The sequence below is a fragment of the Trachemys scripta genome, chromosome 1 (genome assembly GCF_013100865.1).
Source record: "Trachemys scripta elegans isolate TJP31775 chromosome 1, CAS_Tse_1.0, whole genome shotgun sequence".
In the NCBI taxonomy this organism is placed as follows: domain Eukaryota; kingdom Metazoa; phylum Chordata; order Testudines; family Emydidae; genus Trachemys; species Trachemys scripta.
In genome coordinates, this window is record NC_048298.1 from 168,583,851 (window position 1) to 168,728,029 (window position 144,179).

Sequence of the window (144,179 nt, forward strand, 5' to 3'; positions counted from 1 at the left end):
ATGTAAACACATTTCTGGGATTCATAAAGTCATTTCTCATGTACTTACGTGATATGAAGAACATATTGAAAAGCATGAGACAGACTAAAAAGATTTTTTTCAAAATATAAAAGGAAAAAATGCTTATTCTAAATCTTAGAGATAATTTTGACCTCAGCTGCATCTGTGCAATTCCCATTAAAGTCAATTAGAGTTTTATGTGAATATCTGAAGGAAGGATTGGGACTTTTCTTTCATAGGAGAAGGATTTAAAATTTACAGGGAATTTTTTTTCCCTCCCTGCAGGTTCATGTATTTAAATTAAGGTAGAATTTAGCCCACTAATTTACAAGCTTCCTGGGGTGTTTGCAGAGATACTTAGAGATATGTGCTGTTTTAAGTTTCAGTGGTGTAAATCTGAAGTAATTCCAATGATGTCAGTGGATTTACTATTGGAATTATCTCAGTGTAAATAAGAAGAGAATTTGTCACTTAATAAATTGAACACATTTGTAGGTATTTGACACATTGTTAGTGCTGGTTAAAAAAACCCATCAAAATTGTTTTTCAATGGAAAAATCGCATTTTTGCAGAACATTTTTTTTTTGTTGTGAAATATGTTTTCTTTATGAAAAATTTTATTTTTTTCCAACCCTAGGTCATACCACCTACATCCAAATAATTCAAATGTAGTCAGACACCAGGGTGTAGGTGATATGACCTAGGGTCAGAACAGAAGCCAGGCCTGGTGATCAGAGCAAAGCCAGACAGCAGCACTGGAGTTATAGTTGGGCAACAAACCAATGTTCAGAGTCAGGAGTCAGAATGGAACCAGAGTCCTGGGCGGAAGACAAAACAAGCCAGTGGTCGGAGCCAGAAATCTGGGGGTTCAGAGTAAGGTAGAGATTAACACTGGAGCAGGGACAGGCATGGGATGGAACAAGGACTGGCATAGGAAACAAGTCTGGCACAGCTGCAGGCATGGAAGGCCTGTGTTGCTGTTGCTCTAAGGCTTAAATGATGATGTGCTGGCTCTTCAGTCAAATCAGGGAGCACTTAGTGAGTGCTCACTGGGTTGCCAGGTGACCAAGCCTCAAGACAGACGAATTCCTGACAAATATTTTGCCAGAAAATGAAATACTTTTTAATTTGGCTGTCCTACCAGAGTGCTGCATGGGAACTGTAGTTCAGTTTTCTCAAGTCCCTCATTGTTCAGGGCGTAGGTTAACCTTTAACTTTCTGATGCTGGTGGAAACAATCTTCTTTCCAGGTAGGTTTCTTATATCTTCCTCAGAAGAATTTATTACTGATTTCTGTTGGGAGCAAGGATGCTGGACTAGATGCTGAACAGAAAAGGCAGTTCCTATAAATGAGGATGGAGATTACTAAAGAGTACTAGAAATCTAAACAATGGGCATTCTATTTAGTACTAGAGAATATATGCTGAAAATGTAACTTCTCAGTAATTCCTTTGGTAGTGACTATGTGGCTTATTATATGGCTTAGATAGACTCAACTTCAAAAAGTCAGGTACTAGGTAAGTTTTGGCTGAACTACAAGCATCTGAAATAAGCTTCTGCTTCATATAGCAAATATGATGGAGATTTTCTGCAATAATAAATAAATAGTAATAAAACTATTAACATAATTTTGCATTAGGATTATGGGAAATAAGTTATAAAAGGTAGGAGAGATACTAAATGATGGAGAGAATGGCCATAACTTGAACTTGCTGGGATGATTTCTGCAACTGGAATGGCAACATTGCTGGGGGCTGTGATGGGGTGCACGTGTCCTGACCCTTTGTGGCCCAGGAAGGATGGAAAAGAAGAGGCCTTTCTAAAGACAGCCTGAGATGCCACACCTGGCAGGAAGAGATGGCAGTTGTGGCATATCAAGCTGCTGAAATGTAGCTCTAACTCTTGTGCCCCTTCGGTAGGGGGAAAGCCTTATAAAGGAAGGTGAGGTTTCCAGGAGGGAGGTTCTTAGCAATGGAGAGAGAAGGTGTCTAATTTCTACCTGACCCATACTTGGGGTACAACGACTAACTAAGGAAATTAGCTTTCTGAACTAAGAAAGGCTATACTACTGCCAGAGACTACAACCACAGTAAGATAGTAATATTTTCAAAAGCATGTAAGTGACTGGGACACATATGTCTACTGGCTTTCATCTTACATCTTATTCTGTGTCACTTGAAGTCCACATCAAGACTGGATGCCTTTCTAAAAGATGTGCTTTATCTCAATTGGAAGTTATGGACTTGATGCAGGAATCAGTGGGTGAAATTCTGTGGCCTGTGGTATACAGCAGGTCAAACTAGATGATCATAGTGATTCCTTCTGGCCTTAAAATTCATGAAATTTTTACCCAGGTTTTTGTTTGTTTGTTTTGTTTTTTTGGGTGGGGGAGACCAGGGACAATTGCATTATGGAAATTGAGGTTGCCCTGTATTTATTTTATTACATTTAGGGACTGATGGCCAAGATAACCCCCATGATTGTATTATTTTCTCAAGGCTGAGATCAGAACAATTGTTTCTATTTTCTATGTATTTATTTTTAAACCAGATTTACAGGAACTGAGACCATGAGACTTTGACTGATGCTCCTGTTACAAGGGCAATATACACAACCACTGTTCCATAGATATAACATTGCTCTCAACAATGTTAATATTCCAATTGCAGAACTCTCTCATGTGCATACACTATTTCAGAGAAAAGATAACATGGGAAGGTAGGATTATTGCTTATGTCTGAAGTTCTTCCATTCATAAGATGAATATTGGGTGAATATTGGGGAAAACTAGTTACAAAGTTCTTGTTAATATAAATAACTTGGAAAGCTAGGCATTCAGGCTGAATTCTACTCTCATTTCCAGATGCAAGTCAACTGACTTCAGTGAAGTTACTCTGATTTATAAAATCATAGAAATGTAGGACTGGAAGGGTCCTTGAGAGGTCATCAAGTCCATTGCCCTGTACTGAAGCAGGATCAAGTAAATCTAGACCATGACTGGTGTTTTTCCAACCTGTTCTTAAAAATATTGGGGATTTCACAACCTCCCTTGGAAGTCTATTTCAGAACTTAACTATCTTTATATTTAGAAAGTTTTTTTCTAATATCTAACTTAAATCTCCTTTGCTGAAGATTAAGCCCATTACTTCTTGTCCTACCTTCAGTGGACCTGGAGAACAACTGATCACTATTCTCTTTAAAATAGCCGTTAATATATTTGAAGATTCTTATCAGATCTCCCCTCCCTCAGTCTTCTTTTTTAAACATTTTAAACAGTTTTTTTTAACCTTTCCTTATAGATCAGTTTTTCTATACCTTTTATCTTTTTTGTTGCTCTTCTCTGGATTCTCTCCAATTTATCCACCCTTACATAAAGTGTGGGGTCCAGAACTGGACACAATACTCTAGATGAGGTCCCACCAGTGCTGAGCAGAGTGGGAAAATTAGTTCCTGTGTCCTATATACAACACTCCAATTGATCCCCCCATAATTATATTATTCTTTTATACAGCTGCCTCACACTCTTGGCTCATATTTAATTTGTGATCCACTATAACCCCCAGATACCTTTCAACAGTAATATGACCTAGCCAGTTCTTCCCCATTTTATAGTTGTGCATTTGATTTTTCCTTGTTAACTGTAGTACCTTGCACTAGTCTCTATTGAATTTCATCTTGTTGATTTCAGACCAATTCTAGGATTTGTCAAGGTCATTTTAAATTCTAATCCTACAAAGGGCGTGCAATCCCTCCCAGCTTCATGTCATCTGCAGATTTTGTAAGCATACTATCTACTCCATTATCCAAGTCATTAATGAAAGTAGTACCAGACTCAGGAATGACCCCTGCAGAACTCCACTAAGTACGCCTTCCCAGTTTGACATTGAACCATTGCTAACTACTTTTTGAGTGTGGTCTTTCAACCAGTTATATCTCCACCTTATAGCAATTTAATCTAGACCACATTTAACTAGAAAGAAGAACAGGAGTACTTGTGGCACCTTAGAAACTAACAAATTTATTAGAGCATAAGCTTTCGTGGACTACAGCCCACTTCTTCGGATGCATATAGAATGGAACATATATTGAGGAGATATATATACACACATACAGAGAGCATAAACAGGTGGGAGTTGTCTTACCAACTCTGAGAGGCCAATTAATTAAGAGAAAGTTAAAAGTTTTTTTCTCTTAATTAATTGGCCTCTCAGAGTTGGTAAGACAACTCCCACCTGTTTATGCTCTCTGTATGTGTGTATATATATCTCCTCAATATATGTTCCATTCTATATGCATCCGAAGAAGTGGGCTGTAGTCCACGAAAGCTTATGCTCTAATAAATTTGTTAGTCTCTAAGGTGCCACAAGTACTCCTGTTCTTCTTTTTGCGGATGAAGACTAACACGGCTGCTACTCTGAAACAACACATTTAACTAGTTTGCTTATGACATATGGGACTGTGTCAAAACCCTTCCTAAAATTAAGATATATTACGGCTACTGTTTCCCCCCATGCACTAGGCAAGTAACCCTGCCATAGAAGAAAATTAGGTTGATTTGGCATGATTTTTTCTTGACAAATCCATGCTGGGTATTTCTTATTATCCTGTAGGTACTTATGAAAAGACTGTTTAATAATTTGACAAAAGGAGGGCAGATGTCTTGCTGCTGCATCACGGTTATGACTGCCCCATTGACCTGCAGGCGGGGGCTGACATTCTCTTTGGCCACATTTACTCCCTCCTGGAATTGGAACTCCAGATGCTCCAGGAATATCTCTAGGAGACTTTGGAGAAGGAGTTTATCCATCCTTCAACCTCTTTGGTAGGGGTTCTAGTCTTTTTCAATGCAAAAAAAAAAAATGATAGCTTCTTGCAGCCCTTTATTGATTACTTCGTTTTGAATACAGTGACAGTTCAAAATTGCTATCTTTTGCCACTGACTAATGAACTTTTCAAAAGACTTTGATTGGCCAGGATTTCTTCTAAACTGGACCTTCTCAGAGTGTACAAACTGGTTTGTGCTAAGAAAAGCAATGAGTGGAAGACAGTGTTTTGCACGTAGTGCAGGCATTTTAAATATTGTTATGCAATTCAGGCCTTGTAATGCTCTGGCTATGTTTTAGCATTTTGAGAATGGCATTTTTTGGGACATGCCAGACAAATTTGTTGTTGTTTACTTAGATGATATTCCAGAAGCTACATGAGTAACACATTTGCCTTCTCCTTGATGGACTTTGGTAAACTCTGCTTTATGACAAAATAGAGAAATGTGAATTCAACCAAGCCATTATCAAGTTCTAGGTTATATCATTTTCCCCAGGGGACTAACAATGGACTCCTGAAAAGTGTCTCCCACCAGAGGAAGTAAAGGAGGTTCTGCATTTTCTTGGATTTGACTATTTTTTTCAATGTTTCATTTAAAGGATTCTCCCAACTAGTAGCACCAATAACTGCACTCCTCCAATAACAGGTTCATTTTATCTGGTCAACAAAGTACTGTAGTGGACCCTTACTCTCCCGCATGGAGGGAGGCTACTCATTCTGATTGCCTTCAGGCTTGTCTGGCCAAGGCAGGAAGCTTCAGAACACTCTAGGGCCCTTATCTCCACCCGAAGTGAAGCAAGGCCCACCAGGTCCTCTAGTTCCCAGCCCCACAATAGGGCTGGGCACCAGACAGTCACAGCTAGGCTTTAGCCTGGGCTTGGGGAGGCTCAAGCTGCCAGCAATTAAACACTGGCTACAGGATGCTGGCTTTGGTTGGGGTGGGCGCCGGCCACCAGCTCTGTGGAGCTGGTTTGGGCCTGGGCTTGAGGAGGCTCAGGCTGCCAGCAAACAAACAACGTCAAGGCTAGATTTAGCCTGGGCAGGGCTCAGGCAGCCAGCAAACAAACAATCTACAGGTGGGCTGGGGTCTGGGCTTGAGTAGGATCAGGCTGCCAGCAAGCAAACAGTCTTAAGGCTGGCTTTAGCCTGTTCAGGGCTCAGCCAGCCAGCAAAGCAACTCCTCTCTAAGGAAGCTGGTAAGAGAGGCTCCTTCTTCAGAGCGGGAGCTTTCCTGAACAGTGTAGGGAGTTGGCCACCCCAGGGTGGGATGGCAGGGGGACAGGGGCCCACCCTACTCCACCATGTACAAGCCCAGTGCCTGGCAGGGGCAGGATTGGCTGCCCCTGTGCTGGCAGGGATCCATCCGCAACACACTAACTGAGCCACACCTGGCACCGCAGCCAGCTGCTCTGTGGCTGCACCTGGGCCACTTCCTGCCTCCCCAGGGTTTGGTACCTCTTGCTTCCAAGGCTTGTCAGGCTCCTCGGGGTACACCACAGCCAGTAGTCCGGGCTACTCCTCGTCAGGGTCTAGCACTTCGGTGACTATCGGACAGCTGGCGGTAGGTTCTCTTCCTGGGCAAGGCGGTATGGCCGGAGCGTCCTTCTCCTCCCGGGATTCCATCACAACTGAGCTGCAGGACCTTCTTCTTATACTTCCAGCCCTGCCCCAGCCCTTCTGGCAAGGGGAGTGGGCAGACTAGGCTCTGCCCACCAAGGGGAGTGTAGTGGACCCTCACTCTCCCACTCAGAGGGAGGCCACTCGGCCTCACTACAAGTACAGTCTGCCTTCGATCAACCAAAGAAAGTCTTTACTTCAACTGCCATTTCTTCTGAATCCAGACCCCACCAAACCTTTGTGAAGCAGATGCCTTGAACTTTGCAATCAGGGCTGTAATTTCATAAAATGCAGACCCCAATAACCAACTCCATCCTGATGCATATTATTCATGTAAACTGACCCCCACTGGGAAAAACTGTGTTAGCTGGGACAAGGAACTGCCACAATCAAACAAAAATTTGAAGAATGAAGACATATTTTGAAGGGGGCTTGGTTCCCTATCCAGGTACTCACTGATCACAAGAACTTAAAATATCTTCAACACTCCCATAATCTTTATCACCAGCAGATCCATTGTTCACTTTATTTTACCAGGTTTGATTTCACCATTACCTAAACATGAAACAGGAAAGCAGATGCTCTTTCCCACAAGGAAGTATATGCTGAGCCAGACATGGCTCTCCGAAATATTGTGCTATAGCCATCTAATTTTATTTGTGGAACAACAGCCTAGGATTTGATGCACCTTTTTCTGACACTACTCCCAAAAGATCCACAAGTGTCCAAAATCTGTCAGACACTTGATACCTCTGACATCTCATTCAGCTCAGACTCAAAGTGTTAAGTGTATGCCACGACATGCCAGTTACTGGTCATTTTGGCTGAAATAAGAATCATGACTTGGTGATATGAAGTTTTCAGTGGCCAGCAGTGAGCACTCATGAAAAAAGTATGTCAGCTCCTCTGATCTGTACTGTCAAAGCAAGTGCCCATGTGCTAAACCATTTGGTCTATTCCAGCCTCTGCCTACCCCCGTTTAATCCTGATCTATGGCTCCACTGGACTTCATTGTAGAACTGCCCCATTTCCAAGCTTGCACCAACATTTCATTAAGATGGCACAGGTTTTTTTTATTTCTTTTTGCTTTCTCCCCACCACTCAGGAAACAGCCTGCCTTTTCCTAAACTATGCTTTACGACTCCAGGGATTGCTAACAAGAATAGTGTCTGCTTGGGGCTCACAACTCACTTCCCAGTTCTGGTGTGAACTCTTCAAACTCCTAGGAATTGAACTCTTCACCTCCTCAGCTTCCCACCTGCAGACTAACAGATGTAGTGGGTAAATCAAATCATCAAAAAAACCCTTTTATGCTTCCTTAGCAATCACCAAGATGACTGGGTCCCTCCTGCCTTATGCTGAATTTGCTTACAATAACTTCATTCATGCCTCCACCTGACTCAGTCCATTTTATGCCAATTATGGTTTTCATCTTTTTCTCCATCTAGTCACACCTGCAGACTCGCAAGTTCATGCTGAGATAGGCCTTGTCACCCACCTTCACCAAATTCACCAGGAACTTATGGAACATCCTGAAGCAGCCAAGAAAACATATAAATGCCATGCGGATCAACGCTACCAAGTTGCCTGGACACCAAGTTTGGGTGATAAGCTCATGCCCATGTACCAAAATGAGACCATCAATATCTGGGTCCATTCGAGATCACAGTCAATCCAGTAGCATTCCAACTCCAGGTATCTGAATCCCTGAAAGTCCAACCATTTTTCACATGTCCCTCCTGAAACCCTATAGAGAAAATCCCTTCACTGGCCACTCCACTCTACTGCTCCCTCCTCCAGTGGTTCAGGGTCAGAAAGAATAAGAGGCCCAAGACTTTTGATTCGCTTAGAATTCAGGATTTAAACTTTACTACCTGGTGGACTGGAAGGGTTATGGCCCGGAAGAACAGCTTTGGGAACCAGAAGGGAATAGCCATGCTCCAGAGCTCATATACACTTTTCACCAGAAGAACCCAGAAAAACTGAGCCCTAAGACCCCTAGAAGATGCCCATGAGGGGCAGGTACTGTTAGGGAGAGAGATGCAACAGAGTCAGTCTCTTCGAAATACACTGGACACAGCTGATCCTGGCAGAGGATGCCTGATGGATTGCACTTCCTGATTGTTGGAGGGCCAGAGCTAGCTACTACTTGATCCAGCATCAGCCAGAGCTCACTGGCCACTCAATACGTCCCATTCCCACAACTGCATTTAGTCCTGCTTCCTGTGCCTGCTCCTGCCCCATCTGTTCTTGTGCCTGCTTCAGTTCCTGCCTTCTCCATCCTGGATATCTCTGGCTCTGATGCCCTGCTCTGCTTCCCAACCGCATGTCTGGCTCACCCCCCGTCTGGCATTCGGCTTCCAATCCCAGACCTCCAGCTCTGTTTCCCAGCCATGTCTGTGGCTCATCTATCGGTTCTTGCTTTTGGCTTCTGATTCCAGGCTCTGACCATCAGCTCTGCCCTCAACTATGTCCCCAGGCATCCTGTGGTCCTGATTCTTGACCTCCAGGCCTGACCTCCTCATGACGCTGATCATTAGACCCAACTGCCCACATCCTGTCTGTGATCCTGACAAACACATTACTGGATCTCACTAATTAGTAATATTCACGTGTCATTAATTGCTTTGTCTTATGGCACTGTACTCCAATTTGGTTACCAGGTGATTGACCCTTACATTTATCTAGACTTCTGGTTCATGAGGGCCATTAGCTACAGTGTGTCCCAGGTATTGTGGACATATGGATGCAACAATTGAAAAGAAATTATTTTTGAAATGCTATACAAATAAACCCCCAAAATCTCTGTTTCTCCAGGTTTATCTGTGCATTTGACGAACTGTGCTAAGATAATATGGGAGAGAGTGCTCTTTTGAGTGAAGTTACAATTCTCAACATTCCTGACAAACAAAACAATTTTTCTTTAGTAGCACAGACCCCTGTTTTATCGTGTCTCATTCTTGGCAGAAGGAATGGGTTTTCAGGGCATGACACCTCAATGAGATCCCTCTGTGTATATGACATTGTGACAAATGGCTTCGTTGCAGCACACAATATGACAGAGATTGTGGCACTGTTTCATGGTCAGCATTGCATTTTTTTTAGTCTTTCACTGAAAACAGAGATAAGGTCTTCATGGAGACACTACTGAAATCTTCAGGGCGACTCTTAACAGTAATGTGAACCCCATCCTTCATTCCTCCCTGAAGATGAAATCTCAGTCTCTATGAAAGAAATACTCTTTGTATGTATACAGTAGATTTAGTTTATACTCTATAAATGTAATGGAGTATTATTAATGAAGTTGTAGAACAAGATTTTATACTGACACTTGTGGCACATCATTGCCAATAGGCATATGTAAAGATTTACTGTTTATAGAAATGTTAAGCTATGATGCTGTGCCTGCTACTCATGGGAGCTATATATTTTGTTCTTTAATAGCTCATTAGTGTTGTAGGAGGCTTGTATTTTAAAATGGTTTGCCTAGGTAGGCTGTCAGTTGGTGGTGAACGTAAGTGGTGCACTGAATCTTTCTGACAGCTCACAATCATAATTATTTTCACAATATCAACAGAAGAGTTGTAATGCATGCTTTATAGCATTTAGCTAGGGGTTTGTGAAATGGTGGGCTTTGTTTTGCAGTCATATCTACCATGCCAAAGGTATTGGCTATTCTCTCAGCTTCTCTCTCTTCTTAGTTTCTGTATGTAAATTCTGTTCCTTTCACACACACTCAAACCTGTTGAAGGCAATGGGGTAGCATGAATGTAACTATAAACAGAATCTCGTTCTTAGTGTTTAGTTTATAGGCTTCATTGCTATAAAGTCTCTCTCTAATGAAACCTACATGGTATTAGTGCTATTCTAGGAGGCAAATGCAGGGATTTTTGGTTAAATAAATCTAGTGGAAAAGTAATTCAGGAACTTGACTATTACCAAATACTCTCCTTAAGGAATGCATTTTCCCAAAATAGATAATTAGGTTACACATACATACATGCACAGATAACTAATTAAATATATAATATTATATCTGTATCCACAAACAGGTAATTGAGTTACTTTTGCCCACAATCATGAAGTTTTGTATCCTGCTTTGTTTCTATTTTTTAAAAAGTGACCCTTTAAATTTCTTTGGGCTCTGCCTGCAGTAATTGCCCAAAATAATAGTAGTAAATGGCACCTTTTGTTTGGCACTTTCTAGTTTTTGGGTGGGAACTTCTATTCATTGACTGGTACACTATCTCCATACTGTATGAGAGATCCCCATGCAGAATATGAACATTTACTGTTATAGGTGGATTTTGGAATATGAGTCTCAAATTCAAGGAGAGAAACTGGAGGTCTATATTCCATTTTATACATCATCCCTGGATGGAGGTGAAACTTCACAGCAAATGACACCTGCATTGTCTTCTCAAGTATCGGTAAATGGATCTATCCAAAGCTTTTGTCCACTTTCCTGGGTATGTGCAGTTGACTCCTGCTGTAATTAACTGTTTGTAATCATACACAACAAAACTCAAACAGTTGGACACATACTATTAATAAAATATTACTGGCAGCTACTACATCCACCACAACAATCTCCAGAAGCATAATGCCAACCAGTTGGCTTTTTTATTACTGCAGCAGCAGCATAGGTAGCATATTTCAGGACACAATACAGTTTATCCAAGTCTGGTATCAAAATCATAACAGTACACACTGCTTCCCACCACCTAAAAGTGCCAACATATCCATCATCCCTACAGACACTTGAGGCCAGATCATCAGCTGGTGTAACCGAATATAGCTTCATTGACTTCAATTAAGCTATTCTGGTTTACAGCTGTTGAGAATCTGACCCCCATAACATTTCCTGGGGCCTAGTGCTGCATTTCTTATTCAGGCCAAAATCCCTTGTGTGAAGTCAGAAGGAACTTTGACTGAGAAATAGTTGTAGGACTGAGGTCCTGTTGAGGATAACCACAACTTTTCGGAGACTTATCATCCTGTCTTTGTGGACTTGATTCAATTCTAATTTCAGTACATTTTTAAATATCTATGGGTATGTCTACACTGCCCACAGTAGCAAGCCTCTCAGGCCAGGTCAATTGTCATGATAGGGTTGCCATCTGTCCAGGTTTTCCCAAAATCACCCCTTTTTTGAGGTACCTGTCCTGGGGATTCTGAAATTTCCTCAGTACATATTGCCAGCTGTCCAGTTTTATGCACTCAGGATCATCCCAGATGTACCTTGTACCTGAAGGATGACAACCCTGCTCATGAACTAGGACCCCACTGTATTAGATGCTATACAAACACAGAACAGAAATACTGACCCTGCCCCAAAGAGCTTACAATCTAAGTAATTGTAGGCATCATCACAAAGGAGCGTTTTGGAAGGAAGGTAGGATTTGAAGGAGGACAAAGAGGTAGCTTTGCAGATATTTATGGGGATATTCTCCCAAGTGTGAGGTGTAACATGGAAGAAAGTGCAAAGGTGCTTCTTTGAAAATTTAACATGTGAGCAATGGAGGCTGGCATGATTGTCTGACGGAGGCAGAAGTCGACATTTCAGTAATGAATGTGAGATGATAAAGTGGCGTTAGGCCATGAAGGTCCTTGAAAGTGAACATGAGCTGCTTATGTTTGATATGAGAAAAGGGAGCCAATGAAGGGACTGTGGAATGGTTACCATTATTACTCCTTTTTTCACATGCTCATCACTAGTGCTGAGTAAACACTTTGCAACGAGCAAGGTATCCAGGGCCAGATTCTTTCACTTTTATCCAAGTGATAGTATCTCACTCCAGGATATTCCCATTGAATCTAGTGGGATTACTTAAGCAGTATGATGCATCAAGAGTTAGATTACTGGAATCTGGATGCCAGTGGCTTTAACCCTTTTCTTTGTTTTTGATTTGTCAGTAGGCAGATTTGAAAAATCTGTTCACTGTTTGAAATTGTTGAATGTTTTGAGTGAACAAATTTCAGCCTAAGGAGGCTGTGCCGAAACTGGTGATCCTGATCAGATGTAGTGAAAATAGCCCATACCGAACCATTTGGGGGAACAAATGCAATTTTATTGCTCTAATATTATGAGTAAGCATATTAGATACACTCCTGGAAATGCTCTATTGAGCTGTGATAACATAAACACTGATCTCCTTCATCCTCTTCTGCACCAGCTTCCCTCAACTGAGTAGCCTTAGCTTCTGCATGGACACTTCCTACCATAATTCCAGTTACGTCAGGGTTTAATAAACCATTTATTATATTTTCCATGGATAAAAATACAAATATTAAAAAAAATATATCTATGTAAAGTACATAGTAATATGGCTCCTTTTTATTTTATTTTTTTATACAAGGACAACACTTACAATATGTACAAACATGTAAGCTCTGCTACACTTACTTATTGATATAGGCTTTTGTTAGTCACCATTTATATATTATTTAATTTATTGTCTCAACCTACTGGACAGATTCTGGAATGATGAGTAACTTAAAAATCTTGGCTTTGTCACTCTCACTACACTAGGTAGCATCTTTTTCAATGAAAAGTCCATGAAAATCATGAAGTAAAGTATATCAGCAGAAGTAAGGGAGGCAGAATCAATTCCTGTATGTATAAATCAATTGTAAGTCTGGTGACTTTACAAAAAGTATTTTTAAATGTAAAAGACGAAACTAAATGTGTTAAAATGTTACACTGAATCAGTTAGACACAATATCACTTTTTAAATAAGTCACTTTTCAGAGTAGAACTGTACTTCATATACTAACGTTATTAGGCATTAGTGTTGTGACAGGGTTAGGCCAGATGGCTACAGGAGAGTGATAGAAAGTAGATACATTAGCCCCAGATTAAGCAGGTCCCTTTTCCCTGAGTAAAATAATGGGCAGAACAATTAAGAAGCTACTAGAATCAATTAGGACAGACAGGCTAATCAGGGTACCTGGTTTAAAAAGGACCTCACTTCAGTTAGTGAGGGGCGTGCGAGGAGCTGGGAGCAAGAGGCACACAAGGAGCTGAGAGTGAGTAGGCATACTGCTAGAGGACTGAGGAGTATAAACATTATCAGGCATCAGGAGGAAGGTCCTGCAGTGAGGATAACGAAGAGGTTGGGAGGAGCCCAAGGGGAAGTAGCCCAGGGAGTTGTAACTGTCACGCAGCTGTTACAAGAAACACTGTAGACAGCTGCTATCCACAGGGTCCTGAGCTGGAACCTGGAGTAGAGAGTAGGCCCAGGTTCCCCGCATCCCCCCAACTCCCTATTTGATAAAAGAGGAGTTGACCTGGACTGTGGGTCCCACCAGAGGGGAAGGTCTTTGGCCTGTCCCACGACCCACTAAGTGGGTCAGCAGAGACTGTGGGGATTGTTCTCCTCACTTTCCCCATGCTGGCCAGTGATGAGGTTAGCTGAGTGAACGGCATGCTTCAGCCACTAGTAAAGGTGGCCAAACTGAGGACTGCCATGAATCTCTGCGGCGAGCAAATCCACAGTAAGCGCAGGATCCACCAAGGCAGAGGAGGAACTTTGTCACAGTATTTTCTTATTTTTTTCTATTTCTCTTTAACAAGTTGTTTTTTTTTTCTTAATGCACTGTTAAGGTCACACACTGAAAGTAATCAGAAGTCAGGAACTGCAAAAAGTAACTTTTCAACAACAGAGGCAACTTGGCTACTTTCCAGACATCTCATTTATTCCATTTTTCCATTAAATGTATAGCTTAATAAATTATCTTTTTATACAAAATGTGTCACATAAAACATGCAGAATATGCAGTGCAAATAGATTATCATTGTGGATCGAACTCATACCGTTCTCATTTCTCAATTTGTAGTGACTGTGTGGTTTTAATATTAAACTAATGTGGGTTTTTTGCATTTAATATAGTTCTGATGTATTTTTATTTGTTTGAATTGATCTTTCACATGTCTCTTTGTTACTAATTCTTAGCAATTTTTCCTAATGATAAATTGCTGTGATGTGATTTTCTGAGTTGATTGGTTTATTCATTTTGCTTGCTTTACTGTGATAAAGGGACAAATTCCGTTGTCGGTAACTGTGATGTAGACACAGAATAACTACACTGAAGTTAATGGGGATAACTACAGGTTTACATCAGTGTGAAGATAGGATTTGACCCAAAGTCATCATCAGAGCTTTTAGTCACCTGTATTTAGGGGAATTATTTGTACAATTCTTTGGTCAGCGGTAGTGAGTTCACATTGCAGTTTTTACACTATCTATTATGGGAAGAAGAGAACTGATCGTGATTGTACTTCTACAGTAACTGTATCTGCCAAACAACTCCTGAGAAATATTGATATCGTTTAAAAAATTAAGAGCATCTTTTTTGGATGCATATTTTTTACCAGTTTAGACTACTACAATTGTAGGTCAGTATGTTTTAAAAATAAAGGAAAAAAGAGGAAACTAATTGTTAAAAAGTCCCACAAACAATCTGATTATGCCTCATTCCAGCCCTTTTCCACATGACTTTATATCAGTAGTATTAATAGAATATGAAAACTCTTCACTTTAAGTACAAAAGAAGCAATACTCCCTGGTCAATTGGTCCACAGTTAACACTGTACTATGAACAGGTGGTGGTGAATAATTCTTCTCACTGAGAACTGTAGCACACACAATACACAATTTGCTAATTGTTGTGTGTATCCCTTTGTAAAACAATAAAAGTAGTTTTAAAATTAGAAATATATTGGGTCTTTTAAAATAGATTTTTAAATGAGAAGGAAGGGGCCATACCACCCAAGAAAAAAATGAGAGAAACAAGAAATAGCCAATGGATACATAGGAGCTAAGTTTTAAAAAAGGAAAGGCAAGAAGTAATTATGTAGTATATGGGAAGGAGGGAGAAAAGAGTGAACCAGACAAGATAATTATACATTTATCGAAATGAGAGAGTAAAAATGGCAGTGATATATTTTGAGTTGAGGGCAGGAAGCAATATGAAATATTATTTGCAAGAATCAAAATATTATTAATACTTTGTATTAAACGTATATGGTCTTCCATTGAGGATATTAGATGACTTTAGAGAGATTTCATTAATTAAGCTTCACAATACCTGTATAGTATATATGAGGGATATGTATGTATCCCTCCACCCATTGGTGGGAATGAATGCAACAGTTGTTTAACAGAGCACACGACAGTTTCACAGATGTAAATATATTAAAGCCAGAAAGGTTCTCCATGAACAAGTAATCTGATCTCTTTTATAACACAGGTCATGGCATTTCACCCAGTGATTCTTTAAATAAACCCAGTAACTTGTAACTGAAATAGACCAAGTCTTTTAGAAGCACATCCAGTCTTGAATTAAAGGTTGCAAGTAATGAAGAATGTTCTTCAACTCTTTGCAAGTTGTTCCAGCAGCTAATTATTCACACTGTTAAAAATGTGTAAACTTATTTCCAGTTTGATTTTTTCTGATTTCAATTTCCAGCCATTTGATCTTGTTATGCCTTTGTTTAATAGATTAAGAGTTCTTTAGTATCAGGGTATATCTACGCTACGAAATTAGGTCGAATTTATAGAAGCCAGTTTTATAGAAATCGGTTGTATACAGCCGATTGTGTGTGTCCCCGCATAAAATGCTCTAAGTGCATGAAGTCGGCGGACCGCATCCAGAGTACCGAGGCTAGCGTCGACTTCTGGAGCATTGCACTATGGTAGCTATCCCACAGTTCCCGCAGTCTCTGCCGCCCAGTGGAATTCTGGGTTGAGATCCCAATGCCTGAATGATGCAAAACAGTGTTGCGGGGGGTTCTGGGTCGTCAGGCACCTCCGCCTCCGTCAGAGCAATGGCAGACAATCGATTCGCGCCTTTTTACCTGGGTTACCTGTGCAGACAACATACCATGCCAAGCATGGAGCCCGCTCAGCTCAGCTCAGCTCAGCTCACCGTCACCATATGTCCTCTGGGTGCCGGCAGACGTGGTACTGCATTGCTACACAGTAGCAGCTAATTGCCTTTTGGCAGTAGACGGTGCAGTATGACTGGTAGCCTTCATCGGCGATCTGGGTGCTGGCAGACGTGAGGCTGCATTGCACACAACAGCAGCCCCTTGCCTTTTGGTAGAATCTGGTATATTACGATTGATATCCGTCGTCGTCGTACTGCAGTGGCTATCAATCATGGGCACCTGGGCAGACATGCTCAGTCCTATCGAACAATCTCGACGATGATGGCTATCAGTCGTAGTATGCTATTTTCTGCCAAGTGCCCAGTATTTTCTGCCAAGCACCCAGAAGATGCCGAGGGCTATCAGTCATGCTGCACCGTCGTCTGCCAGCTTAAGATGTAAAAAATAGATTTGTTCTGTATTCATTTGCTTTCCCCTCCCTCCGTGAAATCAACAGCCTGCTAAACCCAGGGTTTTCAGTTTAATCTTTGGGGGGGGGGCCATTCTGTGTGACAGTTGTTTGTGTTTCTCCCTGATGCACAGCCACCTTTGTTGATTTTAATTCCCTGTACCTGTACGCCATGTCATCACTCACCCCTCCGTCCCTCCCTCCCTCTGTCAGATACTAGTTTCGCGCCTTTTTTTCAGACCAGACGCCATAGCACTGGGATCATGGAGCCCGCTCAGATAACCCCGGCAATTATGAGCACTATGAACACCACGCACATTGTCCTGGAGTATATGCAGAGCCAGGACATGCCAAAGCAAAACCAGGACCAGCCGAGGAGGCGATTGCAGCGTGGCGACGAGAGTGATGAGGAAATTGATATGGACATAGACCTCTCACAAAGTACAGGCCCCAGCAATGTGCAAATCATGGTGTTACTGGGGCAGGTTCATGCCGTGGAATGCCGATTCTGGGCCCGGGAAACAAGCACAGACTGGTGGGACCGCATCGTGCTGCAGGTATGGGACAATTCCCAGTGGCTGTGAAACTTTCGCATGCATAAGGGCACTTTCATGGAACTTTGTGACTTGCTTTCCCCTGCCCTGAAGCACCAGAATACCAGGATGAGAGCAGCCCTCACAGTTGAGAAGCAAGTGGCGATAGCCCTGTGGAAGCTTGCAACGCCAGACAGCTACTGGTCAGTCGGGAATCAATTGGAGTGGGCAAATCTACTGTGGGGGCTGCTGTGATCCAAGTTGACAGGGCAATGAAAGACCTGGTGATATCAAAGGTAGTGACTCTGGGAAACGTGCAGGCCATAGCGGATGGCTTTGCTGCAATGGGATTCCCTAACTGTGGTGGGGCGATAGACGGAACCCATATCCCTATCTTGGCACCGGAGCACCAAGCCACCGAGTACATAAACCGCAAGGGGTACTTTTCAATGCTGCTGCAAGCCCTGGTGGATCACAAGGGACGTTTCACCAACATCAACGTGGGATGGCCGGGAAAGGTACATGATGCTCGCGTCTTCAGGCACTCTGGTCTGTTTCAAAAGCTGGAGGAAGGGACTTTCTTCTCGGAGCAGAAAATAACCGTTGGGGATGTTGAAATGCCTATAGTTATCCTTGGGGACCCAGCCTACCCCTTAATGCCATGGCTCATGAAGCCGTACACAAGCAGCCTGAACAATAGTCAGGACCTGTTCAACTACAGGCTGAGCAAGTGCCGAATGGTGGTGGAATGTGCATTTGGACATTTAAAAGTGCGCTGGCGCAGCTTACTGACTCGCTCAGACTTCAGCAAAAAGAATATCCCCATTGTTATTGCTGCTTGCTGTGTGCTCCACAATATCTGTGAGAGTAAGGGGGAGACCTTTATGGCGGGGTGGGAGGTTGAGGCAAATCGCCTGGCCACTGATTACGCGCAGCCAGACACCAGGGCGGTTAGAAGAGCACAGCAGGGCACGGTGCACATCAGAGAAGCTTTGTAAATGAGTTTTGTGACTGGCCAGGCTGCGGTGTGAGACTTCTGTTTGTTTCTCCTTGATGAACCCTCCGCCCCACCCCCCCGCCCGGTTCACTCTACTTCCCTATAAACCAAAAACCCCACCCTCTCCTCCCCCTTCGAGCACCGCTTGCAGAGGCAATAAAGTCATTGTTACTTCACATTCATGCATTCTTTATTAATTCATCACACAACTAGGGGGATAATTGCCAAGGTAGCCCGGGATGAGTGGGGGAGGAGGGAAGGAAAAGGACACACTGCAGTTTAAAACTTTAATTCTTATTGAAGGCCAGACTTCTGTTGCTCGGGCAATCATCTGGGGTGGAGTGACTGTGTGGCCGGAGGCCTCCCCACCGTGTTCTGGTGCGTCTGGGTGAGGAGGCTATGGAACTTGGGGAGGAGGGCTGTTGGTTACACAGGGGCTGTAGCGGTGGTCTCTGCTCCTGCTGCCTTTCCTGCAGCTCAACCATACGCTGGAGCATGTCAGTTTGATGCTCCAGCAGCCGGAGCATCGACTCTTGCCTTCTGTCTGCAAGCTGACACCATCATCTTCAGCCCGCCACTTGCTCTGTTCATCCCACTATTCAGCCCGCCACCTCTCCTCTCGTTCATACTGTGCTTTTCTGTAGTCTGACATTGACTGCCTCCACGCATTCAGCTGTACTCTTTCAGCGTGGGAGGACATCTGGAGCTCCGTGAACATGTCATCCCGAGTCCGCCGTTTTCTTATTGTAATCTTCACATTGCAGCTGGTGGAGGAGAAAGGAGAGATGGTTAAAAAAGACACATTTTAGAGAACAATGGGTACACTCTTTCACGTTAAATTTTGCTGTTCACATTACACAGCACATGTGCTTTCGTTACAAGGTCGCATTTTTCCTCTTATATTGAGGGCCTGCCGGTTTGGTGTGAGAGATCACTCACGCAGTGCCAGGCAACAGATTTCGGCTTGCAGGCAGCCATGGTAAGCCACAGTCTTTTGGCTTTTTTCACCTTCTTAACATGTGGGAATGGTTTCAAACAGTAGCGCCCTCATTTCTCATACCAAGCACCCATTGGGTTGGCCATTTAAAATGGGTTTGCAATGTAAAAGGAGGGGCTGCGGTTCCCGGGTTAACATGCAGCACAAACCCAACTAGCCCCCCTCCCTTCCCCCCAACACCAATTCTCTGGGATGATCACTTCACCCCTCCCCCCACCGTGTGGCTAACAGCGGGGAACATTTCTGTTCAGCCAAGCAGGAACGGGCACCTCTGAATGTGCCCTTAATAAAATCACCCCATTTCAACCAGGTGACCGTGAACGATATCACTCTCCTGAGGGTAACAAAGAGTGATAAGGAATGGATGTTGTCTGCATGCCAGCAAACACCGGGACCATACGCTGCCATGCTTTGTTATGCAATGATTCCAGACTACGTGCTACTGGCCTGGCGTGGTAAAGTGTCCTACCATGGCGGACGGGATAAGGCAGCCCTCCCCAGAAACCTTTTGCAAAGGCTTTGGGAGTACATGAAGGAGAGCTTTCTGGAGATGTCCCTGGAGGATTTCCGCTCCATCCCCATACACGTTAACAGACTTTTCCACTAGCTGTACTGGCCGCGATTGCCAGGGCAAATTAATCATTAAACACGCTTGCTTTTAAACCATGTGTAATATTTACAAAGGTACACTCACCAGAGGTCCCAGGTGTGCCCTCAGGGTCTGGGAGCACGCCTTGGTGAGTTCAGGGGTTACTGGCTCTACGTCCTGGGTGCTAAACATATCCTGGCTGTTGGGGAAACCGGTTTCTCTGCTTCCTTGCTGCTGTGAGCTATCCACATTATCTTCATCCTCCTCTTCCTCATACCCTGAACCCTCTTCCCTGTGTGTTTCTCCAGTGAAGGAGTCATAGCACATGGCTGGGGTAGTGTTGGCTGCACCCCCTAGCATGGCATGCAACTCCGCGTAGAAGCGGCATGTTTGTGGCTGTGCCCCGGACCTTCCGTTTGCCTCTCTGGCTTTGTGGTAGGCTTGCCTTAGCTCCTTAATTTTCACGCAGCACTACTGTGCGTCCCTGTTATGGCCTCTGTCCTTCATGGCCTTGGAGACCTTTTCTAATATTTTGCCATTTCTTTTACTGCTACGGAGTTCAGCTAGCACTGATTCATCTCCCCATATGGCGAGCAGATCCCATACCTCCCGTTTGGTCCATGCTGGAGCTCTTTTGCGATTCTGGGACTCCATCACGGTTACCTGTGCTGATGAGCTCTGCGTAGTCACCGGTGCTCTCCACGCTGGACAAACAGGAAATGAAATTCAAACGTTCGCGGGGCATTTCCTGTCTACCTGGTCAGTGCATCTGAGTTGAGAGTGCTGTCCAGAGCGGTCACAATGAAGCACTGTGGAATAGCTCCCGGAGGCCAATAACGTCGAATTCCATCCACACTACCCCAATTCCGACCCGCTAAGGCCGATTTTATCGCTAATCCCCTCATCGGAGGTGGAGTAAAGAAACCGGTTTAAAGGGCCCCTTAAGTCGAAAGAAAGGGCTTCGTCCTGTGAACATGTCCAGGCTTAATTCGATTTAATGCTGCTAAAGTCGACCTAAACTCGTAGTGTAGACATAGACTCAGATATGTTTTCCCTGTGTAGGTACTTGTGAGTAATTCAGAGAAAAAAGCAAAGAACATTGTCTGCTCTTGAAACCATAGAACAAATTTAAATAGACAAAATATCATTACATAAGTCAAGACTTAGCTATGTTAACACTTAGCTGTGTGAACATGTAATCTTAGAAAAAGTGCCATAGGATAACACCAAATGCTCAAGACGTCATTTTTGTATATCGTTCAGAAGAGCAAATCTTCAGCAGTACTATGCTGTGGCTTGAATTCAGTACAGGTACATTAATACAATGCTGGACCTAGAAAGAATAACTCCACATAGTGAATCACCAATACTACTTTAGGAAAGTACTGTCTGGTGGAAAATACATACAGTAAACAGGTCTGGCATTGTTTATTAGGAGATTTCCAGCAGTTTCATCCCTCACTTTAACAACTGGTATATAATAGCAAAGTCTGGGTAGTAGGAGAACGTACTGCAACTTTTATTGCGTTTTCTGTCATTGTTGCCACTGCTAGGTATTTACTTGTGACATTTTTCCCTCTCAAATTAAAAACAGAAATTTCTCAAGTGTGTGCATGTTCATCTGTGTATATATGTGTGTCTGTGTCAATAGACATACAGAGGGACGTTATGTATTTTAGCTTATGTGCAAAACATTTTTTATGAAATTTAAAGAGTTGAGTTCTCTGCTAACCTTCATTCAAAATGAACAAGGAATACTCAAAAGCAGAGGTTCTCAAACTGTGGTCCGCGAGCTCCATTCAGGTGGTTCGTGGATAGATCCCTCTAAGGTGCGTGCCTGGGTGGCTGCACACAAGAGAATGAAGGGCCACCCACCAAATTAGTGGCTCCACTAATTAGGTGCCTGAACCCTGGAGAAGACGCACAGGTAAGGTGAGGTGGTGGCGTTGGTAGAAATAAGAGGTAGTTGGGAGGGGGCAGGGGTGGGGCGAATTTGGGACGTGGAGGGCTGCGGCAGCCAGAGAAAGAGGCAACTTTCCCCAGCTCCAGGGCTGCGGCTTCTGGGGAGAGATGGCCCTCCTTCCCAGCCTCAGCTCTGTGGCTGCCGCGGCAGAGGAGACAGGGAGAGACCCCTCCATCCCACCCAGTCCCAGCTCAGGGCTGCTGCGGCGGGGGAGAGAGGATACGTCCATCGCATCAGAAAGATAAGACTACTGAGATTAAAATATAATTTGTGTGCTTTTATTTGTAGAACCAAAAAAACGTTAATTATTATTAAGGTTTTTTTATATAGTGTTTTTATCCAAAGCGCTTTACAATAGTTAGTTAACAGTACAAACAACATTTGGAAAGATGAAGTGGTCCGCCGAGACCATCAGCAATTTTCAAGTGGTCCGCCAAAAAAAAAAAAGTTTGAGAACCACTGACCTAAAGCATGAGACAGGGCTCTGCACACCCTAATGTTACCTGCAGCTGTGCCAAAGCCCTAGTGACTGAGGTAAACAAACACATCATTAACTTAAAATAATCAGCAAAATAAGGTATCTTTTAATAATTAACATATTGATCACATGCACTACAAAATTGCACAATATACAGTGTAACTGACTAACCTCTCTTGGTTGTACATTCTACTTATTAGACTTGAGCCTTCTACAGTAGAACCTCAGAGTTATGAACACCAGAGTTACAAACTGACTAGTCAAAATAAAACCTCATTTGGAATCGGAAGTATGCAATCAGGCAGCAGCAGAGACACATGCAAAAGAAAGCAAATACAGTACAGTACTGTGTTAAACCTAAACTACAAAAAAAAAAAAGGAAAGTTTAAAAATAAGATTTGACAAGATAAGGAAACTATTTCTGGGCTTGTTTCATTTAAATTAAGATGGTTAAAAGCAGCTTTTTCTTCTGCATAATAAAGTTTCAAAGCTGTATTAAGTCAATGTTTAGTTGTAAACTTTTGAAACTACAACCATAACATTTTGTTCAGAGTTACAGCATTTCTTAGTTACAAACAACCTCCACTCCTGAGATGTTCGTAACTCTGAGGTTCACTGTAAAGGTATTTCTGGTCTCTCGTTCTTCTCTGCAAACAAATCAGATTCCAAAGGTCCCTTCCTAGATCAATTCCACCCTCTTGAAAGAAAAAAACAGTTTATAGTGTTGATTAGTTCTCTTACCAATACCATTATACTTGGGTCAGCACCGGAGAGTTTCTCTTACCCTAACATCAGTGTAAATGGCAAATTAGCAGAGGACTTTTTTTGCTTTACAAGGTCAGACTTTTTCTGGTTTCTTTGACTCCATGCACATTCAAGGATCAAGGATTAGAGGATCAGATAAATTAGGTCTCACACTACTAAAGTCTGTGTTTGCCTTCCTCACTGCCAGCTCTCTTTCTGATGACACTGTGTTTACTGGATTTAATTCATAATCATCTTTGTGAGGATGTTTGGGTGTACATTGTCTCTGGTGTTAACTCTTGTTTCTGGTGCAATTGGCTTCTGCCTCCTGAAGCATCTCTTCCTATGCTCCAACAAAATGGAAAATACCAACCCATTGCTCTGATTCAATGTGGCTAATAATTTTCAAAAGCACCTAAGTGACTTTGGAGCTCAAGTCCCATTTTTAAATGGCACATGGGCACTAAGGAGCCCATGTCTAATTGTTATCAATGGGAGCTAGACACCTAGGCACTTTGGAAAATCTCAGTAAGCAATAGTTGGCATAAACACCTAAATATCTTTACAAGTGATCTGTAGGCACTTTTGAAATATTTACTCATTGCCCCCATATTTCCTTCTTAATTTTACTGAATCATTAGCCATCATGTCCACTTTTCTAGGATTATCTTTATAATAGGTGGATACCAGTTACAATACCCCTTTAAATTCTATTTCAGGTACCATATGTGAGTGGTTGGAATATCTTACTGAGGAACCAGAGAAGGTGAATATAATAACTTGTCTTTACTTGAAAAGAGAAAGAAAAAACAAAAAATGCACTACCCAATGTAAGGAATTGTTTGCTTGGGATAAGTAAGCTTGCAGGCTACAAGTATAAGTGTGTCTTTTTTAAAAAACATATGGGAATGGAAAGATTGATTAATGAATGGTATTTTCTATGCATTCACCTAGTGGAACTGATGTAGGCCTTATTTTAAAATTGTGGCACAGCCCTTAAACTTATTGTAGATGTTCCTTTAAGCTCCTTAATAGAGCTAAGTTTTTGCTTGCCTATTCCCAGACCTCTGCACTTCACCCATATAGAGCCAAAAGAGTTGGGATTTCATTCACAAAGAAATGTGCAAACTGGGTTTATTGAGATCTCTTTGCATAGTCCAATCTGGGGAGAACATTTAGTCTGAGAAAAGATTTTACTGATGCCAAGAGGCTGCAAATTAATTAAGAGTTAAATAACATCATATGAGCTGCATATCACACTTTCTGCTGAGTTAATTTCTCTAGGCTTTATTCCACCTTCATAATGATTTGAAATCTAAAAAGAAAGGGCACTTTGTTTGAAATTAAGAGAATTTTGTATTTTATTGATTTCTTGCCAAAGGGGAGTCATTTACAAGTAAGCAGTACTACACTATGGGCAGTTCTAGCTTGTTTAAGCTTTTGAATTTAAGAGACAGTGTTATAAAGTTTTACTAATGTGTTATTTATTAATTTTTATCCAAGTTCTAATTTAGCCTAAATTTTAGTTCACAAAGGGGGAGCATGGGGGATTGAATATCATCCCTAATTAGCTATTTGTTTTGTTGCGATGCTGTAAATGTATCACCTTCTAAAGGCTATTTTGTTGAGCACTTTTCAGACGTGTATATTTAAAATATAAGACATTAGACCATCAGTTCATTGTATTATTCTTCAAGAACAAAGATTATTCCTAGGCAAAATGAAACCTGTAGATTGAGATGTTAAATATAATGAAAAGTAATTATAAAGTGTGTGTGGTGCTGTATGGAATTTGGGAGACACTTTATGATATTGTTGATACCAATATTCTAAAAGTACAATGAATCTTACAATATATATTGTGTAAGGTATCATTAGAAAAGTTATAATTCACTAAATACGGTAATCTTGTTTATATGCTTGTAACACCTTTGTATGTATGGTATATCTGTATTTCCAAACTTGTGCTGTGCATCTGGGTTATGCCCCAGACAGATTGGCATCAGCACTGCCCAGCCTGCTTGATGGCCCATCAACAGGGCCAGTGCAACCATTTAGGTGACCTAAGGGGTCGCCTAGGGTATTAGAATTTGGGGGGGCACCATTTTCTTCGGCAGCGACCGCGGCGGCCGGATCTTCGGCCGCCCCAGTCGCCGCCGGCATTTAGGCGAAGGGAGCTGGGGGTGTGGAGCGCGGGGAGGAGCGCGGGGAGGGCTGCCTGCAGCAAGGGGGGGGGGTGGCACACAGGGGAACTCCCCGCCCCAGCTCACCCCTGCCCTGCCTCCTCCCCGAGCACGCCGTGGCTGCTTCACTTCTCCCGAGGCGGGGGTGAGCTGGGGCGGGGGGGCGCCTCAGGGTGGAGGTGGGGTGCTGCTGCAGGGGGGGGCGCCTCAGGGCGGAGGGGAGGAGCTGCCACGGGGAGGGGGCGCCTCAGGGCGGCGGCTCGGGGATGGGGGGAGAGGCGCAAGGTGGAAGTTTCGCCTAGGGTGCGAAACATCCTCCCACCAGCCCTGCCCATCAAGGAACATCAACTATACAATGAACTCATTGAAAGGATCAGGGGCTACACCGTATGACTCAGCAAGGCATGCAGGGGCAGGCCTATGGACAGAACTCTAAGGCATCCAGACCATGTGCCGGACAGCTTGTGTTTGGAACAAAGGAAATCAAGCTGCAAGGCAAAAGACTATAAAAGGCAGCTTAATCTTCTCCATTTTGTCTTCATTCCTGCTTCTTATCTCTGGAGTAACCTTTCTACAAATGAAGTTCTAAACAAAGGACTGAATGACCCATCCAAGCTGTGGATGTGTTCCAGAGGGACTTTCAAGCCAGAAAACTCACCAATACTGCTAAGAATCTGATACATGGCCTTTGAATCTTTGTATGTATGTAGCTGCTTTATCATTTAAAATCTCTCTTCTTGTTATTTCTTTTTTTCTTTATAATAAACCTTTAGTTTAGTTAGACACTAAAAGATTGGCTGGCAGCATGGTATTTTGGGTAAGATCCAAACCTATACTGACCTGATAACATGGCTGATGCTTTGGGGTCAGATTTCCTTTTTGCTTCTTGATAACCAGTGTGGGGGATCAGAAGCACAGTTTGTGACTGGTTGGGGAGTTTAAATTCAGTGTTACCCACCAGTCTTGGGAGTATCTGCTCTCCCTTTTGCAACCTGCCCTGACCTTGGCATTTCATGTATGGGATGCCCTAGGCACACCGGGTTACAGAGTGTATTAAAACACCAGAGTTTTTTTTGGGGGGGTTCTATAATAATCTTACTGAAGAAGAGAATAATCGGCTATAGCCATCTTATAGTCTGAAGTATCAACCCTTGTATAGCAGTTAGGACTAAATCCTGTTTCTGCTACAAATCTGAATATGCCTTAAAATTCATCATCAGAGGGGGCAGCAGAGAGCTCAAACATTCTTTCCCATTTTTGACACTCTCATGAAGTGACTGCTCTGAAGATCATCACGGGTCCTCTGTAAATGGAGCCATGAGGGACATTCTAGAGACATCATTAAGACAAACTCCCCAAATATCATACATCTCATGTGACACTTGTGCATTTGGTCTACCATTGCTGCCTCGATCCCTGGTAAAATGTCATGCCTTGAGAGAAGCCCTTCCCTCACAAAATGCAGCATACCTAGGGAAAGGTGAATTTGTCTTGGAGCTAGAAAAGCATGAGTTCTACTCCTAGCTCTTATACTATGTAGTTCTCTGCATGTCATGATGCTTGTTAAACATGTGTCTCAGATCCTTGCCATACGGGGAGGCATCTATCTAACTGATTAAAACAAGGGCTTCTAATATAACACAAAATAGGGGTTTTTTTTTATTTTGTCACTGCCTTTCCAAGTGAATGTGTCCCTTATGTATCCATTGCTTTGATGCAGAGACTATATTCTGCTCCCAGATCCAGGAATAAAATCCTTATGCCCAGAATGCACTATCAACTCTTTTATCTGTAGGTCACCAGTCTGGCTCTAATCCAGCTCAGGAGGGAGCAAAACTTGATCCCAGCTAATCATGATTGGTGGTCCCTACAGGATTTTTTTGTTTTGTTCTGTTATTAGTTCCAGCTCCCACTTCAAACTAACCACCATGGTTTGCACTAATTGGCAGAACCAGCGGAGAGGTCAAGCACTTAATGTGTCATGGAGAATGAAGTGTTCCTGTTTCCCTTAGAGGAAATCTCCCACCCTTATGTCAAGATTGAGACAGGCTGGCAGAGAAGTGTGTGTGGAAGCTTTCCCCGTAGATAGAGAGCATGGTCAAACCAACACCTTTCATCAGCACCAAATCTGCACACAAATTTGAAATGTAGAGAGATATTCAACTTCTCTGCAAATATGCAAATTATATATTAACATATTTTGCATAAAATGCCACACATGGAGGTGAACAAAACTTGCATGTGAATAACTTTGCATGTCTGAGCAATCCCACTGAACTAAATAAGACTATAAATAAAATTATTCATGTACAAGGCTTTTCAGTATTGGGGCCCTAATATGCAAACATTTTTTGCCCAAATGTGAAGAATGCCAGAATTTGGTCCATGACTGTAAAGATAAATCCACATAACAGTTGCAAATGAGTGCACCAGATTGTTTTCTAAAGCTACAGTGGTGTAAAACCAAGGTAATTTAATAGAAGTGAATGGAGTTATTGTAGATTTACTCTGTGTAATCAAACAGAATTTTGCCCAGTGTATTTATGCAGAAGCTCTAGTGCAGTAAATAATGTACAATGGAACAAATGAACAACTTAACCTAAAAATGTCATCCCATTTAAAAGACATGATAGTGATCCCATTCAAGTGTGTGGCAAAATAATTGTAAATATTTTATACTAGAATTCTTCTGTCTAATCTCTTAGAAAAAATACATGGGAAAATGTGGCAGCTAAATCTAATTTTAGATGCCAAGTTTCTGTTTTACACTATTTTACATTATATTTTTTTTTAAATTAAGCAATCAGTGAAGGATACTGCCAATATGGTGTTTGTGTAGAAACAAAAATCTCATCTGTACAATAATTAGAATGTAGATTGATGGTGTTCCAGATGGTAGGCATGCAATGAGAAGGCTAACTTTATACCAGATGGTATTATGACCATAGATAAAGCAACTGGATAATCATTATAATATTGTGGTATGTCATGTTACATGAATAAATACTGTACTTTCCAGTAAAAAAGATAAAATTATCAGTAAGTTAAATAGCTTAAGGTGGATGTAGCACTTATTCAAGAATTGTAGAAGAAAAGAAAATATTGTAAGTAGGGATTTAGAGGTCTTATTTCTTTAATTTCACTCCCCTCAAGAAAGAAGAGTGGTAATTCTAATTTATAGCAATAATCCTTTACATGATTAACCTAATACTAGACTAACTCAGGAGGATTTATAATGATTTATAATACAGATGTAGAGTAGAACGCCCCCATCCCCTGATCAAAAAACGTTGTGAAGCCAACTTTGATCTTATTTGAGGATTATAAACATACCTCATAGCAAACCTATGTTATTTTAAGGTTTGCAGAATGCAATGGATTTATAAGGAAATATTTTCTATTTATTCTATTTAACACACTGCCAAGGCAATTTCTGGTGAAGCAGTGACATATTCTCTCTGCACAACTCTGCTCTACAATGTGAGGTCAATATGATGGCTTCATAATTCTGCAGTCTAGGATTCTTCCTACCTCTTATTTACATTGACAGCACATTCAACAGCCTAGACATATTCCTATTTGAAAAATGACCTGAACCGTAGTTGTGAAAGTAATAAAAGTCTACATGAGATCCTAAAGGACAAAAGACATATGGAGACATGTTCCCTTGAGATGATGGGAACATATTTTTTTACTTCAGCTTGGCCAGTGTGTAATTTTTTTGAAAGCCTCTGAAGAATAAAAAAATATTGTGCAGATGTTATGTAATCTTGCCACAGAACTTTCATTTATTATTTCTGCTGTTCTCTGCACAGTTACTTCAAATATGGAAGGAATGTGGGGGCTGGAAAAATTAAATCTAGAGTTATCTGAACAGAACATAGGTGAGGCAGACATTCATTTACTGAACATAAGAAAAATACAAGTATGGGAAAAGACCATATGGAACAGTGACATGAATAACTTCCCAGTTATCTCAGAATAACAGAATGTGTTGTATTGTAATAGACAGGGTGTGCTTTCCCTTTTAAGCCTGATGAGGTAAGCCTCAAGGGCTAGCACTATTCTGTTCCATGTTTTTACCCAAGAGTCATAGCTCCGGGGCAGGGTGTGTGGTTCCTGAAGCATTCTCAGAATGGCAGTTTTGTTTGGGAATAAAACCCAGACTTCTGATTCTCTCTAGGGTCTGACACTGGAGTTTTAAGTGCATGGAGCACTGATCTGGAACTCCCTTCTCCCTATTGACACTACATCACCTGGAAATGTAAGCCAGGGCATTTACCCAGCTGCTCTGCAACACAAAGAAACCTTGTAGCTTTAACCAACATGATACCTTAAACTCTCTGGGTCTGGTTACTGCATGGTATTGTTAGGTCTTCCTATAGGGCATTCCATTCTGCATATTTATACACCCATGGACCATTAATGTGCAAAGCATTAACAAATTTTGTAATAGCTGTGTAAACCCCGCCTTCTGTCATAGTGGAGAGACACAGGACAGCAGAGTAGTTTCTCCTGAATGACAAAGCAAATGCCCCATTGTTTATTTGAGTTTTGATAAACCTGGCATTTTGAATTGAAAAAGACCCATCTTGGGAGAGTGCATGTCTTGTTATGAACTTGTGGAAGGGAAGGAAAAACCTCAGGCAGGAAAAGTCTTGTTTGTGAGGGGTCCCTGGATGTAAGTTCTTTGTTTATTTCAACTTCTCAGGATATGTTTACAATGCAATATGAGCCCAGGATTAGAGGGACTCAAGTCGGCTGGCCCTGGGTTAAGGAACCCAGGACTTGAACATCAACACTGATTTATAATCCTATATTAAGAATTTTCTAACCTGGGGCTCTGGCATACACATTCAGCACACAGACCCAAGTTAAACCAGGCATATTACAGACTCCCTAGCACTCTCAGGAACTGTGGCCTCTCTAGCCCTTTGACCATGGTGCGCTGTGGAAAAACTTGACTAGCCACCCTTCACTTTACAGGAAGTTTGAACATCCCACCAACACTTCCTGCTGACCACTCATTTTGGTCTGTGCGCTCCCAGCTACCAGAACTAGCAACATGGAGGAGGCACCTTTTGAAGAGCTTCCCATGCTTGCAAAATACCAGAGGCGTAGCTGTGTTAGTCTGTATCCACAAAAACAACGAGGAGTCCGGTGGCACCTTAAAGACTAACAGATTTATTTGGGCATAAGCTTTCGTGGGTAAAATACCCCACTTCTTCAGATGCATGGAGTGAAAATACACTCCATGCATTCCTTGCTTGCACTTTGACTCCTCTGACAGGAAAGAGGCAGACCTTCCATGAGATGCTGGTGGACATTTTGGTGGCATTTTCTGACCACAGAAGGCACCTGATAGAGCTTTTGATGGAGCAGAAAGAGGAGGAGAATTACCCAAGCCTGGCAAACTCAAACTGGCTGATGCTGCTCATGACACTTGGTATAGATGCTGATGCCTGTTACATAGACTGGTGCATCTGGTGCAGGGCTGCAAGCACAGACTTGTGGGATCACATCATCATGGACACTTGGGATGGCCAGAAGTGGGCCCAGAACTTTGTCAGCAGCTTGCCCACACCCTCCAAAGATATACACATGAGGGCACCATTGTGGGGTCCAGAAGGGGGTTGCTATAGACATCTGGAAGCTGGCTACCCAAGGTCCATTGCCAACTAGTTTGGAGTTGGGAAGTCAACTGTGGGTAAAGAGGTGGTGGACTTTTTTGAGGCAATCAGGTGTGTGGTTTATCCCAATTTAGTTGGCATGAAAGATATTTCTGAAATTGTTGGCTTTGAGAGAATGGGGTTTTCAAACTGCATTAAGGCCACTGATGGAACTCATGTGCCCATAGTTTGCCCTTCTCAAGGAGCACATAAGTACATAAACGGTTATGCTGGCTCTTGTGGACATTTCTGAATGTCAGTATAGGTTGTACTGGGAAAGTTAATGGTGTCAGGGTTTTTCACCAATCAGGAGTCTACATTCATGGACAGCTGGGACACTAAAATGCCAGTCATAAACATAGTTACTGTCCCCACCATTCTGGCAAGGACCCCACATGCCCCCTTTTTAGTGAAACCACACCCTAATTTAAGAGGCCCTGGCAAAAGACAGTTTAATTACACTCTCAGCGGTGTAGAATGGTTGTTGAATGTGTTCTAGGTAGATTTAAATCCCATTGGAGATGTCTACAGATCTATTTGGATGCCAGTGTCATCAATGTGTTCACATGCCTGTGACTAGCTGTGCTCCTCATGACCTTTGTGAAGCCAGAGGTGAGCCATTTTCCCTGTATGGACCTATGAGAGCAACCGTCTGCTGCATCGGTCCCCTCAGCCACAAAAAGCACCTACCACAGCTGGAGCTGGATGCATCCGGGCAACAGAAGTCAGGGATGCTTTGTGCTCCCACATTTTGGGCTTGCATGGTTCAATGGAAGAGGGAGGATAGTACCTTTATGAATATGCTTATGGGTGTGTGTATTAGAGCTCATTGATTTGGGATGTGGGGGATTCATTGCTTGGGGGGCTGGTTTGATTGCCATGCAATGTAACTTATGAATTACATGACCATTTATCAGTTGAGGGAAGGGTTGATTCACAGTATGAATTGATGTAGATGACTGCATTGAGGAATAGTGTTTGTATACTTATTCTGAATTTTCCCTAAGCATGTGTTTACCTTTATTATTTGAAATACACATAGTATGATGTGATGCCATGATACCCACAAACTTCCTTGATAAAATTTAAAAAAGCTTTATTTATAAAAATGTATCAGAAGAACACAACATTCACCCTGTGATGCAGTGGATTAGGGCTGGAGACCTCATGGCACTGCCAAACCCTGCACCAGAAAAGGACAGTGAAGAGAGCCCTCCAAGCTTCCTAAAGTGGCAGTGTGGGACACAACCAATCAGGAAGGGGCTGCAAGAACATAGCCAACCAGGCCCCAGCAGGCCAGTATAAGAAGAGCTGGAACCAGAATAAGTTCTGTTCCTTACTGAAACTGGGGGAGTGTGTATGGCTGGGTGAGGGAGCTACAGGACCTTGGATGGGACAGTGCTGCCAGAAGCTGGGGAGAGCAAGAAGTAGTTCTTGGCTGGTTGCTAGGACTTCATCAGGACAAGGCCCTGAGGTAAGGGTGAAGGCAGTGTGGGACTGTGGGGAAGTGGCCCAGGGAATTAGAGTAGTGATGCAGTTTAGATAAAGGGAGACAGTGGCTGGCTGCTATCTACCAGGTCCCTGGGCTGAGACCTGGAGTAATGGGTGGACCTGGGTCATCCCCACCCCCCATTTGCTACAGGGGGAAGTATCCTGGACTTTGAGGCACCCCAGAAGAGGAACTGAAATGCAGTGGCCCAGCTGGAGAGCTGCAGCCAGAAAAGCCCTGAGAGGGTGAAAACTTTGCCTCGAGAGAGGGAGCCCTGGGGCACTGCTCTATACCGGAGCAGGGACAACTTGAGAGAGACATTACAGAAGGCACTGAGAGAGGCCGCTGTTGGACTTGTACCCTGGAAGGGGTTTGCTTTGCTTTCATTTCACAGACTGTGTGAAACTTGGCTGGAGGGCCGAGTCACTGAAGACCCACCACAAACACAGAGTGCAGGCACACACAGTTGGCCAAGGAGTGCTCACGAGAGGTGAGTGCAACCATTACACAGCCATTGCCGGGCAGGCCAGCTGCCATTACTACATCAAAATATCACTAACAGAACCTTAAAAAAAGCATGAAAGTGAAAACAGTGAAACTAGGTACCAGACAGGTACTCCCTACGACTGCATGCCCCCTGATCCCCTGTTCTCCTTTCCCTTTTTTCCCCATTTCCCACACACTTGACACCCCAGCGAAGAAGGGGTAGAGGCACCTACATTGGTGGGGGTCAATATATAAGGCTACATAGGGCAAAGTTGCCCTGTCACCCACAGACCTACAGCCCTTCCCTGCTGCGAATGGGTCCCAATTGCATGGAGTTTTACAAGCTCTTTCTGGACTGCATTACAGAGTACCACACAGAGAACTCATGCAATGGTGTACATGATGAAGCAGGAGACAGTACTTTTGTGGCTATTATTTATATCAGATGCCCAAACAGTTTTTTTTCTGCTGAGCTCTGTCCTCCTCCCTTAGCTGCTGTTCCTGTTCGAGGAACTGTGAAGCAAGTGCCTGCTGTCACGCTGAAACCCTGTCCTCAAGCTGTGCAGCCAGCCCAGCCTCTCGCCATGCCTTTCCTTTAGCGGTAAGTCACTCTGTCTTTGGTACTGGATCTGCTTGTTGGCCTTGGCCAGAACTTCAACCATAAGTTCGTTGTGGAAACGCTCCCTTTTGGAACAGCCTGTAAAGGTGCTCTGGGTCAGGCTTGTATTGCAGTGGACAAGCTGTGGAGGTACATATTGCAGTCAGTGGAGTCGAGGGGCCTGGAATAGGACAAGGCACAGAGGGTTTTTGTCTCAAATAGCTCAGTGCAGGAGCATAGAAGAAATCCTCATACAATTTCAAGGACATAAAAAGTTACTTTTCCAAACCAAACTTGAATATATTGTGAGAGGGATGCTTCCGATCGCAGAAGCTCCCTGGACACAACCTGATTAATCACAGGGAAAGAAATGCAGAGACAATGGTAAGCTAAAAATCCAAAGCTGCTGTTTTCTAAAAATTGCAGAACCATTTGGGTTTTTGGGGAGGAGGTGGTATCTGTGGCAATTTTAGAGGACATAACGGTGCTCATGGTGCCCAATTGGCAAAGGGTGATGTTATTCCAAGCTGCTGATTGGAAACCTGCAGCATATGCAGCCAAACTATTCAAACAATCAGTGACTGAACAGTACATCTATGAGTTGAGTGGCCTGGTCAGCTACCAACCTAGGCCTGGAAAATATGCCCATTTCTGAAATGTGACTACCTATCTGCAGTTCCTGCTTCAGAAAAAGTTTGCATCTATCAGCTCCTGGGATTGGGTCAGAATTCATGAGGGAGCCAACAGGATAATGTGTTAGCTTACATATAGCTGAGCCTGTTAGAGCTGCATGCAAACACCACAACTCCACAACCATCCTTCTTATACCATTCCTCCCACCCCCAAACATTTCTGGATGCATTTTAAAACCCAAGTTGAATTTGGGACAAATGATTTGGACTACCTTTAACTGAAATAGACTAGATTTGTGAATGGAGCATATCTCCAATTCCCCCACTCCACACTAGGGTGACCAGACGTCCCGATATTATTGGGATAGTCCCAATTTTAGGCAACTTATCCCACGTCCTGACCTTACATTGGTCGGGACGACCTTTGTCCCGATATCGGGGACCGTCTGGACCGCAACTGCGGCGCCGCCGCTCACCACTTCCTGGGGCAGCTCCCGGCGCCTGCCCGCCGACAAGAGCACCATGTGCTGCAGGGGCGGGGCTTGCAGTTGCCGGGAACGGGCAGAGAGCCCTCCACCCCCCCTCCCACTCGACCCGACCTGCAACCCTAGGAGCAGGGGCGGCTCTATGTTTTTTTGCCACCCCAAGCACGGCAGTCGGGTGGTCACGTGGATTTGGCGGTGTTTCTGCGGGTGATCTGCCAATCCTGCGCCTTCGGCGTACCTGCCGCCGAATTGCCCCCGAAGCTGCGGGACCGGCAGACATCCCGTAGGTATGCCACCGAAGGCTGCCTGACTGCCACTCTCATGGCGACTGGCAGGCCGCCTCCCGCGGCTTGCCGCTCCAGGCACGTGCTTGCTGCGCTGGTGCCTGGAGCCGCCCCTGCCTAGGAGCCAGAGGGACCAGCCTGCTGGATGCTTCCTGGAACAGGAGCCGCCCCAGGTGAGCATCGCTGGGGCTCCCCACCTCGCCCCCTGGCAGGTCCCTCTGGCTCTTAGGGTGTGTGTGTGGGGGGGGCTCTGTGTGCTGCCAGCGCCTGCAAGCCCCGCTCCGTGGCTCTGGCAGCTCCCATTGGCACTTTTCCCGGCCAATGGGAGCCACAGAGCTCATGCTTGTGGCGTGTGCAGCAAGAGGAGAGTCTGGAGACTCCCCTCGCCGCTCTCACCCTAGGAGCCAGAGACCTCCCAGCCAGCAGGGCTGGTGAGTGTGGCCAGGGAAGGGGGCAGGGTGTGATGGAATGAGTGTCTGGGAGGTGTGTTGGGTGCTGGGCTGTGAGGATGTGGAGGGCGCTGGACAGTGAGGGTGGCTGGGCAGTGGGGGAGGTTTGTGTGTTTGGGGGTGCTAGACAGTGGGGGCCTGTTGGGGGTGCTGGTCAGTAGGGAAGATCTGTGTGTGTCAGGGCACTGGGCAGTGCGGGTCTGTGTGGGGCATTGTGTAGATGTGGTGGTGGGGCTGTGGGGAAGGGCACTGGAAGGGAGGAAGGGAGGGAGGAGAAATCTGTGTGTATTGGGAAACTAGCGAGTGGGGGTTCTGTGTGGGGTACTGGGCAACTGTGGTGGGGCTGTGGGCAGGGCGGTGCTGGGTGGGGTGTGTGTGCACAGCACTGTGCATTTGTGCTGGAAGGGTTGTAGTGGAGCTTTGGGCATAGTGGATCCAGGGTCACTGGGCAGGGGAGCTGTGTGGCGCAGCATGGGCCCATCCTCAACAGGAAGGGGCATGCTGGTAGCACAGGGCCAGGCGGACCAGTGTGCCTCTGGCTCCGGTCGGGGCTGTGCACCTGTGTCTGTCTGTCTCCCCTCCTCCCGTGGCTCGACCAATGTGTCCTGATATTTCACTCTTGCGATCTGGTTACCCCATTCCTCACACATCGTTGATTATTTCCAGGCAGCTGGTTACACTATTGAGTGGTTACAGAGTGGTGTACTTACAGTTATGACAGGGTAAGGTTATTATTTTTAAGAAACAGGAATGCCCTAGCAAAAATCTTCACCTTTCAGGTAAAAATTCACTTTCAAGGCATTTTTACTTTTTCCAATTCCCAGTTGCTATTTTGAACTCCACATGATCGGGGTGTGGAGGGGCAGTGAGCCATGCCATGGGGATACAATCTATCATTAGTAGATACATGCTGCTAGCTGGGCTTCTAATAACTTCTGCATTAGTTCATAGAGTGGAAATTCCTCCCATTCCTATATTAAGTATTATAATGGAACCAAAAACTTACTACGCTTTGGGTTGGCTTCTGTCCCATTTGTGTTCATTGCAGGCTCCACGACTGGCTGTTCCTCAGTGGGGGTATCAAACAGCTCCTCTGAGTACGGTCCCAGATATGCTGCTGCTGGTCCTGCTGCAGAGCCTCCTGTGGGACCAGTTTCAGCAACAGGGTAACTTCTCTGGCCACACTCTGCACCTGCTGGTGGCTTCCATCAGTCCCTATGCTGGATTCTTGACCAGCAGGATGCCATCTCAGCTGAGCAGGTCATCATGCATCACTGCCTCTCTGCTGGGCACAGTGCCCAGCACCCAGTCAAACTCCTCATAAAATTGACATGATGTCAACAAGGTGCTTTTCTAATCCCTGGTTTTCCTGTACTCAGTCTTGTGACACTTAATCCACTCCCCATACTGGTCACTGCTCTGGTATATGTGCAAAGCTGCCAGCTTCTCTGCTAATTGCTGGTATGCATGGTCATTCCAGTACTCTGACTAAAGTCCACTGATTTGCTAGCCTCTCACCAAAGATTAACCAGATTCTGATTGTCTCCCCTGACCATAAACAATGCGCTTGGGGTGTTTTGGTCGGTCTTCGTTGCAAACACAAAATGTTCTCTAGTGAGTTTGCAGATTGGTGGTCAGAAGACAAGGGAAGGGTTAAACACTGACTCACTGAGCTTCTGCACTACACCAAGTGAGGGTTGGTTCTTCTTTTCACTGGTGTGGTCAATTGGAGGTTCTTGGGATAGAGAGGACAAAGGAAGTTGGCCCATGGGATTGTGGGATACTTTTGGTGGACTCTCAGGACCCAAATCGGGGAGTGGGGGGTGGGGAGGGTGGAGGGTCTATATTTATGCTGCAAAGCAACAGGGCTCAAACTCCTGGCTTGACTTGGACCCTCAATACTCAAAGGTCCTAGGACCCTAGCTCTGAGCCTGATTTTGAGAGATTTGTGTGTAGACGGAAGGGGTGGGGGTTGAGGTTGAGCCCAGGCTTACACTGCAGTGTAGACATACCTGCATAGTCAACATGAAAAAAAATCCAGTATCTCTTAGACATGTCACAGTGCATCACATGGCTAGTTTTGAGATTGACTAACTGTGTAGTTACATAAAAAATACACTTGGACCTTAACTAAAACCCTGGTCCAAAAACTGCCAGAAGTTCAGAGGATGTTCAGATCCAATTCTAGACCCAGAGCCATACTTTGTAGCTCAAACCCAACCCAAATTAAAATTCTGCTCCTGTTTCACAAAATGGGAGATAATACATACCCGGTACTTATCAAAATGTTAAAAGATCTGCCTTTTCTTGTAGCTTTTTATTGAACAGAAAAATAGCCTTATGGTGTCTGGTCTATAAGAAAATAGGCTAGATTTATTGAAGGTGCGAATGAACATGTTTTTGTCTTATTTTTTCCCAACCTTCTTTGTTGACATTTTAAAGCAAAAACATGCTTCAGATTTTGGGCCAGATCCCTCATTCACCCAAGTTGTGTTGACAAAAGATCAGGGAGAAGACCAAGATTTAAGCTCCCTAATTTGGAAGCCAGACTGTCCCTGACATAATTTAGAGGAGCCTGAAGAATAATTTACACTCAGCTTCCAACAGCCACAGGGTCATATTTTGGCAGCAGGGGAGCTCAGGACTTTAAGGATGCCTTGGCCATACAACCCTTGACCATACCCTCTGGGTTAGCAGCAAAATGGTGTAGGTGCATCTATTCATAGAGTAAGCCAGAAGAGACCATTCGGTTTTCTAGTTTGACCTCAAGTAAATCACAGGCCATTGTATTTTTACCCAGTTTCCCCTGTATTGAGCCTAATAATTTGTGTTTAACTAAAGCATATCTTCTTGAACAGCATCCAGACTTGATTTTAAAGTCCTCAAGAGATGGAGAATCTACCACTTTCCTTGCTATTCCACCCCCACACCCTCATGGTTAATTACACTACTGTTAAAAATGTGTGCCTAATTTCTAATTTGAATTTGTCTGGCTTCAGCTTCCAGCCATTGGTTCTTGTTATGTCTTTCTCTGTTAGATTAAAGAGCCCTTTAATACCTAGTATTTTCTCCCCATGATGGTACTTATACACTGTAATCAAGTAAATGCTCAAACTTTTTTGATAAGCTACACAAATTATGCTGTTTAAGTCTCTCACTATAAGGTATTTTCTCCAGTTCTCGAATTCCTTTAGTGTGTGTGCATGTGTCCCTTTTCTGCACCATCTCCAGTTTTTCAACATTATTTTTAAAATGTGGATCCTAGAACTGGAAACAGTATTCCAATGTCAGTCTCACCAGTGCAGTATACAGAGGTAAAATCACCTCCCTACTCCTATTCGATACTGCCCTCTTTATACATCCAAAGATTGTTTTAGCCCTTTTTGCTGTAACATCATATTGGGGATGTTCACTTGCTTGTCCACTATGACCCCCGTTCCTTTTCAGAGTCACTGTTTTCCAGGATGCAGTTCCTCAGTGTGTAGGAAGGGTCTGCATTCCTTGTTCCTAGATATATAACTTTTCATGTGGCCAAGTTAAAATACATTCAGTTTGAATATGCCCAGTTTACCCGGTGATCCAGATCTGTTTGACTGCCATTGTCCTCATCATTATTTATCACTCTGCCAATCTTTGCACCACCTGCAAATTTTATCACCAGTCATACTATACTACTTCCAGATAATCGATTAAAACGTTGAATACCTCTGAGCCTAGTACCAATCCCTGCAGATGGCACCTTCCTCCCCTCCCATACCCCTCCCACCCCCGGGTATATGGCATTCAAGGTTTATGCTGCCTATGGGGATTCCTTAGGAGACTGGATCCACTGGCTTTATGGCTGCTTTGCACTTCTAGAGCATGGCCAAGCATCTGTCCGACTATATTTAATAATAAAATGTTTACAAAATTACAATAACTGGTGGTAATAATTACCAAAAGTCTGTATCACAGGAATGTGGCACTAAATGAATTGCAAGACTCGTCTTTTCTCCCACACATTTAAAAATGGGCAAAGGAAGGAAGGGATTGTTCAAGGGGGGGATTTGTGCTGGGCTATCTTAAATTGCTGCACTTCCGATGCATTTTTAAGTTATGTCAAGGGTACCTAAGGAATATGGAAGGTGCCATTTTTATAAATCAAAATAAATATAATTTTTAAACACCAAATACAATGAGTAGATAATAGCACAATCTGTTATTCCTGATGATCCATTTTCCTATGAGTATAACAACTTGCTAATTTTCACGACAGCTATTTATTAATAGTTAGTTTTAAATGTTAACAAGTAGGAATGACATATATTCATTAAAATATCAAAATGAAATATATCTATCCATTATCTCTTTCAGGAGTCTGGCCCAGTGACTTGCCAACAGAAGTGCTTGCATTACACCTGATAATTCATTATATGACAGTTCTTTTTCACAAAGGCTTAATCCACATAGGCACCTAAATCATACTGAATACTGTTGACATTTCAAATGAGAGAAAGTTCCAGCATGGAGCTAAAATGTAATTGGAACCCATCAGTACATGATGAAAATGCTGCTGAGAAATGCACTGAAGATAGGCTATGGGAGTTGTGAAAACATCCAGGGAATAGTCAAGAGACACTATTTTCCCTCACGTGTATTCCTCTTCCTAATAACTTGATTCAATTTATTGAAGGTGCATGAGGCTTATTGGGTAGCGGGAGATATAACACAGAGGAGAAGAAACGTGACTCAGAAGAAAGGATCTGGATCCTTATGAACATAAGGATATAGACCCTAAAAACTGTTGTTGCCCAAGAAAACTAAAAAAAACATATAATTACTGTTGAGACTTATTATGGTACCTTCTAAAAACACTTTTGTGGGAATAAATAACTTTAAATTTAGGGAGCTGGGAAGGGGAACCTAAGACAGTGTTAATGCAAACCATTTTGGAGAATAAATTTTGTGTTAGAGAGGAACAGTGAAAAACATGAGCAGTGGAGAATGAATAGTTTATCAGACAATACCAGGCAGATAAACAAGTAGATATGAGGCAAGAGAAAGATAGAGAAGGACCTATGTTGAAGGAGAATATATAATTGATGGCCCAAAACATCCGGATCACAGCATCCTAGGGTAGAGAGCACTTTGCCTGCGAAGAGGCACTGCCATTTCAGCATACATTGGAGATCTGCAGCTACCATGTTGCTAGTAATAGCATGCCAAGTGCATCAGTGGATGACTTTCAACTTTATTTGCTTTTCCGACTCATTCTTGCCAGAAAATTCATGATCAAGAGAAGAATTCAAGCACTAATGCTAGATCAGGTAGGTTTGTTCTTAGAATGGAGGAGAAATGACAAGACATGTTGGGGGGCCAATTACTCAATTCAAATCCTTGTCTATGACTGCGATATTTTTATTTGAGTGAGATTTTTATATTTTGCCTGCATAGTTCTTTGTTTTGGTTTAAAATAATAAATGCATATAGGACATGTATTCTGCTAATGTGCAAAGGATGCAGAAATGACCAGAGTATTGTTAAGGAATTCATGGGTCAGGAACATGTACCACCCTGGAAGATAGGATTGACATTGCAGGGGTCGGCAACGTTTGGCACACGGCTCGCCGGGGTAAGCACCCTGGCGGGCCGGGCCAGTTTATTTACCTGCTGACGCGGCAGGTTCGGCCGATTGTGGTACCCCGGCCGCGGTTTGCCGTCCCGAGCCAATGGGGGCGGCGGGAAGTGGCACGGGCGAGCGATGTGCTGGCCATGGCTTCTCGACGGCCCCATTGGCCTGGGACGGCGAACCGCTGGAATGCGTTACCTAGGGAGGTGTGGAGTCTCCTTCCTTGGAGGTTTTTAAGGCCTGGCTTGACAAAGCCCTAGCTGGGATGATTTAGTTGGGAATTGGTCCTGCTTTGAGCAGGGGGTTGGACTAGATGACCTCTTGAGGTCCCTTCCAACCCTGCTATTCTATGATCAGCCGAACCTGCCACGTCAGCAGGTAAATAAACTGGCCTGGCCCACCAGGGTGCTTACCCTGGCGAGCCGCGTGCCGAACGTTGCCGACCCCTGCCTTATATAATGAATCTTCACAACAATGTCCAAATTAACTGCTGCTCCCTCTCCAACAAATGAATATACATAGGCTTGGCAGAATTCTAAGTAAATTGTTAGTTGTTGGTAAACGTCGATTTCACCTGACATGGAAATTGATGAAAAAAATCTGAGAATCATATAAATGTAGGACGGGAATGGACCTGGATAGGTCATCTAGTTCAATACCCTGGACTGAGTCAGGACTAAGTATTGTTTGGACCATCCCTGACAGGTGTTTGTCTAGCTTGTTCTTAAAAACCTCCAGTGATAGAGATTCCACAACCTATCTAGGCAATTTGTTCCAGTGCTTAACTACCCTCACAGCTAGGAAGTTTTCCTTTGTCTAACCTATCTCTCACTTGCTGCAATTAGTTCTTGTCCCCGTCCTTGGTGATTAATAATAACAATTAATCACTATCTTCTTTATAACAACCATTTATGTACTTGAAGGCTGCTATCATGTCCCCCCTCAGTCTTCTCAAGACGAAAAAATGCCCAATATTTTCAATCTTCCCTTGTAGGGCATGTTTTCTAGACATTTAATCATTTTTGTTGGGCTCCTCTGGACTTTCTCTAATTTTTCCCCATCTTTCCCAAATTTTTGTGCCCAGAACTGGACAGAGGCATTATCAGTGCTGAATAGAGTGGAAGAATTAATTCTTGTTTACAACACCCCTGCTAATATATCCTAGGATGAGGTTTGTGCTTTTTTTTTTTTTTTTTTTTTTTTTTTTTGCAACAGTATTACATTGTTGACTCTCATTCAATTTGTGATCCATTGTAAACCCCCCCAGATCCTTTTCTGCAGTGCTCCTTCCTAGGCAGTCATTTGCCATTTTGTATTTGTGCAATTGATTATTCCTTCCTAAATGCAGTACTTTGCATTTGCTTATATTTAATTTTATCATATTTATTTCAGACTATTTCTCCAGTTTGTCAAGATCATTTTGAATTCTAATCCCAACCTCCAAAGCACTTGCAGCCCCTTCCTGGCTGGTATCATCCACAAACTTTATGTGTACTCTCTATGCCATTATCCAAATAATTGATGAAGCTACTGAATAGAACCAGACTCAGAACTGATCCCTGAGGGACCCCACTCAATATGCCGTTCCACGTCAATTGCGAACCTTTGATAACTATTCTCTGAGTGTGCTTTTCTAGCCAGTTGTGCACCCACCTTATAAAAGGTTAGTCTGGGCTATATTTCTCTATATTTCTATATCCATTGATAACAGTCAGCAGGCACTGCTTCCCCCTCACACTTTGAGCCTTCAGGGATCCATTGTCACTGCCCCACAGTTGTGCAGGGAGCCCTCTGCAGCCCCACTGTCAAAGCCCCACTTATTTACTCCTGGCTGGAAGTATGTTGAGCCAGCCCCAGGAAGGAGATATCCAGCAGCATGGTGGTCTCCCAAGTGGCCAGAGGCTAAATCTATTCCTTGTGGCCTTGGCCGGGGCTCTCTGCTCTGCACCACCTGGACCACAACCTTCCCCACATCTTGTGCCTGCAGAGAGAGTGTTTTCCTGGCCATAAGGCCATGCTGGGACCCTCCATGCAGCCCTGCTGTCATCAATTTCTCCAGCCCTAACCCCAACCATACACCCCTTAATTTTTTACAACTGTGCAAATTAAAATAGTTAGAAATGGAAAAAATCTTTAAAATAAAATCGGTATTAATAATTGAAATTTACACCTAAAAATCTGCCAAGCCTAAATATACACCAGACATGAAAAAATACCAGTAAGATGCTTTTTCACCACACACAGTTCTAATAATTAAGCTCTTCTTCCTCAGAACCCACTTTTTTCCCAGATGCCTAGGGAAATAGTTGGACCTTACAGCATGCCAGGAAGGTAACAAATCTAGATCCTCAAGCAACTCACTATAGCGAGGCTCCAGCCCAAATCCCTCTGCTGATCACTACTGAGGCAGCAAAACACAGGGCAAGAGGTGATCTCTCATATAATCATGTACCACATCATTTAGGACTTTCAGGTTAAAATCCATTACCTCAAATTCCATCCAGAAATGTACCAGGCAATGCTGATTTTGGAGCACTGGTGCAGTGTGCTATTAGCACGAGATAAGGTTTAGTTTCTATATGGTCTCAATATGTAGCCCAAAGTGAAGCATGGTACTGTTAATTGATTCTCAAGGTGATGCTGTCATGTTTTAGTGTGGTATAATCCACATCAAAGAAACAAAGTTGTCCTCAGCTTGCCAGATGTAGGAGGAAGAGAGCACCGTTGGACACAGCCTAGGCCACCAAGATCTAATAACATCCACAGGTTGTGCACTTGTTGCAAATAGAAGGTGTATTGCCTCCGTCATGGGCCCCGAGGTCATCATGAGAAGGTCTTTGAGGCAAAGAAGCAGTTGCTCACAAATACCAGCATTTTGGCAGTGATCCAAAACTACATGACATTCAAGCAAAAGGGTAAAATTGTTACCATGTTTATCTGGCCACGTGATTCAATTCAACAGAACAGAAAAGATGCATTCTCCAACCATTGAAGTCTTGCTTAGTTCTAACCACAGATAGCAAACCGGGGGAATTTGGAGGGGAAAATACCATATACACTGAAATTTATAAGGAATTGGGTGTCTGAATCCCATTCAGAATCAGTGGGAGTTGGGTGTCAAACTCCCTTACACTCATTTGAGTACTGCAGCCATGGTGAAAAAGTTGCTACTTTAAAACGTCCATACCCATCATTTCCCATATGAACCCCATTGTTTAATTAACACGTTCAAGCTGACTAATGTTTCTTAAGGATACTGGACATTTTTAATGTAATATAAATTTACATTAATATAAAATATAATAGACATCTACTAGTAGATATGTAATATAGAACAAATACATGAACCTGAATTTCTGTAGAAAGCATAATCAAAAAGAATTTCTAGTTTAGGAAGAGGAGGCCTTTAGAAATCAAGGCCTAAATTTTCAAAAGTGCCTCCATTTTTAGGCACCCAATTAGAAACACCTAAAGGGACCCTGGTTTTTTAGAAAGTGCTGATCTCCCATTCTCTGAAGATCAGGCTACTTTAGTGATTTCAGGAATCCAGTTGGAGACATCTTAGTCACTCTGGAAAATCTAGGCTTAATACTTTAATGTCAACATCTGAGGCAGCAAATGAATAGAAACTATATTAGCAAATGCTTAAAAACCCTACCACCTTTATTAGGCTCTGGGTTAATTAAGAATTTAGAATATAAACCTTATAGTTCTATCTTTCTCCTTGAGTCACAGAATCATGAAATGTGGGAGGGGTAAAGAGACTCTGCCTTGACCACTAAAAGGGAGAGATGAATATGGAGGTTATGTATTCAAAGACCATGGGTTTTGATGCCTAAATTCACTGGAAGCTAAGACAATGGGTTGTCCTATGTAAAAATCAGTGGCATGATGAGATTGATGGTATGTGTACAATTGAAAAAGATAACAGTTCTATTTTTCAAGCGATCTGTTAGAAAGTCACCAGGGAAAGATACAGGTGACTTATGGGAAAAAGAAAAGACACAGGCCCTAATCCTGCAAGTTGCTCACTCTGCACAAGGATCTCTGTACCTGTACAGAACCTGACTGAAGTCATTGGTTAGTAGAATTCAAGTTAGCAGACCCTGGGTTTGTTAATCTAGGACTTGAGCATCTACACTCACTTGTAAACCCAGGTTAGGAATTGTTGAACCCTGGGGCTCCAGCATCTACACTGCCTCATGCAGAGCCAAGTCTAAATACCCATATTCCAGACTTTCTAGCTCCCTCCCAAAGTATGGCCCTTTATTCATGGTACCATGTGAGAAAACATGACCATTCAGCAAACTTTTGACTGTCTGGAGGAGAAAGAAAGTCAACCTGTGAGATTGTGAAATACTTTTGGTGGACTGCTAGAGCACTAGTCTAGTGGGGCTGCATCTAAACTGCAAAGCCATAGGGCTTGAACCCTGGTCCCAGATTGACTCAGTGACAGACCCTCAATATTCATGTGGTCCTCGGACCCTGCTCTGGGTTAGCGTGATTTGGGGGTAGATGGAAGAGGGGTTAGGCTCGAGGATGAGTTTGAACCCTGGGCTTACATTGTAATGTAACATACCCTGTGTGGATGCCAAGATATCCCCATATAGAAGAGTTTTCTTTAACATGGTGACATTTTGCATCCTGATTTTGCAATGGGTTCATGTGGCTGAGGGACTCAGATCTTCCCCTCCACCCTGTTCAACACTTCCCCACCTCCCTTTGAAAATGAAGACAGGAGATGTAATGTTTCCCTGAATAAATTATTTAGTTGACCTTTGTGAAGTATTGGTTTGAAACAAGTAGCATATATGTGGCTGTGTGTATGTAGAGGAGGAAGAGAAGGATTTAATTGCCTGATTTTGAGAAGTAGGTTAATTATTGCAGAAAATTCCCATGTAACTGTTATAATCACAATTATAAATACTTGCAACTGTCCCCAGGTAATATTAACTTGTCCTCTTTTCCACACTTACTAGTAGATTAGAGAAGTGCGCATAAGGAGTGATGCTATGCAAGACACGTGCTAGAAAAGTTCTGAATGCTGTGGCAAAAATTCTAATAATATATGCATATATGTATCAAGCGGTTTACTTCTGAGTGTGCATCTGACTGAAGGAGAAAATGGTAGATTTCTTCAAATCCTAAATACCAGCCTCTTGAACACCACCACAAGAGGCAGCTTCCACTTTTTCTCCCTCTGCTACTTCAATCAGTGAGAGTACAGCCAAGAAATGCTAAAGAGATTCTTAGAAGAGTAGGTGGCAGGGATTCCCTCTCTTCTGAAAAGTCTGGATAAACACACATGAAATGCAGAGGGCTGCATGGGCATAGTGAAAGCCCAGACACAAATGTTAGAGAAGCAGCTTCTGAAGTTATCTGCCACATGAAAGAGCTTTATTTAACCTATGGAAAGACAGAGTTAAATTTACTGCAATAACACTGCTCTACAGCCAAAATGCTTCTGAAATAAATGTAGTCAAACTTTACTAATTCTGGGTCACTGAGAACGAAAATGATGCTTAAAATTGTTGATTGGCTCTAGTTTTCAAGATATGCAATTGGGTCAGTATAAATGACCCTTGACTTGGGAATGGCAGAGGATAAGTGAGTTATAAAGGGAAGGGATCTCAATTTAAACCAGAAATGACTAAATTACATCTTTGACTGGATCTATGAATAAATCTATGACTGGGTTTGGACAAAAACAACAAGGAGTCTGGTGGCACCTTAAAGACTAACAGATTTATTTGGGCATAAGCTTTCGTGAGTAAAAACCTCACTTCTTCGGATGCATGGGTTTGGACAGTACTTGCTTTTTAGGCAAAACAATGAATGATGCAATCTGAAGCTGGTATTGTGTCATCCATGATATGAATTGCATCATGTTATTCCTAGACGTCATGGATGATGCAATCATAACGAAGCTTACATCACTCTGCTGAACAAATTGCCCTATATCAGCTCTAGAAATCATACAGTGTCGTGCTCTCTTATTTGTCAGTGTTTGATTTTGCAAAGGGACACATTTCTGTTTAGCCAAAGTGAGCAGAGATGCCTCGTACTTGTGTGAACAGTGCAGATAACTTCTGCTATGTTCGTGGTGAAGTGACTTTTGCATCACAAAAGCGCAGTATAACCACTATGGTTAAGAAAACCTATCACCTTTATTTTGGCTGCGAAATTGGAGATGAGGACCAGAGGTGGGCCCCACACATATGCTGCAACACTTGTGCAACAAATCTTCGCCAGTGGTTGAACAGGAAAAGGAAATCTATGCCTTTTGCAGTGCCAATGATTTGGAGAGAGCCAACAGATCATACCAGCAATTGTTACTTCTGCATGGTGCCTCCAGTTGGGAAAGGTGTGTCAAAGAAGAAAAAGTGGACTGTGCATTATCCAAACATTCCATCAGCTATACGCCCAGGACCCCATGGAGAATGACTGCCGGTTCCTGATGCACCACAATCCTTCTCACTTGAGTCAGACGAGGAAGAGGAAGAGGATGAAACTTCTGTTCCTGAACCATCAATGTCACAGGACCCACATTTTCTCCCATCCTCCTCCTCTGAACCACACCTCATAACACAAGGTGAACTGAATGACCTTGTCAGGGATTTGGAACTACCCAAAAGTAAGGCAGAGCTATTGGTCTCCAGACTACAGCAGTGGAATCTCCTGGCAGGTGATGTTAGGGTTTCCATGTTCCGTGACCGTCAAAAGGATCTTGTCCCATTCTTCTTCATGGAAGGTGATCTTGTAGCCTGCAACAACATCGATGGTGTGATGGCAGCCCTCAACATCGTTCACGATCCAGATGAGTGGAGACTGTTCATTGATTCATCGAAGACAAGTCTTAAAGCTGTTTTACTGAATAATGGCAATGTTATGCCATAAATTCCAGTTGGTCATGTAGTCCATATGAAGGAAACCTATCACCACATGAAACAACTTTTGAGGTGCATAAACTATGACCAACGTCAGTGGCAGCTTTGTGGTGATTTGAAGGTTGTTGCTCTCTTGCTTGGTCTGCAGACTGGATACACAAAGTACTGCTGTTTTCTCTGTGAATGGGATAGTCATGCAAGAGATTCCCACTACATCAAGAAAGATTGGCCACTCTGACAGTCATTGGAGCTTGGGAGGAAAAGTGTTCAGCATCCACCACTTGTTGAATCAAGGAAGATTTTGTTACCACCCTTACACATCAAGCTGGGTCTGATGAAGAACTTTGTCAAGGTCATTGACAAAACACAAGCAGCTTTCAAGTACCTCCGTGGAAAATTTCCAAGGTTAAGTGAAGCTAAGATAAAGGAAGGTGTTTTTGTTGGTCTTCAGATTCGTGAACTTCTTCGAGATGATGCATTTGACCATGCACTGCGTGGCAAGGAAAAGATGGCATGGAAAGCCTTCCAGTTAGTGGCAATAAATTTTCTCAGAAACAAGGCAGACAACTACAGGTTGTTGGTGGAAAACCTCCTCAGGGCATACAAAAGCCTTGGTTGCAACATGTCACTAAAGATACATTTTTTGCACTCTCATCTAGATTTTTTTCCACCGAACTGCGGAGCAGTGAGCGATGAGCACGGCGAGCAATTTCACCAGGACATTGCAACAATGGAGAAATGCTATCAGGACAAATGGAGCCCATCAATGCTTGCAGACTATTGCTGGACAGTGACAAGAGATGCTCCATTTAATGAATACAAGAGACAAGCCAAGAAGCGCCAAGTAGACACTGAATAGGACTAAACTGTGTACATAATAGTTTTTTGCTTTTTGTTTCATAATAAATTTGATTTATATAACCCTTTTGCTGATTTTTAAAGTGTTTCATAAACAGGACAGGTGAAATATTATCATGTGAAGCAACCATAAACATGTCTTGCATCTGAAGAAGTGAGGTTCTTACCCACGAAAGCTTATGCTCCCAGTACTTCTGTTAGTCTCAAAGGTGCCACAGGACCCTCTGTTGCCATAAACAAATGAAAAGACCTAGGTTTACAATTTATGATTAAAACTCTACTATCTACACAATATACATAGACATAAAATGTTAAAACTTAAATATCTTAGAAACAGTAGCCAATCAGTTTGTCATATTTGAATTCAGCACATCAAAATACATAATAAATAGCACATTTTATCTCTGAAGCAGACGACTTCTCAAAAATTGTAGACCAGTGTAATCTATGAAATCATGAAATATCTAAGGGCAAGGATGAAAATCCCTTCAGATACAAAAGCTGAGACCTACATGGGCGACGGGGCTGAAGCATGTAACTTAGCTTCACAGGGCTCCCTGTGGTGCAGAGCCCCCGGGAATTGCCCTGATTTCCACTTGCACTTGCGACCAACCTAGGGGTTGAGAACCCCTGATTTATAGTATATAGAGCAGTATAAACAAGTCATTGTCTGTATGAAATTTTAGTTTGTACTGACTTCACTAGTGTTTGGGGGGAGAGGTTTGGGTTTTTTGGTGGGGGGAGCAGGTGAGGGGGTTGTAGCCTGTTGTAAAGCTAGGCAAATATCTAGATGAGTTAACATACCCTCTGGATATGCCCAGGGGTATGCATACCTCTGGTTTAGAACCACTGATCTAATTCATCTCATCATGTTGAGTGTGGACCTAGTAATCTAGGCCATCTTTGACAGGTGTATGTCTAACTTCCCTTGGTAACATATTCCAGTACTTTATTATCCTTATAGTTAGGGAGTTTTTTACTGATATCTAAACCAATTCATTCTTGCTGCAGATTAAACACACTACTACTTCTCTTAGCGTCAGTGGACATAGACAACAATTGTCATTTTTGAAACAGCCCTTAACATATTTGAAGACTGTAATCAGGTCCCTCCTCAGTCTTCTTTTCTCAAGATTAAATATGCCCATTTTTTAAACCTTTTCTCATAGATCAAGTTCTTTAAACCTTTTATCATTATTGCTCTCCTCTGGACTCTTTCCAATTTATCTACACTTTTTTTCAATAATAGCACCTTGCCTGTGCCAAATAGAATGTAACAATTACCTCCCGAGTCCCATGTCTTATATGACACTACTGCTAATACTTCACAAAATGATATTAGCCTTTTTCACAACTTTATCACACTCTTGGGTCATATTCAATTTGTGATCCACTATAACCCCTGATCCTTTTTTTTATAGTACTACTGCCCAGCCAGTTATTCTCCATTTTGTATTTGTTCATTAGATTTTTCCTTTTTAAGTGCAATACTTTGCACTTTATCTTTTTTGAATTTCATCTTGTTGCTTTCAGACCAGTTCTCCAATTTATCATTTGGAATTCTAATCCTGTCCTCCAAAGTGCTTGAAACCCCTCCCAACTAGGTACTTTTGCATATTTTATAAGCACACTCTCCACTCCATTATCCAAGTAATCAAAATTAAAATATTGAATAGTACCAGACCCATGATACACTTCTGTGGGACCCCACTAGATATATCCTCCCAGTTTGACAGCAAAACATTGATAACTACTCTTTGCATATAGTGTTTCAACCAGTTATGCATCCACCTTATATTAATTTCATCTAGAACACATTTCCTTAGGTTGTTTATGAGAATGTCATATGGACCTGTGTCAAAATCCTTACTAAAATCACGATATGTCACATCTGCTATTTCCTGCCAATCCATTAGGTTTGGGTGATTTGTTCCTGATAAGTCCATATTGGCTATCACTTATTGCTCTATTATCCTCTAGGTGCTTCCATCTAGGTGATTATTGAAAAATTTGTTTCAGTCTCTTTCCAGGTATTAAAATTAGGCTGACTGGTCTATAATTCCTTGGGTCCTCTTTGTTCCTCTTTTTAAAGATAGGTACTATGTTTGTCCTTCTCTAGTCTTTTCCCTGTGTTCTCAAAGTTATTCACTAATGGTGATGAGATTGTTTCAGCTACTTCCTTAAGTACCCTATGGTGAAGTTCATTGGGCCCTGCCGACCTGAATACAACAAATTTATCAAATATTCTTTAACCTTGATTATCCCTGTTCTGGCTTGCATTCCTTCCCCCTTGTTATCAATATTAATTGTGTTAAGATCTGGTCCCAATTAGCCTGCTTAGTGATGACTGAAGCAAAATAGGAATTAAACTTTTGAGCCTTGTTGGTGTTATTAGTCCTCTCTGTCTGCTAAGTAGTGGACTTACATTTTCCCTTGCTCTTCTCTTGCTCCTAATGTATTTATAGAACCCCTTCTTACTGCCTTTTGTGTCCCTTAATAAGTGTAGCTCATTTTGTCCCTTTAGCCTTGCTTATTTTGTCCTTGTATGCTTGTGCTATTCTTTTGTACTCATCCTTAGAAATTTGTCCATGTTTACACTTTTTGGAGGTTTCCTTTTTGATTTTCAGGTCATTAAAGAGCTCCTGATAGAGACATATTGGCCTCATATTGTTCTTGCTTTCTTTCCTTCATGTCAGATTAGTTTTCTATTATATGTTTAATATTGTCTTTACTGAGAAACTGCCAGATCTCCTGAACACTGCAGGCTCTCCTGAACTCCTTTTTCCCTTAGATTTTCTTCCCAGGGGACCCATCTAAGAGTTCTATAAGTGTGTTAAACTCTGCTTTATTTGAAGTCTGTTATCCTTATTGTGCTGCTCTCACTCCTGCCTTTCCTTTGAATAATGAAATCTATCTGTGATGGGGTGTATAAACCCCTCACTGACAGGGAAGGGTCTTGGGAGGCTCTGTGTGCTAAGGTAGCCCTGCGCCTCCAGCCCTGCTAGTCATGCATGGTAAGGAGGATGGCTTTAAAAGGAGGAAGCTGCAGCCTGCAAGGTGGGAAAGCCCAGAGAAGGGAGTGACTCCTGAAACGGTAGGAAGGATCCTTGTGCCAGAAACCTCTCAGCTCTGTGAGGAGCCCAAGAAACCCCAGGGGCAAGCCCAATAGGGACAGAATAACTTGGCTACCCAACCATAAGGACTCCAACAAAACTGATATCCAGGCACCCCTACACATATTTGGCCTTGGTGCCTTGGACATATTTGCCTTTGGATTGACCCCAGGGGAGACTTCTTTTGTGTTGAACCTGAACTTTCCTTTTCTCCCACCCTTAAACAAATTAAACAGGCCCACAAGGGCAGGGCCCACTACAAGCACTAAGAGGCTATGGCCTGTACTGGGCAAAACCTGTGGTGGGAAATGAGCTTGGTGTGAGGCCCAGCTTAGTTAGAAAGGCACCCCAGAGAGACTGTTTTTACATATCATTTCCTGATTGTTTTCACACAGATTATCTTCCACCTTCAAGAGTCACAACCAATTTGGCCCTGTAGGTTAGAATCAAATCTAAAATGACTGGTTACTATAGCACAGGGGTCGGCAACGTTTGGCACACGGCTCACCAGGGTAAGCACCCTGGCGGGCCGAGCCAGTTTTATGTACCTGATGAAGCGGCAGNGGCCGGGCCAGTTTTATTTACCTGCTGATGTGGCAGGTTCGGCCGATCGCGGCCCCCACTGGCCGCGGTTCGCCGTCCCGGGCCAATGGGGGTGGCGAGAAGCGGCGCGGGTGAGCAATGTGCTGGCCGTGGCTTCCCGCCGCCCCCATTGGCCCAGGACGGCGAACCGCGGCCAGTGGGGGCCGCGATCGGCCGAACCTGCCACATCAGCAGGTAAATAAAACTGGCCCGCGGCCCGCCAGGGTGCTTACCCTGGCGAGCTGCGTGCCAAACGTTGCCGACCCCTGCTATAGCAGGTGCTATTATTAGCTGATTCTTTCCTCTTCTTTGGAGTTCATATAATGCATAATGAGGTGCGGAGTGAAGAAATGGTAACTCATCTCAAGGGATTAATGTAAATCAGAAGTATTTGTACTTTCCTCAGCAAAATCAAATTTCTGAACAAAATGTTGGAAAAAAAAAAGATTACTGGGGAAATGGTGCATAAAATTTGTATGAATAAGGTCCTAACTCTGTAATCTAACTCTTGGGGAACAATTAAGGCATTAAAAAGTCTCAAGGTATTTGTCTGTCATTTTTACTGGGACAAGGGGAATTAAGAGAATCTAATGAAAATCTTAATTATACACACCTAATTATAAAAATTTCATAGAAATAGAAGTGCAGAAACGGAAGACTTCATAAGGCTAATAATGCTGCTTAGAAACTATCATGAACAATGCTGAGAGCTGGGAAGGACCTCTGTTGGAGGCTCTCTCTAATCTCCTATAAACAAAAGAAGCATAATATGAAGGGTAATTAACGCAAACTGTCAACAGTTTTACAGGAGGAATTTACTAGAATACATATGTAAATGTCCTTACTTATGAATGCAAAAATCAAAGAAATTATTCCATTTTTTTAAGTTGTGAGAACTATAAATATATGCAGGAAACAAAAAAGGTAGCAAATTATAGTATTTGCATATCGTTAAAGCAAAATGCTGCTTCAGCTGTAATCATACTCTTAAGAGTTCAAAATGGATTACACGGAATAGTTAAAAAAACCCCGAAAGGTATCAAGTCAGAAACTGGGGAATTCTAAGAGAGAATACACATCTCAAGGTCTAGGAACACTGAAAAGGCAGAGAATCCTGTTTGGAGAACTTAAACTGAATGAAGTCAGGAGAGGCTAAGCTAGAGGAGCCAATTATACCAGAAAAGCTAGGTAAAACATTGAAAAGCATTCTGAAAATGAAGGTCCCCAGGTAAGAATGGTATTACCTTAGAATTCCATAAAGAATTGGGGAATATTATTTTTTTTTCTTTTTTGTTAGGAAGGTAAGTTGGTAAGAAAAAGGGGAGTTAAATTGGTCATAATTAATGCTGTAAAGCATAGACAGTAAGAGCTACAGTGTTATTCCTCTTGATTACAAACATGAAAGCAAATGGTAATATAAAATCCTGACCTCAGGATTGAATAAATATTTCAATTTTCAATACAAAGAAAACAAATAACTTTAGAGGGAAGAATCCCTTTGTAAATAACACTGCAGTGCAGTGGTTATCAACCTATTTACCATTGTGGGCAGCATATGCAGCTTTCTCTGTGTTATGTGGGCCACATCCACGCAATATACACGCTACCTATATGGCCCTGAGATGTCACATAGGCCGCAGCTATGTGTGGATTGGGCAGCAAGCGGCCTGAAGGCCACTGGTTGAGAACCAATGCTCTAAAGTAACCTGGAAAAAGCTATCAGAAATGGCATTTAGAAATTTGGGAATTTTGTGTTTCCTCTATAGCAGGGGTCGGCAACGTTTGGCACATGGCTCGCCAGGGTAAGTACCCTGGCGGGCTGGGCCAGTTTATTTACCTGATGATGCGGCAGGTTCGGCCGATCGCAGCCCCCACTGGCCACGGTTCGCTGTCCTGGGCCAATGGGGGCGGCGGGAAGCCACGGCCAGCACATTGCTCGCCCGCGCCACTTCTCTGGCGAGCCGCGTGCCAAACGTTGCCGACCCCTGCTCTATAGAGTCAATAGAAGAGTTTTAATATGGGTCTCATCCTTCATTCCTTGAATATCAGTAGCTCCTGTTGACATCAATAGGAATACTTAACCAGAAAATCATGTAAGTCTGAGCCCCGCATATGTAAATTACTCCAAAGTTGATGGGACAATATCGCAGGTGTAAAGCTGTGGAAGAAGAAAGCCACATTTTCAGTATTAGTGTTTATGTAGAGTACAGTGATATTCTTATCATGGAAGCATGTTTAAAACCAACTTCAGCCATGTATTTTGTTCAAAGAGAAAGCTAGCATAAGATGGATCATGGTGGGGAGTTTTTATTGTGGCTGTCTCCTGCCAGACTAGCAGCACCTCTCTGGGTTAGTACAAGAGTGGATTGGGACAAGAAGACTGACTAGCAAGGTGGAATAAAAGGAGAAATGAGATGCAGGAGACAGTGAGGGTGTGGGGAAATGACTAGATCCTGAAACATGATGGAGGAACTTTTCCTCTTTAATACAGAAACAAGTATAGATTATGCAAGGCATTGTATGATATGAGTTCTCTAGTAAGGGGCCATGGTATGTGGAAATATGTGGATAACTTTTCCAAGTCCCTTGCAATCCATAACAAAGCTGATATATCTTCACCATTTGCAGGTGACCTGTTTTTCATCGGTGTCCACTTAAATATTTATACTCTGCTAATGTAAGGTGCAAACGTTTGCCACTATCAAGGTAATACTGATTAGAGTAATATTAAATTCCTGATAGATTTCTGCAGGTATGTACAATACTTTCATTTATGAGGTAGGAAAGCATGTGGATTTCCTCTTGCTTACAAAAGGCTTACACCATTGTAACTCAATTGGCTTAATTGGAAATGTTCCTGATTTACACTAGTGTAAATTAACAAGTATAAAGAAAAGAATCAAGCACATAGGATTTTGGTTTAGCTCTGATTCTTCCTGTGTTTCTTCTATCTGCATCCCCTTTTTGGAGTTGGCAGCTGTCGTGCTGTTGGCCTACATTTAAGGGGCCAGTGATATTGGGTGGCCAAATTAAGATACCATACAGAGGTGGCCAAATTAAGATACCATACAGAGGCTTGATTCTCAGAAAGTTCTGAGCTCTGATCATCAGAAAATCAAGACTTTTTAAGGCATCTGAAGTTGGGAATCCATCCCATACTTCTGAAAATGTAGGTTGTTTTCTGGCCTGGTAGACTATCAAGTAGGGATTTGTAACTTGTGCATTGAATTTGGAGGTAGCTTTGGGGAGGCAGGTTTTTGTAGTGATTTACTACACTCTTTGACATGCAGACTGTGGGAGCATATGGCTCTGAATGTTTTAAAGTTAATTCACTGTGTCATCTAACCTCCATCTCTCCTATTGGGAAAAGCTATTGAGCCTTTACCTGGTGGAATTTAAATGTGAAACACGTAAAAGATATTTTACAAAACACATAAAATACATTTCTAGATGAACTTTAAGTAAGATCTACTTAATAGTGTATCTAGTGGAGAACAAAAGACCTTGTGATAAAGAACCGGTTTTAGAAACAAAATTAATGCATTTCCTAAAAGGAATTGGATAAACAGATATCATTACTAAGATGGTCCATGGCATGAAACCTTTATCACATCAAACAATAATGAAGTATGACATTTAAATCCTCAACCATTCTAAATGGTGACTCAGAAAATGGAACATTACTGATATCTTAGAGAAGGAAAATATATGAGGGGGAAAGCGATGCAGAGCATAGATAAGCTATTTATTTTACTGACCCTAGTCAATCTTGCTCTTGGGTTGTTTTTTTTTTTTAACATTTTACCCAGTTGACATGCTACAAGATATGACATTCATTAGATCTGTCAGAAAAAGCAGCTTGGATAAATAGACAGGAAGGATTAGCAGAATTCTATGAAAGGGAGAAATGGTGATAATGCTGCAGGAAAACGATGCTATGCTATCTAAAAAATTGCCTTTTGCCAAGATGTAAAGGAGTCTATAACAACCATAACAAGTATGCTGTAAAAAAGTAGGTTGTGGAACCTTTTAACAGTCTATATCTTAAAATATAAACGTAATTTATTTTGGTACAGTAAGGTATATGCATGATAACTAAGAAAGTACTGCACATTGTTTAATCAGGGGTTATTTTTTATTCAGTTTCAGGTGTTTTTTGTATTAAATGAGGAATAAGTTATCTGCACAAAAACATGCTGTTCCAGAGGTCACATTACTCAAGGTGGATCTTGATTACTTATCAAATTGCACATTATTTAGATTGAGGTTATAGACAATAAAAGAAATCTGTAGCAAAGTTTGATTAATCTTCACCAAACACATACCACTTATTCATTAGCAGATAGTGAGATGTGATTCTGTTTCTGTCTCGCAAAAGGCTGTACAAATTGTTTTTATAGCAGAGCAGACAGAGCTAGGGACTAATTCTGCTAATTTAACTCGTGCAATTTTGTCCCTAATGTCTAATCTGGACCTCAAATCAGCAAAGTACGGTGATTAAATTCATCCTTATTCATCACAATTTTTAAGCATGTGCTTAAGTCCCATTGAAGTCAAGCATGTACTTAAGTGCTTTGACAAGTACAGGTGGACTGCTGAACTGGGGCCGTGGTGAACTACTTCAAGCTGCAGCCTGTAACAAATGTTAGGAAAACAAAAATAATAAGCATTCTCTATAATGCTCATACAAGATTGTACAGTACTATCCCAGGTGTGTTTGTGTGAGAGAGTATTCTTCCTGATTATAGCTAGTGGTCATATTAAGCCTTAAAGCATGGCGACTAAGCCTTCCGTCCTTTACTCAGGTGAGTAGCCCTCATGCAGTCAGTCCCCTTAACATTAATATACTCTAATTGTTATACTAGGCAATGTAAATGCTACTTCTTTATTGTTCAATGGAACCAAGGTCTTTTTTCTATCTTGCCAAGTTATTTGCTTTGAATTTTGGTAAACTAATCAAAAGGTGATTAATTTATAAAACTTCAAATTATCAGAATGAAAACAAAATTGTCTTTGTGAACTGTGTACAAGTTTAAAATTGGAGCTACGCACCTAGTCTTACTTATTGTGCAGTGCTCCCACTATTTGAGAATAAATTTCTTATGTCTTAATGAATTGTTGCCCTATATTTAAAGTTTGATAGATAAATGCATGATAATGTAAGAAACTTTTGAGTGGAGAGCTGTATAGTTGTTAGGCCTTAACAAAACTTCATAAAATCATGGGTAAAAACCTCACTTCTTCAGATGCAGAAGTGAGGTTTTTACCCACGAAAGCTTATGCCCAAATAAATCTGTTAGTCTTTAAGGTGCCACCAGACTCCTTGTTGTTTTTGTAGATACAGACTAACACGGCTACACCCTGATACTTGACATAAAATCATGTAATTGCCATCTACTGGTTACAACCTATTATGACAGTGAGCAATGGTAACATAAAGAAAATGTATAATGAGGTAAATGATGAAAAAGGGGAAATATCCAATGAAGAGCTATTGTCTTTCAAATCAGAATAAATTATTGGGGGTAAAAATATTCTCAGACATACATGATACATACATTATATATAATCACTCCCATGGATATATAAATACCTCCTTAAGTAACCCTAAATAATCTGGTTACATTTGAACATATTATTCAACAGCTACCATATATCACCAGCTTTCTTCTCTAGCCCCTTCCTGTTCAGTAGAGATGTTATTAGTATGTTTAATGTATCATGAATTAAATGTAATTGAACAATATGTTAATTCTATTCTTTATCATGAACACATATGACTCAGAGAGGAAAGATCAGCAGTATAATTTAGGTATTTTACCTTAAATCTGTCAAATGTTACATTTATTTCTGGGAAGCAAAAAACGGGGGAGCGGAGTAAGGTGGAATGCAGGATGGAAAGGTAGTATAGCAACTTGCCACTTTTAAATAATGAGTATATAACAAAGTTGAGCCAGACTTTGTTGCCTGACTTATCAACCTATCCATAAGTATAGGCAAAGGATAGTACCTACAGAGGATTAGATAACCCAAACCTATTGACACCCTGAAAAGTGCAGCACTGTTTGAATCTAGAGGTGTTTGGTTGGACAGTTATAAAAATAGGAACCACTGGCAAAATCTGGTTCCAGAACTGGGTTCAGATTTTGAATCTCAGTATGGAGGATGTTCACATGTGAGGTTCTGATTTGTTTCCCTATCTACAAAAACATGGAAACTGAGTGTTATATACTTAAATCTAGCATACCTAAAAAACAATGTCCTACATTCTCTGCTGCAATCTGAGAAAAGCCAGAGTGCTAGCCCCCTATGCTGAGGTTGGGAAGATGATGGCAGAAGAATCAGCTGTAAACACATCCAACCTGGGGGAATTCTCAGCTGGGAAGATCCACCGAGGGTCCAGATCCTTTGCATTGATTGCTCTGGACCCAATTTTTTGAGCTAAAATAAAAGGCCAGTTCCTGCAAACGTAATTCAGGAGAATATTTTTTTTCACACAAAAATTCCCATTGATTTAACTTTATAAAAGTTCCTATACTATTACTATACTGTTTGTACTGCTCTTTTATTTAGGGTAAGTATGCTGCAATACTTTCCCTTATAGTGCCAGCTGCTAACACAGTGTAAATGGAAAGCCTTAATTTAAATGATTGCATGTATGAAACTCTGAAATACAAAATTCCCCAAGTAGTGTGTATAGGAAACATAGAGGTGCTCCTCTCTGTCCACCTTGTTTTTGGTCTTTCACATACAAGTACAGCACATTCACATTTGGAGACATGCTAACAAGGTTCACTTAATTCACTTTTAGAACTTACTTTGGTCACCAGTGAAATGAGTTTGAAGGGCTCAGCCTGGTTACTATTAAGTGCTGAGCAGTCTATATCAAAACCCATACCCTCTGTTCAAGGTAAGCCTTACACTTGCTGTAGGCCAGGAATGATATGCTGCGTGTTGTGAAAGGTGAGTGGAAAGGTTTACACAAGACTTTAGCTCATGTTTAAAGACCATCTCCTTCATAAGTACTTGGAATTTAATCCATTTTTAAAAAGAAAACTGCATTTCCTATTTCTTTCTCTATTTTTTAACTTTCTTTGTTATGATTACTGTTATCTCACTTCTATAACATTGACTGGTCTACTTGACTGCTTCCTTTGTTGCTCTTGTATTAACTGTGCATTTATTTTTAACTTTTTTTTTTTTTATCTTGGAAGAAAAATAGTGTTGTCCTGCCCTCAATCAGCTAATCATCACTCTTACACACAATGAGACTCTGTGTAAACTTTCTTTCCACAAGTTTCCCTCTATATTAATGTCAAGTGCAGTTGTTGGGGAAAGGTTTTTCTTTATCAGTATAAAAAAAAACCCTTTACTATTATCAGTATAAAAACAACCTTGAACACATCTCTTAAGAGATGCTCCTTATGCTGAAGTGTTCTTGGGGATTATTCTTTCATCCATTCATTAGTCCCAAATCCTCTTTTTTGATTTGTCAGTATGAAAAGTTATATATTTTTAAAGTGGTACCACAGTTACATTGATCAGTGGTAAATGATTCAGCTAAAGATGGCACTGGGTCTCAGTGTGTGATTTAATAGACTAAAGCACAGGGCAGTGATTTAATGTTAGCATTTTTTTTTTTATTCAGTGGGAAAAAAAACAGTACAATTTTTCCAAACATTTCATGGAAAGATACCCAGAAGTTTCATTCTGCTTTCCATGCTCCCAGTATAACCATAAGGGTCAAAAGACTCTCCCTTGCCTCTCACTGTCAGTGGTCATTTACCTCAATACAAAGTGAGTGTGAAATGCTACCACCATTGTAATTGTAACTGAGTGGAGCATTCTGATTTGCTGGTATTTGGTACTTTCTTTGCACAGGTATAAATGACTACACAAGATGAAAGGCAGTAAAGAATTAGGCCTAGATTGTGTCATTTTTCAGATCTTACTCTTTCCAAGCTCCTTTTTATTTCAGTGGGATTTCTGCACAGGTAAATTCTGCAAGATTAGTCCCCAAGAGCAGTGGTTCTCAACCAGGGGTACATGTACCCCTGGGGATACATCAACTCATCTAGATATTTGCCTAGTTTTACAACAGGGAACATAAAAATCACGAGCGAAGTCAGTACAAATTAAAATGTCATACTGACAATGACTCACTTATACTGCTCTAGACACTGAAATGTAAGTAAAATATTTATATTCCAATTAATTTATTTTATAATTATATGGTAAAAATGAGAAAGTAAGCAATTTTTCAGTAACAGTGTGCTGTGAAACTTTTGTATTTTTATGTCTGATTTTGTAAGCAAGTAGTTTTTAAGTGAGGTGAAACTTGGGGTCTTCAAGACAAATCAGACTCCTGAAAGGGATGCAGTAATCTGGAAAGTTTGAGAGCCACTGTCCTAATGCACTGGAAAAATGATCTCATAAACAGAGATCTGCATGATATGAAACAGCTTTTTCTTTCAGTTAGTTAAGAAACAGCATATTTTTTTCTTTGTCTCCTTTCCTCATGACTCTGAGTAGGTGGTGTTCTCATCAAAGCCAAGGCACAGTTGCTGAATCCTGATTAAACATATCTTGGTCCAAACCTAGGCTGCAGGTACAGCTAATTGACTCTTTCAGGTACAAGGCTGGTGGACTTACACATTTATGGGTTTTTATTTTATTTTATTTCCATATATTTTGTTGTTACTATCCAGGTGAGTTGGGAGCTTTAGTTTCAGCTCATCCATAATCAGAATAGCCTGGATAAGCATCCTGAAGTTTGACCAGCAGCAATAAGAGAGGGCTGTGAGTTTTGTCCTTTATTTTGCTCAAGTGTTTTTCCCATAAAAGATTATTGTGTGTGTACAGAGGTACCCCAAATGCCTATCTGCATGGGTCTGTATGCATGCAGAGTAAGATTTCCTTTAAATAATAGTCAATGTTTCACAGTTATGATATGGGGGACAAAAATGACCTCCAATAGAGTGCCTATAACATTGCTTGCTTTTTATATGCCCTAATGAGTACTTTTTACTGTGCTACATTTTTATAAATATTTTATTTGCATGTTTGTAGAGCTGCTTCTGTCAGGCTGTGAAAAACATTTAGCATTAAATTATTACCATCACTTCCTTCACTAAATACAAATTCCACAGGGTTGCCTTATGAGATCCAAATTTGAGAAGTTCAACAGAGATTTTAGCCACTTGAGCAATGAGTCTTATCTGGCTAAATTTGCATGCAAATCCTTCAAAAGATGGGCATGGGGGAGAAGAGGCAACTGAATTCTGAGCTGTTTTAAGAACTGGGCCCTATCCCTGTTTGACCTAAGGCTTTACTTCAGCTGATGGTAACATATCAAAGGTGATGCATTTGTCAGTGAGATAAGCTGCTGCCATAAATGTGATGCACAATCCTTTGTTGAAAATCATAAGTCCCTGATAGCTTCAGTGGGACTACCCACAGCGCGTAAGGCTAAGCAGGTATGTAAATCTTTCAGCTTTGGGATCTGATTGTACACAAAAAAAGTTAGTTATGGTAACACAGTTTCCATAGCATATTATTAACAAAAGATATGTATTCACTATTGTATGTAAGGGCTTGATCCTGCTCCATTGTTGTCAGTAGGTCTTCTGCTGCTGACTCCTCGGAAAGCAGGAGTGGGATCCAGCATAGTAAAAGCCATTATAATAATTATTCATCTTACCAATATAATTATGTAAAATCAGATGAGGACTCTGCTCTAATCCTGCTAATAGATGACTGTGAGGGAGTAGACAAATGCCACACTGGATAACAAGGGGTTAAGGAGCTGCTCCAGACTCAGGCAGCCTCACCCCACCACACCTGCAAGGCATACACAGGGAGGAGGAGGAGCAAAGCAGCTCACTTGTGGGCAGACCACAGAAGAGAACAGACTTTCAGCTCCTGTGGAAAGCACTGACTGAAGGCAGGAGCTTTCCAGGCAACTGCTGCCTGAAGGCCATTCCCTGAGGGAAGAGAGGGCCAGATTCTGATGCATCCTGAGCAGGAATCCTTTCCCTCTATTTATTATGAGCTCAGTTTATTTGCATTAATTCCCCTTGCTTTTTGTTCATGGCCTACCCGGGAAGGGGAGAAACTTTAAAGTGACCTGGCTGGAGGGTCAAGTCACAGGAAGGGGCAGGTCACTGCAGAGGCAGAGCAGCTGTTGGCTGGAGATACCCAGTGAGGAGTGAGTGACTATGCTATGCCCAGCAACAAGGAGGCACCAGTGTTGAGTCAACCTTTTCACATGAGAAATTGCAGGCTAATTTATAGTCATACTATGCTTTCTTCATTTTGCTGTTCTATCTTAGCAGATTCCCTAAGAATAGTGAAATTTCTACCCGACATGTCACAGAAAGGAAGTTTTGAGTTTATTGAAAATATTTGGTTGCTTTAGAATAGAAACTTTATTTTCCCTTAAGCCACTCACCATAATTAATAGTTAACTTGCTATCGACAGCCTCAGAATGCAGTTTGCTTGAGTGCATCATTGTAGTTTTTGTTCTCCATAGTAAAATAAAGATTTAAGTATATCAACACAATTTCCTGGCTCTGGATTATCCATAATGCTTCCCAATTAAATAGCGGGTGAGAGACTAATAGGTTGTATATAACAAATTGGAGAAAGCTGTTGGGTTTTACTCAGAGAATTTTGCTCCTAGTATCACTTCAGTTTCAAGGGATCAACTTCCGGTTCCCTTACTTTTACCCCAGTTGGCATCTAACTAGCTGATCCTGCCTCACTGAAATCCATGGGAGCTTTGCCAGGATCACAATGGGCATGAGTTCAATCCCAAACTGAGCTCAAGAAATCCATTCACAACCCCATCCTTCCCTTTCCTTCTCCTAAAAACAAATCCCTCAAAGAGCAGTTCCTATCCTTTTTGCTGGTATTTCTCTTTATTGGTATTGTAATTAATATAGATTTAAAAACAAAACACTTTACTATTCAAAGAGACCCATATAGAAATATTTGAATTAGTGGAGCATGCTTATATAGGGGAATATCACATTGCTTTTGCAAAACCGATCATTTCTCTCATCTCTGCAGATCACCAAAGAATGCCATATATTCGCTAGCTGTAAACTCATTGATAGTATCCCTTAGAAATGACAGCCTAAATGTTTCTACAACTGATAGAGGTCTATCAGTTATAACAGTGTTTCATGTGATTGCTACAGGGAGTGGTTTATTGGTATTTCCATTACTATACCCCAATGTCTGTCTCTTCTTTTTTCCTATCCTTATCTGCTTCTTTGTACTATGAAATATTGCATACATACATATGAACTCTCACTGCAGAATTGTGGACTTGCCTGAGCATTGTGTCTTTTTATAATTATGTTTTGTTCTAAATGCAATAAAAAGAATGTGTTTCTGGTAGTATTATTGTATATTAACTTGTTCTGCCAATTAGATAGTGGGAAGGTATAAAGGGTACCATTCTCCCTGGGGCAAAGGCCAGTAGCTGGCTGATTAACCCCACCCACTGCACCTGGGAAAAGATCTTCAGCTTAACAAGCTGAGCCTTGTAAAAAGAGAGAAATAAAGAGAGAAAGCTGCAATACCTGCCAGAGGCTAGAGCTACTGCTGGGAGGAACTGCTCCTAGAAACAAAATGGACAGAAGGGAGACTGTGGGAAGTCATATCATCATAAAGGCTCTGAACTAACAGCTGGAGACACATACAGGGTGAGGGACTAATGTTTTGTTGAGGAGACTTGAAATAAAAGAATAGACATCATCACAACAGACCCTGCTGGAAACTACTTTTCCCAGATCTGTGAGAAGATTCCAGACAGAACTCCCCCAGTGAGGGCACTGGCTCAGCAAGAGCAAGGCTGGGCCTAGCTGGAAAAGGGGGCTATCCGACAGGCACCAGTTCTCTACAGACAGTATTGCTGCTTATAGATCAAAATTAGTAAATATCTTTTTAAAAGATAACATATGTATGTTGCTCACTGAAGGTGTCCTTGTTGTCATGACCATCGTGGACGGTTTCAAGTGGCTTCTGGCTAAGCACGCCCACACTCTCTCTGGGATTGGAAAGGAAGGAAAGAGATAAGTTGTATCTTTTTCACGGGAAGACTGCCTCCATTTTGTTCTGAGGGTACTCTCTTAGAAGCTAACCAACTCAGTTTGATTTCAGATGTTGCCAAGGAAAAATTATTTGCGGTTGTCAAATACTTTATGAATGGCCTGGTATCCATCTTTTGGCCTTAACTACTGATGTAACGGTTTCCATATGCCTCTGGATTCCTATATTGTCTTTATAGCTCACCGGGGGGTATAGTTGACCTGCAACAAATGAAGCAGAAGGAAGACAAATGAATTTTTAAAAGAAGCACAAATAACTTTGTTTTAAATACTATGACTTAGCTATGCAGGAGACGAGGATATATTTCTTTGCCTCCATCATAGCTTCTGCAAAGTTGGAGTAACTGCTCAAGCTGGTGGACATCTTTATGAATTTGGGTTCTTGCCTCTTGTTTGCAAAGGCAAGTGTTTGTCCCGGGGACAATGTTCAATTTACTTTGTGGACAACATTGCTCATATCCAGACTGGACTGTCTCTGTGGCCCCTATTCAACGGAACACTTCAGCATGTCAGTTGACTTCATATCTACTGCTTTGCTGGATTGGGATCTGTGGTAGCAGAGCTATGAATTTGGGGCATAGGCAGAGCCAGTGTCATTCACTGGCTCTAAAGTTCTGGAAGTGCTTAAGTGGGTGGGCTAGATCGTGCAATGGATCCAGTGTTAAAAGTGGCTGTCACCTTTCCATTATGAAGCAGAGGCCCCAAACTGTGCAGCTCACTTTGGGAGGAGATACAGTAAGGTGGGGCAGAGGGATACACTGGTTTAGAGTGTCCCTATTCCAGCCTATGCCTACAAGGCACTTCTTGAGCTTCTAGCAGAACCTAAAACACCTGTGGGCCTCTCTGGTGAGTGGAGGTGCAATTTGGACCTGCATGAGCTGGCTGGGCTGAATCTAGTGCCTGGGGAATACTATTGTTACTTTCTCATTCTTAAATTGTAATGTGCAGGAATATTACTCATACAATAGACTCCACACTAGCATTGTTTCAGACAATACAGTGTAGTATTTTAACAAGACTTGGTATTACTTGTATGTATAGCTTTGTTGGTGTTTTTGAGGGGCTAATCAATTGCTAATAGTAATAAAGCCCCTTTCTATTTTTTCTTACTGGTAAGTTAAACCAGACTTGTTTTCATTTTGATCAGACATGGGATAGTGGTACAATTGACACTCTTAATTGTGTAACTTTCTTATCCCAAATAACCACTGACTCACCGATTATTGTTCCATTTATGTGCCTGGAAAATTCTTAAGGCTCAAAACCTGATTGACGCCAGGTGGGCAGACTCCAGCACTCTCATACAGCTCCACTGTGTTCAGTGAGCTTCCGTCCATATGGAGCCAATTGCAGGAAGAGGGCTCAAGACTCTATTGTGATATGGGTCATATCTAGACAGGTTAGAATTATACAAATTTGAATTGCACAAGTTTACCAATAGAGATTAAGTCCCTAATGTGGAATCTCACAGTGAAGCGTGTTAGTTAGAAGCACTAATCAGAGTGACTTTCCAGCCTGTTTTAACTCTGTTTCCACAACTACATTTAAATCCCCATCCATAAAATGATCTTTTCTTGAGAATTATTACAAAGAAAGCATTCATTCGAACCCCAAACTTCTCTTGCTGGGCCAATTTATATATTTTTTTGGTCTTATAACATCACAGTTACTGAGAAACTTCTATTGTTTTGGGTAATAAACTGAGAAACAAAGGAAGGTGTCCAATATTTGTATAGTGGCTAATGGTGTCACTTTTTTCTCCTGACTGTTTAAGGTGCACTGAAGAGCCTTGCTCCCTAATAGGCCTCATGCACTGCTGTCACATACAAAGTGTTAGCTCTCCACTGTGCAGTTGGCAGAACCCTGTGAGGTATTGCAGAACCTCTAACATGGTATACTATACCATTATTAGATGGCATGCTGCTACAGAATCTTGTGATCTATCACAAAGTAATTTGTGTTAATGAATGTCACTATTGTAGAAGCTCTCTTGCTGGGCACTTTACAGACCCCGTGTTGTGAATTCCAACAACTGGCATCCATTTGCCACACTTCTCAGCTAACAGCATCATATTCTGACCTATACTTAATCCACTGTTATTCTCCAGACTCCAGTGTAGGCGTGAACTGCTGCCTACATTTAATCAGGGGTGTTACCAGAAGCAGCATCAAATTCCAGTATGCTAATCCTAATACATTTTGCTTTTAGCAGATTAAAATTGTTTAGCAAATAGGTTATTCTATGCAAACTAATAAACTAAGTCTCTTACCTCTCTCGCAGCGGTGCAGACTTTTGGCCTGATTTCCAGAGATGGTGTGCACCCACAAATCCCATTGATGTCAATAGAAACCAGAGTTGTGCAGTCCACTTTTCTACAAGAAAACTGCATAACAGTAATTTTTCTCTGAAGATATATATCCTGGCAGATTGCCTTTCTTGGACCTGTGCAGCTAGTTTGTGACTAGACAGGAACACCTGTAAACTCAAACTTCTGACCTATTGAGTTATGTATAGCATTTTCTCACACACCATTCAGTCAAGATTGAGGGCTATCTCCTACATTATATAGTCAGTTCATTCCAGAGGCAGGAGGAGATACTCCCCTCCCCTGCCCAAAAGCCATTAGACATAGAAGGGAAAGTACACAAGTTACAGAAAATTCTAAACTCTGAGAGTAAGAGTTATTGAGTCATAATCTATTGGGAAGTATACCTTCAGAGTACAGGAACTACAATGCACCTGGCAATTGATAGAAGTAGGAACTGTTATTTATCATTTTTATTTGTGGTACAGAAACATCTAGAGGCTCCATCCAAGATTGAGTATCCATCATAGTAGGCTCTGCACAAACTCACACAGTGAGAGAGACCCTGATCTTATACTATTTAGTCTGTGGGAAGCCAGCTGTGCCCATGTACAGCCCTACTGATTTCTATGGGCTCCATGCAGACACTGTAGTCTACCCCCATGCTATGTGTTGCAGGATCAGGAACTAAAATGACAAAAGGTGGGAGAAAGGAAGTAGTATCCCCATTTTACAGATGGGGAGCTGAGGCCTAGGAGGATGAAGTGACTTGCCCAAGGTCACACAGTAAACTTGGGAATGTTTACAGAGCTGGGAACTGAACCCCGAGCTCCTGCGTAGAAGGCCTTAATTACAAGAAAATCCCTTGTTTCTCTTAAGTGTCTACTGAAGAGACAAAGATTAGTTGGTGTGTTTATTAGTGATCTGACACAGAAATATCTTTGAGTAATGAAAGCAGTACAACACTTCAGATTGACCCATCTTGCATTATCCATCAGCAAGAGGCCCAGCAACTCTGTATTGAGGCAGTTTTTATTTTCATTGTCTGCAAAGCTATGGAACCCAGATTTCCATTTTGTGCAAAATTCTACAATTTTGAAATTTGTTTGTTCCAAGTGGGAACATTTTCCTTCAAATGATTTTTTTTCCTTTTCATTTTAATCAAAACATTCAATTTTGATAAAACTGAAACGTTTTACTCTGATTTTGCCTTTTAGAAAAAAACATAATTTCTTAAATGAAAAGTTGCTGTGAATCAAAATTTTCAAAGCAAAAGTTGATCAAAATTAGCATGTTCCTGCAGAAAGCTTCAATTTAAATGAAACGGTATTTTCTGACACGGAAAAACTGTCAGAAAACTTTTGACCTGCTCTAATTGTCTTCAAGCAGAAACCAGTATGACAATGGGACCCAGTGTAATACATTTTAACCTTCCTTAGGACTGTTAATAGCTAATGTTGCAGAAGCAGTTTTGGGGGGTTTTTACATGGAAGATGTTCAGCCTTTTTAAAGAAAAGTCTGTCTTGCAAGTTTCAGAGATCTTTAGGATGTATCATCAAAAAGTGTGTTACTCCCTACTTACGGTAACACTGATATTTGAATTATATTAGAACTCCTTGGTGGTGTGTGTGGGGTGTATTTTTTATTTTATTTTTTATTATATATATTTTTTTGTATTTAAGATGTCCCCATTTGATGCCAGGAAATCCTTACCTTGTTAGGAGGGGTAAGAGGAAATCTTCTCAGCAACTTAATATCGGCTGATAGAGGCTGTTTCTACACACACTCCTCACATTTGCTAACTAATGCAGTGTAGACAAGGTGATGGCAGTTTTGCTATCATGTCATGTGGACCTGCCCTGACCAGCATTAAGTGACATGGTAGATAAAGCTACCAGAAGTCCTATTACACTAGCACTTCTACTGTTGCTACTACTGGCAAAACTGAACTGGTGTTAGTAATGACAGGATTTTTCTCTTTTTAAGAGAAAAGGATACTGTTGGTGCTGAAGATGGACATGACTCTGCAAGGTAGAAAATTGGAGCCACTTTAACATAATGTGATGGTTAAGTAAAATTAAATTTTAAACTTTAAAAAAGGTGGGGGGGAGACAATTTCTTGCCCCTCTCCCCAGTCTTCAAGCAGTACATGGAAGCCAGAAAACTGCTCTAAAGGGATAGATGAAGATTGCTCTTGCATAGAGAAATCCCCTGGTGACATGCAGTTGGCTTAGCAGAGCACCAGAGTTCACAGAACCTCTGACTCCTCAACTCACTACCACCACCTTTAAGTAATAGTCCCATGATGCCACATCTTCATGTCGGCCCTTACCCAATACTTCTCCTTCCTCCTTTACATACATCATTCCCATCCCGTTAACTCCTCTGAGCCTCACCTTCCCACCTCTTCTCTTCATTGTCTACTGCTCTTTCTTGGCCTTCATCATGCCATGAGTTTCTCTCTCCCCATTTTTGTTGTCCGTAGCCTATAAACTATGTATATAACTCTTTATCTTAAGCGACCATTTAGGTATATATACACCCCCTTTAGACATTGCAGTAGCTTAGGTGTGTCACCCATTTTTGTGACTGTTGTCTTCTCTTCCCTTTAATGCCTTCTCATTGCTTCTCTGCACCCTCTCTTTGTGCTACGTTTAAACTTTTAAACGTAGAGCCCTTTGAGGCAGAGATCAAATCTGTTTGTTTGCCTACCATACTTCGGAGCACTCAGTGAATAATTAATTATATAGCACAGCAGTTCTCAAGCTATGGTCCATGGAGTACTTGCAGAGAGTGGACTAATCCCATGGTTCTTGTTTGTTTTCCACTTGCTGAATTACATTAAAGAGCATGGAGTACTTCTCTAATATTAGTAGCTTAAGCAATTGCTGTAGTTGCCTCAGGGATGTTATGCCATCATGAATGTGAGGGAAAGTCATCTCTGATAATGAATGTCAGGAAAAGTGGTTCACAAAACATTCTAAGATGTGGTCTACCCTGAAAAAAATCTGAGAAGTCTTTTTTGTAGCACAGTCATCCAATCACAGGTCGGATATAATATGTCTTCTTTGAAGACTGGCTTTCTATTCATCTGAGTAAGGGAGGCATAAGGAGATAAGTGACTATAGTGGAGGTCATATTGGGAGTCTGAATTAGAATCCAGGTTCTCAAAACACATGGCCTTCTTGGTACTACATAGTACAGAGAAGTATCAAACCAATAAAAATAGTATTTAAAAAACAACTGATAAGGAGTTGTATAAGATAACACTCCTGCATCACAATGAAAGGAAGTCAATGTTATAGTCACAATGTCAGCACAAAGTAACTATGCTACTTGTAGCGACACAAGGACACATTGGCATGGCACCTCCTGCTGGTTGTCTTGAGAACTAGCTCTCCAGCTCCAGAGCGCCCTCTGCTGACTGGTATCCCACATGCCTCAGCACACCCCTCCCCCCATGTCCCTCCTGGACCCCAGTGCCCCTTTACCTTGTGTGCTGCCCCCTGGAACTACCCCCACTCTGTGGGTCTCCCCACCCAGGAGAAACCCCCAACTCTCTATCCCAACCTTGCCTCAGTGGCTACTGCCAGTCACCATCTAGCCCCCGCTCACTGGGGCAGACTGCAGTTTATCAACCACTCATCATCAACAAGGGGAGTTTGGACCTGCTGCCTTTGCCTACCCCTGAGCTGCCCCCTGCACTCCAGAACCTGCTTTAGGTCTTCAGCAAGGCCTGAAGGTTCAGGGTTTTCCAGCCTGGAGTTCCCCAGCTCCTCTGGCCTTTCCCCAGCCCTGCTCCACTCCTGGTACTCTGCTGAGCTCCCAAACAGCCAGGCCCATCTCTCACTAAAGAGAGACTGCCTAAGCTCCTGGCCCACAGCCTTTTATAGGGCCAGCTGTGGCCTGATTGGGGCATAGCCCCAGCTGTGGCTACTTCCCCAAAGCCTAGTCTTCTGGCTCTCTGGAGCAGCCCATTCTCAGGGCTGTTTTAAACCCTTCAGGGCCGGAGCGAGTGACCACCCCGCTACACTACTCCACTGCTATCAACTTTTATTATAGGTTTGATGCTCAGGAAAAAATGTGTATTTCTTTTAAATCATGTTTTGATCTTCAAAACTTTTCTAAAAATAACCATAATTTGGTTTTGCCCTATAAATCACAATGAGCAAAGCTGTAGATAGATGACAACATTGAAAATCAGTACCTCAGTTCAGATTTTATTACAAAACCACTTGAGGTTGGCTCTTGTGGTTAATGATATCATCTGCACCCCTGAAATGATTAAAAACATGGCAATCCATTCCTCCCCATTCATTACCCAACAGACAATGACCACATATTTGATTATATTGGTGTACAAGCAATATGCTCAAACTTTTCATGTGTACAAAACAAGGGCAGTAGAGAGAGCTTTTCGAATGTAAATAAGACATGAAAAGATGTTTCTGTTTAACAAAAATATTTTATTTATAAGTTTTGACATTTTCTCATTAAAAAACAAAAACAAAAATTTGCAGATGAAGCATGGAAAATAATGGAAAAAGCAGATGGCCCTCTTTACCATTTATAATACTTCATTTTCTTCTGAGTGCTGCACAGAAAGGTGTTCTACTCCCTGGAAATTTTGCTGATCGCTTGTAGTGAGGAGCAGAGCTGCTGATTCACAAATAATGTGGCTATTTTATCTCTCATGTCCTCCTCCCTCCCTCAAACATGATTGGGTAGGTGCAGTAATCTGTGTTAGATTTTTTTCCCACTCCTTGTCATGCAAATTATTAACATCTCCGTATAGTAAATGAGGGAGAAAGTCCTGAAAGCTATGCATGGCCATTGTTTCTTGGGAAACAATTCCCTTGGTAATTGCACATTCAACACATCTGTCTCACTTTGTCTACAGCTCTGAAGCAATATCCTGGTGTAGTGTCAAGGGAAAACCAAAACATAAGGCAGTAGGAGACACTTTACAACAGCAAATCCACTCATGTTAGCAAAAAGTTGATTCTCCTTTTTTTGCATTAATATTTAAAGGAGAGTTATATCTTGCCCCACACTTGTCCTATGGTATGTTCGTAACTGACAGTGATGGTGTTGTTTTATCTGATGTTTTTATCTGTCACTCTTTTTCTTTCTCTCAGGTGCTAGCTTATGACAGTTGTAAGAATCCCAGGGAGTCTTGAAGGGACTTATTGCAATGAAAGACTTTTTTTTTACTTTGAACCCATAAGTGGGGAGGGGATCTTAGGACTCTTTGAAGGCTCCAGCAGGTTACAAGAGAAACACCACACTACAAAGATCTACCAGGGGTGAATAAGGGTATCCCATTAGTTCAAAGGATCTTCCTGGTCTCACTTTTTTTTAACTGACTCTGATGGGTACTCACTTCCTATAATGATACTTTAGTTGGAAATGGACATAGGAAGAGGAAGTATATTCTTTTCATATGAGATATCATTTTGGCTCTGGTTCTGTCATCATTCGTCTATATGGCATTTATGAGTCACTTATCACTATATTATCTAGGTACTGCACATGGATTAAAAATACAGTCAGATCAGCCTGGAAACAGCTGGATCTTCATTCTTCTTTTGATATGATCAGGACCCACACTGGGAGCATGATGTCAGTTCTCTGTTCTGCTCTAGTTTTAATCTTGGGCTGCTACTTTGAGAGTAGTGTTGCATTTTTTCTTGTTCTGGTTCTTTAGTAAATGCTCTCATGAAAAGCTGTCTTTCCCAGCGTGACCTAAAGATGTAAGATTCTTCCTTGAACCTATATTTGAGTGCCTGGACATATTGCATAACAGATAACTTGGAGAGGCTTTCTCTGGGTTGACATGGCTGCCAACCTCATTAAAAGTGCAATAGAAACCAATATATGTTGTAGAGCACTAGTGCAATATGCCCTCTTCTGCTTAAGACTGTAGACATGGTCATAACTTTTTAAAAAATGGCTTTTTATCAGAAATGAAAATCTTAACAAACTGTTTTCAGTAAATGAACACTGATTAAATTTAGTGAAAAACTTTGAAACAAAAGATGGCTCTATTAAAAACCTTGCTAAACAGAAACAACTTTAAAAAAATGAAATATTTTGGTCACTTTCCCACAGCTCTACTTATGAGACAGCCACTGAATTGTGCACCAGCTGCACATAGTTTGGGAATTTCTTGTCAAGGCTAAAGAAGAGGCAAATCCTTTAGCAACCCAGAGGCAGGTAAATGAGTCACATTGTTCAATGACCATCCCTTCTTATGAGAGTAGATGAAGCCTTTTTGCTAGGAAAAGGTGCAACAAGGTAATTGTAGTGCCTACTGCATTCTTCTCAAGGCTCAGTGAAGAGTGCAGTAGGCTGGCCAGACTGCCTATTATTGTTACTAATAGAGAGTGTATATCTTTGACTGTGGGAGATATGGTGATCCTGACCAACTTTGCAAAGGGACTACTACTCCCTATTAGCACTACTTCTGTCTTTCCTGCATTCAATTTAAGACCATTGCCTTTTTTCAATGTTTGATTTGTTACCCCAAAATCAGTCCAAAAGCACCCCTATAATGGCCTGTCTATACCAGTAAACCAATTGTTAGCATTGTCTGCTTTAGTAGGTAAGCAGAGGTGGCCCACTCTAGAGGAATTGTCAGGGTTTTGCCATGGGTTTTCCCTCCAACCTGTGAAGAACTCCCCAGAACAGACTAATGCCATTAACCCTTGGAAGGACATAGATACAGCCTTCCACTCAAAGGATTGACACTCAGGCAGAAAACAAAAATAACCTTTATTTAACACAATATTTCCTGACAATAAATCAATAAATCTAAAACACATAATATTATGAAACCCAAGCAATCTAAAACATATATTAAAGAAATAAACCAAACATTTTCTTAGCAAAGGCATAAAACTCTATTAGCACAGATGCACATTAAAGTACCCAAATCCTACAATTGGAAAATAGTTTTAAGTGATTACATTTGATGGCCAGTGACACATAGGATGCTGACAGCAAGTTCTTAAACATTAACATATCAAACAGAGATATAATAAAGCTGTATGATAGTGTCTCATACATACACAATCACTCATTCTAGTTTTTGATTCTTATTATTGAAATTACTGTGTTTACTTCTCTGTCTTCTCTCTATCCCTCTGATATGTCCTTCTGCTCTGTCTACTCTGCTGACTCTTGTTTGGTTTCCTTCTTCAGTGATTTCATTCCATTCTTTTAGTTGGCTTCTTCTTGGTCTTCTGTTGTTCTCACATGCACAGGTACTTTATTTTTATATATATATAATGTGTGTACACACACACACTCTGAGGAACTAACTAAAGTCTATCAGCTCTCAGCCTTATATGCAGATTTTAGCCTACTCTCATTGGTTGTCTTTTCAGTCCCTATCATTATCAACCAATCAGCTTCAAGGCCTTTACCTGTCAATGAAAGTTGGACCCTATTGAAAACCTATTCTATGCTGGACCTCTTTGAAGACCTGTGTTCTACATAACTGACCCCTCCCTTCAGTGTTTTGGAGTGACCTTTATTTCACCCCATCTGCCTGCTTGCCATTTGTCAGATCATTCTAAGCCTCCATTTTGGTTTTCTCTGCTTTGATTTCTCTTTTTCCCTAGCCACAACTTCTTAAAACTATCTTTATTAACTATTTAAATCCTCATAGTTATCAAACAAATTATAGGCACCTTAACATTATGTTTCAATGTCACCACTCCAATTTTTACTAATTCAAACAAGCCCAATCTCAATCTCTCCCTACTTCAGCTAATGGAGACAGGTCAGCACTTTTAGTACTAGACAGCACTTTCAGCTCTTTTAATGCTGTACAGCAGTTCTGGTACTGTATTTCCACACAGAATAGGGCAACCAAAAAATCTCTTGTATCACATTCTTCCCCCAGCAACTCTTTTCAGTGGTGTAAGCATGGACTTAAAGGATACATAGAGTTATATTATTGTTCAGGCCATCTTGGTTTATCCCAATAAATGTTAAATTCACATCTGCAATAGGAATGGTGGTAGGATTGAGTTCTGATGGAGGCCATATGTCAGAGCTTTTGACTGAATGGGGAAAGTGCGGGGAAAAGAGACCATGTGCCTAGCATTTTATTTTATTTTATTTTGTTGGGACTGCTGGAAGCTATTTGGAAAAGAATGACTAAAGCCAGTCAGAGCACAATGGTAGGTCAGAAGCACTTCATGTTTAACAGTGGGAAATATGGCCAACTAGTGAAATCCTATCGTAATTGTTGCCTCACCTCTATCCATCAGCAGGAGGAGGCTATCCATCAACATAGCTTGAACACTTTTGGTGCAGTAAAGAAAAGCCTGAAACTAGACTAAGAGGGAGGCAGGATTTTTGCAGCAATTAGGCATTGCTGGTATCTATTTGCATGTTTTGAATAATGTTAAAAATGAGGAACAGGTTTGAGATTAGTCAGAAGTTGGGGAGGTCATCAATATAAGGCAGTGTGGGGTTGAGAACAGGATGGGGTATCATGTTTTTCAGTGTTCTTTAGAGGTAGTTTTAGAGGGGAAGGAGAGCTCAGTGAAGTTCTGAGAGCACTAGCAATCTCCCAATCCTGTCTTTTTAAACTTCTTCTTATCAGGAAGAGTATGATATAATGGTGGAATTGGCAGGGGAAGGTGGTATAATGAATGAGATATATCACTGGAGAGCATATCTATATCACAATTCATGACAGGATCAATGAAAGTAATAGTGTGATGAATCAGAAATGTGAACAATGCATTTTGCCCTTCCCCTCACCTTCCAGTGAACGATGCTGGTTTGACAGCCATGAAGTCCTCTCTTTATCTAGATCCATATGCAACCTGGGCCATAGTTGTGAAATCTTTCTACCCTGCCCCATCACTGTCATAGTTCTGTCCTGGAGAGATGATCAATAGAGGTAAAAGGGTTTTCTAAGTCAGCCTTTTCTCTTCTACTGCGCTGTACCATATGCAAGCAAAGTAGGTGGAAATTAAATGAAAGATTTTTATGACTTTAGGTAACTTCATATCCACGGGGAATGTAAAAAACTTTTTTTTTCTGGAAAGAGGACAATTTTCAAACATGGGTGACTAAACCGAATGTCCGTATCCCTCATCTGACTCCTCAGACAGGCACTTAACATGTACCATCAATGCCTGTGTGCACCTAAGTATTGAATGAAGGGGAGACTTACAAAGGTAGAAATAGCAGTTTGGTACCTAACTTTCATTAACTTTTAATGGGAATTAGGGATCTGCCATTTATGCCTTTGAAAATCTTCACTTTGCATTCAGTACTTAGCATATATCATAAATGACTGTTTTGTGTTCCTAACTGCCATTAGTGACATTGAAAATCTCCCACTAAAACTTGCGGCCAGGTTCACTGGTATACTTTGACTGCTTTGCGCTTTACGGGGGATAAAAAATGGTCATAAACCTGCTTCATCTAGCCAATTAAGCCAAATTCACAGCTGCTTTACATTGCTGGATTGGCAAGATGCAGCTAAGCCTAATTCATCTGCAAGGACATCAATGTAGCATTAGTTGGTCCTATTTGGTGTCCACATTTGAAAACTGGGCCCCCAGATATGGCTGACCCTTAGGGCTTTGTTAAGAACCTTGCTAGAAAATCCAGTCCTGGACCCAAACATCCATCCATCACCATAACAAATGTGCATTCTATCACAGAATCTTTTTGGTTTTCTTTTGTCAGCCATCAGTGACACTGATTCTCATCTAATGTCACTTTAAGTGGTCACTCTCTGATATATCAGATCAAATGTAAAAATGAATATTGTGCACGAATTATCCAATATAACAGAAACAAATAGTGCTTCCCTCTGCCCACTGGGTCATCTATATCATCAGAAACTGCCAAGAGTATGATCAGTAGTAAGCAAAAATAGCCTGCTGTTTAGATGCTGCTGCAATACCTCAAGCACTGTTCTTTTTGTTGCCTGAATTGTAAATATGCTACAGGGACCACACTCTACTCTCCATGGCTAGTGGATAAATATAAAAGGCCAGATCATTAAGTGGCATATATTGGAAAACTCCATTGCCTTCTATGGAACTACACCAGTTGATGATTTTGTTCTCGTTTTTCAGAATAATCTAAATGCTGTAGTCTTGGCTGTAATGGTATCAAATCAAAAGCATTAAATCATCGTACTTGGGTTTGCAAGGATTCATGGGACCTTGTGTGCTACTTTGCAGAACCATAGTATCACACTTTTCGAATAGCAGCATTGTATTTACTCTATCCATAATTTCAGTTTTCTTCTTGGGATGCATTAGTAATCTCCTATTACCAATGTTGCATGACTGAAAGTCTCATAAATCTGAAATAGCCTCATATGGTATCTTGACAGGCAGCAAGTGAAAATATACTCTTAAGAAAATACATTCCTAGAGAGCTGGGAGCAGAAATTAAAAAAAAAAAAAAAAAAAAAAAATGGGCCAAACTCTGACCTACAGCATCTATATTTACTCCAATGAAGTTACATGAAGGATGAATTTGACCAGTGTTTTTTACTCCATTCTAAACGTACCTATAATGTCTGAGTAACCCTCAAATTCCTGCTGGACTTTTCTGTTCATCCATAACTGACAACTGCACTAAGAAACACAAATACTGTGGCATGAACTGCAATAATAACAAACTGAAGAACAGCCACACCAGAAAGCACTTCTATAAAGATATAGGGTCATATCCTAGCCTCACAAAAGTCAAGGGCTCACTTTTACTGCTTCCTGCAATTACGCTTTCACCCATGTCAACCTTTTATTTTTCTTTGCCCAGTAGTTTTTTTTTTTTTTTCTTATGTGGATTATAGATAGTGTTAAAGTTGCATAGCATTTTATTAGTCTTTTGATGCCAAAAGTCTAGAATTCCAAACATAACTTACTAACACCCTTTGCCCTGGCCATAATAGCAAAAGATTTATGGCTTTTCTACATGGTGTGTAAGTTTGCACTACAGGGGCATAAATTTCAATGTGCCCTAGTGTGTGATGCAGGCAGACCTTGCTAGGATGCACTAAAAGTTCCCCAGTACATGTAAACATAGCACTGTTTGAAACAGGACTGCCTCTAAACACATGGGAACTTTTAGTGCACACCAGAAGGATCCACCTGGGTCAGATAGGGCACACTAAAATTTACGCCCCTCTAGTGCTGACTAATGGCCAATGTAGACACATCCTAAGTCTCACTAGCCCCAAAGGGTTTGTGCCTTCTTCTTCACTGTGCTTTTCTTTACTTTTCCACTCTTCGGATGGCAACCCTTTAGTAGCTGATCCATCATACTATATAAAAAAGAAATGATTAGTTGCATTAAAACTTGCAGTATAAATAGAGCATTATAAAATTAAAATAACCCTCCTGAGGATTCAGGTCCCCACGCTTCCTAATTATCCTAACTATGAGCACAGTGAAGACTTAAAGCTCTACATCTTCTTCAGCAGTTTCCACTGGCTGTAAGAGGTCATGAAGGAATTAGCTGGTGCTATTTTTAAAAGTCAGCAATTATAACCTCCTTCTACATAATCATGAATTACATCATCAGCATTCTGCCTACCTCCTACGCGAGAACATTTTCCAACCCAGATGATATAATAGATGATAGCAAAAGAAACTTCAAATCAAAAAGGGTCAGAGGAGCTTAAAGCTATGGCTACTTATAATACATTAAATTCTATCCTTAACAGAGACTTGCTGTACATGGAATTCAAATTTTATTTTTTTCAAGCTTCAGTTTCATAAAAAAGTAATGTCACAGTAAATCTCTACAGTGAATGTCACTGCTTGTACTTTCTGGAAACTATTACTGAGCAGAAGATTTCAAGGATTTCTGTTGGAAGAGTTTTTTGTTTTCTTTTTCTGCTTTTCCTCCTCTGCTCCTTCCCCATCTCTGCTCTGAAAGATGTTGTTTCTAATTGGGTTTTAGCATTTTATTGCCAGCCATTCTGTTGTATTCTGCTTGGTAAATTGCATATATTTTATGATTTGTCTGTCTAAGGGATGACCTATCAAAAATATTGTGTTAACACAGCACTACAATACAATGAAAAACTGTAAAATGTGGCCCCAGAGCGCATCTGAAATTTATTCTTGTAACAGCTTTTATTAGTTATTTGTTTAAGAGTTTCATTGCCTCATTTTTATTTTTCCCCCAACCTGGTATTAACAATTATTTTTCCCCTCCAAAAACTGTATTGATATTATATTTCAAAGCTGTTTTGTGTGTGTTCTTACTTTCCAGTGCACAGAATATATTTTTAATATTCTATGATAAGTCTGTTTAATTTTTGTGTATTTTACAGTTCACTCAGAAAATGTATGCCTTTAAGACTTTCATTCCTCTGACAGTTTCACTAGGTTCAATTGCTTATCAGTGTAGCACTAAAAGAACACAATAAAATTCAAATAATCTAGTGGTTGTACTTGGCAAATGCTTATAGTGGTGGTAAATCAACAATCCAAACCTATACACTCAGTGTGAAACAGAAATTTAAAAGGAGGGACTTACTAGTAAGTGAATCACTTAATAAAACTGTTTTTCCCCAACCCAAGGCTAAAGGAAACACAGGGTTATCAAGAAAAAAAAAACTTTCCTTTTATACCACCTTGGTAATTTTAATGCCAGGCTCTTTTCTGTCTTTAAAGACCAATGTCCATTGAAGTCAATGGGAGTCATTCCTATGACGTCAATGGCTGATGGATCAGGCTGTAAAAGGTGAGCTCGGAGTAACATGTTTCTTGGAAACACAGATTCTGTTATAATCACAATCTTCGGAAGGCTGAATTTTATTAGTGGCTTTCAGCTAAGGCATTACATGGAATCTTCATCCACTCTTTCAGTGATTAAAAAAAATATATGGCCCTATGTGACTGCATGCCTAGAAAATGCGGAGAGGGGGAAAACCACAAAAATGTTCTATTTTTTGATGAAACTGATTGTTGACAACTTTTTTTCTGACTGGCTATATAGTGATTTCATTGGGTCTCAAATAGAGTTGAGGACTGGTCTGTATTTTTCATGACTGTTGTGAATTCCAGGGCAATATCCTGAACCAATCTTGTTTAGTCACCAAACTGTCCATAATTCATAGGAATTGCTTCCCTCGCCTCTTTTTAAAATGGTAGCATGTTATGTTAAATCTTTGGGCACAGAGCGAAGTATCTGAAACCATCCCTAATACCAAGGTAGAACATGTTTTTGCCTAGGACAACTGAGAGGGTAGTCAATTCTTTTCAATGCTCCTGCAGTTTCCTTCTTACAGCTGAGCTCCCTCCCCCCAGCCCATCCAGAACTAGTTCTCTGGATCTGTACCCCCACAGCACTAAGCTCCTTTTACACTGATCCCCTCTCCTTTCTTCCCCTCATCACCAATGTGCTCCTCTGACCACCCTCTTCCTTGTTTTAGGAGGAAGGCTCACTACTTTTGTAAGACATCTTGCTGTATTTGAAAGAATCAGACACTGACAACAAGCAGAGCAGAGCCTTTTTAGAAGAACAGTAGTACTGGTTAGCAGTTTTTTGATCAACTAGCTTTCAACTGAAAATTCAATTCCAATTTGTCGAAACGAATTTTCACAGGGAAAGTTAGTTTTTTGGGTTTTGATTAAATGCTTTGTCAGAGATCCAGAATTGGGGGGGAAGGGGGGTGAAAAGGGAGCAGACATAGGCTATACCCTGATGCATTTACCTAGTAGACAGGACACCCAGGTTCAAATCCTTCATTTGGCACAGAGACTTGAACCCAGGCTCCCACATTCCAGCCATATGTCCTAACCACCAAGCTGTTGGCCATATTGCACCCATGGTGAACAAACTTAACTGGCCAGCACTTCTTCAAACCAATTTAGTTGTCTATCTTATTTACTCAGTGAGTTGAACTGCTAAAGTCATCATTCCCCCCAAGTACTGGGATGGTCTTTCAGATCATCACATTATAATCTATCATGCTGTCTATTATATTAACACCAAAAACATAATAAGTTCTCACTAGAGCTGAGTGTTTAATCCATGATGAATAATGTATTAGATGAATGTAGGGCTATGCTGGTTTTTTATTTCATTTTGTGTTTTCTTTTTTCCTTTCTGGGAATTACTTTGACTGCTGTTTTGTATGGATTTGTTTATTCAAAATGATTTGACAAATGTTTGTGAACACATTTCAGCCTATGGGCTGCTCTATGTAATGTTTCATATAGCCAGTATTTGTAATTCACTCTGAGCTTATTTTAAATGGCAACACAAGTCCCATAGTATGTTGCTGTCCCCTGACTGCACAAGTATATCTCTCTAGTATCTGGTTTCCAGTGATGATACTCATAATCATAAATCTGAAATTCAGTCTTTGTGAATATTTTGCAATATTCACTCAGATTTATGTTTCATGAAATATGTGTGATGCCCTTTGTCTGGATCTCTGGGTTGCAGCCATCTCATTTACCAACCGCGTAACCAACAGGCTCAGCTGGGTTTGGCACCTGTAAGTTTCTTCCTCCATAAGCCAGTGACAGTGGCTGGTTAGTGAATCAGAATGTCTTCAGAACATGCAATTGCCCTGCGTCAGTGCCAGATATCAAACTTTTTCTGTGTACAATAATGGACTCAACAAGTCCTGGATAACATTCAGTTTCTGTTTCCATGAATGTCTCTTCCCCACACTTTGTCCCTTGTACAGTATACATCAGATGTCTTGTTTACTTACAGCTTGTTTTACTTACATTTATGCAACCTCAAAGGTTTGGTTTCAAGAGATCCAGTTGAGAAGTTTTTTTTTTTTTTTTCCAAAGGAATAAAACAGATGGTGTTTGGTCACTGAGGCTTTGGGGACCATTTCTATATGTAAATAAGCAGGTGGCCTTTTTTTCCCCTCCAAGTGCCCTTTCCAGACTTCATTGACTAACCCTTGTTAATATTTTAACAAACTATCCAGCTAAGCATTTGGAGGAAGAATGGTATTGGGTCTGTTTCTTGTCAGAATCACAAGAATTCATTACATTAACAGAGGATTCTGATTACTTATGATCTGGTATCTCAAAGCAGTTCTTGCAAACCTAATGTGTAGAATTTCAGTGATGGTGTTATAGCTATTCCAAGAGTCTGGAAGTATTTTGTAGGTCAGTTATTTATCATAGCAATTTACATGTTGTTGTCCTGGGGGGATGAAATCTCATACAATCCAAATATATGCTCCATCACTCCCAAAGGAAGATTAGTACCTTGTATGATGCACTATATACATACAATGTCCTTTACGGAGCATACCCATGACAGCCCCTAGTGAAGTATTCATTTGTTCCCCTCATTTCAAATTACACACAGAACAGTGTACACAGTGTATTTTTCAGGAATAAAATATAAACACAACAGATTGCACACAGTATAAGTTGGTTTGCCCAGTGATATTGCCTTCTTCCTTGGTAATAGTTATAATAAAGCATTTTTATATAAATGGGAAAACAAACAGATTCCCCCGTGTCTTGCCCTTCCCCTCTTCAAGCACTTACAACCCTAAGGCATGGGTTTATCACAGGCTAACAGGAACACTTTCATGGGAGTTATAGGCAGTTCATCACTAGTTCTTCAGTTATGCTTCTGGCATGCATTTCTCCCACCCACAAGCTCATTGAAACAGACGGTGACCTAACCATCTAAGTTGTCTAAATCTTTGAGCAGTAGTAGTAGCAAATAGGCAGCAGCCAGTATATCACAGCACAATACTATCATCATAGGTTGGAAGAGCTGAAACACTAGCAAATTGGGAGCAATATAAAAAACACATTTCCCTGCTGTTATCAGATAGGATTGTGGGAGCAGAATGTTTTCTAGCTAGTTACTTTTGCAACCAATCCATAAAAACATCTACAGCAACACAGAAGTACATTATTTTGTATTCCAAGGAACATTAATATGAAACCAAACAAACCTGGGAATAGCATACTTTTCCCAACGTTGTCACAAATCTTTTCCTTTTGTTCAGATTTTGTTTTATTTATTTTTGGACAGTCACACTGAGCCAGCACTCCAATATTTCTTAAACCAGGCACTTAAAATAGAACTGGAGAACTTGCAAGGTACCTCTGGAGAGATGAGATCATTAGTTGATCTATATAATGCAAATTTGTCAGTGCAAATTAAATAATATACATGTGGATTGCTAATCTTGTAAGTGTTTGGAAACAGGTACGTGTTTAATTGAATTAAAAAAGAATGGTCTGGAAACCTTGGAGAACCTTGATACAGTCCATAGAACTGGCTGAAGCTCTTGAAGTGAACATTTGTTTTATCAATAGAGTTTTGATTTTAAAAAGATAAAAATTAAATCAGAAAAAAATCATTGTTTTTGTGTTTTATTTCCCGCTCCTGCCTTACTCCCCACTGGGGTGGGGGAATGGGGTAAGGGAAGTGAGCAAAAGTAGGGGAGGAAAGGGAAGAAAAACCTTCACTTAAATATCTTACTCAAAACAAGAAGTGGGGGCAGAGGAAAATATTGTGAAAGAAAATGTTACTTTCACTTTTAAAACTTTTTTCCCTTCATTCAAGTAGAAAGAAGGGTTTGTTTGTTTGTTTTGTTTTTCTAAGAGTAGCCTAAAGGGAGGGGAAAAAAAACACTATTTATTATTACTAATCCTAGCTAGCTCACTGTTTGACAGACAGAAGAACAAGTTATGTCATGTATTTAACTGTAGAGGTGTGGGGTTTGTTTGTTTTGTTTTGTTTTTTTGAGGCAGGGACCGTCTCTATTATAAAGGTATACAGTGCCAATCAAAGTGGAACCTGAATTCTGACTGGTCTGAAGGCATTACTGTAATACAAACAATAAATAATATCAAATATACAAATAAAAATATTAGAACTAATCAAACTGGTAAAGAGATTTAGCAAAAAATAAATGAAATTTTTCATTCTGAATGCTTTGGCACAAAATGATTTAAGTCAAAATTTGTAAAGAAAATCTTCAGATTCTCAGAATTTTTTTTTTCTTTTTTTCCCTTCCTCTTTTATCCCCAATGTTTTTCTTCCATTTTGCTTCTGAAACAGGAAACAAAACCAAAAGTATTTCACTCCCCCGAAACTGATTGTCAGGAGCATAGCTGGCTCCCAGCCTGGGTCGCTAGGCAACCCAGCAAGCTCAGCTGGGCACAATGAACCTTGTCCAAAAGGCTGTGCTTCCTGATTGAGCAGGAGAGCATGCAGCCTGCTCCTTGTACCTTGCAGTGCAGCAGCTGCTCTACGTGAACTATACCAGCAGCTGGCTTCCTCTGCTCCTGGTTCCAGTCCCTGTTCAAGTCTTGACCCCTGTCCATTCCAGCATTTGCATGCTCTGCTTCTAATCCTGACCCTGGTGCTGACCCTTGGCTTGGCTCCTCACCCGTCAGTCTGGCTTCATGCTCACCCCAGTATCTGACTCCTGGATCATCGCTCCCCATTATTCCAAACTGCCACTGAAATCACCAAGGTCCTACTTCATCCACTAGGTAGGCCACCCCAGCCCTGACAGCTCACCTTGATTTTTTTTTCCCATTAACTTTTCTCACTACTACTTCTAAATGTTAAGGGTTCATTGGGGAAAAAAAAAATTAAATTTTAGGGAGGAGAAAGGAAAATTTGTCATTAGAAAACCCCCATTTCTTTAAAAACAATCTTTTTTTTTTTTTTTTAATACTTCAGTTTTTGTTTTGAAAATTTCTGACCAGATCTAAAATATTTCCTCTAGGAATTTTTCTTTTCATAATAGAGAAGGAAAAAATGATATGGCCACTTAATGCCAGCTGAAATATAACTGCTCTTTCATCCTTTTGAGGTGACTAAAAACAAGGGAGAGAATTTGAAAAATATTTGTCTTCCTTCAGTCTATTACTCTGGTATATAATCAAACAGATGGTTCTGCATAAAAATGTCATTGTGTTTCTAAATTAGATAATTTCCCCCACCCCCTTCAAAAAGGCTAATTATGTTGAGTGTGGTAGGCAAAATTGGATACAGGTTTTTTGTTTACCTCTCCTTTTTTCTTATGAGAGGAGAAATGAGCTCATTTTGGGGCTAGGGATATATGAAAACGCTTCCCATGATTGTAGTTGAACTGAAAAAACATCTTCTCTATCATATTTTCTTGACTCTCTTAAATCTCTATCCTTCTCCCTATTCCCCTCCCAATATAAATTTATTTTAACTGTGCACCAGAATTACCACAAGATAAAGAAAAGGCAATGCACTAAGCATATAACCAAAGAAAACGAAGGATGTCATAGATGGGAGCAGACCACTCCAGGAATTAAAGAAATGTCATGAAACCATAGGGTCTTTAGTTCTGTGTTCTTTTTTGTTTTGTTTTGTTTTTTAAATTAGTCATAGATTATAGTAGATGCACTTGAAAAGTTCATATTGGTTCTAGAGTTAATGCTTGTTCTAGCAGAATTCCCCACTTTACCTAGAGATAATATTGCTGGAAGTAGAAATATCTCTAAAGCTAGAACTAACTTTAAGTGAACTTTCTGTAATTAGCTTGCCAAGCCTCCTTAGAAGGCTTCTATTTCATATGGAAGCCACAGACATCCATATTTAAAATGAATCTAAAGGCAATACTGTGTTCTCTTTTACATATGCTGAAAATACACCTGACAACCAAAAGACCAGCTGCCTAATGGCTTAAAACAAGTGAATTTGTTATCTTTTGAGAGATGGTCAAACATGGCAGAAGAATAATAACAATAGGTTCCTAGTGGGTCTTGGGATATAAAGGTGTTATTGAGACCTCTACCAGGCTGGCTTTTATGTGGTCCTGTTACCAAGGACTAAACTCTCAGAAGTTTATTCTTTCACATTATTAAATATCACATTACACCTTTAGTAAACAACCTGTTAAAGGTTCTTTCACTCCTTCCTGGAAGGCACAACAGGGGGGAAAAAATGGCAGCTCTAAGGTCTCAAAATCTTTACTTTGAGTTAGTTTGCTAAGAGTGGCTTTCCTGTTCAAATGTTATTGGCTATCATGGCAATCCAATTAAATTACTTCAAGTTATTTCAGATGATAAATCTCAGATAAAATGGCATGTTTACAGCATTTGTCATTCATTGCATCAAATGCCATTGCAGCTTAACTGTATAAGGAGTGAAATAAGATGTATTTTAATTTCCATTTTGGAGTGCTCCAGCTATGTCTGTATATAGCAGAACTTTTGTGACTCCCTTCTTCCCCTAGTTAAATCAAGTCATTCTAGTTTTTTAATCATGAAAATACACACTCTTTATTTATTCTTGAATAACTTCTACTTCCTCTTTTTCTTTATTGAACATGCAATTTATTGTGTCTGGAAAGGTGCTAATTATTTAATGTGTAACTGCATGACCCAGTACACATTGTAGAACGTTTAGTCTATAATTGCATAATTGTACCTTTTTATTCTAACATAGTTTGCATGAGATTGTGGCCATTGATTACCATTCTTACAGTAATCCTCAGTAGTTGTTTGATATCACCATATGTAATTTACTTCATTGTTACTAAAAACAAACGGACAGCAAATAACATAGTTTATGTGTATGTATTTGAAACAATCATGATATAATACTATACCAGTGGGTATTTTAAAATTGATTCCATAAAACTTCGGCTAATAGTGACTAGATGCTTAGAGTGGGGTAGTATTTAGTCTTCACCTAACTTTCCATTGAAGTCCAAGGAGTTGAACTGCTGAATTCAGTAGGAGTAAAGATAGGCCAAAGCTGAGCTCTCCTGAAAATTCCACTATTTGTCTTTCCTCTTACCCTGCTCTACAAGAACATCCTGCCCTGAGGATGTTTGAGACCATATCCCCATGTATACTCCAATACTGCTTATGTGGGCTATCTTTCTGATATGGATGCTAAAGATTTGCATTTGGTCTAGTGATCAGAGCACTGGCTCAGGTGTCAGGATTCCTGGCTTCTCCAGTCAGTGGTAAAAGCTAGAAAAGAAGTCCCTAACATGTAACTTTTGAAGTGTCTACTAATTCTGTGTAATGGTTTCTGTATGTAGGTCCCCAAGTTGATATGCTTAGTGCCTGACTCTCTCAGGTGCTAAAAGCCCACAACTCCACTGGAAGCCAATGGGAGCTGCAGCTGCTCAATACTGTAGAAAGTCAGAGATGAGGTGTTTCAAGTTGGGCACCCAAAAATTGAGGAACTCCAATCAGCATACACTTTAAAAAAAAATGTGTTAACCTCTGTGTGCCTTGAAGAGGGTATAATACATGATTCAGTAAACTCGTGTCTGCAAAGCTTTATATCAGGGGTCAGCAACGTTTGGCAGGCAGCTCACCAGGGTAAGCACCCTGGCGGGCCGGGCCAGTTTTAATTACCTGCTGACGCGGCAGGTTCAACAGATCGCAGCCCCCACTGGCCGCGGTTTGCCGTCCCGGGCCAATAGGGGCGGAGAGAAGCCGTGGCCAGCCCATCGCTCGCCCGCGCTGCTTCCCGCCGCCCCCATTGGCCCGGGATGGCGAACCACAGCCAGTGGGGGCCGCGATCAGCCAAACCTGCCGCGTCAGCAGGTAAATAAAACTGGCCCGGCCCACCAGGGTGCTTACCCTGGTGAGCCGCGTGCCAAACGTTGCCGACCCCTGGTTTATATATTAAAGCACAGTTCTGCTGCTTAGCCTTACAATACCACTCATTCTCCACAAGGAGGTTCCAGTGAAGGAAAAAGATTGCATCTTGTTTTCTGCTAGCCCTGTGAGAGCTTATGCTGGGCTCCGTGATTTTCCCTGCTCTATGCAAGACTGAATGATTTCAACACTGATTTTTCTTAGTTCAGTTTAGATAAACCTGGGCTATTGTTGGGTGGTTTCAGTCAGAACTTTTTTTTTTTTTTTTTTTTTTTTTGGCCTTCTTTCCTGGTTGTTTTCTTTCTTATTTATTCTGTGCTCCTAAGGGCCATAACCTTGGTATTTTTGTTGATTCTGATCTCTCTTGAGACTCATACTAATGAGACTGTAAATCTTTCATAACACTATCCCGGGGTAATTTTAGATTGTAGTCTATGGAGGATGAAATATGTATTCGGGTTTCTTATCAGAGTTGGGTCTGAGCTGTGGAGTTTGGATCCAGATTAAAACTTTGCCTGGGTTAGGGCGGTTGTGGTTTCAATCTGGGGTTTTAGTTCAGGCCCATGTCTGCCATCCCTCACCCCAACACATGCAGACTGGGCAGAAGTCAGAATGATTACCAGAGCCAAGAACCCACCCCTACCGTGCATATAGAACCTTGCATGTTCTTGCTTCTATACTTTATCTGTAGGATTGTCTGAGTTGTAACCTTTCTTGAAGCTCAGAAATATTTACTGATATTGTTCCATGTATATTCTGTACTATCTTAATACCCCTTGTGCATTCATTGAAATAATTCCCCTGACACTTCAGTTGCTGTCTCAAACTGGGTTTAAATCTAAAGTTAGTACATTTTTTTTCTTTGCCTCTTTTTGTTGCCTCTTCTACCTGCTTTCATTTTTCTATCAAGTGGTCAGAGAGACCAACATGCAGTGTGCTACATAAGTGTAAGAAAATTTGAAACAGTAGTAGCACCAGAGAACTTGTAATTATTTTAACTAAATACTATGTACCTTCTTCATAATCATAAGAATAGTAGTGCAATGCATGATGAACTGTAAAAAAAACAGAATAATGTTGACTCAAAGCATATTCTGTAATTTTCAGAGTTCTTAAACCAAAGTTTGTGAAGCACTTCTAGATAATGCTCATGACTGGTTCTGTCAGTTACCAAGTAGTGATACTTCCTACTCCTTGTAGCATGGTCTATGACTCTTAAGGTCAGATCCTCAGCAGATGTAGTGCAAAACAGTTCAATTTGCATTAATGGATTTAGATCAATTTACACCAGCTGATGAACTCTTAGTGTTTTTCAGTTTATCCTATCAAGTATCTATTAAAATATCTAATTAACTTTATCTGCAGTTGCTTAAAGTACTTCCTTTACTAGGGACCTTTCTTTGGTGTTAGTTTTAACTATGATTAGATTTGTTGATGACATCAAAATTTGGAGGGCGGTAAGTACGTGTAACCAAACAGCAAAGTCATATGCACAGGCTACAGAGGGAGAGTGAAGAGAACAAAGTAGCATTGCAACCAAAAAGAAGAGATCTGATGCTAAATGGAAAGCGATCCTCTTATGGAAAAGGAATCCCTCCCACTTTTATTTGCTATATGACCAAGTAGTTGTGCTCGTCACACTATTGAGCTTATTTATTTTTGTCTCCTTTTAATCTTTTAATACAATATAGAGAAATAGAACGTACGTGAAAAAGGTTAGGAGGACAGGTTGTTCACAAGAGGATTTTGTTCTTAAGAACCGGGCAATATATAAACAAGGATAAGCATGTGTTCAGTGGGTATGAGGTGAAATACTTTAGCACTAGATTAAATGATAGAGTATTGCAGGGGTCGGCAACGTTTGGCACGCGGCTTGCCAGGATAAGCACTCTGGCGGCCTGGACCAGTTTTATTTACCTGCTGACGTGGCAGGTTCGGCCGCGGTTCGCCGTCCTGGGCCAATGGGGGCGGCGAGAAGCCGTGGCCAGCACATCACTCGCCCGTGCCGCTTCCTGCCGCCCCCATTGGCCTGGGACGTAAAACCACGGCCAGTGGGGGCTGCGATCGGCCAAACCTGCCGCATCAGCAGGTAAATAAAACTGGCCCGGCCCGCCAGGGTGCTTACCCTGGTGAGCCATGTGCCAAACGTTGCCGACCCCTGGAGTATTGTATGTTTGTTCCAGTCCTTGAATGAGACCTTTTAAAGCAATTTGAGATAATATAGGGCTAGATTATGACATCTGCAGTAATTTGTAGATTCTAAGACCAGGTGGTACCATTGTGGTAATCTAGTCTGACCAGCTGTATAACACAGGCCATAGAACTTCCACAAAATAATTCCTAGAGCAGTGGTTCCCAAACTTGTTCCGCCCCTTCTGCAGGGAAAACCCCTGGCAGGGCGGGCCGGTTTGTGTACCTGCCAAGTCCGCAGGTTCGGCCGATCACGGTTCCCATTGGCCTGGAGCAGCGAACCGCGGCCAGTGAGAGCCGCGATCGGCCGAACCTGCAGACGCGACAGGTACACAAACTGGCCCGGCCTGCCAGGGGCTTTCCCTGCAGAAGCAGCGGAACAAGTTTGGGAAGCACTGTCCTAGAGCATACAGTTTAGAAAAAAAATCCTATCTTGATTTTAAACATAGTGATGAATAATCCAGCACAACCTGTAATTGTTCCAGTGGTTTAATTACTTTGTGTTTTTTAAATTACTTTACTTCCAATCTGAATTTGTCTAGCTTCAACTTTCAGCCACTGAGTCATGTTGTACCTTTCTTTGCAATATTGAAAAGCCCATTATTAAATGTTTGTTCCCCACGTAGGCACTTAGATTGTAAGTGAGTCACCCTTTAAGCTTCTCTTTATTCAACTAAATAGATTGACTTGGTAGCCTCCAGGAGCTCAAAAAGGATGATCATAAATCGGAGTGGGTTTGAAGAAGAGCCATGAGAATGATTAAAGGATTAGAAAACATGCCTTATATGGACAGACCCAGGGAGCTCAATCTTCTGCATTCTGGGAGAAGAATAAAAATTCTTCCTGTCTTGCTACTTAGCAACTCTTGCCAATCTTTACATTTTATTTTAGAAGTATCTGTTTTCATTACTTCTGCCAATCTGATGACTTGTTTCTTATGTCCTTCAATTTTAGGCATGTTGAATCAGATAAACTCTCACACTGTTCAGTAATCATTAAATGGTAATCATGTCATTTGCGGTATTGATCTGTAGCTTTCATGTTTACTACAGTGAAGACGAGAAACAACATGCTAGTAAATTCAATACTCAAGACTGAAAGAGAACTGGAGTTAGACAGATTTTTATATAAAACCATATTATCAGATGTCTAGCCTGCCTCCTAAAAGTTTCTATATTTTAGGAAACCAAGTCTCCCACTACCCTTCAAAAACCAGCTCACCTCTCCCTTCTCATCCTCATCTAATAATAGTTGTCCCTGGGCTCTAGACACTATCTTATACACCTCTACCCCGATATAACACGACCCAATATAACACGAATTTGGATATAATGGGGTAAAACAGTGTTCTGTAGGGGCAGGACTGTGCACTCCGGCGGGTCAAAGCAAGTTCGATATAACACAGTTTCACGTATAATACGGTAAGATTTTTACTCCTGAGGACAGTGTTTTATCGGGGTAGAGGTCTAGTTTCTAAATATGTGTAAAAAGAATTGCAGTGTTGTCATCACTTTTCTCTTAACTTTGCAGAATATTTTAAGGTGTGTTTGCACTTAGGCCTGGATTCAAAAAGGTATGTAGGTGCCTGTACCCCAGACATAGGTGCCTAAGTCCCAGCTTTAGGTTCTGTTCATTATCTTCATCAATGATTTAGATAATGGCATAAGAGTACACTTATAAAGTTTTGCGGATGATACCAAGCTGGAAGTGGTTGCAAGTTCTTTGGAGGATAGGATTAAAACTGAAAATGATTTGGACAAACTGGAGAAATGATCTGAAGTAAAGAGAATGAAATTCAATAAGGACAAAGGCAAAGTACTCCATTTAGGACGGAACAATCAATTGCACACACACAAAATGCGAAATGACTGCCTAGGAAGGAGTACTGAGGAAAGGGATCTGGGGGTCATAGTGGACCACAAGCTAAATATGAGTCTACAGCATAGCACTTTTGCAAAAAAAAGCGAACATCATTCTGAGATGTATTAGCAGGAGTGTTGTAAGCAAGACACAAGAAGTAATTATTCCGCTCTACTCCACTCTGATTAGGCCTGAACTTTAGTATTATGTCCAGTTCTGGGTGTCACATTTCAGAAAAAATTTGGACAAATTGGAGAGGGTCCAGAGAAGAACAACAAAAATGTTTAAAGGTCTAGAAAACGTGACCTATGAAGGAAGATTGAAAAAATTGGGTTTGTTTAGTCTGGAGAAAAGACTGAGAGGAGACATAACAGTTTTTCAAGTACATAAAAGGTTGTTACAAGGAGGAGGGAGAAGAATTGTTTTTCTTAACCTCTGAGGATAGGACAAGAAGCAATGGGCTTAAATTGCAGCAAGGGCAGTTTAGGTTGGACATTAGGAAAAACTTCCTAACTGTCAGGGTAGTTAAGCACTGGCATACATTGCCTAGGGAGGTTGTAAAATCTCCATTATTTGAGATTTTTAAGAGCAGGTTAGACAAACACCTGTCAGGAATGGCCTAGGTAATACTTAGTCCTGCCACGAGTGCAGAGGACTAGACTAGATGACCTCGAGGTCCCTTCCAGTCTTATGATTCTATGTGCTCTGACCCTTAATATTTCCACCAGTATGGTGAAGAGCAAGAAGGAATTTTGACTTATTTCCCCACAAGCCTCCAGTCTAAAAGCCTTTTCTAGTTGTGTTACTTATCTGGTGTCAGAGTCTCAGCAGAACACATTGCAGTGCCTGCTGTAGGCTCCAAAATATTGGAGTTGGGGCACTAAACTAGCTGAGCATATGCAAAGTGCATTTGGTGTTTCGGAGGCTATTAGTGCAACAGCATCTTCAGTGCTACTAAGCTTTGCTAGCTTTCAGCACCAGTAAAAACACCTATTGCTGAAGATGCAAGTCATCTCAGCCTACTTTAACATCTGATGAAGTGGGTTTTAGCCCATGAAAGCTTATGCCCAAATAAATTTGATAGTCTCTAAGGTTCCACAAGGACACTCTGTTGTTTTTGCTGATACAGACTAACATGGCTACCACTCTGATACGTTGTTTTCTTTTTGGGAAAGCTAGTATTACATGTCATTACAGTGTGCAAGGCCGGCTCCAGGCACCAGCCGACCAAGCTCGTGCTTGGGGCGGCAGATTCCACGGGGTGGCATTCCAGCCACCCTTTTTTTCCTTTTTCTTTTTGGTTTGCCGCTCCGGCTGCCCTATAGGGAGCGCCCTGCAGCAAACTCAGCAGGGCAGCCCGCGTCCTTCCCTCCCAGCCGACCGGAGCAGTGCAGAGCCTTCCCGGCAGGCGGCGCAGTGGGAGGGGCCCCGTGGCAAGCGCCCCGCTGAAGCCCTGGCCGCCCCCCTTCTTTTTCTCCCCCCTGCTAGACCAGGCACGCACTCCGCTGCACATCTGCAGCACAGGGAGTCCCCCTGCACCCTGGCTCCGGCCGCCCTGGAGGTTTTTTGTTTTTGTTTTTTTTTTTGCTTTGCTTTGCCGCTCCAGCTGCCCTGCAGGTGTTTTTATTTTGTGTGTGTGCACATGTGTGTGTGCGCTTTGCCGCCCCGTGGGTTTTTTGTTTTTTGTTTTTCCTTTGCCGCCCTGCAGGTGTGTGTTTTTTTTTTTTTGCTTGGGGCAGCAAAAAAGCCAGAGCCTGCCCTGACAGTGCGCAATATTGTTGTAGTTATTTCAATCCCAGAATATTAGAGACAAGGCAGGTGACGTAATATCTTTTATTGGACCAACTTCTTTTAGTTGGCCCAATAAAAGATATTACTTCACTCACCTTGTGTGTCTCATGTCATTATAGAGCACTTACAATTAAATCTCTCCAAAATCACAGAAGAAAAAGTGTTCTCAAATAAGTTTCCCCAATTTGGATCCTAGAAGTTTTTTTTTTTTTTTCCCTGAAATAGTGGAAACTCCATGAATTCCTACATCATGAATAGAAAGGGAGCATGAACAGTCTATTTGCAGGACCTTTACATACCAGTGGCAAGGTCTACATTTATGTCTCTTCCCCAGTCTAGTAGTGCCTCTTGTCCTAGAATGCCAGAATATACCCAACGTTCTCATCATTTTGTACTTGTAGAATTTAAAAAATAGAGATAATAAGGATGAACATTCACCACTGCCTGCTGTCCCCAGATTACTTTAAATTGACTGGCAACTCCATATTCAGGTTATGCCCTCTACATCCTAATACATGATTTCTGCAAAATGCTGTAGGGGGATGTTATGTTCATGGCATATAAATGGAGAAATTAGAGAATTTTATGGTTTTAATCTTCATGGAAAGTTGCACTTTATTGCTTAGAATCCATAATCTTATCAGCATAAGAACCAAAAAACAAAGAGGGCTTCTCCCTAAGGCAAAGATGCACAATTCACTCAATTTTGCTTTAGGCTGGCATTTTGAAGACTGACCTGCTGCTAGGCCCAGATGGCATTCTTCCCTATAGAGCCACCTAGCTGCAAGTAGGATCTGGAAAATTCTCAAACAATTTTAACACTGTTTTTAACACTTATTTATTCTATTTTAATACATCTTGGGCAGGGTGGAAATACTCAAGAAACCTAGACCACAGTTGAGTTTAGGCCTGAATGACTTTGTTTGGCCAAGTGTTTGTTAGCTGCTTCAAGCATTTCTTAGTAATGCTTTTTTGGTATATAAGGCAAAAGGTTATTTGTATAAGGCCTCTCGCATGCCCTACACTCTAGGAAATAAGCAAATGTATAATGCTAACTAGCTATTCATTGTATTTAAACAATTAAGGTACTTATGAAGGCCTAAGTGGAAATCTGTTACCAGCTCCTCCTTACATGGGCATCTTGCATGTCCTGCTTACAAAAAGGACATTTATTGCGGTCACCAACATGTTTCCAAAAAATGACCCATCATACTGGAATCTTCTGCAGTAACCTCTGGTTCAGATATTAAATTACTGGCCCATAATGAGCTATGGCCAACATGCTGGAATCTCTGATTGGACAAGGGTGGTCCCCAAAGTGAAGCAAGGGGATTCTGAACCCTAAAAAAGACTAACCATGCAGAAAAAAGGGTTGGACACTCTCTCTCTCTCTCATATCAACAATAACACCTGAAGTTGTATATTGCTTCCTTTCCTGGCCCCAACCATCTAAAGAAGTGAAAGACTGACAAGCCTGAAGCTACAACTAAGGGAGAAATGACCACCTTCCCACATGCAAAATGAGCTCAGGTTATTTGCAACAACTAGTTATTAACTAAAGCCAATTAGATGAGGTAGAGACTCTACGGGTATGAGTATACTACAAGTGCTGGAGCAGCAGCTGTGTAGCTGCAGTGCCACTACTGTAGTGTAGATGCTTGCTACAGTGATGAAAGGTGTTTTGTTTTTTTTAGTAAATCCATCCCAAGAGGCTGTAGCTGGGTTGACAGAAGCATTCTTCCACACAGGAGCTTAGGTCAGCTTAACTATTTCCGAGTGATGTAGCTAGGTATCCCTACTCTACATTTAAAACTTAGGTCTAAGAAGAAGAAAACGTGAGCACTTTTGTATATACTTCAGGGATGTCTGAGTTCTCCAATAGAGTGTGTGTGTGTGTGTGTGTGTGTGTGTGTGTGTGTGTGTGCACGCGCGCATAACAGTTTACCCAAGTATATGCTAAAAAGCGCAAGTCTCTATTTCATTAGTGTAAGATTAGTTTGGGTTAAAAGCCTGTTATTCCAAAGTTAGTAAGTGCCTGTTTTAATCGTTTCTGCGTTTGTGTAAAACTATCAGGAAGACATAGATGCTATACTTTGCTTATTACTCTTCCCACATTAGTAAATAGTATAACAATTTATATATTCAGAGGAACCTTAGTGGAACACCAATGTAAGAAGCCATGAAGGGATCCTTCTCAGAGTTCTACTTCCTTAAAATAAAGGCAAGTGTTAGCTTTTGTTTTTAGCAGACCCTTAGGTCCTTAACTTTCCTGTAAAGTATTGAAGTAATTCTTGTTAACCTTATACATTGATTCAAATACTCACTTTGGTAAACTGAACCATTGATTTTTGTTGAGTTCAATTGTAACCTTGATTTGATGATTGCATGCTTACATTTCATTACTTATGGAAATTGGAAGTAAATTAGTGACACATTTTGCTTAAACTTGTATTTGTTGGCTTATTCTTTTAATAAATGCATAGTTGAGTGGTCCCTCTCTCAAAAGTTCAGTGTGAGAAACCAAACTATTTAGAGGTAACAGTAAATAGCTTCTTGATTAAAATCCTATTGCCGCTACTTCTTGGTGAGTGGGGCAGGAGCTTATTTGTTGTGGTTTTTTGAGAAAGATACTATTTAAAGGTTTATCTATGACCTGTTTCTTTACTATAAAAGAAAAAGGACTTGTAAGGGTTCAATAAACTAGTATGAAGAAGCAAATAGGAAAAAGTTCCTTCCAGATACTGCCTCTCTGAGCAGGCATGAGTTGGAACAGAAACTTCCTGTTTTAAAAAGGATAAGAGAGAGAAGCAGGACTTAGGAATGTTTAAATCTAATTGAATTTGATGTTAGACTGTTTCCTCTCTCAAAACCTCAATGTGGAAAAACAACGCATTTAGAAGTAAAGGTAAATAAATTGAGTAGCTCCTGGACCCATATTTTAATTATTTGATCACCACTGTACTGTCAATATATCTTCATTCCTCTTGGGAGTGTAGCAGATTGCATACCACTTGCTTTTCATATCCATATGTGGATGCAAGGAGCTGCTTTCAGTTCTTCCTCGTGCAACGACTGGTCTTGGTGAAAATTTTTAGAGCTGGCCAAATGACAGGAAATTCACATCCTCTGGGAAAGTGTTGTCCTCTTCTCTGTGGCCACAGAGGGCCTCAGCTGCAGTTTTCCTATGGATGGGACAGGATTTAGACAACCTACACAGGAAGTGTGCACCCTCAAGTGTATTATGGAACTCTGATCTATGGTGTCCCCAGGCATCTAAGTATGGAGAGTTAGCAGCAGAGCTGGGGGATGACTGCCTGGTTAGGCTATACTAAACCACTGTCCATTTCCCTACACCTGAAATGTGATGATTAAAATGTTGAGCACTCAACTCAGGAATGTGAGAAGTTTTCAAATTATTTCTAAACTCGGACAAATCTTCCTTAAAGGTCACAATTCTGCCTTCAAATACGCTAGTCCCATAAACAGCATTTACAACTCCAATCTTAGCGAACATTTCATACTGCATATTTTCAAAACAGACTATTGATCACTGATCCATTCAAATATATATAAATAAATAACCTGCAGTCTAGGCTTTGGGGAGGACACCTGAAAATTTTCAACGGCAGGTCCTCAGCTGATGTGAAGTCAATGGATCTATGATGATTTACTTAAACTATACAAATGTACCCTAGTTGAGGATCTGCCCCTCGGGATGTGAAGTGCAGGCATTCTTCATTTATTTTTTTAAGTTGCCCTTGACAATTGTCCCTGAGTGTCAGCGTAGTATTAAAGACCGTTGCATTTGTACACTGACAAATTGAATAGATTCCCACTCCTTGAATAAAATTGTATATAGAAGCCCCTCCTCAAAGCAAGCACCACATGCCAATCCCAAACGTTCAAATATAAGCACAGTTAACAAGAGCTGTAATAGCCTCTCTGAGCACAGAGAATGCAACAATATCATGAAATGCTATTTTAAACACGCATGTGCCACTTATAACAGCAACACGTGCCATGATGACATAACAGATTCTATGACCCTACCGTTTAAAGTCAGCTGTCATGTTGATAAATTGGGGGGGATATTCCAATCCCATTTCATTTGACATACTTTAATTAGAATCTTAAAGGTCATTGCTCCACAGCCAGTAGTAATCAGGATGGAAGGCTGAACATTCCCAAATCTCTTCCACAATGCCATAAATGAAAGAGGATAAGAAAACTAGGATCATCTTTAAATTAGGTGTTGGTGCTGCAAAAGGAAATGTACAACAAAGATAGCTGTAGTTCAGTAAGATCAGCCTGAAGATCAGAGGTGGGATTGGAGAGGAGGTGTTAAAATGTTCAAGCTAACACTGTGACTATGAAAGGAGATGTTTTAGACCTTCTTTCTTGTTCAGAGATGGCTCCACTTTTCTGTTGTCTGACAAAACCTACACATGCTGGCCCTGCAATGGATTTGCCTGAAAAGCATTTCTCACAGCTAGGAGTCCTAACATGTTCATTTTTAAACCGGCTTTCAGCCAAGATTACATTATTATATAATACATCCCTGGTGACTTTCTAAGGCTAGTGTTAATCATATGGTTATGGAGATTGTATATATCCAAAATGTAAATAAGAAAGCTAGACAAAAGGGTAAATTAACCTTATTTTTGTTTATATTTATTTTTCTGGTTGCCTACACTAGATGCTGATTTGTCATGAGGTGCTAATAGTTTAGCAACTAAGCCTCTAAAAGCAGTTCTGCTCTGTTTAGGTGTCAGCTAGTGTGTTATAATGTATATTAAAATTAGTCTTAAAGAGGAACTCCATTTTGGAAAAATGCAAGTAAGTCAAGTGCTGAATCTGATTGTTCAAATGTGCTAGGATGTCTAGAAACGCTGAGGCTTTATATGGGATCATCACTGATTGTTCTTGATTTGCTTATCTGAATTCCCAATAACACTAATGGAAAGACTGTTTCACATAAACAATGTTTTATTGTTTTCAGAGAAGAGATAGGAATTAGCATATTGTCTAGTTGGATTAACACTCTGACTCCCTAAACTTCTAAGAATATTTATCACTAGATATAGAAGCAGAGAGAGTATACTTGGTGTTAGACTTAGAAACTCACTCACTTGAAAAGAGAGCATGTGTTTAAAGCAAGGAAATGGGAGTCCACAAAACTGGGTTCTTGTTCCCAACTCTGACACTGACTTACGGCATAACTTTTTGCAGATCACTTATGCTCTGTTTCTCTCAGTATCTCTGGGCCACACACACATCATAAAATGTTTCATGAGTATAGCTCAGCAAAAAAAAAAATCATCAAAACTTTTTCAAAGACAAATGCAGATTTTCTGTCTCTGAAGCAGTCTGCAAATTCATATTGATTTCACTAAACTGTTTCGGGGGGGGGGAATCTTCCAATTTTTTCAGAATTTTTAAATATTTTATTTGACATTTTCAGGGAGAAAATCTTGATTTTTTTTTTTTATTCAAAACAACTACTTGCTTCTAAAGTTCCTCACATTCATTTTTTCAAAATATAAAAACAATAGGAGATGCTAAAACTGAAATATTTTGTCCAACCTGAAACAACTTTTCATTTTTTCAGAATTTCCAGTAAATCAAAAGATCCCTTACTTGCATAGTTCTATTCGTAACATTAGCTACAGTACAGTACGAACCCATGTATCAATCACTGTCATAACTCTACTACAGCTTCTGATAGTGCAGTAGAAAATAACCATACTTTTAATCTGCTGTAATGAAAATGAATCCTTTCAGTAGATCTGTGAGAAATTACCGGTGTCCCATGAGAAAAGGAATACAAACTTTTCACAAGTATCCAAAAATGATTTCAGAAACTTGAACAAAGGTAAAATTTCATCAACCTTGCTAGTAAATGCAATATTATGAAGTGGGCTGGGAAATGGTGATCCTAGTCAAAATTATGATCTCTTGTGTGAATCTGTTCCTGCTGGAAATTTGCAATTTTCATAAACTAATTTTGCTTTTTGACAAAGGAAACTGTTTTTGTGGTGAAAATAGAGATTCATTCAAAATGTTGAAATTAGATATTTTTTTTCAAGACAACATTTTGGTTTTTTTCTTTGTGTGCCAAGTCACATGGGTACCAAGGCTACTGCTGCAAATTCTCATGGTCTACTAAAATCCATTTGCAGAGTGTGCCAGTTCTTGAGGAGCTGGGGCATAAACACCATCCAGTTATTGTATTCTATTATTGAGTCGGATGAGACAGCAAATTACCCAACATGTGCCTACTGCAAGGTTCTTGTGCCTTTATCTAATGCTGGCCATCGTCCCCAGACAGGAAACTGGACTATATCTTATGTTAATGAATATTTGTAAAGCTAAATGATGGTGGTTTCACATTTATTAAAACCTTAAAAGAAGATACTGCTTCCCTTTCCTTTTCTTTCAAAAAGAGAAGTGGGAAATGGCCTCTTCATTGCAAGTCTCTTAGTAAAAGATTCAAATTGCAGGTGTCTTGTGGCTAGCACATCTTTAGTAATTACTACCATTTCCATATCAAGGAGATCTCTTGGGGAAGCAAACTTTAAAACACATTTTTTTAAAACGTGTGCTATCAAACAGTACCAGTTGTGTGTTATGTAGGGCATCTCTCCGTTCCACATCACTTCCTCTCTTTTTGTTTTAGTAAACAAGACTTTTTTCCTTCTTTCTTGCTATAATCATGAACAAGACCTATCAAAGGTGCTTTGTGGTTTGAAGGCAGTCCCTCAAGATATGACAGAGTAAAGTGTTTTATTAGGAGACAAATTTTAAAGGGATCCTCTTATGTGCTCTTTTAAATAGTTCTTAATTTTTTTTAAATGTCATGTTTATGTGATGATTTGGGGAATGTATGTGTGACTTATTAACAGCTTCATAAGATTAATTCTGGTGGATAAGAAAACTAGTGTATCAGTGAATGCCCCTATGTAAATGTGGAATCCATCATGGCCTAGAAAGGGCTGTATCAAGCCTTCCCCAAACAAGGACAATATAGCTGTAGAAGACTTTAAAGACTGCACTGACCACTCAATAACTGAGCCAAGGAGGGTGACCAAATTGGAAAATCATTTCAGCCAAATTGGTTTTCAGGGAGGGGTTTTGGAGCAGTGAAAAGTTATCAAAGACCAAACAAAGCAGCCGGGTGTTGGAAGGGGAAAATGTAAACCAGGGACTACCCACAGAGATGCACAGGAAGCTTTGGACTGGAAAGGGGAAAGAGACAGACGGCCAAAGTCAGAGTAGCCAAGTGTGGTGGGATTCTAGGAGAAGGTGTACTTAATCTATGGGGGAGCCCTGAGAGTCAGCAATGATTTCCAGTGCTAGACAGCTGGGACATATAGTCTAAGCTCTAAACAGACGATGCTAGATAGAAGAGCTGCACCCAAAGAGTGTGCTTAGGAACCCCAAGACAGGGACCATGCCTGGGCTCTGTTCAGACTCATAGCCTTAAAACATACAGTATCTAGTGGCTGGGTCACCTCACGGCAGCCTGAGGAGGCACTCAACTGGACCTGTGGTTTCTTGAAATTAGGGGGCTTGGGGTTTTGTTTTTCTGTTTAGCAACTGCTGATCTTTTCCACTCTCACACTTTTTATGGGGCTCAAATAAGAGTAACTACACTTTGTTTTTGCACTTTCCTATTTTCCAACCAGCTCTACTTATAGGTCCTACAGAAACTGTGATTCTTACAGGTGTTTGGGTTTTTTGTTTTTGTTTGTTTTTAAATCCCTTAATAAGAGAGTGGAAGGTTTTAGAAGGGGGGAGAAATCCCAAATATAGTTTTTAGAATAGGAAAGAGGTTCCTTCCCAAGTGACAATTTTAAGGCAGGTCAAGATTTGGTCTCCAGCTATGAAAAATCACCTTCAAACTCAACCCTTAAAAAAACTTGTGGTTTCTGGTTTTTGTCCCTGTAGCTGGGTGGTTACCCGCTCCGGCCCTGACAGGGTTAAAGTCAGCCCTGGGGGAGGGCTGGGGCTGTAAGGAAAAGCACAGGTTGATTAGGAAGGCAGGCACATCTTGGGCCACGCCCCAAACAGAGAACAGCAGGTTCTTATAAAAGGGTTGCTAGCTTGGAGCTAGACTGTCTCTCTCTCTCTCTCTCTCTCCAAGGCTGGAAAAAGAGCTAATTCCCAAGACGCTAGCAGGAGGCGCCGCAGGGGTGAGTCGCACTCCATTACATCGTGGTGGAGAATGCGGGCACGTGCGGTCTGCCCCAATACAAGGGGACTGAAGGGACTAGGCGAGGTGTGCCAAAGTAAAGGACTATGGATCTGGGTTACGCGGAGTTGTTCTTTGCAGAGGATTCTGGTGCTATTCCAAGCTGGGCTCCAGGGCCTGGTCCCCTGAGGAAAGGGGCCATCAGAAAGCCTGAGAGGCTGAAGAGACTGATCCAGGAGCTCGGAGAGACTCAGCAGTGACATTTTGAGGCACAGTGGGCCCTGCAAGGACAGTTGGAGCAGCGGCTCCTGGGAAAATTCCTCCGACAGGAGTTTTGGAGGAAATGTGGAGAATGGTATGTAAGGTGGGATGCGAGGGCCAGGAGGCCTGTGGCAGTGTTCAGGGCTTGCTATGCCTGTGGATGCCGTGGACATTTGAAGCAGGACTGTTCCTACTGGGATGAGGGCAGGGAGCCTCACCCAGAATGGGGGAAGGGACGAGCCCCTGCAAGAGACCACCCAACAAGGAAAGTCGGGAGGCAGGAAAGGTGTTGGGCCTGTGAGCGGCAGGGGCACTTATGGAGAGAGTTCCCGGCCTCAAGGAGCCTGACCAGGGCAGTCCAGGAAGGGCTGTCCCAGAAAAGGACCAATGGCAGGAGCCGGAGTCCAAGGCAGTGAAGAGGCAGGTAGTCTGCTGGGGCTGCGGTACCCTGGGCCACATTAAAAGGCACTGCCCCCTCAGGAGAGCTGAGGGGCGGTTGAAGGAGGTGCCTGGGGGCCCAGAAGGGGTGAATTAGACCAGATGGAAGCAGCTGGACTGACGGATGGCCGGTCCAAACGCCACCCATTGGAAGTGGCGGAGGCAGCAACCGGGACAGAGGGAATCCAACAGGAAGTCGGGACCCAGACCATCGCCGGACAGGTCTCCAGTAAGGAAACCCAGACTGAGGGGGCCCAGCAAGAGACCGGGACCCAAGTGGTCAGAGAGCAGAGCACCAAATGAACCCAGGCCCTGAGGGTGGAGGGTCAGGGAGGAGCCGACCTACAGGCATGGCTGGAGGCCGTGGAGCCTGCCTATCAGAAGGCAGTGGCCCAGTTCCGGCAGGTAGCCCGGGGGCAACTTTGGGGGGAGCCCAGGCCATGAGTCCTCGCTAACCCCAGGGGTGGGAGTTTTGAGGTGGGGGGGCTGTAGCGGGTTGGTTACACGCTCCTGCCCTGACAGGGTTAAGGCCAGCCCTGGGAGAGGACTGGGGCTGTAAGGAAAAGCTGATTAGGAAGGCAGGCACAACTGGGGCTATGCCCCAAACAGAGCACAGCAGGTGCTTATAAAAGGGCTGCTAGCTTGGAGCTAGACGGTCTCTCTCTCCAGTCTTGGAGGGAGCAGGGCCTGGCTGCCTATAGAAAGGGTACTGGGGAAACAGGGCTGGGGAAAGGCCAGAGGAGCAGGGGAGCTCCAGGCTGGCAACTCCCCAGGCTGCAGGGCCTGGTCCTACGCCCACCCCTGAGGTACTGGATGGTAGAGGAAGATAGCAGGGTCCTACCCCCTTGCCTGTGATGATTGGCTCTTATACTGCAGTCTACTCCAGGGAGCAGGGGCTCATTACTGATTGGCAGTAGCCACCAGCTGAGGCAAGGTGGTATTAGGGGTTTGGGGTCTCTGGGGAGGGGAGACCCTGAGAGTGAGGGGTTACTGCCAGGGGGCAGCACCCCAGATTACGGGCCACCAGAGTCTGGGAGGGACACAGGGGCCCAGCGGCAGTGAGATGTCAGCCTGCAGAGGGCGCTCCAAGGCTGGAAAAAGAGCTAATTCCCAGGACGCCAGCAGGAGGCGCCACAGGGGTGAGTCATGCACCATTACAGTCCCCCATCTGCAATGCTAAGAGCTTGCAGAGTGTTGGTGGGAGGTAATGAGTGTCACCAAGGAATTCATTCAATTTCCAAGGCAAAGCTATATTCCTATAGTTCTGGTTTGCAAGAGATGGACTCCCTCATACAGATTCTATTGAGGTTCCCCTTAGTGCAGATCTCAGTAAGTCAGAAGGAAAGAGGGGATGCTTCTCGAACTCCCCTCAGCTCCAAAGTCCCTCGTAGGAACCACTTAAAATATAAGGAAAATCCCCGCACGCATACAGAAAATACTGATGTTACTGTGGCAGGCACATATCAGTGTTTTGAGTGTATAGTATTTTTCAAAAAGAACAGGAGTACTTGTGGCACCTTAGAGACTAACAAATTTATTTGAGCATAAGCTTTTGTGGGCTAAAACCCACTTCATCAGATGCATGCAGTGGAAAATACAGTACGAAGATGTGTATATATACACACACAGAGAGAACATGAAAAAGTGGGTGTTACCCATACACACTATAATGAGAGTGATCTGTTAAGGTGAGCTATTACCAGCAGGAGAGGAAAAAAAACTTTTTGTAGTGGTAATCAAAATGGTCCATTTCTAGCAGTTGACAAGAAGGTGTGAGGAGCAGTAGGGGGGAAAAATAAACATGGGGAAATAGTTTTACTTTGTGTAATGACACATCCACTCCCAGTCTTTATTCAAGCCTAATTTAATGGTGTCCAGTTTGCAAATTAATTCCAATTCAGCAGTCTCTCATTGAAGTCTGTTTTTGAAGTTTTTGTTGTTGTAATATTGCAACTTTTAGGTCTGTAATCAAGTGACCAGGGAGATTGAAGTGTTCTCCAACTGGTTTTTGAATGTTATAATTCTTGACATCTGATTTGTGTTCATTTATTCTTTTACGTAGAGACTGTCCGGTTTGGCCAATTTACATGGCAGAGGGGCATTGCTGGCACCTGATGGCATATATCACATTGTTAGATGTGCAGGTGAATGAGCCTCTGATAGTGTGGCTGTTGTGATTAGGTCCTATGATGGTGTCCCCTGAATACATATGTGGACAGAGTTGGAAATGGACTTTGTTGCAAGGATAGGTTCCTGGGTTAGTGTTTTTGTTGTGTGGTGTGTGGTTGCTGGTGAGTATTTGTTTCGGGTTTGGGGGCTGTCTGTAAGCAAGGACTGGCCTGTCTCCCAAGATCTGTGAGAGTGATGGATCGTCCTTCAGGATAGGTTGTAGATCCTTGATGATGCGCTGGAGAGATTTTAGTTGGGGGCTGAAGGTGATGGCTAGTGGTGTTCTGTTACTTTCTTTGTTGGGCCTGTCCTCTAGTAGGTGACTTCTGGGTACTCTTCTGGCTCTGTCAATCTGTTTCTTCACTTCAGCAGGTGGATATTATAGTTGTAAGAACACTTGATAGAGATCTTGTAGGTGTTTGTCTTAGGGGTTGGAGCAAATGCGATTGTATCATAGAGCTTGGCTGTAGACAAAGGATCGTGTGGTGTGGTCTGGATGAAAGATGGAGGCATGTAGGTAAGTATAGCGGTCAGCAGGTTTCTGGTATAGGGTGGTGTTTATGTGACCATCGCTTATTAGCACTGTAGTGTCCAGAAAGAGGATCTCTTGTGTGGGCTGGTCCAGGCTGAGGTTGATGGTGGGGTGGAAATTGTTGAAATCATGGTGGAATTCCTCAAGGGCTTCTTTTCCCTGGATGATGAAGATGTCATCAATGTAGCACAAGTAGAGTAGGGGCATTAGGGGAAGAGAACTGAGGAAGTGTTGTTCTAAGTCAGCCATAAAAATGTTGGCATACTGTGCCATGGCATACTGTGCCATGCTGGTACCCATAGCAGTGCCGCTGATTTGAAGGTATAAATTGTCCCCAAATGTGAAATAGTTATGGGTGAGGACAAAGTTCAGCCACCAGGTTCAGAGCTAGGAAAGTATGTGTGCCTGTGTTTGGGGGATGGGGTGGAGGAGACAGACAGGCAGCAGTTCTGTTGAGGAAGGAAGAAAACGGGCATCACCTCATTAAGAAGGTTTGTAGAAGCTGCAAAGCTGAGAACTGGGGTAATGGACCTTGGTAAAACTTCTCCCCATGGGATATTTCTGCTCTGGAGTGAATGCTGGTCAAGCCAATATTGTGTGCTTTCTACCCTTTGCAGCTGTCCTGTGTCCCTGGGATGTATGGTTTTTAGATCTTGGGTGAATTCACAATTAAAATTTCAAGGCTCCCTTTTTCAGGTTTCAATCCTATCCCCAAAATTGGAAATGCCTGGGACCCTTCATGGACCAGACACTCAGATGATGTGACACTCTCTATAGTTCCACTGAAGTCAATAGAGCTGTACTGATTTACACTAGCTGAAGACTTGGCCCCATGAGTTAAATTTCACTGTTCTGATAAGCTGTCTCCCCTTATCACTATCCAAAGATTTTTTCCCCGTGTGGGCAGAAAACAGTTTGTCTAGCAAATACACCATACCTACCACGATGACTGACAAGGAATAGCATGTGATCTCTATATTTGGTGCAGGCAAAAATTTTAAAGAAAAAATGTGTCCTCGGTCTTGTGCTCCTGTTCAAGGATTTTGAAAGAATATTGAGTGAATTAATTAATGCAATCAACTGAATATCCTTTAGTTTACCTTGGATTTCCATTAGAGACTGTCAAATGGGAAGTCAATAGTAATGACAAAATGTAAAAGTGACTGTTATCGTAACTCAAGTGTATACTGTAGAAAATCCAAACGTGGAAAGAAATGTGTAAATGTTTTAATGTTCATCTTTTCTCTTCATAAATCTTTCTGGTCTGCTTTTGACTCATGATAAATTATTTTTGGCAGGAGCATAAACCATGTTTTTTAAAGTGATTAATATAACTGGTGGGGGATTTTTCATCGAATGATTTTTGACAGATGTAGTTTCTGCAAAATAGAAATTTTCTATGGGAAAAGTGTTTTTTGTTTGGTTGGTTTTTTTAAATACTAGTTCTTCTATGTGCCCCCAATCTTTTTTACTTTTTTTCCTCTTGGGAGAAAATTGAAATGAAATATTTTGTTTCAGGTTGGTGCAACCCAGTTCAAAATATTATGGTCCATTGAACTGAATGAAAACATTTTGTTCTGAGTCAGTTCAACATTAAATTGCATCTGCCCATGGTGCCAGGGTAAGTCATGAGAGCTGTAGTTCAGTTGACTCCCATGACCCCATGTTCCCCTAAGGGCTGGGCTCCTTTTCCAGAATAATACACTATACTTCTCCTCACACTGATCCATGTGGGAGATTTAGTTCAGCCAGGGAGCTTGTGGCACCATAAGCAGAGGCAGCTGAATGTCAAACCGACTCAAAACTAAACATTTTTATTCTGTTTAACAAATTTAAATGTGGTAGAAGCAGCTCTATGGATCACCTGGAGGTTCTCAGCCCATGGTTTGAGAACCGATATGTTAGAGACAGAAATGTGAATTTTGGATAACATGAGGCAGTTTAGGTGCTGTAATGAGTAAGTCAACATTTTGTATCAATACCTGGCATAACTACTCCTCCCTCCCCCTTTACTTGGTTGAAAAGATCATAACTAAATTGCATCAGGTGAAGGCAAACAGTGGATGAAGAGACTCACTTGTACATTCAGAGCTGGTATTCAGCCAATACCCTTACACATAGTGGAGGCTTATTATCTTTAAGGCAAATCTGATTTATTTCAGTGCCTTCCTTCCTTTTCACCCATCACGTGGATTGACACAAAAACAGCTATCCCGCCTAGCAGACCAAATAGTTGCTGCTGGCACTGCACACCTGAATTAGCCAGCCAAGGACAGTTACACCCAGTATATAAAGTGTCCAAAACAGCAGGGTGTAAAATATAAAAGCCCTCTGCCTCTAAGTTCCTTTTTATCTCTGTCCATGATTAGCAACACTGAATACAATCTAAGCTAAAAGGCCAGAAGGGCAGTACAACATAACAATTGCAAGGTATTTAACCACTGAAGGTGAAATTCAACCTGTGCATGAAAACTATGCACCTCTTAAGCTTTCGAAAGAGGGCATAAGTGGGGCTTAGATAAGACATCTCTGCCCAGAGGCACACTTTACCCATGGTGAATTAAGGTGACAATGAATGTTATCCATTTGGTGCTAGGTTCTAATAAAAATCTAGGTGGTGGTAATTTATTTGTATTGTGGTTGTGCCTAAGAGTCCCAGTCATGAACCAGAACCCCATAGAATTAGCCATTGTATAAACACAGAACAACAGCATGGTCTCTACAAAGAGTGAGGGTTTATCACTGCTTTTCTCAAACATATTATGTTCCCTTATGTTAATAACAAGGAATGGAAACTTCTCCATATTGCAGCTGTGTCTTCTTACAACTGCTTAAACTTTCTTTGTATCTGGTAGTACAGTGTTCTCCTTGCCTGTGGATTTACAACCTTATATTTGTTATGTTTAAGATCAGCTTCATACTATGTTAAATCTATAATCCTAAGTGTGTTTACAATTTGATAAAATGACAGCTAATTTGGAGGTGGTTTCAAGTAACAAAGTAGTGAGGTCCTAATGGGCCACTACAGTACTCCAGTAAAGCTGGTCAGTTGGGCCATAAATCTAGAATATTGATTTGTCTATTTTTTTAATAGACACTAAGTAAAATAATTATGGTGAACATTTTGATGTTACTTTTTACTACAGCCAAACACAGAGGTGCAATATGTGACAATGTCATTTAATTGAATTTTTTGGTAATCAAAATAACTGTCATGAGATACACTAAGGATATGGCCAAAATGTTCACACTTGACTTCTTAATGGTAGGCACCTAAATGAATGTCTTGACTTTGAATATCCACAGTTCTCATTACCACACTATATTTGGTTGCCATTTCTGGTATGTGCTGATATGCACACATTCCTCCAAGCCCTTTGGAAAGTATTCCTGCCTATCTAGTTGGGAAAATGCATCAGAGTTCTGTGGCAAGTTCATCTGTCCTGTATCTGCCTTTCTAGGAAGGTAGCCCTACCCTCTGGCTAAAGTCTATTTGTAAAGCATCATTGATGTTTGATTCGGGAGGACTCCCAATGTGCAGTATTGTTTCCAATCAAGTGTCTATTTCTGCTTCTAGCAGGTTTTCTCTTCTGTTTACTTGAAAAACTGGATAAATATAATAGTGGAAAGCTCTTTGGGAAACCTGATTTTTTTTTTGTTTGTGTTTTTTTTTTTAAACCTTCATATTTGGTTTGCATATTATAGCTGTACAGCAAAGTACTAATTTACAAGAGTCTGAAAAACACCTTCAAGTCTAGAATATTCATCTTAAAAAATACCTTTCACATTCCTCATAAAAAATACTAGCTGAAATTCTACAACACCTTCATAAATCCTTTGGGCAAATTATGCTATCACAAATAATACATAATGTTCAAAACACCCTGTTAGCTGTTTTACGATTAAGTGGTTGGTTTTCTTTTGAAATACAGGTCGTATTTGTATGAGGTTAATAATATTTATTGCAATAATTCTTGGTTCTGAATAAACATGATTGTTACTTTAAAAAAATATTATCACAATAGCTGCCACTTTGCAAATCTATAATTGGCATTTAAAATAAGGCTAATTGGCATCAATTTTGCATAACACTAACATAAAATAACAATGGTATTAACCTGACTATATTTTTTTGTACTTCATCAGAAACATTGTTAGGAAGGTGAAATGTTAGAGTAAAAAGTTCTTATCTCTGCTGGAAAAGCTTGCTTCATATTCAAGATCTGAATATAAACTACAAACAACTCTTCAGCTAAACAGGGTTTTTTGTTTTTTTTTTTGTTTTTTTGTTTTTTTTGTTATTTTGTTTTTGTCATATGATGTATTAATTGCATTAACTGCAGTTTTAATTACCATGGAATTTAAATATCCTAAGTGACTCTATATGCCTAGCTTCCAAAAATGTGCTTTTCCAGCTGAATGAAAAATTCTGTGACAAAGTGTGTTCCAGCTACACTGCTATTTCTGGGTGAATTAATAATCATGTTACATAACCAAGGAAGGGTTCTTTGACACAATAATTATGTTGAAGCTGACTTTCAATTTCCTTCATGTTTAAGAACCATTTTGGTACTGAAATGCTAAATTGACTGATGATGATGTTCCATCTGCTATATGGTTGATCATTTGTGTACTACCAAACTATGGATTTGTGTGAAAAATGTTATATTTTCAATATACTCAACCTACAAGTGTTAAAACAACAATAGTTTCTCATGGCAGATAGTCTGATTAATCTGAAAAATGAACAAAACTACATGTCCGAATTCTCTTCTGTCTTGTCCATGTGATTCCAGGCTCATTCAGAAGAGTTTGTGTGCTGTGTTTTAATGGGAGGATAAGACAAGACTTCCTCCAGCAGTTCTGATGGAATATATTTATGAAAAAGTGCCTCTTGTTCCTTGTTGTACAACAATGGCCCATTTTCCCCTGTAATCTATTTACATTTATCAATAAGAAAGTTAAAAGGTGACTCAGTCATGCTTTTTAAATACCTGCACAGAAGAAAGGAGTTTGAGAGTAGAGGGCTCTTTAATCTATCAGACAAAGGAATTGCAAATTCCAGTGGTTCAAAGTTGAAGCTAGACAAACTATAGCTAGAAATAAGGTGCAAACTTTTTTTAGCAGTAAGAATAATTTACCAATTCATGTGGTGGGTTCTCTATCATATGAAATCTTTAAATCTAAACAGGATCTCTCTTCAAAAACATATGCTCTAGTTCAACCATTGGGCTTGATGCCAGAATTACTGGGTATAGTTCTACAGTAGGTCTACAGTCAGACCTTTGCAGTGGTTGTTTCTGGCCTAAACATCTATTAATTATGCTTCCAAATTACTCTTGATTTATTTTGCATATGGTACTTAAGCTTGCTCCATGCACACATGGCCTGATCCAAAGTTCACTGCAGTTTATGGCAAGACTTCCTCAGACTTCAGTGGGCTTTGGATCTTACCCACAGACTGCTTGTTTCTTTATGAAAACGTTGAGAACTAAATGTAAGTAAAAAGTGTTATAGAAATAGTATCCTAACCAAACTATACTATATACCAGGGGTCAGCAACCTCTGGTATGTGGCTTGCCAGGGTAAGCACCCTGGCGGGCCAGGCCAGTTTGTTTACCTGCTGCGTCAGCAGGTTCGGCCAAACACAGCTCCCACTGGCTGCGGTTCACTGTCCCAGACCAATGGGGGCGGCGGGAAGCCGCGGCCAGCACATCCCTCGGCCTGTGCTGCTTCCTGCAGCCCCCATTGGCCCGGGACGGTGAACCGTGGCCAGTGGGAGCTGCGATCAGCCGAACCTGCCAATGCGGCAGGTAAACAAACTGGCCCAGCCCGCCAGGGTGCTTACCCTGGTGAGCTGCGTTCCAGAGGTTGGGGACCCCTGCTATATACTGTACGCAATGACACTTCCAAAATGATGGAAGTTGCTCAGAAATTCCCCCAACCAAATGGAGATGGACAGTGGTGCTTCTGTATGTAGAATGCACCTTCCAGTTGTAATGACAATAGAAGCCATGCTGCATGAGAAAAACATGGTCTGTGCGCTGCAGCTATGGTGTGCACTGGCAAGCAGCAAATCTGGCAAGAAACAGCTCTCTGAAATATGGGCCCCTGAATACTAGAGAAAGTGCCGCTGCTCCTAGCAGCTTACTTTTGAACATCTGAGTGGGAGGAATTTGCACGTGTGCAGGGACTGAGGATGATGGTAATGTAATTCCAAAAGGACCTGTACGACTGATAGGGAAGGGGTGGCTTTCCATCCTGGTGAGCTGGAGACCATGCATTTCCTTGCAATATTCCCAGGTTTTGATCTCTTTATGTATCACATGCTCTTCCACCCTCCACCAAATGGAAGTTTTGGCTGAGTAAGGACTAACTGCAGGGTTTGATACAATATGGTATTTTGCTTAACTTTGCTATAATTCTTTATGGATCCTATTCATCTCCATGTTTGGTGGTGGTTTGTTTTTATTGTACCAATTTTTTTTCTCTGATCTGCTGGCTGATTCCTCCATATTTGGGGTGAAATTCTCCCCTTTGCAGAGAGCCAACACAATGCCTGTATTCTCAGAAAGGGGCTTAAAACCTTTTATCTGGTACATAGCCTTGTGCTTGCCCTCTGCCCAATTTCACTCTGATTAAAATAACAGAGGATTAGTCAACGTTAATTAGTTTTATAAAGACAAGCAATGAAAAATGTTGTTGCACAGGGGGAAAACATCTTTTTGATCAGCTTTCCTAATAACCGGTGTTCCTGCAGCAACTAGTCCTAAGAAACATTATAAAATATAATGGCCAAGGAAAAAATCTTTAAAATAAAACCTTACATAACCAGATAGCGTTATTTTGCAGTGGGATTAGGCTTATCTTGTCCACTTGTTATCACTTGACTTTTTTTCCTGATTTCTCAGCTGTATCTCTTCTCAGCATGATACTGTGAGGTCTGCTCCAATTTATTTTAGATTTTATGCACAGAGTAAGTTACAACTCCTTGAGACAGAGCATCTCATTTTCCAGGACACCCCACTGATATCAGCAATTACACCAGAATACAAAAGGTTTCCATTGAAGCAAATAATTTGTTTTCTAGTGAAGAATAAAGGATATCTCACCTCTGAAGAGGGTCCTTTTCTGTGCGAGTCTTTCATAACTGTGAATGACCTGTGAGACCCATCTGGTCTTCCCACAAATGAAAGAAAGAAAACCCTTCAAGGATAAAAGGATTACTTATTCTATGAGAAAACAATTTCAAATTAAAAAAGGAAAGTGTTTGGCTTAGATCACTGCATGTGTCTAATTTGAATCACTTTCTGCTAGTATTATTATACCTTCTTAAAATGTTATGCTGCATAAAATCTAAGGGGAAAGTATAAAACACTCCCCCCTCCTTCTCCAGTAAGCAATTGCATATGCTCTGAAATTTATTCCCGCACCACCTGAATAAATAAACATCGGACCATATTTGTCAGTCATTTCCAGCTGTTTTGTGCTGCTCAGGAAGCACAAAACAACCATATAGTCATCTTAACAATTCACCTAAACTGGGTTTACAGCTGTTTTCCAGGGCCAAAGCAGTGTGGTGTGAAGCTGGTGAATCTGGCCCATTCTGGAATTTCATACTGGCAACATGTTCTCTATTGTATAAAGAGAGTACTTGAGCTGATATAATAACCAGAAGACCTAAATGCTTTCCAAACATCAAGGCTCACAATACCTAGGTAAGGTAGGTAAGTTGTCACTATGCTGATCATAGGTGGACAAACTGAAGCACTGAAAACTTAAGGACCAAATTTTGAGAGGCTTTCACATGTGTAAACCCCCCTACATATTGGTGCTTATTGCGAGGTGCAAGAGGTAAATGAATGGGACTTTTAAAGAGGACGTCCAGGTGTAAGCAGAGTATGATCAAGGGGAAGTATGGGAACTTGCAGGTCGATTGGTTTGGGGATATTGCCAGCAAATTATTTTCATAATTGTATGATCTGCCCTAGGTGCCTACTCCCTGACAAGCTAGTTATGGCACAAGTAGGTGTAAGCCAACAGACATGGGAGGGGATGGTCTCCATGCAGCTCACCATTGAATGCCGGAGTGGTCTGTGGATCAAGCAACAATGTTCGGCCAGCAGCAGCACATCAGGCAGGAGTTCTAAAATATAGCACTATTTCACCTGTCTTGGGCCTAATGGATTGTACTCATGTCACACAAGTGGCACACCATGGCATGCAGTCCCCCACTCCCTCCCAAAAATCTATCTACTCCATGAATATACTGGTTCTCTTCAATGTCCAGAAGATCTTCTGTGCCAGTACGCTGGAGCCTCTCTTGAATCCCTCCTACGCAGACACTCAGGACTGTTGAGGCCCTTAGGGGACTGCTGGATCTAGGGTTAGTGCTGTCAAAGGCTCTTGTATCTATTTAGTTCCCTACCGTGTAACCATGGTGAAAACTCACAGGCCACATGAATCCTGTACTCCAGCCCAACACAGAGCAGTTAATGCAATGACCTACAAGCTACTTAAATGTATACAAAATTAAAAAGAAATAAAACCCAGAGTTTTTTTGCAACAGACTTCAAAGTACTTTAAAAAGGATGTCACTATTTTTATCTCTAATATGCAGAAAGAAGAAGTGAATTGCCCACAGACACCCAGTAGGCAAGTGGCAAAGACTGGAACAGAACCCAGGATTCCTGCGTCCAGTCCAGTGCTCCATCCACTAGATAACACTGCCACTATACATCCACATTCTACCACTAGACACTTGTAAAATAATAGGAACAAAAGGTGGAATATCTAACTTTGTCTATCAATTCTCAAAAGGAGAAAAAGAAATAAGCCTGTCGTTCAGCTCTTGTATTAGCCTGTAAAGTTCCCTTTAACTTTGGTGTGTGTAATGAGTTAATATCTGTGGGCAGAAATAGACTGTAAGCATGGAACAAATGTGAATGTCTCTCATAAAGGTCTTTTATCCTCCATGTGCTGCAGCATCAGACTTCTCCTCTACTTGTGTCATTCATGCTATCATTCTCTAATTTAGGAAATGAGGCTATATTCTTTGGTCTTAACCAGTGGCTAAATAGTCAATAGCTCAAGGAACTAATAGTGTGCTAGATCAGGCAAGAAACCTGAAGTGTTTTAGATCATGGCACTCTGTTCAGCCAATTGCTCTTCATTCATCTGCTTATTTCTTCCAGTAAACTAGAGAATGACAAAAAAAAGTTCTCAAACTGTGAAACATTTCAATCAAAATACTTTAGTCAGTTCTAGTGATCATATAGTAATAAGTCCACAACACAGAACCCAGGGCCTGGATACCCAGTCCTCTATTCTAACCACTACACAATTCTCACCAACGCACCCAACTAAGACTGCTTCATCCTGCATTCATCTGTGGCCTGCCACTTTAAGCTCTTCTTGAAAAACACGCTGCTAGAATGAAGTGACCATATCCCAGTCATTTTAATCAGCCCACTCCACTGCATTGTAAAGAGTTAATAATTTTACTATTTTTCAAGTGCTGCTCAAATTGCTGTACTATTTATCAGGTGTGGTTTAAATTACGACAATCAATCTTTGAGGCAATTGAAAAACGATATAGAATTATTTTCCTTATTGAAGAAACCATATTCTTTATTCATATTTTCCAAGGCAGTACTTTTGAACATCAGTTTCTGTAGACCAGGGGTGCTGGAACAATTCGTATAGTGGGGGTGCTGAAAGTCATTGAACCAAATTGTAAACCTGTATAGAATGGAAACTACTTCAAAGCAGGCGGTGTGACAGCACCCCTAGTTCCAGCACCTATTCCGGAGACCACTAGCTCATTGAAGATTTTTGTCCCAAACTAGTAGCTGTTGGCTTCATTTCTGATGTCATTTACATCAGTTTAAAACAGGAATAACTAATTGTTTTACGCTGATAGTAAAACAAGTTAGTTTAAAAATCCAAAGCAGCCTGTGTGTGTTATACATTAGGGTTTGGGCTGTGTATTTCTTAAGTTAGCACTACTCTTGTCTGTTTTAAGAAGACAGTCTTTTGATTTACAATAATAATCTGTCCTATACTGGGTTAGCCTTTGAGCTATTAGATTTTTATATTTAGCCTGGGGCCAGCTGCTTCTAACCTATTTGTCTTGCATCAGTGGTATTCAGCCTTATTTAATTTACAGCAATCATGTAGCAATGACCTTATAAACTTTCTGCACCTATCTTCTCCTGGAGTGTTCAGGTTCACATCTATAGTGGCAGCTACTTGCTTTGGCTCTGAGGTGTGTGTTTGTTTTTTTTTTTTTTTTTTTTTTTTTCTTCAACAGACACTAGTTTTGCTTCAGCAGTCTCTGGCCTACTTCACTTTCTAATATTGCATTGGAACCCAAATTACCAAGATTACTGGCTATCTCTGAAAGCCATCTGTTGGGATTCATTGTTCATCCTATTCCCATATTGAGGCATTATATTTAATAGAAATTGTCCTGTTCTTAAAGGGGATATTTCCCTCTCTATTTCTGGTCTTCTATCTGTCTTTTAGAGTAGGTGGAAGTTGCTGACTTTTTTTTTAAACTTGCTAAATAAATACACCTCTACTCCTATATAAAGCTGTCCTCGGGAGCCAAAAAAACTTACCGTGGTATAGGTGAAACCGCGTTATATCAAACTTGCTTTGATCCACCGGAGTGTGCAGCCCTCCCTCCCTCCCCCCGAGCACTGCTTTACCGCATTATATCCGAATTCGTGTTATATCGGATCACATTATATTGGGGTAGAGGTGTATTCAGTCTCTATGGAAGAAAGTAAAGTAGATCTGACTCTGTTTTCAGTCTACATGTCCATTTTATGATACTCCATTATTAACAATATATACAGTAACTTTATTACTTTGACTATTTTATAGGGTAGCTTTTTTTTTCTTTTTACTTCATAAAAATTGATTTAAACAAAAGAGAAATGGTCATCTCCTGCTGGATTATTAATATCGTAGATTGCTATTTTACTGATGTGTAGCATTATCATACTGGATAATGTACCAGAAAAGAAACTGAGGCATTAGCTGCCTTTGGCACATCACAAACCAAAATAAGTGACAGTGAACTTCAGAAAGTGCAGCTTGGAGAAGCTTCCAAAATGTATTTGTGACATGCAAAGGAAAAGAAAAATGGGGTTGCCCCCTATATTGCTGCTTTATGTTGCACAAAGAAGGTCTTAAGGTGGGTTGCACTACTTTACTTTCTTTAGCACTAGAAATTCAGAAAATTCATGAAAATAAATGTTCATGAAAGACTAAGGACAAATAGAGAAATAATAACTGATATCTGTAATCTCACAATCCTAAGTGAGATCTGATTATTTGAAAGGGGAACAGATTTTTATTCAGACTGCTTAAGACTTTTTAAATTCTCATTTAACTCAAATGTCTGATAACAGTTGGAAGGAAATATCTGTTTGCTGAAGACGCAGCTCTTCCTAACTATTCAATTAAGAACTGAGAGAGCTCACTGTACTCATCTGAGACTTCAATGAGTCCTCAGAGGAAAAATAAATAAAAATTTTTTGTATTGCAGTGAAAAAATCAAATGAGTTTTTTTGGAGTAAACTAGAGGTGCTGACATCTAAAGAGGAAAAAGAAGCTACCAAGCTTAACTTCCTTTTCAGGTCACGTATAAGGGACCAAATTTAATCCATGAGGTAACTCCATTGAATCAAAGGAGCTACTCTAGATACCAGATATGGATCCTGGCTGAACATATTTGAGAAATCTGTGTGGAAAACCAGTGAAAAAAAGAAATTAAATGTATGGTATTTCATTATTCCAGCTGGGCTGCAAATACCAGAAGGCTAGTTGTTCTACTAAGAATACCATATATATTTGTGGTGCTGGAGACGAGAAAAAACAAGTTGTACAGAAGCATAGAGGAGGGAAATGACCAAACTTGTTCAAAATCTAAAGGTTTCATTCAAGTTTGGTTCAGTTTTGGGGCAAATATTCTTAAGATTTTTGTTTTGTCCATGTGACGCTCAGCACCCCTATATTCACATCCTCCTGCAATAATATTTGTATGTAATGTGTATTTTGAGGCATAATATGAAAGATAGCAACACACTACCTATTAATATCATTGTAAAAATGTTATGTGAAGCTGTAAATTCTCTCTGTCTAGTGTTTCTAGAACATGTTAAGACCAGACAGCCTAGTTTAGTTATAGGTGATAAACAAGTCTGTCCTAGACAAAAGAACGTGGGTTTACCTCAGTTCACATATCAGCTGTAAACAAAGCTATTAAGCTAAACCAGCAGGGATTATTCTAAACCTGTACTTGGAAGATAGAGAATTCACATGACTCATGCACCTCAGAGAGACACAGGCGGCTGAATCCCCAGGGGATCTTCCTGAGTTGGAGGACATACATCCATTTTTGAATACATGGAACAGAAAGAGATTTCTTTATCCTTCACCCTAAGAGACAAAGAAACCAAGTGACTTGATTTCTGCGATGGGTCTTGGCCAGGCTGGCCAGTAAAAGTCTGGAAGGAAGACTGGGGATGAGAGAAACCATTTTGAACAAAAACTGTACCTTTCTAGATTGTTTTAGTCTTTCAGATGTGAGAGAGGTAACTCAGTGGCTTACAGCTCTGGGTATCTCCAGCAACTTGTTACAATGAAAACATTCTCTTATTTCTATCCTAGACAATAATTCTATTCTTCACATGATCAAAAATGACTTAATTATATTTGTTAAAAGGATTGAGATAAATATCTCTTCCCTCTTCAAATGGGATGGCATTTCCAATATAGTGCAACTGGACTGAGCAATAAGGGAATAGTCTGTGTATCTATCAGTTGGGCATAGCATAATATGCATTTGGCATGTTGCAGAAGGAACTAGTTATTTTTACATCAGGCTGAATATTTCTTGTTGCCTGGGCTTTCTCATTAAACCTGTGATGTGCAACTTTTCTCTCCTGTGATCACTCCCATTCACTTCATTGGGACTCCTGCTTGAGTAGGACAAGCAGCGAATGATTGACAGTTACAGTGGATGGATTTAAAGGGCAGTCTGCAACTTTATTTATCATATCTTGAGAAGGAGCACTACAATGACCCCTGCCCCCCAGTTCTCTCACACCAGGCATTTAATTGGTTCTAGTGTGAGTTACTGGGCTTTGACCAGAATCCAATAATTCCCAGTAAACCCTGACTGATTGCCCTTCCCCCACCCCTGTATAAGTGGAGGTGGAATGACAGAGGCCACAAGGCTGGGTAAGGGGAACCTCAGTGAACAAAGACATATCAAGCTCCTTCTCCCCAAGAGTGCAAAGTCCAACTGTGCAACCCTGGCCCTCATTTACCTCTAGCTGTTGGCTCTTTTAGCCTTTATTCTCACTGCATACAGGCCACTGGAGGCACAGAAATTAGAATGGACACCCCCCCCCCCCAATCTACCCACCATGACTGGCACCCATCTCCTGCATGATCTAATTCTTAATGTCACAGAGCCAAATAACCCCAGCATCTGACAGATGAACTTCATCCTACCTAAAGAGCCATTGTATCACACATTGCTGAGTATTATCACCCTCTTCTCTACTCACCCCCAAACTCTCAAAATTATGTTGGCTACCCCACAGTTGGCAATTTTGCTTTCCCTGTTGATATGAGCTGGCTCGATGCCCCCCCCCAACAAACTCATCCGGTAAGTGTGTCTGACCAAACAACTGAGGATGAGCCACAACTGTGTGATCAATTCCACATCCCTCTGTATGCTAAATATTTAACTTAATCCACTGCAGGCCCCAAGCTCACTTTTCCCAAGGTGGCTTGAGATGGGTGTGGTGTTTGTCCGTGATTGCAGAAGAGGCATGAGCTGATCACACAACATCCCTCTCCTGCTGAACCATTGAATGGGTACAGCTTTGGCCTTGAAGCCCTGCTGCGATCCACCTGCTGACCTGACCACCTTCTTATGGGCCCAATGCATTATGATGTCCCCACATGTACAAACCTCTGTTATGCTTTGGATATACATTGGAATTGGAAACAGACAAGGTTAGTTGCACTTGTTGCCAGTGCTAGCAACCTTTTTTCTGGGGCAGACGTGACTCCTGGAACACTTTGATTTTCAGTGCCCTCTAGCCTGAACCTTTAGAATCAAAACCCTCCACCACTGCTGCTGTTCCTGCCCCAATCCTTGAAAGAATGTGTGCCAAAGTGAACCAGGTTGAGACAGCAGTAAAACTTTTTTTCCGTTCCGTAAGGGGCACAGGCATTCATCAACACATTCCCATAACACCCCTGAGGAACCTTTCCCAGTCTGATCTGTTTTGAGTACCTTAAACGCAATCACACTGTACTGTTGTTGTCCTTTACCTATTTTTTTGTTTAGTAACTTCTCAAGAGTTGGGTTTGTCAGAATGGAAGGTGCAGCACTTTTATTAAGTGCAGTCTAAATCTGTTTAGGCTTCTGAAAAATTTAAACTTGAATCCAGTTTACATTAGCACACTAGAAGCTAAAACAATGCATCATCTTATTTGCATGGTCTTAACCACCTTGACAATCTGATATCTATCCTTCCAGCTGTGTGCTGGTTAAGCGACTGCTGTGTTTCTCTCTAGAAGTGGATGCATTATCAGTGATGGATTAGGTGATTCTTACATGTATTGTACTTTATACATTTGTATTGTCCTTCAAGATGAGCAATGCTGTATAAACATGTAATATTTTTAATTAGAATATATTTGGTTCACTTGTTTTGTTTAATCAGTATGGGTGGTTTATTGAGTGATCTTGATTTACTTGTAATATAAAATGAAGCTACAGATGAAGAGAACAAGTTTTGCCTAATTATAGTGATGACAATTACGGTTGCCTGATGCGGACAGTATTTAATATAAATTTCACTAAATGGGTGATGTATTTGTATAACTTCCATAAGCACCGACCAAAGTTTCACCAAGTGTTTAAAATAGGATATATAAGCTCCATTCCTTAAAGACTGGAGTTGACAAATACCAAAAAAAGTTGAGTAAAATGTTTATTATGTCACTTTAATTCAGGACTGTTCCTATGTGTATATGGCTCCTTCAATGTGGGGAAGCTCCTTAATTAAGACAATAAGCTGTCCATGGAGGTGTACCAATTAACATGATTCCACTGTATTAATTTCATAGTATGTTACCAAAGCTGTGTGGTTTTATCCATTGGGATGACTCTATGTCCCCAGAAGAAAATTATTTGACTGTATTTCTTCAGGGGATCCTTTGCTGGCATGTCATACTCAGTTCTGAACATTGCATGGTGCCACTGATTCTAATGTAACATTTACTTTTGCATTTGTAAATTCCAGATTTATTCTCTCTTCTTTCTCAGAATTTTCTCAAGAGACATTTGCTACATCAGCAAAACAAATCAGGTTCACTTCATCACTAGCTTCATTTTTGTACTACGTGTGCTTTTGCTTTCTATGCATCCTATTCATTTGGAATGATAAACTTTTACCACAGTGATTTTAATTCAATTACACTTCCTGTTTCTATGCCCACAAGCAAGACATTTTTTGTATTTCTGCTCTTACTAGATCTGCTGACTGGTGCCCTGATTTAAGCTGCTCTCTAAAATGCCTATCTGATGGTTGGTTTGTTGAGTATCTCTTCTGCACTTCATCATAGCTAGCACTAAAACAGAAATCCTTCAGTATGAAAAGCAACAACTTCCACATAAGCCTTTAAAGTTGCTATAGGCATATCTTGCAATCACTGTTCAAATGGAGCTGGTTTGTGCCAATAATATATTAGCATATTTTACTCTGCCCTACTCCCTCATGTGGATTTTCTGTTGTGCAAGCAGAACTGGAAAGTTAAACTTACAAAATCTCCAATCCCTGAAGTGCTGTTTCCAGGTTGTGGGAAATGCCAGGAATGCAGACATATCACAACTTAGCCTTCTTTGTCCACTTTTTGACTACAGATTTAAACCAAAATATCCAAAGTTGGGCACCTAAAGTTAGGCATGTAATTGTCTTATGCCAATGTAAGTGCCTAGTTTTTATTTAGATATGCCTAATGATAGACCATCAGGGCCCAGATAACCCAACGGACAACAGAAGTTTTGACCCCCAAAGAATAAGCACTTGAATCAATTGATTGTTTACATTGTTATTGTGTGATAAAAACATGTCAAAGTAAGGTCTCTCTTAAAAATTGCTAATTTTCTGAACTTAATAATCATTGAGGGGTGTGTCTGTATATATGTGTATCTACATATTGAGACAGTAGGTAAAGTCATTGAAGTAATTGGGATAAAATATGACATGGTTTTACAAAGGTAGATCATTGCACCAACCTGAGCTCCTTCTTTGTGAAGATAACTGATTTTCCAGACAAAGGAAATGCAGAAGATGTAATGTACCTGGATTTCAGTAAGGCATTTGATACAGTTCCACTTGGGAAATGTATTAGTTAAATTTGAGAAGATGAGGATTATTACGAGAAGCAAAAGGTGGCTAGGGAATTGGTGAAAGGGGAGAGTACAACAGGCACAACTGCAAGGTGACCTGTCAGCCTCGAGGGAGCTTACTAGCAGAGTTCCTTAAGGACTGATTGGTCCTAAAATCTTATTTAACATTGACTTTGGCACAAAAAATTGAGGTATTGCCAATATGGAGGAGGACCTAAAGAGCTGGAGGACCTTGAGAACTTAAGTAATAGAAATGGAATGAAATTTTAATAATGCAAAGTTCAAGATCATGTACTTAGGGATTTACAAGAATTTTTGCTATAAGCTGTGGACATATCAGTTGGAAGCAATGGAAGAAGATAAAGACCTGGGTGTATTGGGTTGATCACAGAATGACTATGAGCCATCAGTGTGATGCAGCTGTGAAAAAGGCTAATATAATCTTAGGATGCATCAGGTGATGTATTTCCATTAGCGATAGGGAAGTATTATTACCTTTACACAAGGCACTGGTGAGACTTCCTCCAGTGCCTTGTGTAATGGCAGTTCTACTGTGTGCAGTTCTGGTCTCCCATGTTTATGAAATATGAATTCAAACTAGAATAGGTGCAGAGAAGAACTCCAAGGATGATCAGAGGAATGGAGAACCTAACTAATGGAAGAAAACTTAAGGAGATTGGTTTGTTTAGCCAAACTAAACAAAGGCTGAGGGAAGATATGATTGCTCCCTCTAAATACATCAGAGGGATAAACACCTGGAAAGAAGAGGAGTTATTTAAGTTAAGAGCTAATGTTGGCATAAGAACAAATGGATATAAACTGGTCATCAACAAGTTTAAGCTTGAAGTTAGACAAAGGTTTCTCACCATCCAAGGAGTGAAGTTCTGGAACGGCCTTCCAAAGGGGTGTAATGGGGAGAGAACACCTAACTTGTTTCAAGACTGAGCTTGCTAATTTTATGGAGGGGATAGTATGATGAGATTGCCTACAATGGCTTATGGCCCATGCACAACTGTAATTAGCCAATATCTCCAATTGCCGACGATAGGACTCCAGGTGGGGAGGGCTCTGGGTTACTACTGAAATTCTTTCCCAGATGTCTGGCGAGTAGCTCTCACCCACATGCTTAGGGTCTACCTGGTCTCTGTATTTTTCTCAGGAAGGAATTTCCTCCCACCTCAGATTGGCAGAGAGCTTCAGCATGTGGCACAGATTACTACCTGGTTTAAACTAGAGTAACTGATGGATTCTCTCACTTGAAGTCTTAATTCAAGATTTGAGGACTTCAGTAACTCAGCCAGAGGTTAGAGGTCTATTACAGGAGTGGGTGGGTGAGTTTCTATGGCCTGCAATGTGTTGGACATCAGATCAGACAATCACGATAGTCCCTTCTGTCCATAAAGCCTTGAATCTGTGAGTCTGTAGATTGTAGACATGTTCACTGATGACTAAATAGATTTCCAACTGCTCTTTGAATCTTTTGAAGTTCCTTGTCGAAGTTCTTTCTTAACTGAACATGTGTACGGGACCTCCCACTCTTCACGAGGCCTGGTCTGCACTTAATTTTAAGTCAACATACCCTTGTCCTACATAACTATACTTCCCTACTTCCCTCTTCCCCCCCCCCCAGTGATGACACATCTATGGTGACAGAAGAATGCTTCCATCAACATAGCTGCTGCCGTTCAGAGCAACAATGTTCATACATTGACGGAAAAACACTTTCCATTAGTGTAGGTTGGGGTTATACCTATAATAGCTACTGTGTCGTTATAGTCTCTTTATTCTAGATATACTGTGATTCTTTTTTCCATCCCCAGTTTCTCCCTAACTTTTAACTTTCTGTTATGCATATTTTTAAAAGACATATTTTCCGCTTTGCAGTTTTTCCAGGAGGAGGGGGAACAGCAGTTTTTTGTGGAATTTAACATACAAGTAAAACTCTTGTCAATGATGAATGCGTGAAACTTTCCCCCACATCTATATTTTTTTATTTATTGTCATTTAAATATGTGTTTGTACTTAGATTAAGTTGTTCACACAAAACAGGCCACTGCGGGTATGTCTACCCTAAAAACGCTAGTGTCACAGCAGCAGTGCTGCACCTGCACTGCCCCAATGTGTGCGCTGACTACAGTGATGGAAGGAGTTCTTCCATTGCTGTTGTAAATCCACCTTTCCAAGATGCAATAGCTAGGTCGACAGAAGAATTCTTGGAGGCTCAGGTCGACTTAAATATTTGGCACAGGACATGAAATTTTTCACAGCCCTGAGCAATGTAGTTAGGTTGATCTAACTTTATAGTGGTAGACCAGGCCTGTGAGATCACTGGCTCAGCACCTCTAGTTTGCTGAACTGAGTGACGGCATGAGCCTCTGTCAACAATAGGGCTAGTTGTACAATGGTGATTTGGTTTGGTTTGTTCAGTGGGTTTATTTTCCTCTTCCTCCCCTTCTCCAAAAAAAAGGAATTTGTTTATAAACTATTTTAAAAAAATGTGGCCCCAAACCCATTGTTTTCCATTTTTGTCCTGTAATTTTCATCTACAACTCAAATTTCCACACAAAGCAAATACTTTTCATGAAAAAAAGTTTATAAACAAACAAAACCAATGCTAGTTAGCATTTCTAGCTTGCTGGGCTATTATCAATGTATAGATTTCTGTAGGGTTGCTAGTTTAACATCCCCAAAATACTGGGTTGCTATTAATCCTTCGGCCTATGTGAGGTTTCTTGCTCAGTTGATGTCAAGGCTCTGTCTTCTCTGGTCACAAACTGAGAGCAGCTTTAACATGAAGAGGCTAAGGTGAAGGACAGGTCCTTGAGATTATTATAGGCTCAGCAGTTCTTGCTTGCTACCGTAATGTCAAAGCGCAGGCCTGTGTGGGGTAGCTAAACCAGCACCTATGGCTTATTGGCCTTACCTGAAGGCCCAAACTCCAAAATGACATTATACAGTATTAGATGATTATAATACAACAGTATTATATGATGCCAAGGCAAAGCCCTGTATGATGTTACTATCTTAGCACCCCTATATTGCTGAGATAATGTCAAGGCACAAGCCTACCTGATATTACTGTCCCGGAACCTGTAGTTTGTATACTTGAAGTCTAAAGCATGGTCTCAACTCAGTTGCTCAGCAACTTTCTCTTGCTGTGCTGGTGCCATGGCACAGACCTTCATGAAGTTTACCAACTTAGTACCTATCAGTGGTTATGTGAATGAAAGAATGGGGAACTCACCAATCCCAGTGACTTTATATCCTCACAAGCATTGACAGCATGTGGTCAAGCAACATGTCATCTTGGGTTATAGAACATGACATTGGAAGAGAATGGGATGACTGGGCCCTTTAAGGGGAGATGGGGCCAGCCATAGCTGTGCCATCATTAATTTGCTGCTTCCCAGCCTGAGGGGACGGGGTTATGGGTATAGTGTGATAGATAATGTACATCTGGGCCTTACTAGAGGGCTGAGAAAGCTGTCTGGAGTTTTGAACCATTGGGAGTGGGCTGGCTCCTGTGGAAGGCCTTGAGGCCTGGTCGACACTAGGGAATTAGGTCTGCATAATTATGTTGCTCAGGGGTGTGAAAAAATGCACAACCCTGAATGATGCAGTTAAATGCACCTAACCCCTGGTATAGACAGTGCTAGGTTGATGGGAGAATTCTCCTGTCAACCTAGCTACTGTCTCTTGGGGAGGTGGATTATCTACGCCAATGGGAGAACCCTTCCCATCAGCGTTGGAAGTGTCTACAGTGGAGCAGCCACAATGGTGTATCTGAGCTGCTGCAAAGTTTTAAGTTTTAGACAAGCCCTGAGTAAAGGTCTTCAGAAGGCTGGGTTCTCCAGGGGGACCAGCCTGGGGCCCCAGTGCTCTATACAGAAGCAGGGAGGGATACATAAAACAGAGTCCAGTAGGGATTGAGAATGGTACTCCATGGCAACCAGTCTGGGGGCTGAGTGCTCTAGTCCAGATCCAGAGAAACTCTCAGAATTAGCCCAGAACAGGGCTGGGAACAAGCAGGGCTGGCTCCAGGGTTTTTGCCGCCCCAAGCGGCGGAGGAAGTGCGGGGGAGAAGCCGCGATCATGATCGGCGGCAGCTCAACTGCGGCGCTTCATTCTTTGGCGGCAATTCGGCGGCAGATCCTTCCCTCCGACAGGGACCGAGGGAACCGCCGCCAAATTGCTGCCGAAGAGCCCGACGTGTTGCCCCTTCCCCTTGACCGCCCCAAGCACCTACTTGCTGAGCTGGTGCCTGGAGCTGACCCTGTGAACAAAGCCCAAAAAGTGGGCGGAAGAGCAGCCCCTGAAGGGCAGAAGAACATTTTTGTTTACTGGGACTCTTTTTAGTTGGATTTTTGCTAACCTGAAAGGGTTAAGTTTTGTTTTGTGACTTGGCTGTAGGGACAAGCCACATCTCTATCACACACTGGTGCATGGAGAGCTGAGGAGAAGGAAACTGAGATGAGGAGCACTGACAGCACCATGCTCAGCTAGCAGGGGGCGCTATGGGACAGCCATACCCAACATAGGGACCAAGGGAGTAAATGTTCCTAAAAAAGAATTCAGGTCCACCAGCTAGACAAAGAAGAAAAGTGAGTATTCCTGTAGGTAAAGTATAGCTCTGTTTGATCTCCCCACCCACAACTCAGAAAGGAGAGCTAAAAGAAATAAAGGAATGGACAGGGTCTGTTCTAAAACTTTGAACTGACAATTCTATATGTTCTAAAACCATGAGTGGGCACCAAAAATAATGGGATTGCCTGGCTGTATTCTCCTGCTCTGTCCTTATTTTAACTCCTGTGCAGTTACTGATGTCATAGATTTTTTTTAAAAAGTATGCCATGAAAAATGGGAACAGATCTGGAGACTCCATTTTGTGTGCATTTACACAAAACATGGCAATGGACAAATATATAAAGTATAATTTTTTTTATTCATGATATTTCCCTTTTAGTTTCCACTGAAACTTAAAACATAGAAATGCTGACTTGGGAGGAGACTGCAAAAAATGCTCTGATAACTCTATCTAGCTAGTGAACAAACTTAGAAGAAAAGGATACTTCTCCACCGGATTAAAAGATGGCTCTGTTGGGTGTCTCTTGAAAACAACTCACTTCTCACAAACAGAATTCTTTGCATATTTTTCATTTCTTGTGCAGTTTTATGTATCACAAAGCCATGGAAATGGGTAAAGATCCCAATCACACATGACTGATTCAGAAGCTTTGCAGTGTGCTGCAAATAAAGAATTAGTTTACAGAATGGGAGATAAGAAGACTTCCCAATGCGAATGCTTGGCAAGATACGACGACTATTCTTTTTTATTGTCCTGTCCAACAGGGTTCGCTGGTTCATGCCCTTGTCTGTGCAGTTTCATCAAGGTCAGTGAAGATCCTCATGAGCACTGGGATGCAGACTTACAGGTCTCATTACAGGATCAGGGCCTACGTTTGTAAAATCTAAGTCCTGCAAGATGTTGACTATACTGCACTGCTGGTCACTGAGTATTCATTTCAATAAACAAATATTGTCATCAAAAAAGTAGGCTGAGGAATTTGGAACTTAACCGCAAAATGAGGGATGTCAAAATCTCATTTTGGAAAAAGGGCTAAATACCAAGGTTTAATTATGGCTGGGGTATATATACTCAGGACTGTATACTACTCTCAATCTGCCATGGAAGTTCCACTGACATCCGTGCACAAAGATCATGAGTAGAATCTGACCTATTATATATTAACTGAACTTTCAGTTACTGTTCTTTTATTTGTTCACTACCTCATTGTCACTCTGCGCATCACCTGATGAGGAAATCTGCTTCCTTCTAGGACCACCACTGTTTCTAAATTTTGCATTTCCTTTCCCACTCCTGCAGTGTTAACACTCCAGTGCTGATATTGGGGGTAGTGGTTGAACACCTCTCATAATTATCACCTCAGGCTGCCCAAAGACAATTAAGCTTGGTTTCTATTTGGAAGGCTTCTTTGTAACCATGAGGGTTAGAATCTCAATATTCCATGCAGGCCACATAAATACACTGCATGGATGAAGTAATTAGCTCTGCTCTAAGTGGAGGCTGAGGGCAGGACATTTTGTTCCCCCTTTAAAAGAAAAGGCATCATGAGATGACAGCTATTGAAATACCAGACTTCTGGATATATAATGCAGTGTTATCAGTGGGATCAGTGTATCCCAGTTGTAGGGCATTTCAAACATTTTAGTGGTGGGGGGAGGGGCGGAAAGAGGTCAGCACAGCCAGAAATGAATTTAAACATACAAATTGGGTACAACTGAATCACTGACAACTTTAACTGGCTGATTACAGCTTACTTGCCTAATAAGCATTGCAGCTGTGGTTAGGATAAAAGAGAAAATGATTGTGTGCTGCCACTATTAAAATGATAGCAAATAGACTAGCTCCTCAATTGAATGCTGTTTTCCACCAATTTGTGCCTTATTTATTGGTTGAATAAGGAATTATTTGCATTACAGTAGTGTCCAGAGGCCCAACCAAAATCAGGGCTTCATTAGGGTAGGGCATTGTGCACGTACATTTAAGAGACAACCTGTGTCCCGCAGATCAATCTAAATAGATGGGACAGACAAAGGAAGATTTTTATCCCCATTTTACAGATGGCAGAAAGAGATTAAATGATTTGCTCAAGGTCAAATGTCCTTGATAGAACTAAAAATTCAGTGTCGATGTCTTATTCCTGTTCAGTGCCTCAACCAAAACGTCATCCGTTGAATTCTCAATTGTCTTATCTCTACAAAAGCTGAATAAGTTCAAATACATTGTCAAGCTTGCCAAATTCGAAATTGGCATTTGCATCTGCTATAATTAAGACCAGCTTTATGATTAAAACTCAACTGTTAGTGCTCTAAAATCTACATGATTACACTGATTACTTTGAAATTAGGTGTGCCTCCTGGTGGTATAAGGCTCTGTTTGTTGGTGATCCAAATTTGGGGGTCATTTGGCCAAGCGGCTCCCAATATAGATTCTCCCTCCCCCTCCCAAGAAAAAAGCCATAGCTTTTCTTGAGTCTCAGATACTTGAGGGGTTACCCTGACATAGTGTATGGCACCCACCAGTCTATTGGGGAAATCAAATTAAAACCTAGTTTGAGAAAGACTTTGCTTCTCCAGTTAGGCCCGAGCCTATTCGTGCACCTATTTGATTGCACTGAACATGTAAGAGCAGAGGAGCTAACAGGCCTATTAGCTTTCAACACTTTATACTAGCTGGATAGCTCAAGGGGATCTTTGAACCTGACTCAGCCAGTGTCAGTATGAGCCTCGTGGTGGCCATACATTTTGAAAAGGTTAAAAGGCATATTGCTACAATCTGCCCTGTCATAGAATCATAGCATATCAGGGTAGGAAGGGACCTCAGGAGGTCATCTAGTCCAACCCCCTGCTCAAAGCAGGACCAATTCCCAACTAAATCATCCCAGCCAGGGCTTTGTCAATCCTGACATTAAAAACCTCTAAGGAAGGAGATTCCATCACCTCCCTAGGTAACCCATTCCAGTGCTTCACCCCCACTCTGAGTGAAAAAGTTTTTCCTAATATCCAACCTAAACCTCCCCCACTGCAACTTGAGACCATCACTCCTTGTTCTGTCATCTGGTACCACTGAGAGCAGTCTAGTTCCATCCTCTTTGAAACCCCCTTTCAGGTAGTTGAAAGCAGCTGTCAAATCCGCCCTCATTCTTCTCTTCTGCAGACTAAACAATCCCAGTTCCCTTAGCCTCTCCTCATAAGTCATGTGCTCCAACCCCCTAATCATTATTGTTGCCCTCCGCTGGACTCTTTCCAATTTTTCCACATCCTTCTTGTAGTGTGGGGCCCAAAACTGGACACAGTACTCCAGATGAGGCCTCACCAATGTTGAATAGAGGGGAATGATCACGTCCCTCAATCTGCTGGCAGTGCCCCTACTTATACAGCCCAAAATGCCGTTACCTTTTGGGACACTGTCGACTCATATCCAGCTTCTCGTCCACTGTAACCCCTAGGTCCTTTTCTGCAGAACTGCTTCCTAGCCATTCGGTCCCTAGTCTGTAACAGTGAATGGGATTCTTCCATCCTAAGTGCAGGACTCTGCACTTGTCCTTGTTGAACCTCATCAGATTTCTTTTGGCCCAATCCTCTAATTTGTCTAGGTTCCTCTGTATCCTATTCCTACCCTCCAGCATATCGACCACTCCTTCCAGTTTAGTGTCATCTGCAAACTTGCTGAGAGTGGTGTCCACACCATCCTCCAGATCATTAATGTCCAGGGGGTAGGTACCATTCTGGAGGAATGTAGTTAAAGTAGTGTGGGTTATTTTGTTTGCCCTTTTTTAAATGTAGCTATGTGGATGCTCTCGCAGGGGAGGGACATTTTAGGGGGTGGAGGAGTGGGGGCGGATAGGAGAGAAGGAGAATAGACGTAGAGGTGACTGTGCGCTCAACATTCTCTGCTTCTTTGTGTGTGGCAGGATCTGGGGCATCTTCCTACTTCCTCTTCTTCTTGTCCTTCTGGTTGCCTGTGTGTGCACGAGGTTCTGGAGGAGTCTTGCCTTTGTAAGGTGTTCTGATCCCCATTCCTTACCCTCCATATGAGCTAGGATGTGGGGATCCTTACCCCATCAGGGTGTCAGAGTTCCTCCTGCCCCCCATGTATGTGCCAGCCTCTAAGGGCCCCTGCCCAACTATGAGGATCTGACAACCCTCTCCCTTCTCCTCTCGCTCCTCATTGGAGGAGGTTCTATAGAGCGCTTGGCTTTCTGGGGCATCTGAACTCCTCTTCCTACTTCCCATGTGAGATGGGATCTGGGGATTCCTGCTCCTCTGGGGTTTCTGCCCCCTATCTACAACAACATCTGGAGCAGCCATGCCTATATATGGGGTTCTGACTATCGTCAGGTGAAACAGGTTTTGGAAGGTTGTCTTTTCGGGTGGGTCTGAATCCTGTTCCCTACTCTCCACCCCCATGTAAGCCAGGATTTGGTGAATCCTTGACCTCTGGGTGGGGATCTTAGAACAGGCATACTTAGGGTGACCAGATAGCAACTGTGAAAAAATGGGACAGGGGGTGGGGGACAATAGGCGCCTATATAAGAAAAAGTCCCAAAAAATGGGACTGTCCCTTTAAAAATGGGACATCTGGTCACCCTAGGCATACTTAGAGCATGCACTTAGAACACCCTGGGGTAAGGACCCGAGAAGGGGTATAATTGACACACATCAAAAACTCTCCAGCACTGTGAGGGTGGGAGAGAAACTGTGACAATAGGACAATATCCTGGACAAACCTTATGGAATTAAGTTTAAATATTTGGGGAGTCCAGTGTATTGAAAATGCAAATATTTCCATACTTTCATAGGATTGTACAGAAATTCTTTAGGCGGAAGACAGGATTAATGCAATCTCTGGGAGATGTTAGGGACTTCAAAGGATTTGGGGGCCAATATGTGTGAAGTGGATTTCCTGGGGAAATATTTTGGGGATGAGGAGGAATGTAAACGACCCACCCCAAATCCATCCTTTTGAAGCTGCACCTTGAGCATACGAATAAAAGAACTGCCATACAGAGTCAGACCAAAGAAGAATTTTTTTTATGTAGAATGCCAACAATTGGAAACCAGTATAGTTTTTTTTCTTTAATGAATAGCCTGTTTTATTAAAGTAAGCATGATACAAAATCACCATTGACATGTTAGAAGTAGAGCTGAGGCAGAAATCAGCTCTGCTTAAAACACTTAATCTGTTGCTGGTTTCCAGCAATGAGCATTAATACTTCTTTAAAATGTCTTTTCTGGAGGGAGGTTGTTGTAACTTTGTTATTATACCAGCTCCAATGTGGGTCACTTTTACCTGTTTTTAGTTACTAGTCATTTGCTTTCACACAATGCACAATTAACTTGCAAGTTCTACCCCATCTTAATAAGGACTTCCATCATCATCACCTCTGAGTTCCTGCCACTGAGAAGGCAGTCTATAAAAGGCAACACAGTGTTGTGTTTCACTGTGTCCAACTGCACCCTTAAGCTGCATCTCTTAAACAGGCTGGTTCACATTAGATGAATACTGGGTCAGACCAATGGTCCATCTAGCCCAGCATCCTCTCTTCTGACAGTGGCCAATGCCAGATGCTTCAGAAGGAATGAACAGAACAGGGCAATAATCTAATGATCTTTCTAAATGATAGTCTTTGAATTTCATCTGGAAAGAATAGAGGAAATGATATAGTCTTTTATGAGCAATATGGATACCTGAGCCCATGGAAAAGAAAGGTGTTCTAGACCCAGCCTGAAGTGCTGTGTGTGAGAAGGCCGGCATAAGAGATGTACGGACAACCCCTGTATGACTTGCACACTGAAAATAAAAATGGCCATACTGGGTCAGACCACAGGTCCATCGAGCCCAGTATCCTGTCTTCTCACAGTGGCCAGTGACAGATGCCCCAGAGGGAAAAAACAGAACAGGTAATCATCTAGTGATCCATCCCCTGTTGCCCACTCCCAACTTCTGGCAAACAGAGGCTAGGAACACCATTCCTGCACATTCCTAATAGCCATTCCTAATGGCCATTGATGGACCTATCCTCCATGAATTTATCTAGTTCTTTTTTGAACCCTGTTATAGTCTTGGCCTTCACAACATCCTTTTGCAAGGAACTCCACAGGTTGGCTGTGCATTGTGTGAAAAAATACTTCCTTTTGTTTGTTTTACACCTGCTGCCTATTAATTTCATTTGGTGAATCCTAGTTCTTGTGTTTGAGAAGGAGTAAATAACACTTCCTTTTTTACTTTCTCCACACCAGTCATGATTTTATAGAACTCTATCATATCCCCCTGTAGTTGTCTTTTTTCTAAGCTGAAAAGTCCCAGTCTTATTAATCTCTTCTCATATGGCAGATGCTCCATATCCCCTAATCATTGTTGTTGCCATTTTCTGAACATTTTCCAATTCCAATATATCTTTTTTGAGATGGGGCGATCACATCAGCACGCAATATTCAAGATTTGGGCATACCATGGATTTATATAGCGGCAAATGATATTTTCTGTCTTCTTATATCTGCATTTCTTAATGATTCCCAACATTCTATTCACTTTTTTAACTACTACTGCACATTGAGTGGATGTTTTCAGAGAACTACCCACAATGACTCCAAGATCTTTCTTGAGTGGTAACAGCTAATTTAGACCCCATTGTTTGATATGTATAGTTTAGATTATGTTTTCCAATGTGCGTTACTTTGCATTTATCAACATTGAATTTCATCTGCCATTTTGTTGCCCAGTCATCCAGTTTTGAGAGATCCTTTTGTAGTGCTTCACAATCTGCCTGGAACTGAGATCCTTGCAAAGCAGAGAAAGTAAAACTATACTGTCTCCCACTCGCCCTTCTCCACCCACCTCTGAATGTCAGAAAAAGAAAATGCACAGTCCTCCAAGTCACCAGATATCATTGCAAGCAAAATACAACACTTTCCACTCCTGAATTGAGAACATCATCAAATCAAGGCACTTGCCAAGAAGAAGAGTTAAGTCAGTAGGAGGGTTAAAAGTTCGATGGATACTTGAAGCAGCTACTGTTGCTATTTCTTTAAAAAAGCACTCTGATTTAAGCACCTCTCTTGGATACATAATGGGGTTTAGCTAAGTACTTCCAACTAATTGTCACTTGCAGGATGGCTCTTCTAGTTGGTTTAACCATGGCTTTTATGGGAAAATGTAGTCTTTAAAGAATTTTGCATTAGAAACTAAGAGTTTCAATCTCAAAAGGTGTGTGGGTTTTTTTGTTTTGTTTTGTTTTTGTTTGTTTGGTTGGTTGGGTTTTTTTGGTCAAACATATATCCTCTAAAACAGCATCTTGACTGTGAGAACTAGGTCTCTGGCTGGAGAGTGAGTGTTGAGATTATTTCCATTTAATGAATCTTTGAGCAAGTAGCAAACTCTCTTTAGAAAGTCGAAAGGGGGACAGTTGCCATGGAGACAAAAAATCAATTCATTTTTATTCATGAGGTATTGTAAAGGAAAGGGATTGGTGTAATTAAAGCCATTTCAGCCCCCTTTTTCTGATATCTATATAAAAAAGAGCTTACCTCAAGTGGAATCCTTTTGTCAAAAGCACACCAACTTTCTCAGGCAATCCAAACAGGCATTTTGCAGTTTTCTACAATAGCCCTCTTTCCTGGACATCCTAAATGAATGATTCTATTGCTGTTATATATATACTGGCTTTTTTTGTTGTTGCCACTACAATTCCATGGCCTTCAAAGTTAACTATGTTGCAGAAAATGCTACACAAATAATATAGCACACAAGAAATACTAAAAGACAGTATACAAATGAGAGGAACTAAACAGAAGTAACTTGTGTGTTACAATAGCTTTGTTTTCTGTAAATGCATAAATATAAAAATATTGACCTGGGATGAAGGTGGATACAAACTGATGACTTGAAACTTAACTAATACATTCAAGTGATTAAAGTTGCTCTATCTGGTTTTATGCCATCCTTCCCTAAAACACTGCTGTCTCTAAACACTTAAGCAGACTTCAGTCCCAGGCGACAACCTTTCAATTTACCAAGCCTGTTTCTAATCTTCCTTTTCTTTCCAAAGTTGCAGTGATGCAATTATATAGACCCATCTTGTCTTGATTAAATAACCTTCTGAATAAATTTCAGACTGGCACTTTACATGTGGTCACAGCTAGGAATTTGCCCTTCCTTAAGGGTTTGCATTGACCTATTGCTTCATGCTGTCTAGGTTGTTTTGTCTTTCCTCAGTTCCTTTTTAGCTGTCATTGATTCTGTTAACCATCGCATTACACAATATTTCAGGACTGGATTCTGCCACCCTTACATACGTTGAGTCATACCTTTACTCCTCAAATATTTCCACTGAAGGGATTATTGTAGTAAGGAACTGGTCAGCCAGAGTAATAGTGGCCCTTAGATACTGCTCTGCTTTACATTGTGTTTGTCAGACTCCTGTTTTTTATTTATACATCAGATTCGTCTTATGTCCTGGTTCACAGTGGGGTTCTTTTGGGTGCAGTTTGATGTTTAAACTCCAAATTACTTTAAAATTCTAATCTTTTGGGTTAAGCTATCCCTGTTTATAAAGATAATACAGTAACTTGTCCTTCACTAATCTGTAAAACCTCTCTCTGGCTTGCCTTGTGCTAGGACTTTGTCTGACAGGTATTCAGAAGTAGAGAGCTCAAAACACTTGGCAATTTAATTCAAAACCTAGGCCAACATTTTCCCAAGTGCTTCTTGCCCAGTCAAGAAACACTTAATGAACAGTGGATCTTGGAAGACTCCAATCCACAGTCTTCTGGAGGCATTCAAGATAGCATGTGGGCAATGGCTGCTGCCTGTAAAAACTGAGTCATGCATGGACATGTGACTTGCCCATGTGACTCTAAAACTCCATCTTGAAGCTAGATTTTGCATAGGAGAGAGGAGGGGGTCTCCACCCACAAGAGAAAGTCTATTTAAACCTCTGGGAGACCCCTCCTTCTTGTCTTCAGCTGGCTCAAGAGATAGCCTCTCCACCCCAAAGGATACCTGAAAGAAACTGGAATAAAGGACAGTAACCAGGCAGGGTTCTGGAGTCCCAAGCTGGCAGGGAAGGCAGGGGCAGAGGTAGTCTTGGCACATCAGTTGGCAGCCCAAAGGGGGTTTCTGTGATCCAACCCATCACACTCGTTCATTTGAGGGGCTTCTCTTGAGGGCCTAAATGGAGACTTTATTGATTTTCACAGAGGTTAAGCAACAAAGTCAATCACAGGATTGGGTGGTTCAGCACCTGTGAAAACTAGGCCAAAGATATCTCAAATTTGGTACCTAAACTTTAAGGTACTCAGACTTGGAGGCCACGTGAGAAAATGCTGGCCTTCATTTCATCTGATTGGTTCCTCTTATTTTTTTTACTCTGAATCGTACTGCTTTCAGTCAAGAAGAATACTGTATAACCAGTCTTTTTCCTGCTATTTAGGGTTTATCTACATGAACGTTTGGTTCATGACAAGCTTGGGGTTTCATTCTACCCCACTCTAGCTTGCCCATATTAACTGTCTGAGTGGACCCTGCTGAGGCGCATTAACAGCTCATCAGTGAACTTTGAGCTAGTTCTCTTTGAAACCAGAGTAGATCAAAGCCCATTAAAGAACTGTTAATGTGCATCAGCAGGGTCCACACAAACCGCTATCACATGGCAGGCAAGATTCACAGCCCAGCTTGTGGCAAACAATGTTCATATAGAATTAGTGCATGTGGTCCTGAACACAATCTGGAAGTAGAATTAAAGGATGAGTCGTATTTCATGTTGGGAAATACTGTAAAACTTCAACTTATACTGAGGGCTTTTGGTGACAAAACAGCAAGAGCGTACACACTACAATGGGACTTATGTCGCGAAAAACGCTCAGTTTTGGCGGCAAAAAACTTCCACCCCTACAAGAGACTTTTGTCTTTCCTCCTCCCTTTATCGTTGACAAAGAGCCAATGTAGACACTGCTGATTGTTTTGTTGACAGAACTGGCTTCCACCAGTATCCCACAATGCCTGCCCTGATTGCTCTGCTCAGTGTTTTGATCTCTGCTGCCCTGCAGGCATGCGCCCTTCCCGTTTCAAAGCGCCAGGAAGTATCTGTGTGCTGCTCCATTTGGGGAACAAACGAGAGCAAATAATTGGAATGCTCCTGTTCTTCCCGGCACTAGGAACACAGCAGCAGGCAGACTGCAGCTGCAGGGGGAGGGGGACAGACTGCTGTGCTGCTTTGCCATTCCTCAGCACGGAGAGCTCTCAGAGCTACTCATGATGCTGCTCTCGGCAGCTCAGGGGGTTGTGGGAGAACTCGGAGAGAATCCCAAGATGCGCAGCGATCGGCTATTCCTTCCCACAACACTGCACTGTGGGATGCTCACCCTATCGATGATGGTGTCCCCAATGTGGACATGATCTGTCAACAGAGGGAACAAGTGTGAACACCCTTTTGTGATTTTTGTTTTGTCGCCCTTTGGGTCTCGACATAAGTTTTGTCAATAAAACTTGTTAGTGTAGACAAGCCCTGAGTCTGACAACCTAGTGCTGATGTTTCATGTATGGTAGAGTTGACTTTTTCAGATTGACCAAAGCACTTTATCAGATGTCTGAAAAATCTTGTATGACCTTCCCTTAGCTCCATTTTATGCAGAATGCATCTGCTTGTACAAGTCTACAGAATATGAACTCCCATAGTTGAGTCTTCTGATGGGGTATCCACCCCTCACAAGCCCTGAGAGAGTTAATATGGGCCAGGAGAAGCCAATTAATCTTAGATGCTGCACCTGGAGGAGAGTCAGTGATGGATAGCCCCTAATGGCAGATGAAGCCTAGCTGGGGAACGAGCTGGGCTAGGAGTATAAGGTCAGGAAAGGAGAGCAGGCAGAGGCTGCAGGGAGAAGGTTTGTTGTCCCTCTCTAGAGGGAAAGAGAGCTGGTCAGGGACAACAAGGCAATCCCCTGGGCTTATTCTCCCTCTGGTCCTGTGCTGGACTAGGGAGCCTTAAGAAAGGCCCAGGGTGGTGAAGTAGCCATGGGGTCCAGAGGAAGCTCTGGTGATAAAGTAAGAGTGAGACAAAACGATAGAGCAGGGTGGGTAAGAAGAAGCCTAGCAAAACAGCAACTGAGACTGAGCAGACTAGATTGCTGGTCATAGTGTTCCTGGGATGGAGCCCAGAGTAGGGGATAGCCTCGGTTCCCCTACCAGCCACTGGCAAAGTGGCTCAGGATCTGGAGTTGGAAGAGACATTTTCAGTGGGTGGTGTCCTTGTTTTGGGGCAGTTTGTGCCTGGAGAACAAATGCATGTGCAAAGTTTGTATAGAAAATTGAGCCCCCTTTTTTTCTCAAAAAGAGTATAAAACTGTGCCTGTAACAACAGTTCATGCAACTGACAATTTACTTCTTAGACAGCATTTGGACAGCTTATCTAGTAGGGAAGTAATATATAGTGACCTGACCAGAGGGCCAAGTCATAAAGAGGGGGCCAAGTCACAGGAGGAGAGGGGTCTATCACACAAACAGAAAGGGGAGCTGGATAAGATGAAAGCTAACTCCCAGACCCAAACACAGGGAGTTGCACTTGAAGTGAGTGGACTGTTTATGGCTCTAAATTGTCATGACTTTTTTTTTTCTCAAAGAAAATAGCCATAGGACTCTCTTGTCCGGTTAGAAACCCAAACACCAAATATTGTCTTGCTCTGATGACTTCCTGACAGCAATTCTAGTTGCTGTGATTTTAGTGTTTGGAATTCATTGACTGTGGGAAGTCTTATTCTTTATATATCACTGCTTTGATAACAAGATTGAAATCTGTTTGTTTTTTTTTAGTTTATAGTGGTTGATTGAGCTTTACTCTTGCTTCTAAAGTAAGGGTATGATACAGTCTATGAAGTAAATTGTCAGCTGTGTGGACTCTTACAGGCACAATTGAACGCTCTCTTGCTCTCTCTCTTCCCCCCCCCCCCCAAAAAAAGTGAGTATAAATTTTATATGTACAAACCTGACACCTGCATTTCTTCTCAGGTAAAAACTTTGCTCACAAACAAGGAGGCTACCTTCAGCCTGGGTTAAAATGTACCACTCTTTTAGTAGAATTGGCCTGACACTAAAATAAAATGTACTGTAAGATTATTTAGGAAGTTATTAGTAATATCTAAGCAGTAAGCAACTGGGAAAAAAACCTCTTAGATTCTTGATTCTTTGTTGTCCTGCACCTTGTATCATCATCATTAAATCCACTGCAAAGTGGATATAAATTAATTTCAACCTGGAATGATACCCTATTATGCCCATTGTTGTCATGTATTTCTGACAAGGAGACTGATAATAGAACAGTAGGCCTTAGGACTCCTGGCTGATAGATAGATAGCCTTGCTGCTCTCCAACAATAATTAAATCATAAAGCAATGTTAGCTGAGAAAAGAGCTATTTTGCATAGTATTAGAAGCTAACATAAACCTTACAGACTATAACATTTCATTTTTTCTACATTTACTTTGGCCTATCCATCTACAGTTTGTTGATTCTACTTTAATTCTGGTGAATTGCTATGATTGATGAAAATACAATGTGCCAACTGCCTGGTATTCAAGAAGTATTGTTACCATCATTATTGAGAAGAACACATCTAATCCACAGATGGATAAATATAAGGAGATTTAGAAGTGTTAAAAGAATTTTGTTTATAAATTATCTTCATTCCATGCAAAAATATAACACTTCCCATTATTTACAATATCTTTCTACAAAATTGTGTTCTATTATTAGTAGGGTTACCATATTTCCACAATCAAAAAAGAGGACACTGGGGGGGAAGCCCCGCCCCGTCTTGCCCCCATCCACTCCCTCCCACTTCCCACCCCTGACTGCCCCCCTCAAAACCCCAACCTCTCCTGCTTCTTGTCCCCTGACTGCCCCTGCTGAGAACCCCCCACCCTAACTGCCCCCCTAGGACCCTACCTGTCCCCTGACTGCCCCGACCCTTATCCACTCGCATGGATGGCAGGGTTGTAGAAATTTTTGGTGGTGGCCAGAACCCACCCACCCCACCTGCCTAAGGCTCTGGGAGGGGGGTTGGATGGGGGGAGGAGGTCTGGGGTGCAGGTCCTGGGCTGGGGATTAGGGTGCAGGAGGGGTTGAGGGGTGCAGGCTCTGGGATGGAGTTTGGGGTGGGAGGCAGTGCAAAGGGAGGGGGTGCAGGCTTTGGGAGGGAGTTTGAGGGCAGGAGGGGGTGTGTGGGAAGTGGGGAGGGGGTTTGGGAGGGAGTTTGGGGATAGGAGGGGATGCAGGGGTGAGGGCTGTGGGTCTGAGGATGGGGGTTCATGATGCAGGAGGGGGCTCAGGGATGGAGCAGAGGATTAGGGTGCGGGGGGATGAGGGCTGGGGCTGAGGGGCTTTGGGCATTGGAGAGGCTCAGGGCTAGGATGGAAGGGCAGCCTGTCTTCCCATTAGTGGATGGGGATGCTAGGACCCAGGGGCAGCAGACAGCAGTTGCTGCTGGCTCTGGCAGTACGAGCAGGCAAGGGAGAGGCAGGCGGGGGGGCGCTGGAGGGGGGGGGACGCGCAGAGGGGAGGTGGCAGGTGGAGTCCGGGGACCCATCCAACACTCCCCCACTCCCTGACTGCCCCTCCCCCCGGACTCCCCTTACCATTCTGGCTCCACGCGTTTGCAAAACATGCTGCCTGGTGGGTCGGTTTGTGTGTTACTGCAGGGCTGCAGACAGAGGGAGGGGGCAGTAGGGGAGGGCTCTGGCTGCTGGAGGCCAATGGGAGCGGGTCAATCGGCCCAGCCGCCCAATCAGCAGCTGCACTCTGCATGGAAGGGAGGGAGGGAGAAAAAAACCCCGGACATTTTAACCTTGTTACCAATTCCTCCCGGACGGCTATTTAGAGACACAAAAGCCGGACATGTCCAGGGAAATACGGACGATGGTAACCCTAATTATTAGTGGAGTCTGTTTCTTTCCCCGCTTTTATTGTTTTTCAAGTTAGGAAAGCAAAATATATTTGTCCATTTTATTCAGATGAGTGACTAAAAATACCAAATAACTACAATTAATTCCTGATCTTAACTTGCATAGTTTAACTGGGGGAATCTAAATAGCAATGAACTAAACTTTAAAAAAAAATGAATCAGCAAGTCAGAATTTTGGGCTAGGCCATTCTTACTCATATTGAGTAATATTTTGTTCCTTGAGTAATTCCAGTGACATCAGTGGGACTACTTAATGAGCAAAGTACTTTTTCATGTGTGTAAAAGTGGTACAATCTTGCCCTTTTGTGAATGTTGAAATCGATGGACATCTTCCCATTGATTTCAGTGGATTTTAGGATCAACTCCATAGCTATGAGGAAGTCAAACTATCATAGGAGATTTTGAAATTGGCTACCAATCATTGATCCCAGTAGTAGGCAATCCAACAAAAATATTGTACCAGGTATCTCCCAACTGCATAATATAAGTCTGTTTGTTTGGGGGAGGGGAGAGAGAGGAGGTAATAGTACTTTCTATTTTTGTTTGCTGTGGCTGAATTTGTAATTGACACAGCCCCAGAATCTGTAGCTCCCCTCTCAATTGACCTAAAAAGAAACTGCATTTTGAAAATGTGGTAGCATTTGCTATGCAACCACCACTGTAATTGTCTTATTTCTCCAAAAGGCAATTACCAGACATGTTTAGGGGCACAGACAGCCCTTATGTGAACCAGAGGAAGGACAGTATTCAGTTTCTGAAAAGTTATTACCTAAGGGGAGTGGTGCAGCTCAGTGGGACAGATTCTCACTCGGTGTAAAATCAGCACAGCTCTCTTAAAGTCAGTGTAGCTATACTTGTTTACAATAGCTGAGGATCTGGTGGTTTTGTTTTTTTTTAAATAAAGTATGGCATTAAAATATCCTTATTAACAGAAGTACAGTAGTCACTAGCTTCTATATAAAATTATTAGAAGATAAATTACAGCACCAACATAAAGTCAAGTTTCCTCTCTTTTCTTTCATCTCCTCCATTAGGGCATCTCTCCTCTGTGAACTGCCCAAATCTCACTCTCAGCTATTGCTACCATCATGCCAGCTGGCAGCTTACCAAACACCATTCCACATTCACACACTCTTTCACCAGCAGGAAAGAGTGAAAAGAAACTATATTTTCCTCCTCTTCCTCTTCTCTTGCACCCCCATGTTGGCTAGTTCTGAATGAAGAGGAAGAAGACTGATTCCCAGAAGAGACTTGAACTCTGGACAAAAGCCTTCATAGACAGAGTCCTGAGCTAGGGAACTACAGTAAGAGTATAACAAAATTCAGCTTAATTCATGGGTTTCAATTAAATTGATACCTAATACATCCACGTGAAGTTTCACAAAATAAGATCCTTGTTTTAAAAATAAAAAATACAGAAGAAAGGAATTGATCTCTCCATATTCCCTTGCTGATCAATCACCAAGGCTCTAGCTCACTGAAAGCTTTGCTTTATGTATTCTAAAGCAATGGCATTGCCAAGCTGAGGATGATGTATGTTCTCCCTCATTTTGACAAATTGGTTTTTAGAGATGATTTCATTTCCTTCCCTAACTTTGGTAACTGAAGGAGTAATGTGCTGAGCAACCCAAATAGCAAGAGTAAGAGGGTCAGTCCAGCACATATATAAAATAACTTTTTCTTCTTATCAGGACACTGAAACTCATTCTTTGGTCTCTTCTGCCCTGAGAGATGCCACCAGATCACTTTTCCAGCTTGTTGCTTCAGCTACCACATCCATCTACTGGCCCCCTTTTACCACTACATCAAATACAAACTATGTGCCTTCACTTTAAAGGGTACATCTTCGCTGCAGAGTTAACCCAGATGACTCAAGTCTTGTCACCCAGATAGGCCTAGCTTAGGTATAAGCAGCCACACTGCATAATCATAGACTAGGTATTTGTGTTCACCGGTGCTGCACTCGCCTATGTGGGGTGCTAGGACTTTGGTCATAGCCCATGATTCTTAGTGCTGCAATAAACTGAGGTACTCTGATTATTTCCCTGTGACTTGGAGGAGAACTTGTCTGCCCTTCTTGGGACATGGAAGGGAGGAATTCTGGGAAAGCATTGGAAAACTATCCATACTCACGTGTCTTAGCCTGTATCCACAATGCAAAGTATGAGGGTTACTAGCATAAGTGTAAGCAGAACTCTGGCCTTAGTGCATATTCCGGGAAATGCCAACTACTCGGGTGAGAAGTTTTTGTGTGTGGATGGGAATTGGGCTGGGGCAATACCTGAGTAACAGCCTGAGTTAATTTTGCAGTGAAGAGAAGCCTTAAATCCCGTTATTGCCTATTCTTTCCCTAGGTATCATCTCTAATATACAATTGAAACATTATCCCTTTCCTTCAGTCTGAAAAGTATGCCAGTTTTAAGCATATATTTTTGAAATGAGTAGTCAGGGCTAACCTACTTTTACTATTTCTCCTGTCTGCTCCTGGGCAGCTTCTCCTTCCCTCACAGATCTCTCTGCTGCTTTGAGGGAGGGGTGGGGGAGGAGAGCACAGTTAGGGTCTGAGGAAGATGGTCTCCATCACTGCTAGCTGCTTCCTGTCCCAGAGAGTATCTGAGAATTGTAGTGCAGTGGGCAGAGAGTCAGAATGAGGTCCAATGTGGTTTGTACCACAGAACAAGGCACACTTGAGAGTTCCGGCTGTGTCTAAAAATCTTAACTTACTTTGAAAATATAAACCTGGATACTTGAAATAGTATAACTGGCTTTCACCATTTTTTTTATTCCGTTATTTGTATCATGGTCCAATGTTTGGAAGAGTCCATGTTATTCCAGAAATAACCTGTGTAATATGGCACCATTGAGTCAGAGCATTTAGTAGTGTCTTCTCAGCAGTGGTTAGGGCACTCACCTGGGAGGTGGGTTCAAGTCCCTGCAACAAATGAGGCAGAGCTTAATGCTTTGAGTCCCCTAACCACTGGGCTATTCCGGAGTGTTGCTCTCTTCTAACTCCAGGAGAGGGTTTTCAGATATAAATCATAAGCGAAGAGAGATGCCTTTCACTTTAGGCTTTAGGCTGCTGATAATGGGAGTTTGGCACCTGAATACCTTTGATGAGCTGAACCTAAACCTCACCTCTTTCCTCTGCATTTCACTCCTGATTAACTTAAGTGGCTCCTACCTCAGCTTGCTGGTTTCTGAGAATTGCTTCCTTGGGAGCCATCTCTCCCCAGGCATGGTGTGGGGATCCTCTGTGCCTAATTTGGAGCTGAGGATTCCGCTAGATGGCAGGGCAGCTAGGATTTAGTTGTTGCAGTGGTGAAGTATCTTTTGCGAATCTGGTCTGAGGTGCCTAAATCACTCTTGCAAATGGGCCAGGGGATCCTAAGTCCCTTGGGATTTTTTTTTAAATTTACCCACAAAGCCAATAAAGTTGTTTTGTAAATTACTATAAAACATACAGAATTTAATAAAGAATAATATTCTTGCTACAGATTTTAAATCATCACACAGCATTATATAGCAGGCCTATACATTTATATTCTATAGGATAGCTTTGGGAAACCTAAAGAAGTTCTCTCTCCACAAGATGGTCTGAAAGATATTTTTTAAATGATCTGCTCCCTGTAGATACAAGGCTTAACAGCAGCACTCAATACCCACAATATGGTGGTTTTGATTTTTCTTTAACTTAAGGGGGTGGGGGGAAATACTATAAATATGAAAAGTATGTTAATCTAATGGGGAGGAGGGGAGCAGGACGTGGGGATGGGGGGAAGCCTCTAGTCATCCCTAAGCTTCTTTTCTTTTTTCAACTGCCTTCAACAGATCTTCCTCTGAAGTGTAGCTTGGTTCAGAAAAGAACACAATAGCTGTTGTCAAAGGAAAAAAATAAAGCTGCATAAAGAGTCCATGGCTCTAACAATGTCAGCTTTCTTTGTGTGATGGCAGCCTATTTAAATGGCCTAAGGACACTAACAGGAGGGGAAGATTCCCTGATGCTCTGGTTTCTTTCTGAAGGGGAAAAAATATGGCTTGCCTTGGCTGCAGCAGCTGACAAGCATTTCAGCACACCTTCTTTCCCCATTTGTGTTTTCACTGTGCTTTTTCAGGAGAGCTAGAAAAGCTGTTATTAACAAATCAGTGAAGATGTGAAGTGAGACTTCAATGACGACAAAACTTTGACAAACTTCATCCAGAAGGAGGTGCTGATGCATCATCTGAGGCTGAGAGTAATGAGGATTTTTTAATATCTGTTCCAAATGAGACTGTAAAGCCAAAAGGAATGCTCTGAATGCTATATTTCTGGGAGCTATGACTCTCCTTATAAT